The 111,213-nt window shown below is 51.0% G+C and overlaps 22 protein-coding genes across 22 annotated transcripts; 8 read left to right on the top strand and 14 right to left on the bottom strand.

The window, feature by feature from the left end:
- Positions 1 to 22,848: 22,848 nt before the first annotated feature.
- MYCGRDRAFT_103556 (uncharacterized protein) lies at positions 22,849 to 23,637 on the top strand (the record flags this gene model as incomplete). The annotated part of the gene is made up of 1 exon (XM_003853617.1): positions 22,849 to 23,637. A coding segment is annotated over one exon (240 nt), but the record flags the coding sequence as incomplete, so codon positions are not given.
- Positions 23,638 to 24,092: 455 nt separating this feature from the next.
- On the bottom strand, positions 24,093 to 25,144 carry MYCGRDRAFT_91389 (uncharacterized protein; the record flags this gene model as incomplete). The annotated part of the gene is made up of 2 exons (XM_003854570.1): positions 24,093 to 24,883; positions 24,940 to 25,144. 2 exons carry the CDS (start codon positions 25,142 to 25,144, stop codon positions 24,093 to 24,095), a joined length of 996 nt encoding a protein of 331 aa, XP_003854618.1.
- A 1,196-nt stretch (positions 25,145 to 26,340) lies between these two features.
- MYCGRDRAFT_69303 (uncharacterized protein) lies at positions 26,341 to 27,169 on the bottom strand (the record flags this gene model as incomplete). Its single annotated transcript, XM_003854569.1, has 3 exons — positions 26,341 to 26,613; positions 26,734 to 27,027; positions 27,085 to 27,169. The coding sequence occupies 3 exons, from the start codon at positions 27,118 to 27,120 to the stop codon at positions 26,341 to 26,343; spliced, it is 603 nt and encodes a 200-aa protein (XP_003854617.1).
- Positions 27,170 to 27,597: 428 nt separating this feature from the next.
- MYCGRDRAFT_69304 (calcium channel protein) lies at positions 27,598 to 30,837 on the bottom strand (the record flags this gene model as incomplete). Its single annotated transcript, XM_003854568.1, has 1 exon — positions 27,598 to 30,837. The coding sequence occupies one exon, from the start codon at positions 30,505 to 30,507 to the stop codon at positions 27,598 to 27,600; it is 2,910 nt and encodes a 969-aa protein (XP_003854616.1).
- A 701-nt stretch (positions 30,838 to 31,538) lies between these two features.
- Positions 31,539 to 37,532, bottom strand: MYCGRDRAFT_39514 (uncharacterized protein; the record flags this gene model as incomplete). Its single annotated transcript, XM_003854567.1, has 1 exon — positions 31,539 to 37,532. One exon carries the CDS (start codon positions 37,530 to 37,532, stop codon positions 31,539 to 31,541), a length of 5,994 nt encoding a protein of 1,997 aa, XP_003854615.1.
- Positions 37,533 to 39,162: 1,630 nt separating this feature from the next.
- Positions 39,163 to 39,729, top strand: MYCGRDRAFT_56211 (uncharacterized protein; the record flags this gene model as incomplete). Its single annotated transcript, XM_003853618.1, has 2 exons — positions 39,163 to 39,457; positions 39,523 to 39,729. 2 exons carry the CDS (start codon positions 39,191 to 39,193, stop codon positions 39,601 to 39,603), a joined length of 348 nt encoding a protein of 115 aa, XP_003853666.1.
- A 913-nt stretch (positions 39,730 to 40,642) lies between these two features.
- Positions 40,643 to 43,170, top strand: PFK (6-phosphofructokinase; the record flags this gene model as incomplete). Its single annotated transcript, XM_003853619.1, has 2 exons — positions 40,643 to 42,318; positions 42,394 to 43,170. 2 exons carry the CDS (start codon positions 40,798 to 40,800, stop codon positions 43,168 to 43,170), a joined length of 2,298 nt encoding a protein of 765 aa, XP_003853667.1.
- A 2,416-nt stretch (positions 43,171 to 45,586) lies between these two features.
- Positions 45,587 to 46,273, bottom strand: MYCGRDRAFT_91395 (uncharacterized protein; the record flags this gene model as incomplete). Its single annotated transcript, XM_003854566.1, has 1 exon — positions 45,587 to 46,273. The coding sequence occupies one exon, from the start codon at positions 46,271 to 46,273 to the stop codon at positions 45,587 to 45,589; it is 687 nt and encodes a 228-aa protein (XP_003854614.1).
- A 508-nt stretch (positions 46,274 to 46,781) lies between these two features.
- On the bottom strand, positions 46,782 to 47,495 carry MYCGRDRAFT_91396 (uncharacterized protein; the record flags this gene model as incomplete). The annotated part of the gene is made up of 1 exon (XM_003854565.1): positions 46,782 to 47,495. One exon carries the CDS (start codon positions 47,493 to 47,495, stop codon positions 46,782 to 46,784), a length of 714 nt encoding a protein of 237 aa, XP_003854613.1.
- Positions 47,496 to 47,811: 316 nt separating this feature from the next.
- MYCGRDRAFT_69313 (uncharacterized protein) lies at positions 47,812 to 49,127 on the bottom strand (the record flags this gene model as incomplete). The annotated part of the gene is made up of 3 exons (XM_003854564.1): positions 47,812 to 48,048; positions 48,136 to 48,997; positions 49,057 to 49,127. The coding sequence occupies 3 exons, from the start codon at positions 49,091 to 49,093 to the stop codon at positions 47,886 to 47,888; spliced, it is 1,062 nt and encodes a 353-aa protein (XP_003854612.1).
- A 318-nt stretch (positions 49,128 to 49,445) lies between these two features.
- Positions 49,446 to 51,854, top strand: MYCGRDRAFT_84991 (uncharacterized protein; the record flags this gene model as incomplete). Its single annotated transcript, XM_003853620.1, has 3 exons — positions 49,446 to 49,490; positions 49,547 to 51,540; positions 51,593 to 51,854. The coding sequence occupies 3 exons, from the start codon at positions 49,446 to 49,448 to the stop codon at positions 51,852 to 51,854; spliced, it is 2,301 nt and encodes a 766-aa protein (XP_003853668.1).
- A 4,114-nt stretch (positions 51,855 to 55,968) lies between these two features.
- MYCGRDRAFT_69317 (uncharacterized protein) lies at positions 55,969 to 57,607 on the bottom strand (the record flags this gene model as incomplete). The annotated part of the gene is made up of 1 exon (XM_003854563.1): positions 55,969 to 57,607. The coding sequence occupies one exon, from the start codon at positions 57,448 to 57,450 to the stop codon at positions 55,969 to 55,971; it is 1,482 nt and encodes a 493-aa protein (XP_003854611.1).
- A 4,668-nt stretch (positions 57,608 to 62,275) lies between these two features.
- MYCGRDRAFT_103564 (uncharacterized protein) lies at positions 62,276 to 64,032 on the bottom strand (the record flags this gene model as incomplete). Its single annotated transcript, XM_003854562.1, has 2 exons — positions 62,276 to 63,887; positions 63,939 to 64,032. The coding sequence occupies 2 exons, from the start codon at positions 64,009 to 64,011 to the stop codon at positions 62,401 to 62,403; spliced, it is 1,560 nt and encodes a 519-aa protein (XP_003854610.1).
- Positions 64,033 to 64,985: 953 nt separating this feature from the next.
- Positions 64,986 to 67,409, bottom strand: MYCGRDRAFT_69322 (uncharacterized protein; the record flags this gene model as incomplete). Its single annotated transcript, XM_003854561.1, has 2 exons — positions 64,986 to 65,579; positions 65,856 to 67,409. The coding sequence occupies 2 exons, from the start codon at positions 67,407 to 67,409 to the stop codon at positions 64,986 to 64,988; spliced, it is 2,148 nt and encodes a 715-aa protein (XP_003854609.1).
- A 3,169-nt stretch (positions 67,410 to 70,578) lies between these two features.
- On the bottom strand, positions 70,579 to 72,182 carry MYCGRDRAFT_69324 (uncharacterized protein; the record flags this gene model as incomplete). The annotated part of the gene is made up of 1 exon (XM_003854560.1): positions 70,579 to 72,182. One exon carries the CDS (start codon positions 71,971 to 71,973, stop codon positions 70,579 to 70,581), a length of 1,395 nt encoding a protein of 464 aa, XP_003854608.1.
- A 285-nt stretch (positions 72,183 to 72,467) lies between these two features.
- MYCGRDRAFT_38223 (uncharacterized protein) lies at positions 72,468 to 73,343 on the top strand (the record flags this gene model as incomplete). Its single annotated transcript, XM_003853621.1, has 1 exon — positions 72,468 to 73,343. The coding sequence occupies one exon, from the start codon at positions 72,468 to 72,470 to the stop codon at positions 73,341 to 73,343; it is 876 nt and encodes a 291-aa protein (XP_003853669.1).
- Positions 73,344 to 74,978: 1,635 nt separating this feature from the next.
- On the top strand, positions 74,979 to 76,981 carry MYCGRDRAFT_91404 (uncharacterized protein; the record flags this gene model as incomplete). Its single annotated transcript, XM_003853622.1, has 5 exons — positions 74,979 to 75,263; positions 75,324 to 75,388; positions 75,440 to 75,905; positions 75,967 to 76,184; positions 76,243 to 76,981. The coding sequence occupies 5 exons, from the start codon at positions 74,979 to 74,981 to the stop codon at positions 76,979 to 76,981; spliced, it is 1,773 nt and encodes a 590-aa protein (XP_003853670.1).
- A 1,271-nt stretch (positions 76,982 to 78,252) lies between these two features.
- HHK14p (uncharacterized protein) lies at positions 78,253 to 80,691 on the top strand (the record flags this gene model as incomplete). Its single annotated transcript, XM_003853623.1, has 5 exons — positions 78,253 to 78,741; positions 78,800 to 79,057; positions 79,145 to 79,281; positions 79,368 to 80,420; positions 80,472 to 80,691. Coding segments are annotated over 5 exons (2,157 nt in total), but the record flags the coding sequence as incomplete, so codon positions are not given.
- A 4,017-nt stretch (positions 80,692 to 84,708) lies between these two features.
- MgRha1 (putative alpha-L-Rhamnosidase) lies at positions 84,709 to 86,939 on the bottom strand (the record flags this gene model as incomplete). The annotated part of the gene is made up of 2 exons (XM_003854559.1): positions 84,709 to 86,178; positions 86,370 to 86,939. 2 exons carry the CDS (start codon positions 86,937 to 86,939, stop codon positions 84,709 to 84,711), a joined length of 2,040 nt encoding a protein of 679 aa, XP_003854607.1.
- Positions 86,940 to 87,441: 502 nt separating this feature from the next.
- On the top strand, positions 87,442 to 88,356 carry MYCGRDRAFT_38039 (uncharacterized protein; the record flags this gene model as incomplete). The annotated part of the gene is made up of 2 exons (XM_003853624.1): positions 87,442 to 87,531; positions 87,616 to 88,356. 2 exons carry the CDS (start codon positions 87,442 to 87,444, stop codon positions 88,354 to 88,356), a joined length of 831 nt encoding a protein of 276 aa, XP_003853672.1.
- A 186-nt stretch (positions 88,357 to 88,542) lies between these two features.
- Positions 88,543 to 90,407, bottom strand: MYCGRDRAFT_103568 (uncharacterized protein; the record flags this gene model as incomplete). The annotated part of the gene is made up of 2 exons (XM_003854558.1): positions 88,543 to 89,369; positions 89,429 to 90,407. The coding sequence occupies 2 exons, from the start codon at positions 89,917 to 89,919 to the stop codon at positions 88,634 to 88,636; spliced, it is 1,227 nt and encodes a 408-aa protein (XP_003854606.1).
- A 10,222-nt stretch (positions 90,408 to 100,629) lies between these two features.
- MYCGRDRAFT_91409 (uncharacterized protein) lies at positions 100,630 to 101,886 on the bottom strand (the record flags this gene model as incomplete). Its single annotated transcript, XM_003854557.1, has 5 exons — positions 100,630 to 100,724; positions 100,803 to 100,841; positions 101,516 to 101,579; positions 101,633 to 101,777; positions 101,837 to 101,886. 5 exons carry the CDS (start codon positions 101,884 to 101,886, stop codon positions 100,630 to 100,632), a joined length of 393 nt encoding a protein of 130 aa, XP_003854605.1.
- Between the last annotated feature and the right edge of the window lie 9,327 nt (positions 101,887 to 111,213).

The following is a 111,213-nucleotide window of genomic DNA, read 5'->3' on the forward strand; positions in this document are numbered from 1 at the left end:
ATAGGGGACTCGAACCGACGGGGCTATAAGAGGAAACCGACGGAAGGAGAAACTATTAAATCGACGCGACGACTACTAGGCTATCGGAACGGAGGTAGTAGTAATCTAGTTATATATATAGGTAGAGAAAAGGGGGGGGTAGATGTCACATCTGCCTCCGCCGAATACCGACAATCGGCATCTAATCCCCTGCCTTAGCGGCATATGCACCCCTACTAGGGCCTTTTAAGCTCGTTTAAGCTAGATTGCGCCTGTAGTATAAGGATACGTAGAATCTCCTCCTTCCGAGAGAGTATCGAATCGAGTCTGTTCTAAAGTAATTCATACTGCTACTCTATTCTTAACTGCACCTTTTACATACGATTCGATCTACCCTACAGTACGACGAATTACTTCCGAGATAGCTTCGTCTCGTCCCGGCCTATTAGGGAGCAAGAGCACCCGTCGCTATGCGAACGAACCCGCTAACGACCCGGAGATTATAGAAACCTCTACTTAGACTACCGTTGGCGACGACGAAGACGCCGAAGGCAGGCCTAAAAACCCAGAAGAACCTATCGGGCACTAGGATGCCGCTAACGAGGGCGAAGAAGAACCGGAGAACCCTCTATAGGAAGAAGATACTCTACCTAAGGGAGAAGAAGACGACATTAATAAACAAATCCGTAAGGAAGAGGCCGCTACCGCTAGACAGGAGCGCCTCCTCTAGCTTAGCCTTCTCTAGGCACGTAATAAGGCTATAAGGGACCGCATCGCCTAGGTATAGAACAGATCTATCCCTACTATCCTACCCGATGCCCTAGTTCGGCTATCTATCCCTAAGAACGCGCTCCTAAAGGCCCGGAATCCCTACATCTTCGAGGGAAAGAACCGCGCCGACTAGGAATAGTAGCAGGAAGATATTAACCGAGCAATTAACTAGGCTAGTATAGCTACCGACGAAGAAAAGATAGAATTCGCTAAAGAATAGATAGCGAGACCCTAAAAGCAGCATTAGAAGCGCTACCTTCTCGACAAGGCACCTGTTCGGCTAACATAGAGCGATATACAGCTCGTAATGCTAGATTCTATAGGTACAAAAGACGAACGTACCTAAAGAGCTATAGACAATATTAAAGAGGCTAAACAGGGCGACAGGACCCTAACCGGGCTAATAAACTACCTAAAAGAACAGTAGGATAAGATCGGTTACACCGACATTCTTAGGATAATCTATAAATTTAAGGGAGCTCTTACCCCGGCGGTTAGAAACAGGCTCGAATAGGGCTAAGTTACCCTTACGACCCTCGTAGATGCGGAGGAACGAGCTAATTGCACGAGGTACGAGTGCCATTTTATGAAAGACTGCAGCCGTCTTCTTCCACCGACAGGGATCTTTCAAAGGTCTGTTTTGATTGGTTTTCCTAACAAAAAGAGGGGTCTATCAAAGCTCACTTTTAATTGGTCGTCGCATCGTCGCATTCTCGCACCGTCGCATTCTCGCACCGTCGCATTCTCGCACCGTCGCATTCTCGCACCGTCGCATTCTCGCACCGTCGCATTCTCGCACCGTCGCATTCTCGCACCGTCGCATTCTCGCACCGTCGCATTCTCGCACCGTCGCATTCTCGCACCGTCGCATTCTCGCACCGTCGCATTCTCGCACCGTCGCAATGTCGCATTGTTACCTCGGGCAAGGTAAGCTCCCTTACCGTGCTTCTGCGGCAGAAGAAAAAAAGAGGCATCGCATTGTCGCATCGTTGCATTGTCGCATTGTCGCAACGTCGCAACCGTCGTAATCGAAAGGTCGCGGGTTTAATTCCTTACTGTCCTAACCTTTGTAGATTGCGACGGTACGACGGGGCAAAAAGAGAAGGAATTGAACCCGCGACATTTAAAGCTAGATTCAACCGCTCTTTCCAATCGGCTAAAACGCCTACCTATTAGGTAACCCAGAAATGGGCTAATGTATTAGCTTACTACCTCTACCTCGTGCACATACTTGGACGCAGCGAGTCCGCTAGAAACCTTGTATATCGTACCGACAGATACAGGAATTTAATAAAAAGCGCTTAGCGAAGACTTCCGTTAACGAGACTAACGGAAGGCGCCCAAACAAAAACAATAAGCCCCCGAGTAGGCCGAGAAGGGCTAAAACCCCCCTAAAGGCGGCTAATAAGGAGAAGTCGGCTACCGCCTACTAGATATATAGCAAAGAGGGCTACCGGCGCTAGGAATGCCCTAATAAGGACTAGTCGGGAAAAGGGAGAGCCCGTAGTAGATCTCCTCTAACCGCTGCGGGTTAAGTCTAGTACTTAGAGGCCTAAAGAAAGGCTGCCGAGCTAGGAGGAATTCCCCAAACTACAGGGGAAGGGCTAATACGCCTTAAAGTAGAGATGTAGGGTCCTAATAGGACTAAGACACTCTAAGCACTACTCGATTGCGGAGCGTAAAGCAACTTTATAGACAATATAGTAGCTAAAGAGCTAGGCCTAAGCCCCGAGTTAGGGCAAATAGCCTAATACGTAGCACTAAACGGCTAGAGGATAGCTGTTTAGGGAGAATGCTGCGTCCCGTTTAAAGTAACGGACACTTAAGGACACATAAGAGGATATATAGAAACCTTCGCAGTCGGAAGAATCTACGGGTTCTAACTAGTCCTCGGCATGCCCTAGCTAGAACGATAGAACCTAAGGGTGAACTTCATCCGCAAAAGCGTTACCTAGAAGGGGACGAAAGGTAGATAATAGAGGCTAGTTAGGCTCGTCTTACCCGAAGAGTTCTAGAAGGACGCCTCCGGCATCCCTTCGGGGCGCGTTTAGGCCCTTACCGCTTAACGTACAGACGACGCGCTAAAAGAACCGGAACTTCTAAGCGAATTCTCGGATTTCGCGGACGTTTTCGCAGAAGGAAACGAGTCCCTTCTCCCTAAGACAGGGCCGAATAAGCTTAGTATCGACCTCGAAGAAGGTAAGAAGGCCCTATACGGCCTATTGTACAACCTCTCTATAATAGAACTAGAGACTCTGCGCAACTACCTCGCTAATAGCCTAGAGAAGGGGTAGATCCGCCCCTCGACCTCCCTAGCGGGGGTAGGCATCCTCTTTGTAAAGAAAAAGGACGGTAGCCTACGTCTGTACGTCGACTATAGGGCCCTTAATGCCGTTACTATTAAGAATAGATACGCCCTGCCCCTCGTCTAGGAATCTCTAGACTAGTTAGCGCCGGCAAAGTTCTTTACAAAGCTAGATATACGAGACGCGTACTATCGCATCCGAATTAAGGAGAGCGACTAGTAGAAAACTGCCTTTCGGACGAGGTATAGCTACTTTAAGTACACTATAGTCCCGTTTGGGCTAACTAACGCCCTAGTAGTGTTCTAAGGATACATAAACTACGCCCTCCGGGGCCTGCTAGACTACTATGTTATAGTATACCTCGACGATATCTTAATATACTTACAAGACGCCGAAAGCTACAAGAAACACGTTAGGATAGTCTTCGAGAGACTTAGGAGACACCGACTCTTTGCTAAACTGTTAAAGTGCGAGTTCTTTAAGCGGCAAGTCGGCTACCTTAGGTTCGTAGTAACCCTAAAAGGGGTCGAAATAGAGGCAGAAAGGATCTAAGCTATTACTAACTAGCCCCTTCCGGCCTTAGTTAGGGATATTCGCATCTTTATCGGATTTACGAACTACTACCGCTAGTTTATTAAGGGATTCTCCCGCATAGCTAGCCTACTAAACCGCTTAACAGAGAGAGGCCTAAATAGTGCCAAAGGCGGACACCGATAGAGAAAGGAGGAATTAGTTCCCCTCGAACTCCTACCTAACGTAGTACAAGCATTCTAGCAGTTAAAGACTAGGTTTATTAAAGCGCCTATCTTGCGGCATTTCGACCTAAAACTGCCTATCCGCGTCGCAACGGATGCCTCTAGGTTCGCCGTTAGGGTAGTACTATCCTAACCGCATAAAACGGAGGGCAAAATGCACTAGCACCTAGTAGCCTTCTTCTCTAGCAAGATAAACGCGGCCGAAAGGAACTATAACACATACGATTAAGAGCTTCTCGCTATAGTCGAGGCCTTCAAGCACTAGAGACACTACGTTAAGGGCGCTTCGCACTAAATTAAGGTCTTAATAGACTATTATAACCTAAAATGGTTTATAACAACTAAGCAACTAAGCTAAAGACAGGCAAGATAGGCAGAGCAGCTGTTAAACGTCGACTTCCGTATAACGTACAACCCGGGGTCGCTTAATGCCGCCGCGGACGGAGTAAGCAGACGCCTAGACTTAGAAGATAGGGACTACTTAGGACGGTGGATTAACGAAAGCGACAGTGCTCCTACATTAGACACCCTTCGGCACTAACTAGGTCTGTCCGAGGGAATAACGGCCGAATCTAGCCCTATTCGGTCTATAATAGCAGTTATAACCTACTATCTGTAGCTCGCCAGGACCTACTGTAGCAAAACGTACATAATAGCGAGCACTCTAATAGAAGAATTATCAGACTCCCCGCTAATTAATACAATACGCGAAAGCCTGAAACATGACCCTATAGCATTAACAGTCGAACTAGCTATAAATAACCCGGATCCGCCGGAATGGACCTAAAGGTAGGCTATACAGGGCGAATTCGACGGCCGAACAGACTGCACCTTTACGCGGTGGCCGTCGTAAGTACCTTCCTTAGAAGGGAAACTAAGACAGTCTGGAAGAAACCTCCTCGAAAACCTCTCGAATCCGCCCGAAATCCTTCTCGAAATCCGCCTCGAAACACGAGCTATAACAGAACAACAGCACGATTCGAACGAATAGCCCTCTACGCTACGAACGAGAAGAAGAAAAAGAAGCAGTCCACTCTGCCCTATACGCGCACCTCCTCGAAATCCTCGAAATCCGAATCGAAATCGCATGTCCCTAGAGACGTCGTCGCCCTCGAAAGGAAGCATACATGCACTTTAAAGAGCTGGAACTCGGTGGAATCCACAACTCTACGATTAACCTGCGTTGTCGTAGATAGAACTGCTACTACGATACTACAAAGGCATATTGAGGACAAGAGAAGATAGCGAGTCTGGACAGCTACTTTAGGCGCCTTGCGCTGCATCTCTTTCGAATTCGCAGCGTGTGTGCAAAGCGGAAGGATCCGCTAAAAATTCTGCAAAAGCTTAGCGCGAAAATTCTGCAGCCCCAGCTACAGACAACGACACTCGTTTAATTTCCTTTGTCTCGCATTTGTTTAAAGTCCTTTAGCATTGCCTTAGGCACGGGGTCTCCCCTAAGGTCAAAGAATACCGAAAAATCTAATTATAACTAGATCTACTGCTTTGCCTTTATAGCAAAGCCGTCCTATATAGTCTTGGACTCCGAAAGGACGTAAATGGAACAAACAAACAAACAAACAAACAAAAACAGGGCGAATTCCTCTTCTACGAACGGAAACTGTATGTGCCTGCGGGCCTAGTACGCCTAGCAGCTCTCCGCCAGTGCTATAACGATCCCCTAGCTAGCTACTTTAGTTTTGAACGGACCCTAGAGCTGTTGCAACGGTCGTTCTACTAGCTAGACATAAGAAAATACGTTAAGGACTACGTAAACAGCTACTAGACATGCGACAGGGCGAAGCTACGGCGACATAGCCTATATAGAGAACTCTATACGGAAGCTCTACCAAACGGGCCCTAGGAGGACCTAACATTAGATTTTATTACCGATCTGCCCCTAAGTACGTTTATAGGGCACACATACGACTTAATCCTCGTCGTTATAGACAGGTAGTCCAAAATGGCCTACTACATTCCTATACGGAAGGACATTAACGCCGAAACCCTCGCGGAGGTCTTCCTAAGAGAAATCTTCCGCCTTTACGGAACTCCTAAGTTAATTACGTCCGACAGAGGACTAATCCTTACATCCAAGTTCTAGAGCACGCTTTACTACTACCTTAGGGTCCGAAGGGGCCTAAGCACCGCATATTACCCCTAAACGGACGGTTAGACGGAACGTTAGAACCAAACGCTAGAGTAATACCTACGAGTGTACTACAACTACGAACAGGACGACTAGGCACAAATGCTGTCGGTAGCCGAATTCTCTTACAACGATAGCGTTTATGCGATAACAGGGGTAATACTATTCTAAGTATATAACGTTCGCGATCTAATTGCCGCTAGATAGCCCGACCTGCCCTAATTAGAGGGCAAAGCTCCTAGTGCGGCGGAAATAGCGCACAGAGTAATCGGCCTACAGAAAACGCTATATAAAAGACTAGCTGCGTTACAGGAGAGACACGCACGATACTATAATACTCGCAAAACTACGAAAACATACAAGGTTAGCGACTATATATACCTCTCCACTTAATATTTAAAGTCTATCCGGCTGTCGGAAAAGCTCGATTATAAGTATGTCGGCCTATATAGGATTAAGCGAGTCGTGAACGACGTCGCGTACACGCTAGAACTGCCGGAAACGATAAATATCTATCCTACGTTCTACATCTCCCTACTAGAGGAGGAAAAACCTACTAAAATCACCGAACGGGCCCAGAATAGCCTAAAGGAGATCCGATTAGAGGAACCTAACGTTTACGTAGTAGACAAGATCCTAAAGCGTAAGAAACAACACGGCAGATAGATGTACAGGATCGCGTAGAAGGGCTAGCCCGCGTCTAAAAACACTTAGGAACCTACGACTTACATTAGCCCTACTGCGATAAGAGCATTTAATAGAAGCACGGGAGGTACTAAGGGCGGTAGACTAGCACGATAGATATACAAACGCGTTATTAGTTACTATTAAGGCCCAAAAGATACTAGTTAACACTATACAGACTCCTTAGTCCGGTTCCTAGTTACCTAAAAAATTTCTCTACCTTAGAAGAATTTCAATCTAATGAAATCCTAGGGGGGGAAATTAGGGGCCAAACGGGCCCCTAAGGACGACATTATTACACAACGAGAGACAATCGAGCATAGTAAAGTCATTTTAATTCTATCTAATCTATAAGTCGCCAAGTCGCAGCAAAAAGAAACAACCCGGGCGTTACTACGCCTATTAGTCCTGAAACGAGCCTAAAAGAGGCCAAAAGAGACAAAAGAAACACGAAAAAGCGCTTACATACTTATTCCTTAGGCTTAAGGTCCCTAGAGAGGTCGTACTCGGTCGGACGGAGCATTCCCTCTACAACGGAAGCCTTCGAGCCCTTCTTAGCGCCCGTACGGGTATAGACGGTATCTAGAGCGGCCGAAAGGGCCTAAACGCGACACCTTAGGCGGTCCTCGGTAGATCCTTAGGCTAAAATAAGTCGCTTACGGGGGGTGTTAGGCACGTCTTTACCCTATTAGGGTTAGTAGGGCACTTTTGGGCAAGAAGGGACCTAAATACTTATAAGCTCCCTCTTTCGCTTTACAGCCTTCTTAGCGAGTAACTTCTCGCGCTTTCCGAACATAAGCGGTCCCTTCTAGTCGAATTCGGCCTTGCCTTAGTGCAGATAGAGGCCGTTAACACCGGTAAAGGAGTTAAAGCGCCTAAAAGGGGGTTAACGGAGCTAAACAGACCTAAACTAACTACATATACCCCTAAATGCGCACGTAGACCGCCTTGTAGGCCGCACAAGCCGCCGCAGCTATCGCTCCGGTACTATTAGCAGCAATAGCGGCCCTACGGAGCTTATTAGCCCTCGTAATGTCGCCTTTAACTAGTTCCGGCATCTTTTAACTACATTAGCCCCCGAAAGCCCCCTTTTAAACCCGTACATACCTAGAAACAATCGCGGTTGGAGCAATTGTGACACTTTAGGTAATATTCGTCCTCATTATCAGCTGCCTACTTGTCCGGCGATTCGCGCGCAAAGAGGCAGAACTAGGCCAAATCGGCCTTGTTTAAGGGCTTGTTAAGGCAGTTGACGCACGGATTGCCCTTAAAGATGCCGTTAGCAGCGAATTGCTTACGTTAGGTCGCGATAGAGGCGGGTTGCGTCATAATAGGCTCGTTCGGTCGCGGATAGGGTTGTTTAGTAAGAATAGCGGTTTTTTAATAAAAGTCGAGGTCGTCCGGTAGAAAATAGGGCTAAAAGGGAACTAAACGCTACGTTAGCACTATACAGGCTACAAATGCCCCTTAGGGGGGCACTTTTGGACCTATTTAGCTATCGGATAGGGTTAAGTTACACTTACTAAGTCTGCACAAGGTTGTTAAAGAAGAGAAGAACTCGAGGGATCCGAGCCTAGGTTTTAAAGCCGTAGTAGACCCCGATTAAGGCCTTAGGCTATCAAACTTAGCAAACACTAAAAAGAATTTACTCGAGGTAAAACCGTTTAGAGCGCGACGCTCTACGCAAGGAGGGGGGCTATGTTACATCTGCCTCCGCCGAATACCGACAATCGGCATCTAATCCCCTGCCTTAGCGGCATATGCACCCCTACTAGGGCCTTTTAAGCTCGTTTAAGCCAGATTGCGCCTGTAGTATAAGGATACATAGAATCTCCTCCTTCCGAGAGAGTATCGAATCGAGTCTGTTCTGAAGTGATTCATACTGCTACTCTATTCTTAACTGCACCTTTTACAGTAGAGGTCCGGTTTCGTCGTCGCTATAGTTTCCGGTCCTTATAAGGGGACTAAAGAGGGGTTCGATAGTCTAAATGCTGTCCCTAGCCTATATCCGGCGTAGCTTAGGCCTGCCGGCTATTACATCTAAGACTCGGACTAAGGAGTCTAATCGTTAGGTCCTCCCTAGGTGCCTACGCTATAGTATTGCCTCTTAACTACTATTACATAGTATAAACAGCCCTAAATCCGGTCTCGTAGCTACCTGCCTAATACCTAAGGCTCGTAATTGTCCGTAAATTCTTCCCGTAACTCCTTATACTTGTAATATGTTAGTAAATTCGAGTCCTTAATTATAGGCGTAGTCTATACATTCTTACGTATAAAACTACGCCGTTCTACTTATTCCTTCCTTCCTTCTTTATTAACCTCCTTCGCTTCCTCGTCGACGCTACCGTCGACATTATTAAGCTAGCCCTAGCCTTCCCCCTCGTATCTATCTAAGAAGACTTTCCGCGGAGAGTGTTTAGCGATAGCTTCTTTCCGTTACCGCCCTTTCCCCGGCACTCCGCCGCGCCTCGCCGAGTTTCTACTATTATAAGCTAGTAGGGTTTCGTATATAACTATCCCGGCGGTAGTAGTAGTAGTAGTAGTAGTAGTAGCCGTCCTCCGAGTAGCTTTCCTACTATTAATAGCCCCGAGGGCTAGCGCCTCGATTAGCGTAATCGTAGCTATAATCGGCGTACTAGCTAGGAGGCCGGTAATAGTCTGCCGACATCCCCTTAGGCTTCGGGGAATGTGCCTCGGTCGAATTCTAATAGCTCCCTTACCTAGCGTTTAGGTATATGTCCGGTCTAATTCTAGCCTACGACTAAGCTAATATAGATAGGGCCTCCTATTACCGTTCCTCCGAAGGCGAAGATTCCTATAGGTCTCTATTCTCGTAAGGAGATAGCTATAAGCGACCTTCCGCTTACTCGCGTTCCTTACCTTCCTCCTTACCTATAGCCTCGCCCTCCGGCTTATATATTACCCTATATTAACTATATCCGTTGCCTCTAGCCTATTAGCTAATATAACCTCGCGCCGTAATAGCTTCCTATTACTACCTACTACGATATAAGGGATAATCTAAGTAGTAAGTGCTCGCAGTATATTACTAATAAGTAGACTAATCGCTACTACCTCGTACTAGAGGAGGCCTTCCGCGCTATAAACATTCTCGATTACCTATAATATACTATAAAGGATTACCTTTAGTAGAACCTTAGTATTACCGTCGACGATACTACTAACGACCCTATAGAGAAGACCGACGCCGCGAAGCGCCTCCTACGCCGGACTAACGTAGTTCGTAACTACGCCGCGAAGCTATACCCTTAGATTACGTCCCTAATTAAGGAGGTCTTTATCGCCGGTATAAATGCTCCTACTTACGCGCGTATTCTTACGTTCTTTACTAGGGCTCCCCCCCCTACGCGTAAGTATAAGGACTTAACTTCTAAGCCTATAGAGGAGTAGTAGATAGCCTACCGTTAGTCTCGTCGTACTAATATAATAGGTAAGAAGACGTAGTTTATAGCTAGTATAGAGGTATCGTCGTAGTAGCTATTTAATATCGTTACGGACGGGCCCTTCGAGCGTCTTATTATTACGGATATAAGCCCTTATATACTCCGCCTCGTATACTACGGTTATTCGGCCTTTTAAGGGGCTATTAGTATAGAATAGATATAAGGCGGGGCTCTTTTAGAGGGCATTAGGGTATAATAGATAACGTCGGTATAGTATTAAAGACTATAGTAGGGCCTAGCTTATTAGACTCCTTAGTCCGGTTCTTTATTTTTAGCTATAGAGCCTTTTAATTTTTAGCGTAGAGGGTAAGGTAAAAGTATACGACCTTATCTACGAGTTCTTTTCTTTTTTAGTCGCGTAGGATACCTACCTATAGTAGTATTCGGGCCTATTTCGGGCCTACCTTCGGCCTATAGCCGGGCTTACTTAATTTTAAACTCTTTAATAAGTTTACTTACTCCTTCTATATTTTCCGCTAATATCTACTTATTATGTTCTAGGGAGTATCCTAACTATCGTACTAGATATTCCCTTATTTCCCGTATATCGCCCCTTATAGCTAGGATCCCTTCTACCTCCTAGTCGTCTTCCTTATTATCGTTAGGCTCGAGGGACTATACCGGGGGCAGTTAGTATCCCTCTTAGGCCCGATATAGCTCTAGTAGGAATACGTAGAAGATAGGGTAGAACCGCTTTATCGATAGCGGAAGGTCGAGGCGGTAGGCTTACGTCCTAATCCGTTCCGTAATACGGAAGGGCCTAAGGAACTTATTATCTAGTTTCTAATAGGGTCGCCTAATCTTAATGTTCTTTCTTAATAGTAGTACCCTATTACTAACGTTATAGAACTTCTCTACCGTTGTCTTATTATAGTACTTCTTCTAAAGGGTCGCTATATACTCTAGGTATTCTTTTACTTTAGTAAACTCTATTACTCTATTTGCGAGATATTCGCGCGCGGCGTTAGCTAGCGACCTTACTTTAGATATTAGTCCTTTCGTAGGGAAGTCGTTTTATAATACGCTATTAATAGCGCCTAAATTAGACCTATAAGCGAGCTTTATTAGGCTAAATCTAGACCTAGAATAGACCTTAGTATTATAGGTATAAGCCGCTATAGGGAGAAGGATAGCCTAGTCGTCTTAGTCCTAGTTATAGTAGATACGGAGGTAAGCCTCGAGCTACTAGTTTATACGCTTAGTCTAGCCGTCCGTCTATAGGTAGAACGCCGTACTAAGCCGTTTCTTAATAGAGAGGTAGTAGAGTAGAGCGCTCTAGTATATACTTATAAAGATTAATCCTCGATCCGATACGATATCGTCCGGGGGGCCTATCTTATATATAATTCGATTATAGATTAGGTCTCCTAGGGCGTTAGCGTCGATCGTATCGTTTATAGGGAAGTACTAGATATACTTAGTAAACCGGTCGACGATAACTAATATAGCGTTATATACCTTACCGTTAAATTCCTTAGATAGTAGTAAGCCGACGATAAAGTCTATCGATAGTAACTACTACGGTCTATTAGGAACGGAGAGGGGTTATAGCCGTCTATATAGCTTATAGTGCTTTATCTTAGTCCGCTAGTATATATCGTAGGTTCCGACGTAGTTATTAATATTGTTTATAAGCCCCTTCTAATAGTATTTAGAGGCAATAATCTCTTACGTATATTAGCGGCTATAGTAGCCTACGGTAGGATCGTTATAATTCCTTCTAAGGATTTCCCTTCTTAGCGATACCGCATTAGGAACATAGACTTTTCTATCGTACCGTAGGATTCTACTAGAGTCGAACGCCTACTGGTCGTCCTCTCCTACTAGGTCCGGGTCTAATTCGGGTATACCTAGGGCCTACTTTAGGGCTAAGGCGGCTATACCTAAATTTCGCGCGGTTATTCGACTTCTTTGTTCCTAAATAAAGGGATCCGCTTACTAGATATCCTTAATTAGATTAACGAACGAGGCCGGTAGCTCCGCCGAGTTTACTATCTTCCCCTCCGCCGTAGTAGTAATAAGGTAGTATAGAATATATATAGCGCTTCTAATTAAGGTATCGTCCTCGATACTATAAACTACGTATATACTCTATTTACGTATCGAGAATCGTGTTTCTTCTAACGCGTTAGGCGCGTAGCCCTCCGGGCTATCTATTCCTTCCCTAGGCTCCTATACCGATATAACTATAGGGCTATTACTAGCCTTATATAGGTCTAAAGTAGAGCCGTCCGGGAATAGCGTTCTTAGCGACTATTAAAGGATAGGGAGGGCCCCTTATAGCTCGTCTTCCTTTACGCCTTCCTTAAAGCCTATAAAGTAGTTAGAGCGGCGTAATAAGCTATCTATAGGATTTAATTTCCCTAGCTTATATTTAATAACGAAGTCGTGGTCGGCGACGAGGAACACCTGTACGTGGTGCCGGCTACGAACCTGCGACGATACCGTCGTTGCAGAGCCAAGTTTCCTCCGGAGGATTGGAGAGGCCGTCGATCCCTCTTCCCTTACAACAACAACAACAACACGACCTGGAGGTACGCCTCCCATTAAAACACAAGCTACAGAACAACAGCACGATTCGAACGAATAGCTCTCTACGCTACGAACAAGAAGAAGAAGAAGAAGAGCAGTCCACTCTGTCCTATACGCGCACCTCCTCGAAATCCGAATCGAAATCGCATGTCCCTTCTCTAGTAGAGACGTCGTTGCCCTCGAAAGGAAGCATATATGCACTTTAAAGAGCTGGAACTCGGTGGAATCTACAACTCTGCAATTAACCTGCGTAGCTGTATACGTTTGGAAGCGTTATATAGTTCCACAAAGGCATATTAAGGACAAGAGAAGACAGCGAGTTGGACAGCTGCTTTTGCACTGCTTTTGCAAATTTGTAGCGTGTATGCGAAGCGGAAGGATCCGCTGAAAATTCTGCAAAAGCTTGGCGCGAAAATTCTGCAGCCTTAGGCTGCAACACTTGTTTGATTTCCTTTGTCTCGCATTTGTTTAAAGTCCTTTAGCATTGCCTTAGGCACGGGGTCTCCCCTAAGGTTAAAGAATACCGAAAAATCTAATTGTAACTAGATCTACTGCTTTGCCTTTATAGCAAAGCCGTCCTACATAGTCTTGGACTCCGAAAGGACGTAAATGGAACAAACAAACAAACAAACAAAACAATAACGAAGTCGTACGTAGCGAGGGTCTCGGCGATACGAGCCTTACGCCCGTTAAGTATCTTCGTTATTATAAAGTAGCGTAGGTTATAGTAGTTAGTTATTACCTATATTAGATAGGTAGCGCCCTTTAAGTAATACTACTATATCTTAAAACACTCCGATATCGCTATTAATTCCTTATCTAGTATATAGTACCGGATCTTTAGTCCTACCTAGCTCTTAGAATAATAAGCTACCGGGTGCTAGTAGCGGTTACCGTTAGTATTCTCTTTTAGCTAGAGGAGGATACCGGAGTAGGCGGTATCTAATATATTTATAATAACTATAATCGGGAGGGATAGATCGAAGTACTAAAGTAGAGGTACGTCTATAAAGGCCTGTTTTAGGTCTAAAAACGCTCTATTAGAGGTCTTATTCTACTCGAAGGGTCTACGGACTACCTACTTCTTCCCTCGTTTCCTCTTATCTATAACCTAGCTACTAGATAGTATATTATTTAGGGGCCTCGCGATCTTCGAGTACCTATATATAAACCTCCTATAGAAGTTTACGAACCCTAAGAATACCTATACGTCCCTATAGGACTTCGGTGTAGGCTATTTATAAATAGCCTCGATCCTCTTTTAGTCTATAACTATACCTCCTAGTATAATAATAAACCCTAAGAACTCGACGCGATCCGTATAGAACTTACACTTTATAGGTTTTATATATAGCTTCTACTCCTCTAGTCGCTTAAGGACTTATTTAACGTATCGGTAGTATTCCTCCTCGTTCTTCGAGTAGATAAGTATATTATCTAGGTATACTATATAGATAGTGTCGATAAGCCCTATAAGGGCCTTATTAATATACGCTTAGAACGTCGCTAGCGTATTAGCTAGCCTAAATAGTATAACTAGGTACTCGAATAAGCCGTACCTTATTTTAAACGCTATCTTCTACTCGTCTCCCTCCTTAATCCTTATCCTATAGTAGGCGTCCCTTAGGTCTAATTTAGAGAAGATTCGGGCCTAACTTAGGCGATCTAGTATCTCGCTAATAAGGGGGAGAGGGTATCGGTTCTTAATAGTAACTCGGTTTAATCCCCTATAGTTAATATATAGCCTTATCTTACCGTCCTTTTTAGGGACGAATAGAATAGGCGCCCCGTATAGGCTCTTACTAGGCCTAATCTAGCCCTTCTTTAAGGCCTTATTAATGTACTCGCGTAGGATAACTAGCTCCTTCTATAAGAGGTTATATATCGGCATTTAGGGGGGTATCTTCCCCTCCTTAATATTAATCGTATAGTTATACTAGCTATTACGGGCTATAATGCCGGCGAGCTCCTTACTAAATACGTCGTAGTCGTAGTATTCGGGAGGGACGCGGTTAAGGTCCGCTTATTCTACCGCGGCGACGGTAAGTATAGTCCGATAGACCTATTTCGGTAGTTCGCTTAGCTCTAGTTTATCCTTATATACATCGCGGTAGCGTTCGTAGTATAATAGCGCTACGATCTAGTGTTCGTATTACTTATTCGGGTCTACCTCCGTTAGGTCGCGGTCCCTATCGATATAAATTGCTATAGGTTCTATAATAGCGCTATCTAGGGCGTTAATATCTACTGTTTTAGGGATAATGTCGGCGTCCTCCTTATCCTCCTATACCGCCGATCCGACTAGGAATTGTCCTTCCTATTCGAATACGGCCTCTCCGCTAAAGATAGCGTATAGTACTATACTAGTAGGATAGTCTCTTTAGGGCTAGCTCTCGTCCTCTTCTTCCGCGTCGTCGCTATCGTCGTTAGCTATAGCCTATACGAATCTCCCCGACCGGAAATAGATAAGAGGGTTAGATACGAGGATCTAGTCCTATCTAAGTACTATATCGTATTTAGTAAAGGTAGCTACCTAGAAGGTCTAGTTTATACCTCTTTTAGCTCCTTTCGAGTCCTTTGCTAGTACTATTAGGTCGTAGCCCTTTTGTTTGTTTGTTTTGTTTGTTTGTTCCATTTACGTCCTGTAGGAGTCTATGACTATGTAGGACGGCTGTCTCGCGACAGCAGTCTATCTATGTACAATCGTTGTTCTCTCGTATCTCTTAACCTTAGGGAAAGACCCGTGCCTAGGATAGTAGCTAGCTAGTATCGAAGGACTTTAAAGAAAGACAAATAAGGAAAAGTAAAAGGAGTGTAGGCTAGACGGTCTCGTCTTCGCCTCTTGCTAGGTGCTAGGACCTAGAAGCAATCTTTGTGTCCGAGAGAAAGGTAGTAAGGTGTTTCCGGAGTTCCTTATCTTCTACTATTTCTAGTAGAGATTGTGCTTGTCGTAGCGGTAGTAGCCTAAATACATCGTAGATAGGGCAGCTACATACGAGGTGTTCTGCTGTTTCTCGTCGTCCGCAAGGGCAGTCTAGCGTCGTTACGTGTCTAAAGCGATAGAGATAGGACTTTAGGTATCCGTGTCCTAATAGGATAGTATAGAAGGCACTAGTTAAAGCGCGTCTTCCTCCTATTCTATGTTTTCCTAGCGAGCTCTATAGAAATCGACTAAGGTAGCTATTTGTATTCCTAGGTACCTTATTAATCTCCTGTTGTCTTGCTATTTCGTATCGGGTTTTCTAGACGCTAAAGAGATCGTCTTTTGCGTAGTTAGCCCTCTCGTGTTCTACGAAATGCTTGTATTGTCGGAGTCGATAATAGAGTAGTTATATCTGTGTTCTCTATCGTTTTTGCGGAAGTATCTCTCTCGAGTCCTCGTGTCGGACTTCTCGCGTATCCGAAGGCGCGCTTTAGATAGCGAGTCTTACGGGGTAGTTTTCGGGTAGCTTTGCTACGCGTAGAGAGTATAAAATTAACTGTCTCTCTAGGCGTAGATCCGGGGGGAAGAGATTTGACTCTACTTCGGACGGGACATTTAGGGCGGTACGGAAAACGCCTAGGATCTTTCTACAAGCTTTACTTTATAGAGATACTAGAGGTTTTATACTCTTTTTCGACCGCTACTAAACCGGGGCCCTGTAGTCTGCTATTATAGTAACGCAGGCTAGGTAGATCTTTCTTAACGATATAGAAGATAGACCGCGTTCGGTATTTGCTAGTCTTTCTAATCGATAGAATGCTGCTTGTGCTTATGCCGATCTTATTGCAATGTGCTCCTTAAAGGTAAGACCGGCGTCTAGCTAAATCCTAAGCCACCTTATCGCTTTCTTTACCGGGCGAACAATATCGCCGTTTGGAAGAATTACCGGGCAATCGGACCCTTTCCTTTTCGAGAAGTGTACTAGGTCTGTCTTTGCTAGGTCGAAAGCAATCGAGTTCTTCTTTCCTAGGTCTATTAGCCTTCTTGCCTTACGTTCTAGTACTTTAGAGTTCTTCTTAAGGGACGTAGACGAGGTAGATAGTCTAATGTCGTCGACGTAGGAACTAGGAGTAACTCCTTATAGCGAGAAGAATATGTCGCGCGTATAGATAAGAAAGAGGATAGGAGACATCGGGCTGCCTTGCGGAACGCCGATCTCTACGTCCTAGAATTCCTGTATCTGTCCGTCGAATGCTATTCGTAGGCGTCTATTGCTTATAAACGACTAAACCTAACGTATAAGGCTGTGCGGAAGCCTTAACTGGATTATTATTCTTAACAGTCGGTTCTTTGTAACGTAGTCGTATGCTCCTCTTACGTCGAGGAAGATAACCGAAGTCTTCTTTTTCTTTCTTCGATTCTCCTCGATTTCGTTCGTTAAGAGAAGTACCGTATCGATAGCCGATTTCTTCTTTCGCCCTCCTAACTACGAGTCGTGTAGAAGGGGCTTCGTCTCTGCGATAATCCCTAGGCGTTTTGCGAGTATTCTCTCGCTAATCTTGCCGAGGTAGTTTAGGAGAGAGATAACTCGGTAGGCCTTAGGGACCGAATAGTCTAGTTTTCCCGGCTTTGCTAGAACTACGCCTGTCGCAACTTTCCAGCATCGGGGGTGGTGTCCTTCGTCGAGTAGCCTACTGTATATACGTAGAAAGGTAATAGGAATAGCGCCGTACGCTTTACTAATAATAGCTTGCGTAATACCGTCTAGGCCCGGCGTTTTTCCTTTTACTATCTTCGTGCTATAGGCGGCAGCGAGTTCCTCTTCGGTTAGCGTAGTCCAGCCCTAATCCCCGGCTGTATACGCTTCCTAACGGCTAGGTAGAGGTTCCTCGGCAGGAGGGCGCGGAAATAAGGCTTTAGAGAAGGCCTTATATTTCCCCTCGAAAGAATCTTCGTTGTTTATCGTAGGTATCTATCTTCGGCTGCTATTCCTAGTATAGGACATAGCTTTAAAGATAGATTTCGAGTCTTCTTTTTTAAGGAAAGCGTTCTAGTAGTTCTTCTTAGCTGTTTTAATAGCTTGGAAGTACTCGTTTCTCGCTTTCGTATACGCCTCTTTCTCGTCTAGCGTCGGCGTACGTCCGTAGGTAAAGGTCTGTCTATATGTTCTAGATATTGTACGGCGTAGCGTGCGTAGCTCTCTATTCTACTAAGGTTTTGCGCAGGCGTGTACTACTTTCTCTAGGATTGCTCCCCGCATCGATTCGGTAATATACGAGGTTAAGGAGTCTGCGATGTCGTCGAGGGAGTTCGTATAGTTAATAGACGTCGCCTTGCTTATTAGGAGATCTGTAAACAGTTCCTAATCCGCGGAAGCTATATCTAGAACTACTTTCTTCTATTAGGCTCGATCTTGCGCGCTAATAAGGTCTATAGATATAGCCTTATAGTCTAAGCCTGTCGGAATCGTTCTCTAGTCGATTTCTTTCGTAGATAAGGATCCTCTTGTAAACGTAAGGTCTAGGACCGACTCTGCGTCTAGGTGCGGCCTATAGAAGGTCCCGACACCTATCGTATTACGTAGAGTAAAGCCCTGGTCTTCTATCTACTTTATAAATTCGCGGGCGCTAGTAGTATCCTTTCCCCTCGGATCCTAGGACGGGTGTCTAAGGTTAAAGTCTCCTACTAGTAGAGTGTTTAGAAGGAACGTGTTGCGTAGAGAGTAGAGGATTCTCTCTGTTGTTCGTCGGTTTTGCGGGTTCTTAGTATCCCGAAGGTCCTTCTCGTTATAGAGATTAACTATCTAGATCTTGTTGCCCTTCTTATCTGAAATAACAAAGGAAAGTATGTCGCTGTCGTCTAATAAAATAGGAGAGATATTAACGTTAAGTCTTGTGCTAATATATAGCATTGTTCTTGGCCGGATCGTCGAATCCGTAGTCGTTAGGAATAGCTGGTTGTATTCCCGGTGTGCGATAGATCTTGTCTCTTTGTAGCCTATTATCGGGTCTTCTATAGTCTACGGTTCCTAGACTAGTAGAAGGTCGGCTTTCTGCTTAACCGCGACGTCTAAGGTAGACTCTGTAGCCTCGATAGATCGGTTAAGATTAACGTAGAAAATCCGTAGAGAGTGTTCTAACATATAGAACGTTCTAGGGGCCTCCCTTTCTATTGTATACGATCCTTCGCCTTTTCGACTCTTAGGCTGTCCGCGCCTACGTATAGACGGTTTTGAATAGCCCTTTTTGCCTCCTCCTCGGTGGCAAAACCTACTAGAACTGTCGCCCTAGTAAGAGTCCTTCTTCTCTCTTCGTTTGTTAGCTAAATCGGGGTGCCTGCGAGTTTAAGACCTCTATTAAAGGTCTTAATTTCTCGTTAAATGTCCTATAGGCCCGTTAGCGTATTAAAGTTCGCGGTCGAGACGCCGTAGACTACGACCTTATGCCAGAGAGAGTCCTCTATTACCCGTACCTCGCCTACGATATCGGTAACCTTAGTAAGGCTATCGATCGTTCGTTAGCGGGCTTTCTCTGTTACAAAGTTTAGGACAATGTTACCCCAAAATGATTTCTTTATCGCAAGGACAGCTAGCTCTTGGTCTTCGCCTTTAAGAGCGTCGTTAATTTTGTCTCGGGTTGCGATCTAGTCGAGTTCCTTCTCTTTATCCTTTAGTACAAGGATAAGAGGCATCGGTTCTACTTGTTCTTTCGGCTTGCTAGCCCTCCGGGAGACGGTCGTCTACTGTTGTTGTTGTTGTTATTGTTGTTGTTGTTGTTATGTTGTCTTTGTTATCAAGGAGGTAGAGGTAGAGGTAGCGGATCCGCTGTCTCCCTTAATAACGTCTGCGAAAGTAGGCTTCTTCGCCTATGCTGCTAGTTTCTTTGTTGTTATTTCTAGGTTCGAGACTTGCTTTGCGAGGATTTGGGACGTTGTTCTAAAGTCTGTACGCTCGGTAAAGTGCCGAAAGACTTCGAGAAGGTCGAGAACCCGGGTTTGTTCTCCTAGAAACCCGACTAGATCCCCCGCCGCTTCGACTAGTAGCTGTCGGGCTTGTAGGATCTTCTCGTTCGCGGGCGTATAAGAGAGTATTTGTTTCTTTCCAAGAGAAGGGCTGCGAGTCGGGGAGATACTAAATTCGAAGGAGTTTTACCTTTTCCTAGGTAGGAAAGGAATGCCGGTTCTTTTTAGTAGTTCCTCCGGCAACGGCAGGGTTTTAAGAGACTCAAACGTAACTTCCTCGTCCCCTCTAGCCGTAGCTTTTAGAGTCTAAGGGGCTAAGCTTACGTCTGTTATTTCCGTCTCGGTAGACATTGTCTTGTTATTATTGTTTGTTGTTTAAAAAGAGGCTTAGCAGTCTTACGCCGAGAGGGCTGCTTGTTCGTCTCTATTTCCAATCGCGTTCGGGTCCTAGCCTACTTGCGACACTAGGGCACTCTTCTCCCTACTATAAAAGAGTATAGGAGAAGGTATACTTTAAAGAGGAGAGAAGAGATATATAAATATACCTCTGCTTCTAGGAAGTACTCTAGCCTATAGCAACGTGCGTCTTTGTAGCAGGCTTTAGAGGCGTTCTGCGGGTAGCTGTAGCAGGTTCGGGACAACCTTTGTCTCTAGGGAAAGGTAGGCCTATACTCTATATAGAGTATCTAGCTATATAGCTAGTACTACTACTCTAATCCCTAGAGGTGCAAATTCGTCCTTACTAAACTATACTGCTCCTTTAGCTTCCTCTCTCGGCGGCGTAGGACAACAGGTAACTCTAGTGTAGAGAGAACTAAGTGTATATATATGTTTGTGTATCCTAGGAACACTGCTCTTGTTTGGCCTTTAGCTCTTTCAAAATTCGACTAAATCAGGCGTTTAATAGCTAGAATAAAAGCTCTCGTCGAGGGCTTTTAAACGGGCTACACAGCGTCCGAATCGGCGGCGTATTAGTTGTGTTGTAGTGTGTTAAAGTGTTGTAGTATAGGTTGTGAACCTTCCTTGTGCAATGCCCTAAACAGGGAATATTCCGAGTGTAGGGGAGGTAAGGTCGGAATAAGGTTTCGGAGGTGGGGGCCAAATCCCGGAGTTTAGCAAAATTTGCACCCCAAAGGGGGTAACAAGGTGAATCTTTGAACTCTAGTAGCGGCGTAGGTTTTGAGGGCAGCGGGGTAAATGCGGGTTCGTTAGAACGGCCTTGATAAGGGCTTTCGAATGGTGCGTGTTTGGTGAAGAACAGGTCAATATTGGGTGTGCAATGGAAGTGCGGATGTCGATGGTCGTAGCCCTTATAGACTGTTATCTAATAGTCGTTTAAGAACTTAACCTTTAGTGCCGGTGCCCTATTGCTCGGGAGCTAAAGTAATTAGACCTTATATTAGGAGATAAGGTTAATCTAAGCGCTATAGTCGACTAACGCCGTTAGCGTCTAGAGCCTACCGTCGCCGTCGCGGATCTAGACGTTAATAGCTAGTCTCCTTTCCTTCCCTCTTATTTTCGGCCCTAGCTTAAGGGAGCTAAGTTATACGACGACAACTTTAACTAGGGCTACTCTTTTACCTCCCCGACCTGCCCCGCTAGTATACGATTAACGCCGGAAGTAGGTATATTATTTATATAGTAGGCGAAGTTTCCGCGGCTACCCCTCTAGCCTAGTCGACCTCCGCCCCGACCCTTCGGGGTCTAGGACGGATTCGTAGCTGTAGTAGGGCCGGAAGGGGATTGTTCCGGGTCCTTCCTTAGTTTAGTATCGCGAGCCCTAGGGCGTCCTTTTAGAAAATAGACGTTCTCGTAGATCGCTACGATGTCTATAAGTTCTACTATATTATACGTACTAGCGAGCTTCTCGTTCTTATTAATCTCTTTCTAAAGGTCCTCCAATAGCTTAGAGTAGTAGAAACTCTTCCGGTTCTACCTTTCTTTATCGTTTATTATTAGTACTACGTCTATACGAGCCTCGAGCCCTTATATATATATATAGAAGTTGCCTATAGACTAGTTATTAAGCTATTTATAGTACTAATATTAGGTCGCGAGCTCCGCTATACGGGTCGCCTTCGGGGTAATCTAGTCGCGGAGTACCTCCTTAAGGTCGCTCTATTCGAAAATAGTATCTAAGGCGTAGTCGTTAGGGTAGTCTACCTAGTACCGTACGATAGTAGCGCGGAGGTCCTTCGGCTTAACTCGTTCGATAGCCTAGGCGGTATAGCGAGACCGGTTGTTAGCAGTTATATTATAGGGAACGTTATAGAAATAGAAACGGTTCTCGTAGTCGCTAACCTATATATAAAGAGCTTCTAGGGAGGAGGTCTCTAGCGTACATCCTAGTCCGGACTTAAGAAGGCTCTAAATCGGGTCTAATTTAGACCTAATTCCTCTCTCTACTAATTATAGGCTAGAGGGAGCTCTCTTCCTTTTCTTAATAAAGTCTAGCTCTATATCGTATATAGCGGCGGTATCTTAGCGAGCCTTAATATGCGCCGCTCGTTACTTCGCCGTTATAGGCGCGATCTAAACCTACCTTAGTTCCTAGATATAGTCTCTAATATGCTAAGGGACCTATAGATAGTCTAGGTCCGTATTCGGGTCTGTTCCTATATCCGTTAGGGTCTGTTCCGGATCTATATCGGGTGTTCCTATATATCGGCCTCCTATATTATCTCGCTTATCCTCTTCGTTCGGTAGGTTACTAAGTCTTAATAACGATAGGGCGTTGCTCGGGCCTCGGCCGTCCGGCTGTATCTTAAGAGGCATTTCTTAGTTCTAATTCGGCGCTAAATCGGGGGTTAATAGTACCTACTCTAGTACTTAGCGCGGCTAATCCCTTAGTAGGTTTTAAGGTAATATACTATAAGGGTAGTGTAACTAGGTAGCAACTAACACGTGTAAGCAGTCTGTATGCGAATGTCTATATTGCCTACCGAGTATAACGAAGGGAGGCGGAAGGGAACAGAAAGGGAATGTGTGTGCTAAGCCTCGCTTAGGGCATCCTCGGGTCTGCATCGGGTCTGTATCGGGTCTGTATCGGGCCTGTTCCAGGCCCGATTCAGGCCCGGAGCAGCGACACCCTAGTCGTTCCCTGACACGGCTCCCCATGCACTTGCAAACCTTGCTTTCACTCACGCGTGATTGAGAGGTCACTCCACTCACAATCTACCGGACAATGGTGTGATTCAGAGCCAAAATTGGATCACGTCAAAGCGTTCACGCCACTCAACTCATCTACCGGACTGGCCCTGGGTCAGCAGCCGTCGATCTTCCAGGACGATGCCTGTTGCTGTAATCTGACAAGTCACAACACCGCCCATTACTGCCGGCCGTCCCCAGAATCGTCACAAGAGCTGGGCCAAAATGCAGGGGAGCTGCTGACGGGCTGCGTCACCATATCTCCCTTTGCCAGGTCGGTGCTTGTTGATTTCATGAGACGACACCGCCCTTTTCCGGCGGTCCAGAGACATCTCGAGACGGCCACAGGAGTACAAGTAAGCTCATCACCCTCCGACTGCCACTTCACCTCCGACTGCAAACCAGGCGACTCGCGTAAATCTCGAATACGACTCGACACAACCCCAAACACCACAACCAAGCATTGAACATGAAGATCACCGCTCTCATCATGGCCGTCTTCGTCGCCCTCGGCGCCGCCGCGGTAGGCTACATTGTGCCTCCCTCACCTCCTTCCGCTCCCGTCGCTAACGTGAGGTCGTCGCAGTGCGACAACAACTACTGCAACACGGTCATCTGCGCCGGCCATGGTGGCAGCTGGTAAGACACCTCTTCCGTCTCAAGTTCCACCACGGCACCTGTGCTGACGTTCTCCTCTTGTGCAGCGGCGGCGACGACCCGAATTCATGCTACTGCAATGCTTAAGTGCACCGTCACTGGCACGGCCTGGTGTTCCCGAAAGCATGACACCCTCAATCAACGACGCCGACGCATCAATGCTTTCTGCTTGCAGTCCTTGGCCTCTGAAGAAAAGGACACCACACTCGTTTGAAGAAGAGACAAAGAGGAGGGCGTCGTCACATGCGATGGCGCTGGTGGCGACCTGGGAGCTTTTTACGTCAGCTCAAGCACAAATACCAATGTCATCAACCACACATCGTCTTCTCGCTCTCTTTTTGTCACTGTTTCCTTGTTACTGTCTCCGTGTCACTGTCTCCGTGTCACTGTCTCCTTGTCGCTGTCTCCTTGTCGCTGTCTCCCTGTCACTTGTAGATGTCTCCTTGTAAACGTCTTCATACCACTCTCCTCATGCCGCTCTCCTCTCGACACGGAAGTCGTCAGACACCAGCATCGAGTCAATCTTCATGGTGACAGAACTGGTCAGAGTACGTTCCCATTCTGCCCTACTTGTGTTAGTCATTCAGGTATCAGACGCCATCGTAAGTCTGCCCACCGCAAACTAGACTTCATGTCTCCATATGCCCATCTCATGTCTCCGAAGCTCATGTCCTCTACCCCACTCAGACTGCATACTCCAAGCCGCCGAGGAGCACATCATGCAGTGCATGCGGAGCGGAACAACGCAGATATCGTCACTCCTTCCTACTCCTCCTCAACAAACTCCCTCAACACCCTCAAAAACTCCTCCGTCTCCTCCAACATCGGCGTATGCGAGCTCAACCCAAACCTAACCCACTTCACCCTCGCCCCAATCCCCTTTTCAAACGGCTCCATCGTCTCATCTTGCGCCTCATCCCACTTCCCATTCATCAACAACACACCCCCCGGAACCGCCTCCTCACTAATCCTCCCCAACCCCGGCGTAATATCCCACCCCTTCAAACTCCCAACGACAGTAAACTCCGACGGCCCATTCATCGTACCATAAACCGTATTATCCTCTGCCACACCATCCAGACTGGCGACGAGTTCTTCCGGAAACGGATCAACCCGACACACATGCCTCCGATAGAACGCGTACGTCGCTCCCTGATACTCCTTCCCATCCGTGGTTCCCTCCCGTTCACACCGATCCAAGACCTCCCTCACCTCCCTCGGTAGCGCTTCCCTCAACGCCGTGCACACCTTCGCCCACGTCGTTAGGTTGGCCGGAGAATTACAAATCACTAATTTCCGCAATCCCTTGGGTTGGACTTCAATGACATATTGCGCGGCGAGCATGCCGCCCCAGCTTTGGCCGAGGAGGTGGAAAGAGGAGATACCGAGGGCGGACTTGAGGTTTTCGAGTTCGGCGATAAAGAGTGCGGGAGTCCAAAATTCAGGGGAGGCGTTGTGGTGCCGTAGGTGGGTGGAGAGACCGCAGCCGAGTTGGTCGTACATTATTACGGGGGTGGGGGTGTCGGTTGCGAGGAGAGAGATGGGGAGCATGTAGTCTGGTGAGTGAGGGTGTCAGTGGGTGGATGTGAGTGGTGAGGAGGAGGATGCTTACTATGTAGCATGCCAGGCCCGCCGTGGAGGCATATGAGTGGTGTTGTGGTCGGCGAGAGAGTGCCCCATATTTTGTATGCTGTTTTGACTTGTTCGCCCGTCGAAGGGACCGTGAAATCGATTTCGCCTGTTGTTGTAGGTTGTGGGTAGGGTCTTGTTTGTCCTGGTGGTTTTGGTGTGTTCTCATCGGGAATGTTGTAAGTCATGATGGTCCGAAGTATCGCCACCCTCGGGTGGCCGTCAATAGGTGAGGTCGAACGCCAAGTAAGCTAGTTCTGCAATGTCCAGCTCTTCAAGGATTGCAGTGAGACCTCCAACTCGGCGATATTGGGTAGCAGAGGGCCTCGTCTTATTGATTTGCCGGCATCAGAGCAAGCCCAGTCAACAATATACAGCAGTCGCGAGAAATTGCCTTCTCAACCCGACGGAACAAGCCATTAATATCTCACCAGTGACCTATATCGCCCGCCGTGGTCGGCCAACCTGGAGGCTGAAAACCCCAGAGCACCTTCCTAATCAGGAAGTAGTCGAAACCTTGTTAGGCTCGGCGATGCCGATCACGGCTCGTTTGCAGCATCCCTTGCGAGCTGCCTAATATAGACAGGTGCTTTTGTAGCTAGTGCATAGATCTCAGACCTGCCCGATGTGGTATGCCAAGCGACACAAGGCTGAGACCGGTTGCTAGAGAGAGTACCTGGTTGTTAGCGAGGCTTATGGTGCTTTGTTATCGCCTTGCCACCGTACGAGCGAGAGCACACCTGCCGAATACAGAACGTAGACCAGGGTTAGGTTCCGCACAGAGTAGTGTGCAGGCTACGCTTCCTGATTGAATGGGCTATCTGCAGTTTGTTCGAATCATGTGACATTCAAGCTGCAGGCGAATGGCGTTAAGCGTAGCGGCGATGATTGGAGCCCGGTGGACTGCTCCTTTGCGATAATGCGTGGCACCTGCTATTTGCGGTATGCAGTCCGGGATATGAAGGGAGTATTTCGCTGAACAATCAAGCGCTTCTGTCGCTATCCTCTCATCAGCTTGTTCGAATCGTAGTAATGTCGCCTAGGAAGAATGCCTGCAGCTCGCCCGGTTCATGTGATGTCTTGCTCGAATCTGGAGCTCGTTCGGTAGCATCGTGGACAGCTGGGGTGCTACCTTCCGGGAGTGTTACGACCCTTCGAGAGACAGGTGGGAACTTTCGCTGCGAAGGGCCAAAAAGTGCTTCTGTCGCTATCATGTCATCAGCTCGTTCGAACCGTAGTACTCTTGCCCGGACCCTCTCCAAACCCCATCATCTATGTCCATCTCGTTGCACCACATCAGTGCCAAGAAGGCACAGTATCCCAACGCCCAAACTCCAACAGCACCATAGGACCATTCCTCTCCTCTCTCCCTCCGCCTCCAACATCAACTCCTCAACGCCCTCAACCTCTCCCCCAATTTATCCTCCCTCTCCTCCTCCACCGCAGCAGGCGCCTGAATCCCCTTCGCGGGCGTCGCACCCGCCATCTCCTGCGACAGCTCCACACCCGCCTCGTCCGCGACCTGACTCATCAAGCGATCCACATCCTCCTGCGGCGTGGCCGTCGCCGTTGCCGAACTCGTCGCGTTCTCGTAGTATCCGGTTGCGACGTCGAGGTCTTCGAATTGTGTTTCGAATTTGTCCATTACTGCTGAGATCTGTATCGCAAGTACCCTGTCAGCATACTTCTCCTTCCATGGATGTCTTTGTCCGGGACATCTCCATCCCTCCCTCCAAAGTACACCTCCGCCCATTCACCGATTTGTGTCGCAACTCACCTTCTCCAAATCCATACTCTTCATAGCCTGATCCATCCCCTTAACCACATTCCCCATACTCCCCGTAACCTGCCTCATCGTTACCGCCGTCTGCACCCTGCTCGCCACCGCATCAATCCTCGACGCAAGAGTCAACAATTGTAAATTCTCATTCTTCTTCCGAATGGCGTTTTGCGCGTAGATCTTCGCTATGTCGGTGTGTGAGGCCGCGAGCGCTTTTTTGAGTTTGGCTTTTTCGGCGGTTTCGTCTTTGCTGGCTTTGGCGGCTTGGCGGTTGAGTTGTTTGGCGGTGAACTATGAGGAGGGAGGGTTAGGAGGGGGTGAGGAGGGGGGAAGAGGGGAGGAGCGGACTTTGAGGTTGAAGAGGGCTTTTTCGAGGCCGGACATTGTGGGTGGGATGGGCGGGGTGGTCGCTCGGGTGGAGGGCGGGGCCGGAGACTGTGCGGCGGCGAGGTTGTTGGTCGGTGGGAGTTGTTGGGTCAAGAAGTGTATGTAGGTCGAAGATGTGGAAGAGCTGCGCCAAGTGACGGATGCTCGAGGCCTGGAGGCAACCCCACGTCACAACCGGAGACAGCCCCGCCGAGCACGAGCGTCTTTCACATGCGCGGGGAGACAGACCACACGCTTGGGCAAATGCACAATTCACTTGTGTATATTCCGCTGCTTATGCACACCATATGTTGAACATAGAACATTGCTTTTCTCGATCTCATCTCATCAGCTAGTATCAAAGCCAGCCATCATACATAACGCCACGTCGCTATCCCCAGCAGACGGCCCATTTTCCGTATCCCATGTACACCCTTAATACCATTGAAAATGCTCAAAACCCGCTTTTTATGCACCAGTCCTCGAACCCTTCATTCAAACACCATTATAAGGCCTCACATTCCCATTCCCATCCCTCTCATCAAACACCTCCTCCTCACTCCCCGTCTGCCTCCTCACCGGCGCAGTCTGTGTGCCATAAACTCCCTCCGTTCCCTCCCTTTGAATCGAACCCATCTCCACCCCCTGCGAACTCGTAGTCGGCACCCCGCTCTGCGCAGTCTGGTAACGACTCGGCATGGTCTGGCCAAGCGTAGGTCGCCACGAAGCCGGTCCAGCGGAGTTCATCGGCGGAGGGGAGGGGAAACTCGCGGGCGTGACGCCCGTTTGTTGTTGACCGTAGGAGGGATAGTCGCCGAGACCGTAGTGTTCTTCGGCTGGGATGGTGGGTAGTTGGCCAGTGATATTGGACTGCGCGCGAGAGACGTCGCTGCCGGGCTTCCTCTTCCCGCGGGTGGATGCGCGGCGGAGCATATTCCTCACATCGCTGATGTCTTGGTGATCGATTGAGTGGCGGCCGCCGAGTGTGGAGGTATCATCGCGAGAGGATGTCCAGGCTTCATTGTCGAATTGCGCGGCGTTGGCGCCGGGGTCGCGGGCGTTGAGTTCGGAGATGACTTTGAGGTCGCCGGAAGAGACGGCGCCGGAATTGGACGGTGCCAGGTCGAGGTCGGCTTTCGCTTCTTCGATTTTCTTGACCGGTACGAGACGAGCCTTTTCGCGTTCCATGGCGGTTTGTTGGGCGTTTTCTTTCGCTTCCGAGTCGGAAATTGTGACGGCATAGTTGGGGTTGGCGGCTGTGCCGGCGATGTCGCCGGCGCCGCCTGGTGGATTGATGGGTACGGCTCTTAATGCCGCGACTAGCGCGCACATGAAATTGCTTCTTCGGGCGGCGCGGAGGGTTTCGTTGGCCCAATTCGATTTATGCTTGATTTCGACTTTGAGTTGCAGCTTGGACATGTCGGTTGTGCCGAGGACCTCGACTTCCAGGTCGGAGTAGAAGTCGCGGCTGTTGTCTTTGTCGCTGACGAAATTCCTGAGTTCGGTCTTCAAGATTTGTATGTCGTCGAAGGTGGTGTCAAAGTCGATGTCAAGGGTAATCTGCTCGGTCTGCGCTTTGCTGCGGCTGATGTTGTCGAGAGCCAGAGAGTTGAGGACGACATTCGGATACTGGCATAGCTGGCCCGTCTTGAGACCATTGGCTCTCTTGAAGACGGTGAATAGCAAGCTGATGTGGTCCACGATGAAGTGGTTCTCGCCGATGTCGATGCGATCGCCAATGTCGTACGGGTGCTTGACAAACAAGAAGATGCAGGATCCGAGCACCTCCTGCGCGGTGACCGAGAAGACGAAGGAAAGCGAGAGGAGAGCCGTTCCAGTAGTCGCCAGAGTAGTGACAAAGTTGGTGTTGAGGAAAGCGATGAAGATGAACACAATCGCGACCAACACGATTGCGCACAAGAGTCGATCGAGCACGTTGATTGCCTGCGCGACATCGACCATACTGGTTGCGATCGCCTTACGTTCGCGGCCCCACTCGGTCACGGTCATGATCATCTCGTCAAGAGAAATGTCACCATTACCGTCTCGATCGAGGGCCCAGTATGCCTCTTCCGCTTCCACTTGTCGGTTCGGTCCCAGCACATCAAGTATGTCCTCCTCGAGCAACTCCTCACGACCTTCCTCGACAAGTGACATCCAGATTCGGCGAGCCAAAGCTTCGGACGTGCGCTTTTTCTCCAATGCCTGCACGACAACCGAGTGCGAAGCATTCGGATTGAACACCTGTCGTCCAGTGATTTCCTGCGCAACATGTCCAAATGCAGAAGTGACTCTGTCTCCCGCTCGCCCGATGTTCTGGATTAACCTCATAGGTGTAGAAGATCCAGTCCTGTTGTGCCCAGACTTCCCTTTCTTTCCCTTGTGGGTTAATCCCGTCAGATCCAACTGATCCGCAATTAGGTAGTCCTCCTCCATGAATTCCTGGCAGTACGCCGGAAACAGCGCCCGCGAAGCATCGTATAGCAGTCCGAGAATGTACACCTGTCTCTTAGAATCCTTAATCCGCGCATTGAACTGTTTCCGGTGGTAGTTGATCTGGATGAGGTTGACAATCGCCTTCTCCGCCAGGAAAACCAACGAAGACGCCACGGCTGCGCCCAAAATGGCCTGCACAATGTCCACCCATTTCCCTGGGTGTTGATTGCTGTTGGCGCGATTATACGGATTTCTCGTCATCAGCGGCTTAAACGTCGCCACCGAAGTCACCGCCCATCCCACCAGACTCAGCGGAATCTCCAGTTTGCGAATCACCGTCGAGTACTTCCTCACCCCACTGCTGACGACGCCCACCAGCATCTGAAACACGTACGGCAAAAAGTGGGCCACCAGTTTCGAGCCCCATAGACTCAGCCAGATGATCTCGATCCATGTGAAGAGCCAGACAATCGGCACACCTCCGATCTTGGGCGGATTCTTCTTCCCACCCACCGTCGCGCCAACGATAATGGGCACGGCAATCATCAAGCCCAGCGGCAAGACGTATAAGAAATATCTCGTGATGATGGAGAATCCAAAGATCTTCTCGTAAATCTTGCCCATGGTCGTGAGTGTATCCTCTTCTCCGTCATATCCTACTTTTCCCGTGCCATTGGCTTTCGCCCTCGGATCGGGCTTGTGCCGTCTTCCGCGGAAGAATCCCGCTTTTTCATCGTGTTCGTTGGGAGGTGTGAGGGTTTCGTGAAGTCCAGCCGTAACGGATTGGTTGCGTAGACCGCCGCCGCTGCTGGCGTTGGTGCGGACTTGCTCGAGGGGAATGTCGACGGTCGCGTCGTTGGGATTGTGCATGCTGTGGTAGTCTTGTAGTTGATCGTTGGGTATAGGCTTAAAGCCTTCGCGGGAGAAGCGTTGATGTTTGCTGCTGGAGGGATGGAGGTTGCTGGACATGCTCGTTGGGCGTTGGAGGGAGCTAATTCGTGAAAAGTGGCGTGATGGAGGGTCGAGCCGGATGATGTCTCAGAAACGGCCTGCCGTGTCCTGTGTGCGAGCTGGAGCAAGTCTGTATTCTTCTCCGGCAGATCGAAGACTCGACGGGTGAGTAACGACAGTTCAGTGAGTCCTCCTTGACCTCAGGTGAATCTCCCGTAATACGAAGATGCCCGAGCAAACTCCCTGCAATGAAATATGGTCCAACCGAAGAAGCACCACAATGCCGGAAAACGAGAGTCGTGGAAGGAAGTCGTTAGGTGAAGAGTAACAAGGTCAATAGGAAGAAAGATGTCAGGAAGGAGAAGAGTAGATCAAGGAGGAGATGAAGAATATTACGTCGTCGTCGTTGAAAGTTTTGCTGATCGTGGGTGCAGGGATGCAGGGATGAGCTGCCGCGCACGAGGTACGTAACCGCGTGTGGAGGCACCAGATGGGGGCTAGCCCCAGGGACCGGAATGCTTCGTCCTTCTCGCCAAGTTCGCTTGCTGAGATGCGAGTTGTTTCGGACTTCCTTGATGCGATCCATTGACGCGCTCTTCTGGCGTTGTAATCTTGCTTCCATCACTTCAATCCGTCTCCTCTCACTCGATCTACTCCAACCACATCCTCACAGACTTTGGCCCGAAGATCTCCCCATAAAATGCCAAAAATACATCCCCAACAGCCCGCCTTCCAGAACCATATCCTCAAAGCCGCTAGTTCGTATCGGGCATATCGATCCTGGCTCGCACCGTCGACTTCGTGTTCTTGCTGGAGCCGACTCTGCCGTGCGTCGTGTCATCCTCAACATTCGTCGCTTTCCCATCAATGTTAATCAATGGTTGAACGGACGCATGTGTATTCTAGGTTTGGCAGTTGAGATCTGGAAATACCTCTGTGCCGCTCATCCCGCTTTGCTCAATTTGCACCGCAACGGCCTGGGTTGTACCAATCGAGCAGGCGAAAGGAGGTACTGTATAGCGGATTCGCTCGTCGTACCGTTGACCCGGTCATGATACATGCATAATAAGTCTTCCTCCACTTCTCTCCACATCTCCCAAGATGAACCGGGGCGCGGCATACGACAACGCTACCGCATCCACGGCCCTCGCATTCCTCACAATGGCATACATACTCCTCCGACAAAACCATCGATCATCATCTATCACAAAAACGAGCACCAGCCTGCAATTCATGTCAGCAAACACCGCTCTCATCATAAACCACCTCTCCCCAAGGCAATACTCACCAATATACATACTCGCCAACCTGAAATCACTCGTAGCCTCCTGCACCAAAGCATCCACATAACCCTCCACACTCAACGGCACCGTCTCCCCTCTCAACAATCCCTTCAACTTCGTCGCAACACTCTCCAGAATCTCCGTCGGCGTCTCCGGCACGCCAGGGGTAGTCGACCGCTTCTTCTTCGTATTGACAAAGTCCGTCGTGGGATCGTACAAGAACGTTTCCAGCACCGTCATCAGCGTGTCTTTCTCCTGTCTTAGCAAACCCAAAGTGAGTTCGCTCGACTTGCGGAATGGTCCCTCGTAGCCGTACGGGCCCATGGCGTCGACCATGTTGTGGGTGAGGCGGAAAGGGACCATTTCCGGTTTCTCAAAGGTGAGGCCTTTGTCGAAGAGGCAGTTGAAGTCGACGTGGAAGACGCCGCCAGTGCCTTCTTCGAGGAGGATGTTCTCGCCGTGGCGGTCACCCAAGCCGAGGACGTGACCGACCATGGACATGACGGCGGCGGTGCGGGCGTAGCGAAGGCGGGCGTTGAACCAGATTTCCGGCTCGGGATAGGTTTCGGTGAACCATTCGTGGAGGGAGGCAGGAAAGAGGGAGAGGACTTTGGTGCGGAAGAGATCGGCGTTTTCGGGGGCGGAAGAAGCGTCGTCGAGAGTCTTTTTGATATCGGTGTAGTTTGGCCGGATGCCTTTGCGAGAGTAGATGTTGAGCAGGATGTCGCGCATAGGCTTGATACCCTCCACCCATTCGAGAGTTCCAGACTCTTCGCTCAACGGAGTGACGGCGTATGTTTTGATGTATAAGCGACGTTTGGCACTCTCGGTGTTGCGCTTGAGAGCTCGGTTGATGATGCCGTTGAACTCCATCAGACGTTGGTCCTTGCGAAGATCGTCCTTTGGCTTGCACAGAATACCATACAGCTTGCCGTCCGAACCTCGCATGTTGATTTTCTTGGGACGCTGCAAAGACTGCAGCACGAGCACATCATCCGTAAATGACTGAATCGTGACCTTGTCCGAAGTGAATGCTTTGTGACGACGAATGGTCTCGGAAGTTGCTGTCGCCGGCGCAGACGCCATCAGTGTCGCTTCGACCGGTACAACGAGATTGCTGGGAGCCAGTTTCATATTGAATTTGAGATCCTTGGTCAAGCTCACATGCGAAGACCTGCCCTCGATAGGATGCTCGGCAGCCAGTAACAGCCCATCTGTCAGTCGCTGACCCTGCTGGATCATCGTCCTCAAATCGATGCCGGTGGTATCGGACTTCAACTTGCTCTTGGGGTCTCTCAGTATGTTGAGGACCTCAGTTCCTCGCTCCACTCTCATTTTGTCAGTCGCTTTGACAACAGGCAGCATACTCCATAAAGCCTGACTGGGGTGAGCCGCGGCAATACGAGCCAGGATATTGCGCAGCTGCTTCCAGACCTCTGGGTGAGGATGTGTGATTCTTGAGATGAGCTGCGGTAGAGCGTGGTAGAACACGTAGGGCGGAACTCGTTCAAAGTACTTCTGCAACTGCTTATTGCACATCGCCAAAGCTTTGGATCGTCTCTCGAAAATTGCCTGGTCTTCTCTGGGGTCCTTCTTCACGGAGTCTTGTCCCAGTTCGAGCCAGAGAGTAAGGATTCTGGGAATAGTCTCGTGCCAATACTTGTTCCCGAAAGGAATGGATCGAAGCGAATTGTCAATCACCAGCTTGGTCATCTCGCCAGTCAGGAAGGCTTGTGATCGCTTCTCCTTCGGCAATGCCTTCTGCGCGTCCAGCAGCTTGCTGTAATGCTTACCAAGATAGTAATGGCCCTTCTCCCAACGCTGATAGCGCTGAGCAGCGGTCCGGTATCGATCGGTCATATCCTTGGTTTGGCTTTGCCCAGACGCGTCCAGCCATTTTGCCAAAAGTAGAGAAGCCTTGCCTGCAAGCATGTTCTGTTTCTGACCTGCGGTAGGATCGGTCACCGGGAGTGAGCCGATGTCCTCATCGCCAGACTCAAATACTCCAGATATTATCGCTGCGTCCAATGCCTGAATGGCCTGGCGCTGGTGGCCTTCATGCCAGAGAAGTCGAGCCTCTTCAAGCTTCGATCCTTGCTCACCACACTCAAGCGCTTTCAGTACCGCGTTGTAAGCACTGCTGGTGTTCTTCGTCTGTCGTGCGAGCCTCGCAGTGGTCAGCCACAGACTTCCATACTGCGGCATGGTGAAGGGATTATCGGCGCGCACTCGAATAGTTGCACGGCGAATGCCAAGCACATACTGCTTGTCTTGGATGTATGAGCCGATGACAGCGAGACGTTTATCCAGAATGTTGAGGAGCTGGCTGACTTGCTCCTGGTCCACTCGCATCAAGACTTCCAATTCGTGCAAAACGTGCAGCTTCATGATCTCGTCGTGACACGCCTGGAGGGAGTCGGTGCCGGCCATCGACAGCCCGTCCGTGACAGCTTTTCTCAGTGACGTGAGTTCCTTGACGAAGTGCTCCTCGGAGCCTTTCTCGGCGTAGAGCAGGATTCTCGCAATGCCAACATTGAAGTCGTGGGTAGGGTCCGGTTGGAACAGCTTCAGACGGCTCTCAAGTCCTGTCAGGTTGTCTGTCATCCAGCTTGCCTCTGCGGCGAGGGGAAGTATAGAAATTTGCGACGTTGCTTCATCTGGTGGTTCGTCCTGAGCGGCGTCCAGAAATCCATTGGCGTATCTTAGTAGGGGCGCATACTGCCCGGTCTCTCGCAGACAATTGAGCACATCGTGCTGTAAGTACGTGTCGCCCGGACTTTCCGTCAATTGTAGCTCATACCACGCCTGAGCAGCGGTCCATCGCCCAGCTTTGGCATGATTGATCGCTTGCTGCTCGTCCGAAACAATGGTGAGATGAGCTGCGATGCCTTCAAGCCCATCTGGCTCATCGATTTGAGAGTAGATGTCTTGAAGCTTGGAATACAAGTCTGTGCCCTCCTCTGAGAGACGAGGACCTGGAATCAGTGACCGCTTGGCACGAATGTGTTGCTCCCAATGGAACAGTGCTCGCGAGTACGAGCGACATTCAACAGCTTGCTGCGCTATGACCTTTGCAGGAATGGAAGCGAGAAAGGCCTCAACAGTGTCAATTTGACCCATGCTCTCAGCTTCGTCGAAGTCGTTGGGAGACACGCCGGTCTTGTATGCTGCTGCTCGAGTCTCCGAGAGGTCTTTCCTCTTTTCTGTCAGCCAAGTCGACATGTAATCCAGAACGGCAAAGACGTTCTCGCTGCATGAGCGAACCGTCTCTTGCTGCGCTGCACCATGGGGCGAGGTCTGTAGAATGGTCAAGAACTCATCCGTGAGGCCCTTCACTTCTGGCACTGTGCCGCCAACGACGACGTTGAGCACGGCATACGGGAAGATGAATCGTGCAATTGCGATGTCATGTCCTCGAATCGTACGTGCAAGCAGGGGAAACAGGACCTTCGGAGTGTCGCCTTTCGCCTTGAACAACAGGTCATGCGTGATCATGCGCAACCATTGGGTGTGACTGGCCTCGACAGAGAAGCTGGGATACGCTCGATTGGGAGCGCCGACGCTGTTGCTCGTCATTACATATCGCGAGCTGAGGAGTGGTGTGAGCGTGGCACGAATATGCTCCGGCAACTCGTTCCATCGCTTTAGGGAATCCGGAGCCTGAGAGCCACGTGGTCGCAGCATGGACGCACCCTCCAGATCGCAAAACGAAAGCAGTTCCTGTATGACGAATGCGAGAAATCCTTGCTGACGAGTATTGGTGACTGATTTGAAGGACTTGACCAAGATATGCTCGAAAAGAAACATGATCCAGTCAAAGACTTCGTCGGGCCTGCTGAAATTGGAAAGAACCAGGAGCTGTCTCTTGTTTCGTTTGGCTTCCACTTGGTTGGGGTCTAGACAGCCGATGATGCCCAGAGCTTTCCCGCAAAGTTCAGCTGCTTTCGCATCGGTGTTGGAGTACTTGACGGTGACATCAAGCAATGCGCTCAGTAGCTCGGATAGTACCGGAGATGGGTTCCCGCTGGCAGCTGTGTCATACACAAAGCCCTGCTGCGCTTCCAGGAAAATAACGAGCTCGGTCAATGCTTGAACAACGAGGGTATCGCCGTCGACGCGAAGTCTCCTGGCGAATGCACGAAACTGGCTCGACACACTTTCTTGGCCTTTCAATCTTTCGAACTCGGCAGCAAACTTTCCAAGAAGTGTGATTCCACCGAGAGATGGCAGGGTCAGTATGTTCTCGTGAAGCAGTCGATTGTGTTTCTTGATCAGATTCGCAATCATGTCGTATGTCTTGTGTTGCAGTTCAGGCGAGACTGCTGCCCAATGTCGAACAATGATCACAAATGTCTCATCAACGATGTTGACAAGGTCTTCTGCTTCAAGGACTGGGACCAGCGCAAGCCAGGCGCTGAATGCAACCTCGCAGGTCTCTGGCATCTCGAGCGCTGAAGTTAGACAAGCCCGAATTTGTGGGAGAGCAACAGACAGATGGCCCTTGGTGAGTTCAAACATCTCAATCATTGCTTTGAGGCATCTTGTCTTCTCGGACGTAGGCTCCGCTCCTATGCCACCTTCGAGTATCATCGAAAAGTGTGTCAAGATGCCGAGAATGTGGCGTTCGAGGAACGATGCAAGCGCACGTTTCGAGTTCATTTTCCGCTGCCCCGGTGTGCGTTCATTGATGTTGGCGACAGTTTGAAAAGCTGCGTATGCTCGAGACTTGCGATTCTCAGCCTCCTCTCCGCAGTGCTTCAGCATTTCGCAGGCAACCAGCACAGAGTCGAGCTTGACCAGACCATTCATGTCGGTGTTATTGAACGCGGGATCAACTTCCACCAGGCAGGAGAAAGCGACTTCCTCTGCATCTGTAACAGGTGCTTGCACGAGCAGCAGAGTAATGATCGACGCAAGATTGGTCCGAGGCTGCACGCATACGTCTCGAATGGTGCTGCCGTTTGCTCGGGCATTCGCGATTCGCTGGATGATGTCTTTCTTCTTGGTCAGCACCAGGGATGGCAGCGTCTCTCGTTGTGTTAGCAACAGAAATGCACTGACATCCATGTTGAGGAGCTCGCACAACTGCTGTGCCTTCTGTGGCTTTGCCACGAGATCCTGAACGACTGAAACAGCAATGGAGCGCCAGAATGGTTGAAAGAGATCCAAGACTGTCTTGCTTTTGGCGTGGGCTATCGCATCGATTTCGGAGAACGCGTATCCCAAGACCAAAGGATTAGGATGTCCTAGGTACTCGACCAAACGAAGCAACACGAGATTCAACTCTCGATCGCCGCATGAGACTGCGACTTGACCCCAGGCAGCGATCAGAGTTTCCTGCTCGCTAGCAATGTCCCGGTCGGAGAGTGTGCGGAGGTACTCCAGAGCCACTTGTCGATTGGACATCCGGATCTCCTCTGGCAGATCGTGTCGCAGAAAAGCAGGCAATGACTCCGCTGCAGCCATGCGCAGTTCACGTATGGAGCTGTGCAATGACGCCAGGCAATGCTTACCGAACTCAGACGTTGCCAATGCTGTGAGCTCCTGCGTATCATTTCTCTGCACGCAAGCACGCACCGCCAACATTGACAAGATGCGAGGCCGCTTGCTGTTCTGCAACTCCGGCACCGCAATCAAGCGCGTGACGGTAGCTGTGGCAGTGGCTAGATCGTGTTCCGCCAGCTCGTGCAAACATTTCCACGCAGCACATTTGTCCTCTTCCGAAAGAGTCGCATAAACGGAGTGGGCGACCAATGGCATGGCTGAGATGTCTGCGTTTTCCACGCCAGTGAGTAGCTTAGTGGTCTGGTGAAGCAATGCCGACTGCCGAGTCTCTGGCTCTTCGACCGAGATTCTCCTTCGCTTCCGCGGTCGCTTCCCTCGGCTTCGTAATGGCAGAGACACACTCAGCTCGGCAAAAACAGGTTGAAGTTCACTGTCCGTCGTAGCGCTGTCTTGAAGGAGAGAGTCTCGCATGGCGCATACGACTTCCGGCATCTCATCAGCAGAGACAAAGCGAGTGAGCCATGTTGTGGTTGCGATCTTCAAATCCTCATCCAAGCTGGACCACACGTCGTCGACGGCAAGGGCGCTCAATGCAGGCAGCAAACAGTCTCTGGATTTCTCCGAAGAAGTTCTCAAAGTAGCCAGCACGGCGCGGGCTAACGCTCGCTGTGTGGTCATCGATGGTCGAGTGTCTGCCACATTCTGAAGTAGAGAAGCCAGTAGCGACCAGCTTCGAGGTAATTGAATCAACTGCTCGACCGAGGACTCCCAAAGTCCGACTTTCTCCAGAGCTCCTTTGATGCCGGCCGCAACACGTTGAAGTCGTACGGACGCATCTTGCTGCCACGCCGAACTCAGACCCGAAACTTGCGAGACATGCAGTGCAATGACGAACGCTTGCGTCGGGCTCGTTATGGACGTCGTGTGACCCTGTGGCATTGCAATGGAATTCTCTGCTTGCGTCCAGAGCTTGCTGACGCTGCGTCCGGGGGGCAGACTACAGTTCAGCAATGTTTTTGATGAAGGCATGGCCTCGAGAGCGGAGATAAGATCTGTAAGAAGAGATAAGCCGAAGTCCACTTACCTGAGGCCTTTCTCACGTACCATCTACAGAGTCCTGGATCACCTCGCCCAGAGTGCGTGCATACTGCCAGATTGTCACGGATGTGCTCAAAGAGGCAAGGCTGGTCTCTAGCAGGCGACGAATGGTCAAATCTTCGCTCTTGGGTCGCCCGCCAAGAGCGAGTAGAGTCGCAAGCAGACTGAGTAGCAGTGGAGGTTCGTTTGGCGAAAGCTGAACCAGTAATACTTCTGGCTGGCGCTTCACAGTCGCTTGGATGACTGCCATGCTGTCGGAAGCAAGCGAAAGAAGAACATCATCGTTCTCGAACAGAACTCCAGTCGTAAGACGTTCGAGTACAGCTTGAACAAGCACTTTGACCAGTTGGGCATTGACACCGACGTCAGTCTCTTGCACATTAGCCTCGTTGTGAAGGAAGTCCTGGAGAAGATCCCGAATATTGGCCGTTTCTCCATGATGCTCGCTGCTTGCTTGAGGTCGAGTTTGATTGTGGACGATTTGGGCGGCCAATGTGGATTGTGGAGGGGCATCGTTGTCAGCACGCGCTCCATTGGCGATGACGGCGGGACGTCGAGCCATGCTGCATGTCTGTTGTTGATGGGATCATCTCAGACAATGATTTGCGAATCTTGTCAAGATGACAAGTCGAAGCGGAAGTGTCGTTGCCTCATGAGACGCGTGCCTGTCAAGTTCGCGCGCCGGGCCCCACACCAGCTGAACCTTAAAGCAGACATCAGTCTGAAGCATCACACCGAATCCTATCAGCGAACCGTCCTTTCAACTTCATTCATCGCTGATCTAGGAGGCCGATCGTTGAGCCGCAGTCGCCAGGATGGGCGTGTTTCAAACGAAGAAGTTCCGCTCGAGCGCGCAGAACAACACCGTCGCCGCCAAATACCGAAGCGCCCTCGCCCGCCGACCTTTCGCCCTCTTCGGTCTACCGTTCATCGCCACGATGCTTTTGGGCAGCTTCTTCCTCACGCCAGCGACAGCACTGCGATACGAGCGACACGACCGAAAAGTACGACAAGTGACAAAAGATGAAGAGTTGGGCATAGGGAAGGACAGGAGGAAAATCGACTTGGCGGAGGAGTACTATGTAAGTTGTCGTGATAGCGGCGGGATACTGAAGGACGGCCGCATGTGCTGACACTTGATGCGAAGAAACTTTCAGCAAAGGACCTGGACAGTTGGGAGCAGAAGCGAGTGAAGAGATTGCCTGGCGAACACGACGGAGTGATGTGAACGTGTGAGAGAAATCTACTGGACCCGCAGACTCATTGAACAATGGCCAGCAGGGTCACCGGTGACGACTGCTTCAACCAGGATGAATCACCATAAGAGGAGAGCTCACAGCACGGAGTCGTTCGGATCGTCGGCTGGTCAAAAACCAGGGGCCGTGGTGGACTAAGCATGGACGTTGAGGTTCAAAAGGATTTCCATCACACTTCGATGATCTGCCAAGAGGTATCGAGTGCCTGTTCGGAAGACCGATCGGCCTCACTTCAGCTGCCTCGCCCCAAAAAGGAAGTTGGAGGCGTCGTCGTGGTGCTATCGACCCTTCTGAAGAATAGCCTACACGCCTTGCCGACGTCGATCCAATTCAACGAGAATGAGCTGCTGTGAGACACGCACTTCTGTGGAGGAGCGTGTCGACTTGGAGGTGACAGTGATTGAGGACCAAACTGGCCCAAAATGCGAGTTGGTTGTCAAGGATCATGGGAAACCCCACTTCCTCTTACACGCAGAGACAGGAATGACAAAGTCGATGTCAGAACGACACGAGAGGAAGCGAGCGAGGATGTCTCTGTTTGACCTTGCACGACACGCCTGTTTGCTGCCTTCCAGCGCTGACACGTAGTCGCTCAAGACCTCTTAGTCGCATCAGGTTACCGCCAATGAAGTGAGCGACAGTACCGTCGAACCTTGAAATCGGCGTCATGAGCAAGGTTTGACCATCGTGCGGATCTCCCGGAGTGCGGGAGTCGACCCCCACCCAAAGCCAAAGCTCACCTAAAGAGCTCAACCAGCACCCTGTATCAGTGAATAGCACAATCGCGGTGACTGCTTTTTCGGAGCACCTGACCTTATCATGAAACGATTGTACAATCTCATAGGTGTACAATAAGCTGCCTTCAGCCATTCCATTCCGAACTTCATCAACGCTCACAAGCCCCAAATCGGCCCTCCTCTTAGCTTTCCGAAGTCGCGCCGCTTATCGTTTCGCGATAGCAAAGATCCACCGGTGACATCGACGTGGAGCTGTTTTTGTTCAAAACATTCACGACAAAATTTTGACTGTCACACGGCTTTGCGATTCTTAGATCGGCTCTCACGCTCCTTTCGACGACGTGCCCATACCAGGACGCACCGCCTGTGCCGATACATCAACATACAGCACCGACAAACAGAGCTGTCCACAATACAGGCCCGATCACCATGGCACAAATCACGCTCAACCCGCCGAAGGTCGACGCTGGCGGTAAGCGTGTGGCCGTCATGACCTCCGGAGGTGACTCGCCAGGCATGAGTCCATTTGTCCGAGCTGTGGTCCGTCAACTACTCGCCGAAGGGTGCACGGCGTATGCAGTCTATGAAGGGTACCAAGGACTGGTCGATGGAGGTGACATGATCAAAGAGATGGCATGGGAAGATGTGCGAGGCTGGAGCTCAGAAGGTGGCACACTTATCGGTACTGCTCGTTGCAAAGCATTCATGGAAAGAGCTGGGCGACTGGTCGCTGCGAATAACATGATCGAGAAGGGCATTGACGCTCTGATTGTGTGTGGTGGAGATGGCTCTCTGACTGGAGCGGACAAGTTTCGAGAGGAGTGGCCGAGTCTTTTGGACGAACTCGTATCCACCGGAAAGCGCAAGGAAGAGGCTATTGAACGACATCGCCATCTGAACATCGTTGGAGCGGTGGGCTCAATCGACAATGATCTCAGCGGAACGGATGCCACGATTGGATGCTACAGCTCACTGCAGCGTATATGTCAGTCGATCGACTATATCGACTCAACAGCCCTTTCTCACCAACGCGCATTCGTCATTGAGGTCATGGGCAGACACTGCGGATGGCTTGCCATGGCCTCCGCTGTTAGCTGCGGCGCCGATTTCGTGTTCACGCCGGAGAATCCACCCTCAGAAAACTGGCAAGAGGATATGTGCAAGGTCATTAAGAAGCATCGTGAGATGGGCAAACGAAAAACGATTGTAATTGTTGCTGAAGGTGCTCATGATCGCGATCTCAACCACATCTCGCCGGACATGGTCAAAGACCTGCTGTCAGGGACAGTCGGTCTGGACACAAGAGTGACAACGCTCGGGCACGTCCAACGTGGTGGTCCGCCTTGCGCCTACGATCGAATGCTTGCTACTTTGCAGGGTGTGGAGGCTGTCAAGGCGGCGCTGGAAGCGACACCGGAGACACCCTCGCCTGTCATTTGCATTCTGGAGAACAAGATTGTCCGCAAAGACTTGATGGAGGCCATCAGATTAACAAAACAAGTTGCAGTAGATATCGGCAAGAAAGACTTCGCTGCGGCAATGAAAGGAAGAGACGCAGAGTTCGAAGAGCTGTTGCAAGCTTTCCGAGTCACCACCGAGGCTGAGAAGGGCGTCTTGCGCATTCCAGAGGAGAAGCGCATGCGGATTGGTATCATCCACGTCGGCGCTCCCGCAGGAGGCATGAACGCAGCCACTCGTGCCGCAGTGGCATATTGTCTAAGCCGAGGGCACACCCCTGTCGCGCTACACAACGGATTCCCTGGCCTGGTTCGCCATCACGACGACAAGCCATTGGGATCTGTGCGAGAAGTATCATGGCTTGATGCCGAGAACTGGGGTTCAAAAGGTGGTTCTGAGATCGGCACAAATCGAGATCTTCCATCTGATGAGAGGTGCGGTCTCAAGAATGTCGCCTTCTGTCTCGAGAAGTACAAGATCGACGCCCTATATGTCATTGGCGGCTTCGAAGCCTTCACCGCCGTCTCGCAACTTCGCAAAGGCCGCGAACAGTTCGACGCCCTCAAGATCCCCATGGTCGTCCTCCCTGCCACAATCTCCAACAACGTTCCTGGTACTGAGTTCTCCATCGGCTCCGACACCTGTCTAAATGCGCTCATCGACTACTGCGACTCCATCAAACAGTCTGCCTCCGCCTCCCGCCGCCGCGTCTTCGTCGTTGAAACGCAAGGCGGCGCATCTGGCTACATCGCTACGATCGCTGGTCTATGTATCGGCGCCATCGCAGTCTACACACCCGAAGAAGGCATCCACCTCAATATGCTGGTCGAAGACATCAAATTCCTCAAGGAGCAATTCGCCAAAGACATCGGTCATGCCAAGTCAGGGAAGATCATCCTCCGCAACGAAAAGGCCAGCAAAGTCTACTCCACCGAATTCATTGCCGAAGCAATAAAGGAGGAATCCGGAGGCAAATTTGACTCCCGCTTTGCGGTTCCCGGCCACGTCCAGCAAGGCGGTACACCTAGTCCGATGGACCGCGTCCGAGCCGTGCGTTTCGCCATCAAGTCGCTGCAACATCTGGAGAGCTTCGCGGGCAAGTCGAAGCAGGAGATCGCTGACGATCCGCTTTCGGTGACGGTCATTGGCATGAAGGGTGCGCGGGTTAAGGTGAGAGACATGGAGAAGATCGAGAGGGAGGATACGGATTGGAAGGACCGAAGACCGAAGGATGAGTTCTGGATGGCGCTGGTGGATGTTGTGGATACGTTGAGTGGGAGGCCGAAGTCGACAAGGTCGCCGATACCAGGCGGGAGTCCGGCCATGAATGGGACGGCGAAATGAGTAAGATCTGTGGAGAGATATATGCTTACAGCGACTAGCTTTATGATATCTGCGCGGGCGTGCAAGTCGCATGGTCAAATCCAGCTTCGAACCAATCGCACCTGCGTGCTCGCGTATCCCGCTGTCCTCATTGCTCTGTTGTAGCTGATGCTCGAGATTCCTCCTCACCATGTTGTCTGCTCAAGCGCTGACTTCATGTTCCCGTATACTTCCATCTCGTGGAAAGTGATCTTCTCGAAGGGGACGGTGGCCTTGAATCCACCATGCTTGCTCTTGAGGCGTTGGAGGGCACGGAACACATCTCGGAGACGTATGCCGGCGCTCCTCTCAATGACGGCGATGGCTGCCGTACGTGACGGACCTACGGCAGTGTCGAGCGTGAGCTCCACCGCCGGAGGCTGGGTAACGAACATGTTCTTCCAATGCTTGACAGTTCCCGGGAGGCGTAAGTACCAGCGAGTAAACTTGTCGTCGGAGATCTTGATGGTGTAACTGTTCATTGGATAGGGCGATCCACGTTTCAACTTCCAAAGAGCTGGATGAAGAATGCCGACGATGCCGACGAGTCGGTAGCCTGGTTCGCTTGATTCACGAGACGCGATCTTCGGTTCCGCGACTTGCCATCCCGTCTCCAAATCTTTCACGAGCAGGTACGTCTTTTCGGCGACAGGCGCTAGGAACAGCTTCTGTCGCAGCTCGACAGAGCCCTTGGCGATGGTCGCGCGCCAGTCGGAGTGAACCGCACGAAATCTAACAAGCGTACGCATGTCCAAGTCTGCGGCAACCAAGATAATGTCAAGCAGCTCTGGAATGGCAAAGACCGTGCTTGCCGCATTTCCTGAGTATTGATCCGTTGTATTCGGGCGCGCCGTTTCGGCTCTTGCGCGGGATGTCGAGGTGGCGGGCATACTGTGGTATATTTTGTGGTGATTGCGCTGCTTGTAAATCGATGTTTGTCGGAATGTGAGGTGTTCAAGGAAGTACTGATCGATCGTTGAAGATGGATCCGATTTGGTGGTCGAGAATAAGGTAGGCTAGCACAAGCTCGAATTCACGTCTAGGTAGATTCACGTCTCTGCAGAGACAAGAACAAAGGGATGTGTCTTGCGATACTGACACATGTTCCGCATTTCTCATCCACAAGACACATCCGGATCGGATGACAGCAATAATCTCGATGTGCACATCGACGTGCGCCTAGCAAGTCCTAGACCTCAGAAATCACGCTAGTGTGGTTTTGACCCCTATTGTGCATCAAAGGAATCGAGCGATACTTCCGTACAAAAACGAGATATGCCTCGCACTTTCCAATGCAACAATTGATATCCAGAGAGTGACGTGCGCAGTATCGATCGGTCCGAGATCCCGTCACCTCGGAGCAAAATATCCACAACACCCTCTCGAAAAGCAAAAACAAGTCGAGCTCGAACTCGGACTTCTTCGCCAATGCCGGCTACTCCGAGCCGGTCATGAGAATCCACCAGACGTCTGCCACCAAAAACGGATGCAAGAGCAAAAGAAGATAGATGTCTTCTAATATTGCCCAGTCGGCTACTATTTATAGTAGCCAAATCTCGCCGGCTACAGATGTCCGGTCGTGATCACCCACCAAATGCCCACCTGTATGAGAAACTCTATTACAGAGAAGACCTGAAGGCTCGATTCCATTCTTGATTTCGGTCTTTTTCGGGCAATTTAAAGGAGATTTTAAGCTCGAAAAGTCGAAGGCCCGCGCACTATTTCTTATTCTCAAAGTCTTACATCGACCAAGTCGCTGCTTTGTTGGAGGGGCAAAATTTTGCGCGTACTTAACAGTGACAACGAGCTGGGCCCGAAGCTCTGCCGGTTGAGGCGGGAGGGCGGGCGGAGAGGCGTTTGTGGGCGATGGGTTCCCACGTGAGAAACTTACGTGGGCGATGGACGAAGCGTTCCTTTAGTGTATTCAGCCACATGCCACAGTTTGGCACTGCCCTGCGCGCATATTATGATTTTTGGTCTTGCGGCGGAAAGCGAAGCTGCCCTGCCCTGGAGTAGCGCATGATGACTAATCGCCGAAGTGAATGAATTTGGCCCTGTGCAGTCATTGATGATACACGATTACAGATCTGCCCAGGGGACAGCATGCTCAAACGTTGAGTTTGAAAGATGAATATGTGGCTGTGTGCAGAGATCCAAATTTCCATTGCAGAAGTTCAACCGGCAATAAGGAGGATAGCAGCTTATTCCAAATGATCCAGCCTTGCTGAGACTGCCTCCAAGAGCACGGCCATAAACATTGACCATACTGCTATCAGAAAGACTTCAAAATGATGTGACCCTATGATCAGAGCCTCGCGCTGGCTCAAACAAGTGTGTAACAAATATTCGAACAAAGCACCCGCCCGTGCCAGGACCACCTCGCATGCTGAGCAAGTTGTCAGTGCTGCCGCTCTCGTTCTCGTATCCGCCGCAGCCCACGTAGACGCTTTTCCCAGTGAGCGTATGTTCTACCCTTTGCCACCTGCGAATGGTCCTCAGACGTGGCCCCACAGCCTGAAATGGTGATTACGAATCGTCCCAATGCACGCTTTGGCAGCAAGAAACATTCCCGGTGGTAAGCTGCCAGCTCGTCCCTTATCTGCCCCAATGTCTGCGGTTGAGACACTTTCCGTACGCCCATCGGTCCGAACTCGTCATTTGATGTGAACTTGAGCTCGGCGCAAGGAGGTTGAGTGGCCAGCATGTTCTCCCACATTCCAGGTGCCCGGTTGAAGAAGCGCTCGTCTATCTCGGCAAGATCAGCGGGCTCTATGGAATGACACCTGCGAACTTGAAGTAGAGGATGGACTTTGACGATGGTCCGGATGTCGTCGCCGTAGGTATTGTCGCCGTGTTGTACGACCAGCGGCTGGCCCGGTTTCCCTTCGCGACAACACAGTTTCTCGCTGCTTAAAGCTGGATCCAGGAACATTTTCCTTCTCAGACTCTTGGAACAGTCGACGATGTCTTTGAAGAAAGAGTTGACCTCCCGAGCACGTGCGGCGTCTTCCATGGAGCAGTCCAACAGGATCATCTCGACCAGTTCCACGGTTTGGAACACGGTGTTTGCAGCGCTGATAGCCATCTTGGTTTGTTGGTGATGATTGGGACGAACGTGATGGTTCGATCGTGGGACGCACGGTGAGGTCGAGGAGTTTGGAGTCGTGGAAGTTTCCTTTGGGGTGCAGGCGAAGTCGCAGTAGTGCCGAACAGCTGAATGGTGATGAGTGTTGAGAATGATGGCGCGAAAGACAGTCTAGTGGCTGTCAACGATGTCGATGTTGATGCAGAAGTCTCGGTGACAAGATTGGGTCAAGATGTAGTAGATCGCAGATGTCACAAGCTTGAACTTCATTCACGTGAAAGCGCGGCTTCATGTTGAGTGCAACGGGAGTCATACGTACCGTGCCGATCAGATGCTAACTACAAAGTCTCATGCTTCCCTGTCGCTGTCCCCACGCATGCGCCTGCATCCACCTCCGTTGCCATGATGTTTCCTTCTTACATGTGCGAGCCCTGAAACAGCCGTCCCTCCTTCCTCGTGAGCAGCGTTTTGATACCTCTAGCAGCTCCTTCATTACCATGGCCGGGATCTACTCCATCTTCTGTGCCTGGCCTTCAGCCAGTCGTGCGGAGTTCGTCCGGCCCGCAGCTACCCGCCGATCCTCCTCAGTGACCGCATCGTGCGTTACGATGCCAACAAAGCTGATGCGGTTGGCGAGACCATCGGAGGGTCTTGGTCTGAGAGTACGACCCCGATCGAGTGCCAGCAACTCTGCTCTGAGTTCTCCGAGGGTGTGTGCAGTAGACTTGAAACCCTTTGAACGCGGCCCCTTCGTCTTCACGACCACCAATTCCAGCGACCGCAGAGGTGGCTGTGTAATCAGCATCGCCTCCCAGCGCCCCGACGGGCGATCCAGGAAGTCTTGCCCGACAATGGCGAGTCTATTTCCGGTGACGTAACGCCTTGTGGCTTCCGGTGAGGCGGTGCATGTGAGCAGCTTCAGTAGGGGATTAAGATTGACGATGGTCCGACTGTATGTGCGGTCTCGTGCAGTACGCGCTTCGCTCGCCAATACCAAAGGGACTGTTGTTGCTCTCCACGACCAGAGTGGGGCCACGAGCTTTTCAGCGCCCGGCGCTGCTTCCAAAAAGATCTTCTGCCTCAAACGCTTGGAGCCGTCGACAGTGGCTTGGACGAAGGTGTTGATACGGCGAGCGCAGGTGACTTCCTCCATAGTGCATCCCAGAAGAATCATCTCCAGTAATTCCGCGGTGCCGAACACGGTGGCAGCGCTGGTGGCCATGTTGAGGAGTGGTGGCGGTGAATTTGCGTGTATGTGGGTCGGAGGAGCGCGAATGTGGTGGTGGTCGTTGGCGGAGATCGACGGGCCCGGTGATGAAGCGTCTCCGTGGAATGGTCGGAGAAGATGAAGTGGAAGTTGCCGAAGCTGGCATGGTGCTTGGTGAAGTTTTGGAGAGCGTCGCGCTTGCCACGTTGTGCGGGCCGAGAGCGCGGCATTCATCACTTTGCCCGATACCTATCTCACTCAATGTTACGACAAACTTCACAAACGATACCAGCTGTGAGCACTGATGTGAGGTTGCTGTCATCCTGAACCACATTTCATGTGCTCGTACAGAATACATACCACGAAGATGACCCAAATGCCTCATCATTCCCGACTACCGCCCATTCATGCCGCGGCCTCTGTGCTCTCGCTAACAGTCCCGCTCTCCTGTACGTTCTGTCCATTTGGCACCGCTGCCGATCCCGCCTCTGCAGCTTTCGCATCTTCGCTCTTCTTCTTCGCAGCTAATTGCCAGCTCGGGATGGCGGCCTTGCCACCGAGCAGACGGCTGTATGTTGTGTTGGCTCCATCGCGATTAGGCAACTCACGCGCAGCAGTTGGCGTGTTGCCAGAGTTGGGTGTTTGACTGTTGTACACTGGAGCAGTGTATGGTGAGGACTGAGCGGCCGTGCCGTTTGTCTCCAGGGCACCATTCTCCGCGGACGACGGTATAGCACCAGTTCCATTTACGGTAGGAGCATCAGTGGCCGGCCTTGCGGAGGAGAAAGACGGCGTAGACCTCGCCGGCGGCGCGCCACCGCCCTGCATGCGGTTCGCAACGAGCGTCTTCAAGCTCTTTACCTCCGCCACCAACTCCTTCAAGCGCTCCTCGGTAGCAGCCTTCTCCTTCTCCAGCGCCTTCGGTATGCTATCCCTGATGTCTCCAATCTCCTTTGCAATTCGCTTCGATTCGAGCTCCCGATCTTCGTTCGCAGCCTTCATCCTTCCGACCACACCCTCCACCTCTCCCAACGCACTGTCTAATCTTTCTTTCCGAGCCGCCTCATTGGACTTCAACTCCTGCGTATCTGTTGCCAACTGATCGAGCAGAGCGAAGGCTTTGTCGAAGGATGCGTCAATCGAAGATTTGTCTTGCTCGATCTGGGCGGGTGTCGGCGGCGAGATGAGAGGGTAGATGTAACGCTTCGCCGTCCAGTACAGAGCATATCCTGCGCCACCAAAGACCGTCGCTGCTATGAAGTAATCACGCCAGTCCCGATGAGGAGGCTCTGGAGGCGGCTGTTGCCATTGCGGAGGGTATCCTTGTTGTGCGGGTTGGTATCCTGTGTTGTTGTACTGCTGGGGTTGTCGATATGCTACTGGTGGCTGGGAGGATGCGGGAGACTGTCCGACGCGGGCGAGAGAAGTGTCGATTTCGTCTTGAGTCAGGTTCTTGGAGCGGAGAAAGGCGATACGCTGTTCGATCGGTGCGTTTGCGACGGACGGATCCTGGAGGACTGCAAGAGATGTGTAAGATACAGGCAATAGGTGATAAGAGACGAGTCGCGATACTCACAGCTTACAGCTCCCTCGATCAGGTCCTCTCGGACCATCTTGGGATTGAGATTATATCTCACGAACTGTGTGACTGCTGAACACCAATACTTTCTACAAGTCGCAATTGAGCAGTGTATCGTGAGAGTGTGAAGTGATCACCAGCATGTGAGAAGTTGGAGGTCGTCCAAGTTGTCGGCTCAAGACGCCTCGGCTTGTCGGGGCGGCAGCGACCGTCTGCCGAAAAGTCAAAGTCGATGGCAACGGCTTGGCGCGCTTTGTTTACTCGGGAAGGCGCGCCGACTTCAGCTTCATCCCACCAAAGCACACGACATTCAGTCTACACCATCCCGGCTTGTCGCATTGCGCTTTTGACACCAGAGATAGACAGACAACGCTTACGCGATCAAGATGTCGCAAGAATCAGGACTTTTCTCCGTGCGACGGCCGAGAGAGGTGAGCACGCAGCGACAGCACGATCAACAAGGTGGCAGAGACTGACAACACGACAGACACTCGGCGCCGTCTCTCACAATGCCTCCGCGATTCCGATGCCAGCATCTGCAATGAAGCGCTCAAATTCGACATCAGGATTTGGCGCAGGATCGCAAACGACGAATCACGCACGATCAACCTCTGGCTCACGAATGTCACTCGCGCCTGGAAGGCCTTCACAACCAATGTTTCGATCATCATCTGGCGACAATCTTGCAGGAATGGGGTTCTCTACTGTACAGCGACCGAGCACACAGAACATCTTTGCGAGCACAGGCGGTGGGAGGAAGAGCTTTGCGCCAGTGAGCAGCACACCCGCGAATCCGATACAATTGCAAGAAAGCACAGCGCGAAGGAGCAGCGTATACAGTGCGCGACCATCGGCGGGGTTCGGACCACAAGGACACCAGTCTTTCTTTGCGACCGCACCTCCGATGAACGGCATACCCGCGGATCCTCGACGACTACGCGACTCCAGCACAAGGGCTGCAATGGGCCAGGAGCTTATGGAGTTCCTGACTCAACGTAACTTTGAAATGGAGATGAAGCACAGTCTGACACACAAGACAATGTCTTCGCCTACGCAAAAGGACTTCAACCTCATGTTCCAGTTTCTCTACCACAACATCGATCCATCTTACCGATTTCAGAAGAACATTGATGCGGAGGTGCCTCCATTACTCAAACAACTGCGATACCCATTCGAGAAGAACATCTCGAAGAGTCAACTTGCGGCTGTCGGAGGCAACAACTGGAGCACGTTTCTCGGACTTCTCCACTGGATGATGCAGCTGGCCAAGATGATGGAGCAGTACAGCACGGGGATGTGGGATGATGCGTGTGCGGAGGCAGGATTCGATGTCAGTGCGGATCGGATCACATTCCAATTCTTGTCAGACGCGTACAAGGAGTGGCTATCGATCGAGGATGATGACGACGAAGAGGAGGAGGCAAAGAGAAGGATTCAGCCGCACATCGAGGCGATGGCTGTCAAATTTGAGCAGGCGAATGCTGCAAACCTGGAACAGCTGAAGCAATTGGAGACTGAGTCGGAGGCATTGCAGAAGCAGATTGACGATCTTGGGAAGAGCGCTCCAAGATTGGCCAAATTGGACGAGACTATCAAAATTCTGGAGGAGGACCGACAGAAATTCGAACAGTACAACGCGAGCATGGACGCCAAGGTGGAGAAGTACACGCATAGGGCGTCTCTGCTGCAACAAGAGATTGAGAAATGCGAAGCAGAGATGGCGGAAGCGGAAGCGGAACGGACAGAACTGCAACGAAAAGTCGACGAGCAAGGCTTGAGCGTGCAGGACATCGACCGCATGAACACCGAGCGAGAACGACTCATCAAGGGCGTGGAAAGTACGCAGACTCGTCTCGAAGAGGCCAGAGAACGCACATCGAAGAAGGAGGGAGAGACGGGCGCCAAGCTCGACGAACTTGAACAATGCGTACAACGGTATAATAGTCTGGGCTACCAGATCGGCGTCATCCCCTCGACTGCTCAGAACGCCGCGAAGTTCGAGTACGAGATACGGCTGCAGCTGAACTCTGGCCCGGACTTCTCTGCATCACAACAGTTCTCCGCTTCAACCAGCGTAGCGCCCTCCTCAGATCGCCTGCTTGCAGACTCGAATACAGGCTACTCACCACAACATCTTCTCCCGACGCCGGACCTCAAAGAATGCAAACGACAACTGCAGACTTTACGAAAGACTCTATCCGACCGAAGGAACACCGCGCTGGAAGAAGATATGGCCAAGATTGACATGCTGGACAAGACTCGTGAAGCGCTCGAAGACAAGGCAGCCGAGCTGGAGACTCTCAAGCATCGCGTAGGTGGCGCACAAGAGGCGTTCGAGAAAATGCGAGAAATTGGCGCCACACAGGCGATGGCCAGTGAGGCGCAAATCGAGAAGATGGAGAAGGAACTGGGACGGATGAGATTGGGCATTGGAGAGAGTGTGGACGTCGTCTCGGGCATGGAGATGAATGTCAATCTTGAGTACGTTCTTTCTAATTTTGACTGCGAGTACGATTACTGACTATCGCGACAGATACGAACAAATGACCTTCCGTGCCGCCGAGCTACGAGAAGAGCTCCACACCGAGCTGGAACGGATATTGAAGTACGTTGTGGACTTCAAGATCCACATCCAGGGCACTTTGGAGAACTATGAGACTTTTGTTGCGGGAGAGGTGGAGTCGGAGTGGGAGGAGAAGGCGATGGATGAGGCGAGGCTTGGGACTGCGCGACAAGACTACGACCATGATGGAGATGTGTTTGATGAGGATGGTGATGTGAGTATGGATGATTGAGTATCGAGTGAGATGTTTCTGGATTCTGCGTTTTGCGTTACGAGATACCACTTGAGCGAAGGTTACCATATGACTAAATTCCGGTCAATTTCAAGGCGATCAAAGTGATTCGACTCCTCGAGAAGGTGTCAATGCATCTCAGTTTGAGTTGCTTTTCCGGGTAACATGCTGCTATACAGGTGTATCGGTAGCTCTGGACATTCACGCATCGAATACACTTCGAAGCTAGCCGAAGCCTAAACTCCGACAGGCCTGTGTCATCAGTAGCAGCTTCTCTCGACTTGCTGATTGCCAGACGAAAGTCCTTCCAGGAGAGTTTACCAAGTAGCGAAGATATGTGACAAGGAATTGCTCGCTATGTGCAGATCGGATACCGGGAGGCCTAAGTGACATCACTGTCATGTGCAAAACAGCCTCCGGAAGCACGGAAGACAGATTTGCCATTCACCCTTCGCAATGTTTGGAGATAGACTCTTCTTGTCGATACTGGTAGTCTATAGAGTTGGTACAAGGAGCATGACTCCAGATCTATGCTCATAAACGCCACAGCGCAAGATGTGGTACCCGTCGGGGGAACCTAGAAGTGAAACATGCTGAAATCTGTAGCCATGTGTCAATGGCAGATTCACCCTCCATCAGCTGCTTGAGCCTCCATATAACAAGGACGTGCTGTCCAGCGAGAGTCTTCTCCTGACGAACTTCCCTTCTTGCTCCGACATCTACTGACTTAGAACGTTCGACGCACGTTGGCTCTGCGGAAAGACCTGCCGTCAATCAGCACCTCAGCCATGGCAATCCGTCCACCTCCCGCGGAACTCGTTGGCACCGCCATCGCTTGCTTTTTCTTACCTGCCATGGTCGACGACTTTGCCACGACAACATTCATCATCTCCCTGGTATTCAGGGCTACAGCCAAGATCTCCGGGAAACCTCTCAAGTTACACCGCATCGTCCTCTGGCGCTTGGTCGTCTTTTTCACCAACACCGCTCTCGAGTACCTGCTCCACGATGCGCCGCCAGGGATGATTCCCAGCGGCATGAAGATGTGGGAGTGTTTCTGGGGGACAATGGCGCTCGTATGCTTGGTACAAGGGCTCGCAGAACTCTCGGAATGAGCGCATCGAGGTAAACATGACTACTGTTCGATATTGAGGATATGCGAACCGTGGCTGACGAACGCTCGGAGGGAGCTTCGGCATCCGGGCTAAGAGTCAGCCGGCTGCAGAAAGCGAGTGCTGGTGAAGTATGTGAGCTCGAGGCCGCGTAAGGGGCAAAGAAGGTTCAGGAGACAAGTTGCAGTATCGATGAATGATGTTTCCAGAGCGTGATGCAGAATTGATGATGAGAAGAGCCCGCCAAAATTTGCGCGAGCGGATTCGCTCCTTCCAACGAGAGCGCAGCGGTTGGGTAGGCGCAGGTGGAGTTGTTGTGATTTCCTTGATGCAACAGATTCGAATCTCCGATCTTCAACGTCTTTCTTGCTTCATGTTCTCTCCATGTCACTCTCACAATTCCGCTTCGGATCTCTTGACCTTCTCTTCACTCGCAAACATCCCGTGACGATGCTGTCCTTCAAAAGCCAGTCCGGCGACAAGACAAAGACGCCGGATTCACGTGGCTCGTCACTTCGGCGATTCAGCTCCATCGCCTCGTTCCAGACACTCAACCCATTTCACCGTCGCCGTTCAAACAACACGACCGATTCACCTTCCAGCAATGTGTCGCAGACCAGCATCACCGCTGAAGCGCATCAAACACCCAAAGCCTTCTCTTCTCCGCTGATCGAGCCTGTTCCGCCACCACCGCCAATGTCGATGCTATCCAACGATTGGCCCGCTCGGCGTAGCAGCTATGTCTGCTTGCCAGATGATCCGATCGGTGGGATGCCGCGCAGTCGGACCTTCAGCAATCTCCCACTACCAACCAGAGTCAAAAGGGTGTCCAACCCACTGCAATCCTCCAAGTCGAACATGCGCCTTCCCTCGATGATGCAGTCCAAGTCGCACGCTCGACTGCCCTCCTTACAACATTCGACTCGCATACCCTCGCCGGTCCAGTCTCACAGGAAATACTCGACATCCCGACTGCCAGTGGTGGACCACAGGCCATCCGTCGACAACAGGTCTTCCGCCGACAAGAGACGCCTGCCACGCTCGGATACCATGCCGCTTCTGTACGGTCATGACAACAACAGCAGCTTTTCTCGCTCCACAGCCCTTGAGGAGAACATCTCTCTGAATCCGATACGCCCGGTTTCGACCATCGACATGACAGCGGACAACACAAACCCATATGGTGCCTCGAGTGTTACGCATCGCACCAATGACTATGGTCGTGCATGGCAGCAGACGGAAAATAGGCGCATGTCACGCCCCGGCCAGTCCCACTCTTCCTCTGATCCATTCCCGAGTTTCGAGCAGCAGACTGCTGATCTCACAGCCCTTCCGCAGAAGACTAACAGCTCTCCCATCGCATTCCGCAGCTCGCGGGATCGACCAGGCACTCCAGGTCAGTCAGTACAGCGCTGGAACTCCCAGCCCGTGCTGTCAAACACTACAAACATCAACCGCCACTCTCATGGAGAGATCAAGCAAGCTCGGCTGATGTCCGCTCGGCAAGCACCCACTCCGCCGCCACCGAAGACTCCAGTCGCAGCGCAAGTTCTGAACAGCAGCTCGAATCTTCGGTTGGTGAGCCACGCCTCTGACCATATTCGGCACCTCTCAGAGCAGATCTCTCCAGCTCGAATGAGCCTTACGGGTCAGCTACGCTCGCGAGCCAACTCGGTCAACCCAAACGTAGCCCTCAGTACGAGTCCGGCAGCTCCAGCACCGCAGATCTTCTGCGCCGAGCCTTTTGCGTATTGGACAGGTCGATTCTCCACTCTCAACGACCGATACCGGAATGAAGAACTCCTCGAGTCAATCCCAGGCGCTGGCCCAAAGTCTCCGGAGACTCAGTCCAAGAACGACTCTGCAGCATGGCCAAGCAAGTCGAGCACAGACAAGATGCACACCTGCGACGCGAACGCCAGACGCATGCGGCGGGCAGTCTTCCACCTCTATCAACTCTGCGGCAACCAGGAAGCGAGGGAGAGCTTCTTCAAGTGGCAGAAACAACTCGCCGCCGCTTTGGGCCTGCCTGAGCTCGGAAGACCGATTGGCGACGTGACCGGCGAGAGCAAGGTATTACAGATGACCTTGAAAGAGGAAGCGATCAGCTTTGCCGGCATCAGCGGAAGTGGAACGGACAGCACGGCCGGGTACAGCAAGGAGGGCAGCCGAAGCAGGATCTGGAGCTCCAGTGGTAGTGCTACTGGGAGCACCGGAAGTGCCGGAAAGGGCCACGGTAGTGGTCGGAAGAGCAGCTTCATGGAGAAGCTGCTGGGGAGACGGAAGAGCGGGACGCACGGGTTGGCTGTTGGGGTGGCATGACGGGTGAGCGCCGAGGAGTTGATGGATATGGAGTATTTTGTCTTGGTATGGACGCAAGCGATATGGCCGAAGCACGCATGTTTCTGTAATTTGTAATGGCTGGAATGAAGGGCAAGGATGGAACAGTCGCCGGTGTCAGAGATCAGGCTGACGAGAAGAGTAGTGACAAGTGGAAGAATATGCTTGGTAGGCCGGAACAGACGAGATGGAATACTCACATGATCTAATGCCTCCCATCGCCGGTCTGCTGCTCAGGTGCGTATTCCAAGCCACTCGGGTACACGTCGTACAGAGTAATTCGAGCGGGAGCAAGGAGACACGTCGCTTCGGGCTTCGTTACCAAAAACGTCGAAAGTTCGACTGGTAGTCACCATATTGGCATGGTGACTTGCTGTTTTCGCGAGAGCGTGCAGCCCATTTGGACATAAGCGAGGTCACAAGCGAGAACTTCACGACCGCATCGCCCCCGCTCCATGAAAAGGCGATGACCGACTGCCAGTTTCTGTAATAGCATGATGATTCTCGGGTTGTGCCGGTGCTTTCGAGCCGCATGTCGACTTTCCTGCTGATGTGAGGCAAGCTTCGAGAACCAGAATTGTGGGAATGGTATACTCACATTGACACAGACTACACCGCAACGCCAACGCTAAACCAACACGAAAACAACCCCATCTCCCCATTCACACATTCGCACCACCACCACCATCTCGTTCCCGCCGTCTCCGCTCAGCCGCCAGTTTGAAATAACCCGCCATTTGATCCATCCTGCCCACAAAGAAACTCCGCTTCGCATCAAATCGCTGTCGCAAAACACCCAATGCCTCCGCATACTCGACCGCTTTTACATACTCCTCCCACCCGCCTACATCCCGAATATAAAACCCCTTCCAAGTCGTCATCCTCTCCCCTTCAATCTGCCATAGTCGGATTTGGTCCACCACTGTGGGCGGTAGTATAGGCGCGGACATGATGGCTGCTTGCCGGCGGAGCACCGGGTGCGCGTGCGTGGAGAGGTAGGTGATGATTTGGTCGGAGGTGATGGACTGCGAGATGGCGGAGGCGATGGAGGATTTTGTGATTTTGGCGGTGATGAGGTTTGGGTAGCGGGTGTGGAGGGTCGAGAAGAGGGAAAGGATGGAGATTTGGAGGGGGGAGGAGGTGTAGGCGTAGAGGCGGTAGTTGGTCTCGAGGATGATGTAGCCTTTTTCGTTGGATTCTGTGGCTGCGGTTGTGGTGGTACTGGAGGTGTTGTTTGGCAGGGCGGGCGCATCGGATGTAAGGGTTGTGGCGAGCCGTGTGGGGTAGTAGGCTGTTGCAGTGGGGGAAGAGCGGTAGATTAGGCCGAAGTCTTGCAGGTCGTCGAGCATGTGTTGTTGGGTTAGAGTGAGATTTGATGTGCTGTAAGGTATTCCGAGTTCGAGTGAGCCGAGGGTGAAGAGGAAGGAGAGGACGTCGACGGGGTCCATTTGGAGATCCTCGCAGACTCGGAGGTAGACCACTGCGAGACTCCAGACTTGTGCATTTACTTCTTCTAGCAGGAATGTGAAGCCGGCTTGGGTGATGAGGCGTTGCTTGCCGCCGCTCTTGATTTGGACAAAGTTGCCTTGTTGTAGTAGTCGCTTCGTACCGGCAGAGATTTCCAGGTCTCCTGACAGCCCGCTGTTTGCAGATCCCACTACGTAGTATAGTATCGCCTCCCATTGCCTCCGTGCGAAGTCATCCAGGAATTTCACATTCACATCCTCATCTTTCTCAGCACTGCAGGCCACTCCAAAGCTTCCCTTCCCAGCATCTCCCTTTCCAACCGCGCCCGTCAGCGCACATCGCAGTCCTTTTGCGAATGCCTCGCTGAGCCTGTACTGCAATCCCGCGCCTCCGCCTGCTTGTTCTTCCACCAGTACTTTCAGCCGCACCAGTACGCTCACACTTCTTTCTCTTTCCTGACTGCTCTGCACATCTGATTTGAACCATGCTTCGAGATCGGCGGCGCGCATTGGTCCTGGGAGGTACAGCATGGACATGACCACGGTTTTCGCAAGATGAGGCAGCATGCGGCGGAAAACGGCAAGGGCTGTGGACGGCTGAGCGTAGAGCTTGGCGAAAGTGAGGCCAGGGAGGGACTCCAGGTAGTCGAGCGCGGTGGTGGCGGACGGAGACGACATTGTGGGGGAGTTTGGGGAGGATGGCGAGGAGAGGGTTTGAGGGAGAGAGGACGGCAGTCTCTGCACCTTTATGTCCTGGCTCGGAGGGTAATGAGTCAGCTGGGCACCTCGACTTTCAGTCAGGCCGACGGTCGAAGTGATGCAGGCGCCGCCACGAGCCGTGAGAAGTGATGTTGGTCGTAGCCATGGTCGTTGTTGAAGTTAAAAGTGATATGGAGCTGCCGATGTGAGGTGACCCTGGCCGAAGTTTTGCCGGTGAGACTTGGTACACCTTTTCAAGTCCACCACCCTCTCTCTTCTTCATTAACACCACTTAGGCGTTTGCCGGGCAAGTTCGCGCTTCAACGAAGTCCGTCAGCAAGAGTGTGTATCGCTTCAGCAGCGCCTCACTCTGGAGATCGAACTCTATCTCACGAGCCTGTCAACCACAGATCTTGATATTCATCGATCTTGCCCATTCAATTTCGTTCACCCATTGACGGTTTGCAGTGCGACCCTTCTCGCCCACGCCGTGCGACTACATTGCGTTGACATACCATCAACGTGCAGAGTACACGTGACCCTATAACAGAGAGTCAAATCTGTCGTCTGCTTTTCTCGTACATGCGAGACAGAAGATGTCGCTTCTGGGCCTGTCGAACGAGGTGATCGATCTTATCTTGGAGTCCTGTGATAAGAGCTCCATCAAGGCTATCCGTCTTGTGGATAAGAGACTTCACAAGTTGGGGAATCGTCACCTCATCCAAGAGCTTCAACTCCACTACAACCGAGAGAGTCTGGACATTCTCTACGCTCTCTCCACATCAAAGCAGGATATTGCCAAGGGGATTCAAGCTATTTGGCTCCAGATCGATCGACTTGAGGAGTTCAAAACCTTCGACCGATGGGATGAAAAGCGGCAAAGAGAGTACGATGAACACGACTTCCTGCTCGAAGACTGGAAAGACTACTTGCGAACGCACGATGTCGCAGTGAATGCTAGAATTGCCATGCCAGCTATTCGCAGAGATCGCTTGGTCCCTGCACCCGGCACTGTCCGCAAACGCGACGTTTTGCCTCAATTAGCGAAAGACTACTTGTATCGGTGTTACGCAAAGTACTGTCAATTGGTCGAGCAGCAGCGAGAGTTGGATCGGAGCCATGAGTTGAGAGAGAGGTTAGCAGCCTTCTTCCGTGTACCCTCGAAGCTCTCGGGCATCTGGATCACCTTCGGTGGTGAAGTCCGGAAATGTTCGACCTTCCGCAGTGCTACATTCCGTGAAGGTGAGGGCGGCGGAGCGATTACCTTAGCGATGTAGCTGACAATTGGAAGGACTCGTGTTTCCCAACAGCGACTGGACCGGCGATTACGACGAGATGGTTCGTGCAGCATCTCAAATCCTCCTGGGTGCTCTCGATGCTCGTATCAAGCCTGACACTCTTGTCTTCGGCGGTCTCAACTACCGTTTCTTAACACAAACCAAGCAAACCATGACTGACATTGCAAATGTGCTTCAGCACGTAGAACATCTGCAATGGGAGGTGGGCGATACGTTTGTTCCGCGACCCTGGGATCACGAAGGGTCGGAGCCTGAAGATGATGAAGATGACGAGAGTCGACACATTCACCAAGCAGGATTCGCTGAGATGCACGCCATATTCGACACCGGACGCTTCGCCGACTTTCTCTCCAGCGCCGAAAAGCTACGAACCCTGGTCATCAGTCTGCCCGATATTCCCGATACACGCCTGGCGCATGTTGATCTCGCAAGCCTGGTAGGCTCCAATCGTTTTCCTGTATTGGACTCCTTCTCCATCCGAAATGTGATGATCGCTCCCGATGCTCTCACCAATTTCCTGCTTCGTCACAAGGAGACTCTGACCCAGTTGCGCATGTGTGACCTTCACACGTTGCGGATTCCCAACCCCAACACAACCACTACCTGGCAAGGATGGTTCCGCGAAATGAGCGGCAAGCTTCCTAACCTTCGTACAGTGACCCTACGGGGCACCTTCGATGAACCTGGAAGCCCGATGTATATCTTCGGATGGACCATGGGCAAGTACATTGGCACCAGCCTATCTCGAGCAGTGGAGACATATTTGATCCACGGCGGAGCAGAAGTGCCATTGCCATCCCGGGAAGCTTCGCGGGATGCGTTCTCCCAATTGCGTGTTCAGGAACGGAGAGACCGGGCAGGTCAGGCGATTGTACCGGAAATTAAGCCGCTGGGTTGGAGCTTCAACTGGGAGGACTGGTATTGTTAGATATCGCTCACTACGACAGGCGTACCGCCGATGGGGATCAGGAACCAAACTACTACGCATGCCTTGACGGCGCTGCAATGAGAACCCAACGGCTTCCCGACATGCTTTGGCACTATGGTCCTCCGTTCCCAATGAACAGAATCACCACTGCTCCATCTAAATCGCACCCTCATCTTACCTCCATTCTCTTGCGCAAATCGCACAGCCAAGCCAGCCGAGCGAGACCTGTGCTATCAAGATTGTACACCGGTATGGGGACAATGGAGCATCGAGATTCGTGCTGTCACAGCCTCCGGAGTCTATGAGTGATCCAACTCGCATTGTCGCTCGCACTTGATCAGACAAACTGCACTCAGGTGGCTTGGTGGTGGCTTGGACTGGTGCGATTCCAGCGGACTCTGATGGCTAGACTGTACAGTCTGAGCCGTAGAGCGAAAGTATTGTTGCTACTTTAGCTCATGCATGTTTTCGAACCATCATTCAATCCTCCTACGCAGATTGCACGCACCAAGCCATCGGGTTTGTTCAAGGACGTAAAGATATCAAGCTGAGCAGTCGGGAGGATTGTCGTGAGAAGATCGCCAAGATAAGGTTTACCTCGAGCATCCTTCCCATCCCGATTCACCTGCTCAGACATCATTTGTCTACCACACGTTCGCAGTCCCGTCCGGCAGTTATTTTGACTCCGGACAAGAGAATGGCCAGCAACAATAACGACACGCCCTCCTGGAAGCCAATCGTCGACGCTGTCCGCGACTACTACATATTCCTCGCAGCCGACCTGGGAGCCCTTCCGGCGGATTGCATCTTCGAACCTCCCGTAGGCGGCTGGCCCAGTATCACCCAAGCTTCACTTGCCGGACTGGAGAAGACAGATCCTGTGATCGATGTACTCCGTCACTTGCCATACATCAAAAGTTCAGACAGTCGCAACACCGACATCGCTTTCAATACCCGTGCAATCGACTACAGGAAAATCGCAGCACACAAAGTCGCACCTGGGACGAGATGGGAATGGCTACACCTTGGTAATGAGGACTTCCCACCTCATGTATTCCTTTTGACCGACGAGGGTGGTGATTATTATGGCAGTTTGGTGGTGGTCGATACAGAGAGAGGTCGGCTGTCAGTCTTGTAACTATGCGGAGCTAGCTGATACTGTTCGGACAGGCACAGCGACTGATTATCAACCGCAAGCGCCACTCAAAGACGGTATGCCTGATTCAGATACAATGGAAGAGTGGTGGCGGCACCACGAAACTCTACCCATCGCCGAGTTCTTTGCTTCGTGGTTCCGTACTCTGGAGTGGGTGGTCAATCCCTTCGACAGTGAGCATGGCATGCTGCTTCGATATAATCGTGCGACAGATGTGAGGTCTTCAATTTGCGTTCGAGGATGGAATGCTTTGCTGATGAGGGTGTGGCTATGCAGGAGGTCCGCCAAATCTATCACGACCACGGCTGGCCAGACAACTTTTGCCGCGAGGAGTGCCACGTTGCTTTGGAAGAATGGGATCGAACCATCGGCGAGCGACTGTCAGTGCCTGGACACAATTTGCACGAAATCACTCGAAAACCTCCGGCGAAGCCTCAATGGTTCTCTGACGACGATGAACGCTCCAACGAGGACGAAGACGACGACAAAGACAAAAATGAACATACAGAGAATGAAATTCGAGACGCAATCGATGGCTCGGAAGCAAATTGAATTATCTCCATATCGCAGTTGAGCCGACATCATCTCCACGCCACGAAGACCCCAAAAGTCCTCTCTCGATACCGCCTTCCCACCACAAGTCATCGGTCTTGCTCGATTCTGTCTTCCCTCCAGAAGTGCTGCCATTTAGTGCGGGCAAACGCACTCCGCGTCGATGCTGCATTCGCGATGTCAGCTGATCCCAATACAGAAGGAGAAGGAGGAGGACGAGGGGGAGGAGGAGGTTGAGGAGAGCTTACCATTGCCCAATACCGGTGCCCTCGCCGCATGCATCGATGCAGCCGTTGGGACAGTCGGCCTATGGGACATCCGTTGTTAGAGAAAGCGAGAGGTCAGGCGAGGAAGAGGGAAGGAGGAAGGCGAGGGAGAAGGGAAGAGAGGAGAGGAGGACGTACGACGACCACGGGAGCAATGAGGCCGATGAAGATGGCGGTGATTAAGGCGGTGAGCTTCATGGTTGATGGAGTTGGCTTGGGTCTGTCTTTTGTTGCTTGGCTGGATTCTCCGGTCTGTTGAGGTCTGAACAGGAAAAGTACACTCGTGGAAGAGGGAAGAGCAGGCTGCTTATATGTCGTTGTGTCGTCCGCTGCGAGCCCGGCGATTGGTCGACTCCATCGGCGTTTGCTTGAAGGGAACAACCATCAATGTGCCGAGATCGAGGCGGCTTTTGGACAGTGAGCCTAAATGTCGAGATTACCCTTTGTGATCTGTGATCGGTAGAACTACTCTACCAGGATGGTGTGTGCTTGTGACTTCGTGACTCTCTCAAGCGATCGCGGAGTAATGCCGGAGAGTCGTCGGGATCGGCATGTCTTGAACAAAACCGGGTAGACGTCACGAGATGTGAAGAATGATGTCGTATATGCGAAACAATCGATGTGATTAATTGTCTCTCATCTCATTATGTCTTAGTCGTCCTATCTATACATTTTCGCTCAAAGCCGTCAAAACTTTTCTTTGTACTCCCGTGTCGATACACCACAACTCTAACCAGCCTGGTAGACACCAAGGGCGACCACGTGCGGGTTGATCATGCTCAAGTTGAACGGCGTCAGGTACATGTCTGAGTCGGTCAAAGCGATGAACATGGTATCGTTGACGAATCCACCCTGGGTCTGGTAGACCTCGCCAGCAGGCTGGTAGGTGAAACCCTCGTTCGCACCAGTGACGGTGAGAGGAGTGTATGTCATGTTCAACTGGCCGACCCAAGCTACGAACGAAGGCGTGCCAGCGGCAGTCGAGGTGACGTATGAATTGTTGGGACCAACGGCTTGACCGGGTGTATCCCAGAGAAGACGGACCTGCTTGCCGGCAAAGCTGAGCGGCTCGGAGCGGTTGTGTGCGATGGCTGGACCGCAGCTGTAGCCGGTGGTGTTGACGTTGATGCATGACTCTCCCTGGGAAGGAATAGTAGCCGGGCTGGAGGTGCGGTTGTCGGTGCGCTCGAAGTCGCCGGTGTTGTTCGGTGAGATGCGGTTGATATTCGCTTGGTTGACCACGTGCAAAGCCGGGAAGTTCTGCCATGCCAGGCGGGTGGTGTTCGCAGGGCAAGAGCTGATGTATGGTGCGAGGAACGTCCAAGCCCACGACTGTGGGATACCGGCCTCAAACCAGACTGGCATGGGGTGTAGACCACTCATTTGGCGGAAGATCATCTCCTGACGGGCCTCGGTGGCAATGGACTGTGCGAGGAGCTGACCAACCTCGCGGGAGTCGAGGTGGTTGATGAAACCCCAGACGCCAGACTCACCCCAGCGGGTGAGGATCTGGTTGAAGTCGACGAACTCGCGGACGTTGGTATATGGGTAGTTGTACGTGCATTGCGGAGCAGCAGTCTCGCCGAGCATGTTGGACAGAAGAGTGGCGTGGCCTTGCTCTTGCTGAGCCATGAATGCGATCAATGATCGATCCTCGGCGGTCAAGCCGGCGGCCAAAAAGTCTTCGTCGGAGAACGTGGCGAGTCCATTGTTGAAGAGATCAAGCTCGATCCATTCCTGGTAGAGACCAAGCTGGATAGACTCGTAGTCGAAGTCACTCTCGACCATGTATCGTGGGAGAGATCCATTGGTACCGAGACCGCCCTTAGGTGTGTATGGAATGGGCTGCTGGTCTTGTAGCTGACCGTTCGTGTTGTAGTATGTGGCGGTCGGGTTCGGTGGACCAGCTGGAATGGTGGCAGCCAAAGGTGAGTTCGAGACTGCACCCGTCGTGGTCGGGACGCCTGAGAATGGACCGTGACTTGTTGGTCCGGTTGGTAGGACACTTCGGAGAGTGTCCGCAGCGCCAGGCTCGGTGCCGTTTGGTGCGCGGGTAGGAATGGCAGAGACCTGCGAGGCACCGCCAAAGCTCGTGGGGATGAAGGTCACCGGTGATGGTGTCTCGCTGGCGTACGGCGCATCAGCGTCGGTGTAGCCTGCTACGTTGCCGGACTGGTTCTCAGCATAGACTCCGGCAGCAGCGGGATAGGCTGGAGCTGTGGCCAAGTTAGCACCGTCTTTCAATTCACGAATTTGCGTTCGCATACCTGCTTGGGGTGCTGGTGCTGCGACCGCAAGGCCCGTGATGGCCACAGTGGCGAGGAAAGTCCGAGCAAACATGATTGATGATTGTCGGAAGAAACTGAAGAGAGCGTGCAAGAACGAGGTACCCACTGCGAGGACAAGGACAATATATCCACATGCACAGTCCCGTCGCCTACATGCCGCAGTTGTCAATGCACCGTCATACATTACGACACGGACTATAGTGGAGACGGCAATGCTCAGTTGTGATCTCATCGTGGCATAGATCCCGGTACATCGGACAGTGGAGAGACCGATATGTGGCGATGAATGAGCATTAATTGACCAACGCAGTGTTTTGTACGCTTGGATCGCTCAAAACATTTCGTGTCGAGGGTCGACGAGGCCAATCAGTCTCCTCGCGTGACAGCGTTCGATCGGACGAGGTACGCGGCGGGCCAGCGCATGGTACCACCGTAAGGATTTGGTAGTGTGTTCCTGTAGTATAGCTTTTCAGGATCGGACAAATGGCGGCGACAAGTCTACGGATCTGAGATCTCGACGGATGCGGCGGAAGTCAGAGCGTAATGGCAACAACCTCGCGCCATCGGAACCTTGCTCAATAAATCTCGTTGAAGACTGCCCGAAGATGGAAGTGTCGAACTATGTTCGCACGTCACGATTTGTTCATGGACTGAAGTCCCACTTAAACGCATGTGCGGAAGCGGAGCTGGGCGGGGTCAGCTCCGCAGCAGGTCGGGTCACTCGGGTGGTTCCTGGTGGCGTCGTGCTACGGTCGTAACTTCTAAGCGAAGCATTGTCAAAAAGGAACAGTGTTCGGATTCATCAGAAGTAAAGTCCTGTTTCGATGCCACTCTGGTGCTATGGCACTGCCGTCGCAGCGAGCGAGTTCAAGTCCGTTGTGGTCCATTTCGCAAGGATGACGAGGAAGAAGAACACTCCAGTCGTGCATGACGTTCGATTTACGTTGCTCGGGCGCTTGCTGGATGAGGAAGGTTCGGCGCGAGCGGTGGTGATTAGACTATGCTCAGTCATCAATATCTCGTTTCTCACAGTAGTCGAAAGTCATACGATCTCAACTCCAGCTCAGCACCAGTCAAGGAAGCAATTGCCTCGCCGTCCATGAGACCATAGACACAAGCCTCTCCAATGAACTCGAAGTAGTATCGCCCATCGTCTTCCTGGCACAGACGCAGTACACACGGCACACTACAGCCGAAGAGGACGCACACCAAATCGCCTTTTCGCGACCCGGCCGGCGCGAGACCGTACAAAGGCCGTGCATCGACAACGTCCACTTCCACGACACGGCGATTCCACGTCGCCGCCTGCACGCGCTGGAGGAATGCCCTCACGATCCCGGGTTGCGTTTGGGTTAGTAGCTTATCCGTGTTCAGGTGGCCGTTTGGCGACTTGTTCGTCAGACAGTATCGACATGCACGGTAGTACCACGGCGGAGGATTTCGACCATCCTCACCTCGTTCCGCGACGAGGGTGCGCCAGAGCTGATCCGGAACTTCTTCGCCAGGCGTGGCGGCACGGAGTTTTCGCAGCGCAACCTCGGGAACGACACCGTCTGTGATTGGATCTGTAGTCCAGTCCAAGGAACCGATCAGTATGCCTCTGACATTAATCGAAGCGTCCTTCTCGCGTCGTCGAAGAGATTTGGGCACGACAAGAATATGCTCGAGATCGGTATCGTCCAAGGAGGACATGCTTGCGCTGCGCTGTGGACGCACGGTATGCGCTGGTCGGACCGCTGTCACATGTCCGTTCAGCTTACCGCTGGAAAGAAATGTGCGGCCGCTGAAGTTCTGAGCTTTTCGACGGTCCTCTGCTATTGGTCTGGACCGTCCCTGGTGATCAGAGGAAGCTGTTTTCGCATGCGAAGAGTGGTCAGTGTCACCATCGGGTGCAACCTTCGCGTCTCCTTCCTGCGTTTGGTCATCTTGCCACGATCCTCCCATAATCGGGATGGGAGACTCAAAGTGCTGAGGACTGAAGTCGACCTTGGCTCTCGAGGACTTCGAAGCATCGTATATCCGTTGGCCAGGTAGGCCAACTAGGCTGTCACTTTTAACGCCTCTTCTCGACCGTTCCTCGTCAGAAGCGATTCTGATCCACGAGGGTAGCTCAACGGGAGCAGGGTAATTGGTAGCACCTTTCTCACGTTCCGGGAGTGCCCAATGGCGGCAGAGAATGTCAATACTGCCCGTGGTTTCAACCACCCACCGAACGAATCCGGTGTAGACATCCAACAAGTCAAGAGTGTAGTCCGGTTTGGGTGGCGGCAGAATAGTGCTGTCAATGGTCGCCGTCGAGGTTTCCAAGGCGATGCTGCGGAGAGCATGAATTGTGTCCCTCGGGTCCGAATTTTGGTAGATGTACAAGGTGGCGGTCAGGAACTCCAGCCCGTGCGTTGGATTTGGTCGGAGTCCGTTTTTCGGTTTTCGGAACATGTAGTCGAGGATGTCGATGAAGACTTTGGCCGGCAAGCTGTCCAGGTTGTTCCGCAGTAGGAAATCCATGCTACCCAGATGATCGTGCAGTAGAACTCCATGGCCAAGTCCGGTGGACAACTCTAGTAGGGGTTGTAGCAGAGTTCTGATCTTGTCGAGATTTAATACGAACAAGCTGACAGCATCGCGGAGATCGTCCCAAGGTATAGCGATTTCTGCCAGGTGTACGGTAGCCTGCTGAGCGTACGCCATCTCTTGAATCACCCAGCGACGACTGAACCACGGATTCTGCATGAGATGCATAAGATCTCCCCAGCTTTTGATGGTCTTCTGGTCAGCTACCAACCCATCCAGGCTGTCGACCTTCACAATGTCTTGGATAAATTGCATCGCATTCCTGGACCTGGCGTCTTCGTCACCCAGCCAGATGACGACTCGGTTGGCCCGAGAGTAAATGTCTACCATGCGAGCGACTTGCTCTTCCTTCTCTTTGTTGTTGTCCTGATCGATACATATGAAATCAATCCAAAGAAGCACTGGACGAGTAGGTAATCTGAGCCTTCGTAGAGCCATGTACAGGCTGGTCCTGAGCCAAATCTTTTTAATGAGTGCCTTATGTGCCTTGCTGGCCACATTTCTCAACGTAGCTTGGGCGCCCGAGTCTGGGACTCCGACCGCGGCGCCATTGTCCTGATTGCGCCGCACGTAGACAGTCCGAAGACCCTGTTCTGCGCTGCCCCAATGATATGAAAGAGCTTCATACTGGTAGCGAGTGCCAAGATCATCGTACGCAACCGGAACAAGCTCTATGTTCAGCTCGTCCACACCATTGGCGGGAGGATGCAGCAGTATGAGCCGGGTGTGATCTGGTGGTAACGGTGGATGAAGGTATTTCTGACGGACTTTGGCCAGTGCGACTCGAATAGTATAGGCTGTCTCCTGCCTGGAATTGCCCTTGAATGCGGCTCGAGTGGGGCGGCCACGCTCTGGAACGGGGTGACTCAAGTTCTCCATGGTTCCCGAAGAGGATATGTTCAGCTGTAGGACGTCGTCAGGCTTCAGGTTCAGTCTTGGAATTTGGCGAGACTGGGATCATGCAGCTACTGCGGCCGCATTCAGCCGCAGCTGTGCCGTGGGCCACGCTTCCATGAAAGGTGTGTGGCGTTGTGTAACCACAAAATCCAGCAATGATGCAGCAATGCTGAGAATACGAAGCATCGCATCGATGGGTATTCCAGCCGAAAAGATAGAAGTAGCAGTTGTGGTTGGAAAAAGTGCGCACTGCGAGCTTCCCACAATGTGACGTACTGAACATGTAGGAATCGTCTTCCTAAATAATGTGCAGATCGGTCGAAGGCTCACAGGAAAAATGTGATTTCAGTAGAGGTGGAGCGTCGATGGCTGCGCACCTCGGCAGCTGTACGCTCGAAAGTCAGTGAAGCGCAAATCTCGCCTGGACATATCAGCTTCTGCATCTTTGCGGACAGCAAACTGAGAAGGCGGTATATCTTGTCACTCGGAACTTGCGGCTCGTCAAATGCTTCCAAGACTGAGATGAAGTCTAAAGGAGACGTCTTGCCTTCCACTTGCTTCTCATGGATAAGCTCCACAAGTCGCGAGTGGGCGGCCAGGCGTTCTTCAGCGGTATCTTGACTCGTGCTTGTCGATTACGGCGGCCGTTTCTTGCCACTTCGCGTGGTCGCCTGCACGTGGCGGTCCAACTTCACTGTTGGCGAGCAGACTTGCAACGGTGTTGTCTGGTGCGGACGTGTCGCTGGTGAAGAATGTCTCGTCTGACCAGCAAGCTTCGCTTTCATCACCACTCCTGCGGTTCATTTCGTGATCACTGCGCGACTCTGTGTCGCGGGCGAGAATTGCGGACTTCAGTCATTGGAAATGGTGTGAGAGGAAGGTCAACGAAGCCGAACAACGTGTTTCCCATCAACCCATTCGGCCAGCAGGAGGCCCCTGCGCCGCCCGTAGTTTTGCCGGATTAGCGTCAGATCTTCGCCTTCTTCGTCTCTTCCAGTCGAGTTGGAACTACTTCGTACATGACAGGAGGCACAAATGATTTCAGGAATGTGCATTGAATATGAAGCGAATCATCATGCCGATACTGGAGTGTGATTGGGCATTGTATATCACGGTAGTGAAACCATCTCTTCACCTTGAGCGGCCTTCCTCCGCGTTCTTACTGATCAGCCCCCCTTGTCCATCTTCTCCTCAGACAACACATCCAGCTTTGTGAAATATCCTTGGCTTCGAATCTTTCCAACGTCACTCAGCTTATTCCACCTTGCCGCCACAGAGTCAATACGGCCAAGGTTCTTTCTTGACAGCCCAGGAAACATCAACGTTGCCGGAGCTCTCCGAAGACATTCCCCGCATCAATTGCCCGGCACTGTCGGTGGATAGCGAGAGACCTCCGTCCTCTCTATTCTTGCCGACGACGTCAGTCACAGCCTCGCCCATTGCGGCGCCGCAGAAAATATCCAGAAACACGTTATTATTCGTGTGATGTTCAAAGAGCATGGATGTAGTCACCTCCGAGGTGACTGCGGTCCGACAGTCGAAGTTCTAGCTGACCTAGGCTCTCGAGTCGCAGAGCTCGGTGTCGTCCTGGAATCTCTTCGCAATGACAAGCAGCCGTCGTGCGAGTCGTCTCTGACAGACCCAAACTGCTCAAGTAATCGAATGAGGCGCTTCGCGGGGATGTGGTAGCCCTCAGAATCATCGGGATCCCGATCATCGATGCTCGAACAAGTGTCCACAACGGGATCATTTCGACCGTGGCCCCGTGAGCGCTTCTTGCCACGCGAGCTTGAAGACGGTGTCGTGCGGCTCTTGCTGCCATTTCCGGCACGCTTGCGCTTTGCACGCCATGACTCCTTACGGCCTCTCAAGGGATCTTCTTTATCCCATTCATTCTCCGCACTACGGATGTCAGCACAGTCAATTTAATGTCGAAGACGATATCTTACTCAGGCTGCTGGACTCTCATGCGGCTCAACGCACGCTTGGAGAATATCCCAGGCTCCGACGCCGCCAGGGTGGTCTCATTCGTGTAACCTCCACCACTCTTCCAAAATCGCCAAAGAGGATCCGTCGACTCATTCAAGCCCGCTTCGTCCGTGGGGACTTTCTCGAGCAAAGCGAACACCTCCCTGCGTGCGTTCGGGGGACCAAGCCAAGCCGCCAAAGTCCAAACCTGTGCAAGTCAGCCAGTGAGCTTCGAAGTGGTGAATACGTAGATGGACTTGCGTGGTTCAACATCTCCTTCTCCGTCGCTGGATCAATCCACCTGAAAATGAAAACGTTCGACTGGAGAGGCTGGCCATTGCCACACGCCTTGCACTGCAGCAGCATTGTTACCGGCAATTGGGGTTTCGCGAGGACATGAGGCTCAACTTCGTTCGGGTCCGCACCGGCGGTGATCTGATCGAAGTGGCTCTTCTTGACCTCTGCAAAGGACAGCATCCCGTTGACACTCATAGTCTCGTCGGAGAGATCTCCAAGCCAGGCACCTATCTTCACAAGTCCTCCAGCGTCGAAGTGTCCACCTCGATCGGCGGCGCCAGCGGAACATCCATATGTGCTCGGAAGTGAATTCAAATGCAGCTCAATGTCGTCGGTTTCGTCGGAGCGAGGCTCTGTCGCACTGCCGGCGGACTGTTGGAATGCTGCCAGTTCTTTCTGAGGCCGACGAGGCATCGTGTGGGTGAAGTTTATTTGGAATGGTTGGGAAGTCATGCAAGACGAGTAAAGGCCAGAACAAACACTGAAAGAAGGGCAGGAAAAGATGCACTGATCCGGGAAGGCGCTGTGGACTACCGGCCGACTGGAAAATTGCCGCCGCATTTTGTGACATGTCGTTTCTCGCACGCGCCTTGTCGCAATCAGTCACGCACTGAAATGCGGCTGAAATGCATGTATCCGTGTGACGTTTCCGACTAGCTGGACAGACCGCTCTTTGCACTTCCGCTGGAGTTTCAAAATGAATATTGAGGAGACCGAGCTGAGATATGAGCGACCATGCGGGATCGAGCCAACATTCCATCGTTGCGCGCAGCTTCTTGGAATCCTCCGTCTGGGCGTGATGGAAGTTTCAAACCAATGAATTATCATCGTCTACGCATATTCTCACGTCCGTCCTGCGGAAATATGCCCCGCGGAAATGTGCCCATCATGATCCCTCTCCGGGCTCCACACTACCCCTTCTTCCCCACCCTCCTACTTCCCTCTTCACAAATGCTCCCACAGCACCAAGATACCCCTCATGTCTCAGGAAGAATGCCTGCTTCAAGCCTTTACTCCAGAACTTGATCGCAAAACTCAGCGTGTGAATCGTCTGCTGATGTCCGCGAATGAACGATCCTCCAAAGTAAATTCGTTTCAGATCGTGTTTCTCCGACTGCAGATATGCGATTTGTCCAATGTTGTTGCTGATGGCGTAGAGGAGACTTCTTGAAATGTCTTCCGGTTTGAACATTCTTCCAGCATCAACAACTCCGTTGCTGCGATCCTCGCCATCGAAGTCCATCCGGCTCGACTTGGCTCTTCGTTCTTCTTCGCCATTACTGCATCCTCCTCCATCTTCCGCCACTCGTTCCGCTTCTCGTTTCCTCTTCAGCACTTTACCAAATGAACTCGCAATCGTCTTCTCGCTCAGCCCAATTTTCTCATACCCCGTACCTTCACCATAGATGTCTCCAACCAGTAAATCCACATTACTATTATCACCTTTGTCCGCCATGGCCAACATGTCGTCAAAGTTTCTCGCTCCGGTCAACAAGCTTAGCAAACCCCACAATGTACCGCCTCCCAAGGACGTACCGCCGATACGCTGATATTGAGACGGAGCAGAGACTTTGATCATCGACACGCCGGAGCCGATGTTGACGAGCAAGTAGGGGTAGACGTCTCCTTTCGGTTCCTGGAATTCGATGGCATTCTCCGGGTCTGAGTCATCGTAGGTAAAGACTTCGTTGGGAATCTGGGTGATGAAGAAGTCCAGGCCGTGGATGAGGCATGCCATTTCGTCTTCCCGCTCGACCTCCACGCCGAGTTTTGCCCGGATACGGTCGTAAAATTTGAAGGCGCCGCCGCCAGTTGCCATGATGCTGAGCGTTGTCGGACTTTTGCCATCGGTCGTGGATTGCTGGTGTTTCACTTGGAGCGTCCGGAGGTATTCGATGCATTCGTCGATCTTTTCCGTTTCGAAAGAGAGGAAGGATAGACGGCCGCCAGACTCGGCGTTCCCATTCTCGCGGGTAAAGTAGACGACTTTTGCGAGGGAGCCGCCGATGTCTGCGGCTACGTGGCTGACAACGGAGGTGTGGTTTGGTAGCCGGATGTCGCGCTTGTGGTGTTGGAATGGTGCGTCTTCGGGAGGACTGTCGGAAACGGCGCTGATTGGTGACCGTTCCGGAGATGCGTCGTCGTCTTCGTGGTCAATAATGTAGGCACCTGTTACGTTGATCTTGATGGAGCCGGGTTGGGCGATGGCGAGTTGCATGTCCGCAGAGGTGGAGAGACGGCGTTTCTTAGTGAGAGAGAGGCGTTCTATTGAGGCCGCCATGGTTGGAATCGTTTGAAGTCTTTCAATTCGTGGTGAAGGTTGCGGTATAGAATGAGTTTGTTGCCCACGTGCTCGACTGCCGGATATGTTGAAAGAGCTCGTGCCGTCGATCAGGCCAGTCTTACGGTATTGCTTGGTGTGTGCTGGAGAGGAGCAGAACAGCGATAGGTACAGACGTTATGCAACTTCCTCTCGGCATATTGCTGGATGTATCGCGGGACGTGGTTGTTTGAATGCTGGTAGAATGGCAAGGGAGGTCTTCTCATTCTCAACTTAATGGCCGAGGTGCATTCGGGCAAGCGGTTGACAAATTGGCCAGGGTCCATCAAAAATATGCAGCCGCGATGGAAACGCCACAGCCGCGTCGGCAAGGAAAGCTTATCTTATCTTCAGGTTACCTAAGCGGTGGAGATCCAGGTGCTCTTGACCTTCTTCACGAGAGTCTCGAATCTCTACGCGCCACCGTCCTTCCACCAACTCACAACTCAGCAGCCATGGGCAACGACGGCGGCTCAATTCCCACGCGCCGCGAACTCGTGAAAGAATCCGCCAAAAATCCAACAACTGCCCAGCTCAAAGAAACCCTCGCCGAACGCCAAACCTACCTTTGGACCACCGATCCGATCTCGCGCGAACCGCTCAAATCACCTGTCGTGTCCGACTCCGCAGGGAAATTGTACAACAAAGCCACAATCCTCGAGTTTCTGGTCGAAGGCAAGAGAGCGGAAGATGCAGAGCGGGAGCTGGGTGGACGGGTGGCAGGGCCGAAGGACTTGGTCGAGGTGAAGTTCACTGCAGATGGAGACGATGATGGCAAAGCGATGTGGAAGTGCCCTGTCACAGGCGATAAACTTGGACCTGGATCGAAGGCTGTATACATCGTTCCGTGCGGTCACGCATTCTCCGGAACCGCGATCAAGGAAGTTGCGGTGGCTTCGGCCGAGGGAGAAGTGGGCAAGAAGAAATGTCTTACGTGTGATGGAGAGTATGCGGAGAATGATGTGGTGCCGATAGTGCCGGTCACCGAGGTGGAGGTTGCGAGACTGGTATTGAGAGTCAAGACTTTGAAGGAGAAAGGACTGGCCCACTCTTTGAAGAAATTGGGCAAGGAAGGGAAGAAGCGGAAGAAGGGCGCCGTGGAGGAGACTGGTGCGAAGGACGGCGAGAAGACTGCTTCGAATGGTATCAACAACGCTTCTACTGCGAGCTTGACAGCAAAGGTGATGCAGGAGCAAGAGAAGAGCAAGAAGAGAAAGATGGAGAATGAGAATGTGAGGAGTTTGTTCTCGTCGAGGGATCAGAGTCAGCCGATTGGGAAAAGCGCAGACTTCATGACGAGAGGATACAGCTTGCCCTCGAAAGCGAAGTGAGCGAAAGCTGCGACGAATGGACAAATGTGCGACTCCTCCAGAGTGCAACCACTGCATAGCTGGGGGAAGGCCGGGTGTTGTGGGCTGATCTCACGGGATGTAACGCCAGGTTGTAGATCGGTACATCAACAGATCAGGCCAGGATAACGACACTGCAAGTTTTGCACCGATCAGCATCAGGCAGTCCGTCGTTCAGTCGATTCTTCACTCTCCTCATCGAGTCTCCTGGAGTATGAAAGGAGGAGTTCTTGCCGGTGCTGGACAAGACCTGCGCGCGCGCCCTACTCGCCGAGCTATCTATCGAGTACCGTAATGGCCAAATGGGTTTCTTGGCTGGCATCACGATGGAACTCCTCCTCGCGCGGTCCGCGCACCACATCTCTCGCATCACCTTCACCTTTCGCAACAGATCGGCGTCGCGGTATCTCCAAATAGCCGACGGCGAAAGCAGGTACTGCTACGAATAAGCCAGCAGTGATCGCGTGAGAGAGACCGACGGCCCAGAATCCAGCGTCGAGGAACGAGAATCGGGAATCCCGCACTGTAACGGTAATGGGGAGCGCAAATGCCCGACAGATCCTGTCGACAAGGCGGCTCAGGTTGTCAATGTGGGGAGTTCGTCTTGGTCGGACATTGGACGGTCCGCCGAGCGGAACAAAGAGCGTCCGGGGTTTGGACGTAATGCTGGCATTCAAATGTACCTTAGGCATGCCCGGCACAGCACCGACTTCCGTAAATCCTTCAGCTGGACCACCCTACTATGTTCCCGTTCCCCATTCGTCTCTCGCTAGCTTCACGGTCTTTCGACGGCGGATACTTTGTGCGGAAGAGCCGACCCAACCTGGAGGCCTTCCAAAGCCAGAGTGCCGAGGCCACATCCAAACAATCTTGGAGCTGCCGTATCATTTCAATGCCTCGTTCTGCTCACCCAAGGCACTGAGTAGACTCTCGGTGGTTCTGCTTGCCTCGGGCCACCCGATGGCAGGACCTCGATGCCGAAGTGGGGATGGAGGCTGTAGTTGAGCCGTTCTGCCAGTGGGAATCTTCCGTTCTGTGGTTGCGTGTGCCGTTCGAGCTCATCTCGACAGCAAGATTGTCCCCTGCTGGGTCGGCATGCAATTTCTTTCGGAAAAGTGAGAGCCGCTTTGCTCATGGTTGCGTTGCACTTCACTTCGCCAAGAGGCATTGTGCAGCAGCATGGAAGTGCCGTGCTGCCTCGGTGAGCGGTGATTCTCACTCTGTTGTGGCATTATCACTCAGTTGAGGTAGCTGTGCGGTTCATTTGAAAGCTCAACCTCACTACGTTGGTGTGAGGGGGCAGCTGTGTACCCAGGTGCCCGGTGCGCCCCTGACGACAGAAGTCGCTTCAAAGAACAGCACGCAGACCACCGACCCATTTGTGCTTATCAGCTACTGCAATGTACCGAGCCACCGGCATCTCACTGCGCGTTCGAAGCTTCCGTTCTTTGGACGCACAATGCAGAAAGCACCGCCAAGTGCGGCCCTCCCGCCTCGAGTGCGCCCTCCTCAAATCTGAGTCCCGCCCTCTTCCTCACTTCAACATCCTCCAGGTCTCTACACTCAACACCCTTCTCACTCAACATCACCTCGAATCGCGTAAATCGCTCGCCCACTATGCCGTCTCACAATCCAGGCGTCAAGGAGCTTGCCTCGAGAATTGGCTTGCGCGGCATTTGCACTGCAAAAAAAGGCGACATGAGTGCACACCCGACTTTGCAGCTCTTCTGGGAGAAGGTTTCTAAGTTGTGCAAGAGCCAATACATGCGCTCATGCGAAGACATCCGGGAAGCAGAGGACATTCAACGAGCAGCACTGGAGATGTTCAACGCATACGCCCCTGAGCTTTGGAAACGTCCGACGCATGGCGAGACTCGTGGCTGGCTTTACTCTCCTGGAGAAGTGCGGCACACCCCATTCAAGGAACCGTCCTCTTCGAACACATCCGCTGACTTACACTAGGGATGGGCAGCATGCTCACGCTACACACGCGATCTCTTCTACGACTCGCAGAGTGACCGTGAATTGTAAGCATTGCGCATGCACCCCTCCAAGCGACAACGACTGACTAAGGGTAGCCTCCGGACCACTCTCACTGAACTGATTATCAAACGAATCCTCAATCATCACAAGCGACACTATCGGCAGTCTCTACGGTACTCGTCGGAAGCCAGCTTCGGTCCGGATGCGAGTCTCGCAGGTTCATCTTTCCAGTGCTTTGGCAGCGGACTCCCGATCACGAACCATCAAGACGCTACATGGCCCAACGAGCAGGGCATTTGGCTCGGGTCGTATGATGAAGAAAAGGAGCAAGTCAATGGGATGTCATTCGAAGAGCTCAACTCCAAATACTTTGACGATACCACAGGAGGCACACAGACAACTGGAGTTGAACCTGAGGTGTTCGCTTGCTCGGAAGAGCCAATGGAGATGATCGTTCAATGCAAAGCATGCGCAACGAAAGGCCATTCAACCGCCTTGACTGCCGAAATATGGGCTTTTGAGTGGTCGGAATCTGACACGGCCACACACATGTCGTTCAGTGTGAGTCACTGACCTTCGCCGTGTTGGATCCGTATGTCAGGGTCAAAGCTGATAACTCCAGGTCTGGACGTACCCTTGTTTTCTCAACGGCAAGAAAGTGTTCGCAATACTCAAGCCGGTACCAGAACACGAATTGAAACGCCTTGGATCTGCAAAACTCTGGCAATTCTGGCTTATCGACGGAGGATACACGAAAACAACATTTCTTGCACAGACTCAGGGTCCTGTTGCTCTATCCCACAACGCTGGCGCAACTGCTTCCATACTCCAAAATGAAAGGTAAGAGCATACAGTCCACGAACACCAATCGATCGCGTGCTAATTTCTTATTGCACAGACCTCAGTATGCCAGAAAAAGCACTCCGACAACTGGTGCGATTGGTGGTAAGGGCAAGAAGCGCGCTCGGGAATACAGTTCTACGAACAGAGCCGAAGAAATCTTCAGAAGCATCCGCAAACAGTGTGTCGAGCACTCCGATCGCTCTGGATCTCCTCCGAAGGGTGGCAATGATTGGGATAGCATGTATGACGTTACACCCCGACCTGATCTTGACACGACACGCAAGACAGCAAACACCATGGCAACAAGGCCAGCAGGTTCAGGGCAGCACGTACGGACAGGCGTGGGAGAGCCCAATATCGGCAGCGGTGTTGATCGTCAGGGCACGGCGCAAGCTGATCAGGCCTCCTCATTGTTTGCGCACGCCGCTGGATTACCCTCGTCCTCCGGCCGCCCATCGGAAAGAGCCCCTTTACTCACCATTACCCCGCCGCTCCAACCCGAGATACGCTTCGAACTCTGGATGAGATCTTCTGCAATCAAAGGCGTCAAGATTGTCATGCTGTCCGACAGGCTTGCCGTGGAAGACGTCTTCGCTGCCGCCCACAAGAAGATTGGCAAGAGACTTGGAGATAGGGAAGGCAGAGATATCACGGGAATTCTCGTAGAGATTCCCGGCGAGAATGATCCGATCTGCGTCGAACATGACGGTGCCGATGAGTGGGATGCGGTGCTTCGCAGCGTGAAAGACGCTGGTCTTGTGAAGCTGTATGGAACTGTCGAGTGCGAGGCTTGAAGGAGAGCCAGAAGAGTAAAGTCGTCACGTCGGCAACGCTGTGGCAGCACATCGCAGTTGTTCATGAGGGATCCTGTCAGTCAGTGGCATCATTTGAAATGGGACGCCTCACAAAGGGCTGCTTACATACACACGCCTAATCTGCTGTACCTTCCAAAACTACGAAGTGCCTGGTAGGTGGCCGTGTGCGTGTCGAGGTCAAGAAACGTATGCCTTGGGCATCCGCAGACTCACGTGGATCTTGGGGTCGAGCCGGAGAACTGGCAGGCTCTTTTGTGGTCTTTCACTCGTCCGGACCCCGGTTCAATTGTGCACCGCCCAATTTTGACCTCTCCAGAAGTGTACTTGGCGAATTGGCGGGCGGCAGACCAGTAGTAACCCAGTAGAACATTGAAGCTTCTTCTCTCCCGTGCTAGACGGAGTACACCAATGGTATGCAAGGCGTATCGCTGCATTCACTTCAGCAGTTGTAGTCGCTCGCGGTTACACTAGCGGCTGAACCACGGCATGATCTGCACCAGGGATTCACATGGTCTACATCTGTTCGCTTGCACAACGTCTTCAAGATCAATCCTCTGTATACCGATTCCCTTTGCCTCGCCGACCGCCGTCAACCTGTGCTGTTCTCATCATTTCGGAGGCCAGAACGTGCCACGGAATGGAGAGGACGTCGGTGGTTGTCTAAGCGCGTTGCCGGCGTTCGAGGCGTCTCACGACCCACCCAACATTGCCACACCGCCGCTGTCACCGTCTTCACAAATTCCACGTTGCCCGTGTAGCCTGCTGTCGCGATGCGGCTCAGCGCCTCCTAGGCCTTGGATTTCGGACTCCTCTCCATGGACAAAGTCACCTTCTGCGTCGACGCAGATCCGCGACCGACATGCGCACTGGATCTGGCTGCCGAGAACGTCCTGGGCACGCAGTATAGGAACGGAGCTTTACAGGAACAGAACCATCTTTTCGACGAGATCGTGGGTGCCAGCGAGTCTACTGGTCTAAAAGCATGGGTGGTGGATAATGGACAAAATGGGAGCTTGGAGACTGCGGGCGAGACAGGCATATACGCATACACGATAGACAAGAGATGGCGCATTATACAATGGACAACCTCTGCGGGGAGGACCTCTCCGAAGAGTGCTGTACACACTCCGGACGGACTAGACGCTCTGCCCAAGCTGTCCCTTCAAGACAGTGCTCCAGCCAAATCCGATCCTTCGACGCTGAATCGTAAGCTTCGAGATGCCCTCGCAGACCGAGACGATGCGACTGGGCGACTCTCCAACCTTCTCAAGATGATGGAAATGGTCAGCGTGGGCATGTTTGAGTACGACAAGGAAGGACGCCTCGTCTACGGGAACAAGGCTTTCCACAATCTCTCTGGCCTTCCTCACGACGAAGACACACCTATGGCATGGGGAAACTATGTACTTGAAGAAGACAAGCTTTGGCTCACCGACGTCTGGCAACGTCTCACCAACGGCCAGTCTGACACATTCGACATGCGATGGGTCGGCTCCAATCCCGCAGAAAACCCTGGAGGTCAGTGGGTCTCGGCTGCGTGCGTGCCTACCACCGATGATGCAGGAAATGTCATCACAGTGAGCGGATGCATTACGGACATCTCGGCGCAGAAGAGGAGCCACCAAGACGCGGTCAAGAGAGCTGAGGCATTAGAACGTGCGGCAGCGAGCGAGAAGAGGTTTGCGAATTTTATCAAGCATAGCAATGTTGCATTCTATACATTTAATGTGGATCGGTCGGTAAGTTGGGCAAAGTCTTGAAGTTGTCGTCTGATCGCTGATGACTCTCTCACAACAGATGGCGTATTGCAATCGAGAATGGTTTGAGCTCAGCGGCCATCCTGAAGTACCTTTTGATGAGATCGACTGGAGTGCGTTCATCAATGCGGAGAATCTTGCGATTGTGAGCAAGAACTGGGACACGATGATTGCGACGAAGCAGCCAACCAAATTTCAATTCGATCTTAACAGAACTTGGAGTGATGGCCAGGGCCGTGAAATGAGAGCAAGCGTGCTGAGCTGTTCGTATCCTGAACTGGGAGAGGATGGCAGTGTGGTGCGTTCAATGGATCCGAAAACACAACGTTCCTTGTGGTCTACGAAAGTTATAAGCCTGAGACATGTACTGACCTTTTGACTTCAGGTGGCTGTGGCCGGCACGCTGACCGATATCACTTATTTGAAGTGGGCGGAGAAATTGCAGAAGCAGAGGACTGATGAGGCAGTGGAGGCGAAGAGGCAGCACGAGGCTTTTATTGATATCACTTGTCATGAGATAAGGTGAGCCACTCACCAGCAGACGGATTGCGCTGCTGCATTGCGCTCCCTGACCTGGTGGTGTACACGACTTGCTGACACTGCGACAGAAATCCCCTCGGAGCGGTCGTCCACTGCGCTGATCTCATCAGCTCCAATCTCACAGATATGAAAGCTTTGGCCGAATCAGCTTCGTCATCTCCATCAAGTATCATCGCATTGCAGGAGCAGTGTGCGGCTGCTCTCGATAGTGTGGGTATCATAACATCCTGCTGTGCCCATCAACGGCGGATCGTGGACGACATTCTCACTCTCTCCAAGCTTGACTCAAAACTTCTCACCATCGCGCCCTCGCTCACAGACTTGGACAATATGCTCACGGAATTACAAAAGATGTTCGAAGCGGACACCCGGAAGTTCGACGTGCAGCTGCGACTTGAGAAAGATCTAGGGGACGTACAATGGGCCATTCTGGACACGGGACGCTTGATGCAGGTCCTCATCAACCTATTGACGAACGCTATGAAGTTCACGCAAAAGGAAGCAGAACGTATTGTGACGATTGGTGTCGGAGTATCCAACTCACGCCCTTCGGAGCAAGATCTGGACGTGGACTTCATCCCTGCCGGAATTGCCAGAGAGCGATCATATGCCGGTACTGGGAGCGGTAGGGAGATCTTCTTACACTTCACTGTCCTCGATACAGGATGCGGATTCGACGAGGAGCAGAAGGGCCGCATCTTTGAGCGGTTCTCGCAGGCTTCACCACGAACACACTCGAAATATGGAGGTTCAGGTCTGGGCCTTTTCATCAGTCGGGAGATGATTGAGCTGCAAGGTGGCGAGATTGGTGTCAGCTCGAAGCCGGGTTGTGGAGCGAAGTTTTCTTTCTACATCTCCGCGAGAACGGCGAATGCTCCGGCGGCCAGCAATGCTACTGAGGCTGTGGTGAAGCAAAGAATCAAGGAGCACGGCGGAGTGAAGTTTTGCATCCTGGTCGTGGAGGACAACCTGGTGAATCAAAAAGTGTTGAGGATGCAATTGCAGAAATTGGGACATGAGGTTCATGTCGTCAACCATGGCGGTGAGGCACTTGAATTTCTCAAGAGGACAACGAGCTGCGAAGGAAATGAGAGCAGTCCGATCAGGCTTTCTGTTGTGCTGTAAGTTCGCCACCAACGCTCACAAGAATGCTACTAACATACTGCTCGCAGAATGGACATCGAAATGCCAGTCATGAACGGTCTGGAATGCACGCAGAAAATCCGAGAGGCCGAAAGCGATGGGTGGCTCAGTGGACGTCTGCCCATCATTGCTGTTTCCGCGAATGCGAGAGATCAGCAGCTGCGCAGTGCGATGGATCATGGAGTGGACGATGCCATTACGAAGCCATTTCGTGTGGCGGATTTGCTGCCGAAGATCGAGAGGCTGGTGTTGAGCTGAATGATATGGATGCAAAATTTACGACAGAATATGGGAGGTGATGATCTGCTACAGACTTGCGGATATCGCTTGACGAGGGAACGACAAAAGGGAATGATCATGGTGCTGAGCAACAGGCTGGGCATGCGGGTCAAGACTTCGATGGAGAGCTCGCTGGTACGAGGCTATTCTACGCTGATTTGGGCCGTGGATATGTTGCACAATGGAATGCGCATTTGCCGCTCCGGCCAATTGGAGGTGAAAGGAAGCTCTTCTCTGCTGTGTCCGATATCTCCTTTCCTGGAGCCAGCCGAGCCAGTAATACTGCGAAGAGGCGGCACAATCATCTTCTCATCGATTCTTCGAGACAAGCGACGAATACCTTTGCCTCCAGCATGAGCTTCGATGCAATAAAGTCCACAGCCAGTACAGCCCTGCCATTACTGTACGAACAGGCGGCCAGGATTTGAGCATTTTGATCAATGTCAATGCGTCGAAAGGCGAGCGGAGTCGGGCATGTCCGGTTTGACGCATGTGAGCGCGCAAGTGACAGGTCATATTCGGGTGCTTGTCTGTCAGAAAGCGGCTAGCTGCATATGCCCTTGGACCCACAATTCAAGAGGACGCAACACATCGAATCCTCGTCTCGATGCAATGCATGTCGGAACACAATCCAAGGAACGATGAGATTGGAGTTTGCGATATCACGATCGACGCAGGCCAAGAGATCGCGCAACGATCAACTGATGCGCCTTTGGACGCAGGACCACGTTTGTTTGATGCAGGACAATGTTTGATGCAGCGTTTGATCTTCTGTCAACACTTCCAATTTCTACTCCTGCACGATTCTCTTCACCACAGCTCACTCGCCCAATATGCAGCCTCGATCGACGAGCTACAAGGAGCCGGCGGCCCGCATTGGGCTACGGGGAATATGTGAGATGAAGCCGGACGAGCGGCCGGGGCACGAAGTTCTCCGCGACTTCTGGGATCGCATCACAGCGCTGGCTAAAGCTTACACGAGATACACGAAGGAAGAAGTCGAGCAATCCGAGTCCATCACTACAGAGTCGATCGATCTCTTCCACGAATTCGGCCCTCAATTGTGGAGGCGACCAGAACCTGGGAAGCAGCGTCCCTGGCTTTACACTGCAGGAGAAGTATGTCGTCGACACTTGTCGAACGGGATTGGCACTAACAACATCAAGGGCTGGAACGGTGTTCTGTATGAAAGTGACATTTTCTTCGATAACATCGATGACCAGGAATTGTGCGTATTCCATTTCACCTCATAAACGTTGCACATGCATTGCCAAAATTAAAATTCGCGGGATACGAGCTGACCAAGACCAGTCTCCGCTCCACTACCATCGACTTGGTCAGAAGGAAGATCAATACTTCGGTGAAAGGACGCAAGAGTAGCGCACCCCCTCAGAACCGCTCGCCTACTCGCAGCGAGGAGCCGCCAGCTCCGCCCATCAAGTGTCCCGCAAATGCTTCTGGCAAAAATGGTCACCGTGATGCAGCCTCCTTTGCCAAATATGGAATCTGCTGGTTCGATACGAAGGATGACAAAATTGGCCACAATGGAGGACCCTCATTCGAAGAAGTCGTTGTAGGATTCTACGATCGTACTGATGGTGGCACGAAAACGGACCGAGTTGAGCCTACAGTGTTCGATGTCGACGTCAAGACAAATCCAATACCGGCAGAATGTCTATCCTGCATCACGGAGGATCGTGCCTATCTGCTACAGATCACCTGGTCCAGGTTCAATGAAGGCGAAATGAGGAAGAGAGTAAGCAAGCGGCTACTCGAGGAGAAAAGTCTACACAACTAACGTGCCCAGGTTCCGACGTATACGGCACGTCTCGGCAATCGAGAAGTTTTCGCTCTTCTCAGGCCGGTTCCCAGTGAGGACCAGGGTCGCGTCCCGACTCAGTATCCCCTGTGGCAGTTTTGGAAGATCGGAGGAGGCTACACTGAGTCGGTATTTTTGGCGGAACTTTCGGCCCATGAACAACGTTCGATTGCTGAAGAGATGAGGCGCCAGCAAAGGTGGTACCATGAACTTGGGAGACTCGATCAGTTGTGCTGATATTTGCTAGATCTGGACCTCTCAGAAGGATAAGACGACTCACGCTGAAAGCGAGTGCGCCCGCTGCTGGTCCTGCGCAGTCCCAAGGCAAGAAGCGCGCACGAGGCCCGGCAGCTGGCGGCAGTGGTGGGGACCTCTTCGCAGAGTGCACGGTGAGGGACGAAGACGATGATGATCCCTCGGAGGAGACGAAGAAGCGCACGAAGTGCTCTCCTGGTGACGAAGGACAAAGAGCAGAGCGGGACATCGCCAACTCTGGGCATGACCAAGGCACCGGAGACACTGCGGCTCGAGATCCAATATCCCGGAAGGACGAGCTTGCCGTCTTCCGCAAACCTACCACCACCATTCCAACCGAAGCACAATACATATCCGACCAGGACTGGAACAAAGCTCTACAGAAAGCGCAGTCCTCAGACGCAAAGGTCGGGAAGATTGGCCGGCGGAAACTGCGAGAGTACAGTCACGCGGGTCGAATACAGGAGACAGACGAAGGCGTACTGGCCGTCACTCCGTGCAAGCGTTGTGCTGTGAGCAAGAATTCATATGTATGCCGTGTCTACAAGGATCCCTCAAGTACGGGCGTGACTTCTTGCGGATTCTGCGCAAGTCGTGGTCGGTCGGGATGTCACGCTGTGGCACCGAGAGGGCAGGCTGTCGTGGCGCAGGAAGAGGTAGCATCACCCGTGCAGCCGTTGCAGGCTCTGCAAGCTTCGGCATCACGCACCCAGTTGGAAGCTTCTTCATCCCGGACGTCCACTCTGTCGCCGTCTCTAGCAGGAAGCGATCTAGGAACGGAGCCGGAAACCCTGCAACTTGGCCGAATGCAGCCACTACAAGCGATAGCAGCCGCGGCAACGAAGTTGGAAGCCTCTGCGTCGTCCCGCAGCTCAACTACAGCACCGACTCTCCTGGACAAAGCAAAAGAATCGAAGCAACAGGCCGAGCAGCAGACTCAAGCACAGCCCGCTCGGGCATCAGCGCGTCAGGAACCATCCGCTGAACCACAATCCGATCAATCAGAATCCGCTCAAGGACAATCCGCTCAAGTACAATCCGCCAGAGCATATTCCACTCCAACACAGTCCGCTCCTTCACCAACGCCAAAAGCACAGCCCAGCAAAGTGCAAGCAGCACAATCTCTTCCAGCACAGCCGGTCCAACTACAGTCCGCCCAAGCACCAGCCCCTCAAGCACAGTCCAACAAAGTGCAAACAGCACAGTCTTTCCCAGCACAGCCTACCGAAGCACAGCCCGCCCGAGCACCAGCCCCTCAAACAACAGCCCTTCCAACACAGCTCAACGAAGTGCAACCAGCACCACCGACCCAAACACAGCCCCTCCAACCTCAGCCAATCCCACCCCAACCAGCAGAGTCCATGCACACACCGCCTCCGCCAACCCCACCCTTCCGCTTCACCCTCTGCCTCAAATCCTCCATCCTCAAAGGCACGAAATTCATCAGCCTCACCGACGTCATGACCGTCGAGGAAGTCTTCGCCAGTCTGCAGAAGAACCTCGACCGTCCGTTCGGAGGAAAGGAGATTCTTACTTTCTTCGTCAATATTCCGAGCGATGATGAAGCGGAGGAAGATGAGCCGTATCGGATTGATAAGGGGGATTCGGAGGATGGGTGGGAAGTGGTGGTGGGTATGGTGAAGGAGGGGGGATTGGGGAAGTTGAGTGGAGTGGTTGAGGCGGAGTGAAGGATTGTGATTTTTGGGGAGGAATGGGAACGGTGATTGGAGGGTTAGGGGCGGAGAAGTGAGCAGGACGTGAATGATGCGAGGTATAATGGAAGGTTTGGAATGTTTGACTGGCAGGTGGGATGAGGCTCGCCTCGGCATGGTGGATTCGAGCAGTTGTATTAGGTCGCTTGGATGATGTTCGGACTACACCCACTTGCTCGTCTCATGTAGTACCACACCTGGCTACAGCAACAGCGCGCAACCAAATATGCCCGCGGCGGCAGCAAGCAGCGAGCTCGCGGACATCACCGCAGCAGCACCAGTAGAGCCTTCAGGTCCGACCACCAACGTCCACGTCCCGCCCGGCACATCACTCGCCTCTCCATCAATCAGCCTCACCGTCGTCCCATTCCCACCCCTCAACATCCCACTAACCCCCGGCAAACTAACCCTCCCGCTCGTGCCGTCCGGCGTGCTGAACATGAACCCCGTGATCTGGCCACTAGCCGTAGCATTAACCTCCACCGCAAACTGTCCCAAAGAGGTGCTAAACCCCGTATCCACCATCCTCAACCCTCCCAACCGTGGCGCCACCTCCCACGTCGCGCCCCCCGCGCTGAGCAATTTCAAACCCCCGACTTCAAAAGTCAACGTGCTCGTCGGTCCCGTCGCCCAGCCGTGGGCGTGGCTGACTCGCGGATCATTCGTGTATGGAGCGTAATGCAGTTCGCCTGTTGAGGAGTATCCCTCGATGAAGGTCGAGTTCGTCATCCGCGGATCGTTGAGCATGAAGCCCCATTGTAAGCGGATGAGGTCGAGAGCGGAGGTGGCGTTGCCCGCGAGGAGATGGGCGCGGAGTTCGAAACCGGATATGAAAGGTGAAATAGCGTCGTCTGCTTCCACGGCGGGCGCACCGTAAGTTCCCCAGCGGGAACGGAGAGCGGTGGAGATTGCGGTGTTTTTCTCGGACGAGTCGGTGAGATTGGCGAGCACGGCCCAGGCGTTGCCGTCTTGCGGGGAGAGGGTGGTGGTTTCGTTGTCGTGGTAGAGACCGGTCGTGTCGTTCCAGAGGAGGGTGTTGGCGGATTGTTTGATGCGTTCGGCGGTGCGGGACCAGGCGGCGAGGAGGTCGGGGGACTCGTGGACGGCGGCGCCGAGGAGGAGGCCTTGGTTGATGGTGTAGTAGAGGATGCTGTTTGCTTCGATGTTGTGGCCGCCCATGCCGAAGCGGAGCCAGTCCGCGGGGCTGGTGACGTTCATCATGCCGGAGTCGTCGATGAAGGAGAGGGAGTAGTTCAGGGCGAGTTTCCAGGCGGGCCATTTTGCTTGCAGGTAGGGGAGGGCGTTGGCGTAGAGGTAGTAGTCGGCTACGCCGATGAGGGTGTAGAGGTGGTAGGTTGAGGAGTAGAGTGAGGGAAAGGGAACGCCGGCGTAGGAGAGCTGACCTGTGGTGGTGTTTTGCACGGCGAAGAGGGAGTCGAGGGAGTTGGCGACGGATATCATGTCGTCGGTGGAGACGACGATGGCGGGCACGGCGATGGCCATGTCGCCTGCCCAGACTAGGCGGTCTCGTTTGGCTCCGTCGACCAGTGCGGAAGTGCCGTTGGTGATGGTGAAGTTGTTGTACCATGTGTTTGGGGGAGTTTCGTCGCCGAGCTGCGTCGAGTTGATTTTGTAGAGATGGACCAGAGCGTTGCCGTAGTGTGGGTCGATCTGATTGAGTCAGCTTGAGTATTAATCACGCCGGCACACGATGAGACTCACCGTGCACAATTGATTGGTGTACGCTCCTAGTCAGAAAGAGGCACAATGGTCAGCGACTGCGGCATAGTTGGGAGAGATGAAAGCCAAGGACAGGCAAGTCATCCGCTTTGCCTTGCATCACACTCACCAGCATACCAAACGCGATTCACCAACTCATCATCACAATGAAACCAACCCGTATACTCCCTCAGCTTTCCCTCCTCCCAATGCGGCATGGGCGTGAAATGCACCTCGACCCGATCAATCCCCACCTCACCGGTCGTATTATGAATCAGACTCAAATACCTGAACCCACCCCGCTCGTGCTCTCGATCGACCGTGTAGTTTCCCGGACCCGTCGGCTGAAACCACAAAATCTCATCGATTCCCGCGTCGGCGGTGCCATCGCTGCCTTGGCCGTTGACCCAGAGGGAGGATTCCGAGTAGGCCAGACCGATGTGTTGGTCGGCGGAGGTGGAGGTTACGGTGAAGGAGACGAGGCCGGCGATGTTTTTGCCAAAGTCGAGGGTCAGGGAGGAGGCGTCGGTGAAGGTTGCTGCGGTGGAAGAGGTGGAGTTTGAGAGGAGAGAGTCGGGGTTGGAGACTGTGCCGTTGAGTTGGTAGATGGCAGCGGGGAGGAGGGTGCGGGAAGAGGGAGCGAGGATGTATTCTTCGTATTTTGCTGCGTGGGAGATGCTGGCGAGCAGCGCTGTGAGGTGGAGGGATCGCATCTTGAAGGATGGACTCGGTTGCGTACGACGAATGGGGAGGGGAAGGTAAGGTATTGTAACATGTGGAATCGAAGCGCATACTTAAGCGACCACTTCTCGGTGGTCATTGTACCTCATTTTTGCGTAGCTTGAACATCTGCCGGTCCGTGACTTGCCAGGCACCAAAGCATTGATGTTCACAGACAACACAAAGTCCGAGCCCAAAAAGCGGAGACGAAACGCGGAGAAGGTGGTCCGAAGTACTTCTAGTCCAAAGCCAAGACCACCGCCTCGGTCTATCATCTCACCGAACACAGCGAAGCTCGAAGAATTGGAAGTGCAGATCGAGACGTCACGGTCGAGTCTGGAGATTCGATTCCATCAAGCGACGGAGCATCCCATCTAGGTTCTCCCAAAAATACAAACCTGTTCCCAGGTACCGGATAGCAGGGAAGAAGCGGCCGGTGTCATGTCCTCCGAACCACCGCAAGAAGAGAAATCCACCAGCGATATCACGACAGAAATGCGCATCGACCCCGCCCGAGCAAAAGTGCTCGTCGAGAACATCTCCCAAGTGATCCAACGCATCGATGCAGTGAGAGGGAGTCGCCAAGTACGTCTGGAACACCATACCTCTCCAAGATCTCCCCCATTCCCTCCCTCCCTCCCCTCACTAACCCTCTCTCTCCCAAAGCAGGTCCGTCTAATCGCCGTCTCCAAACTAAAACCCGCCTCCGACATCCTCTCCCTCCACCAACCACCACCATCCTCTTCCACTCCCACCCTCCCCTCGCAACCCATAACCCACTTCGGCGAAAACTACTCCCAAGAACTCCAAACCAAAGCCTCCCTCCTCCCCCGCTCAATAAACTGGCACATGATCGGCGCCCTCCAAACCAACAAATGCACCCCGCTCGCGTCCTCCGTCCCCAATCTCTTCTGCGTCAGTTCCGTCGACACCTTCAAGAAAGCCGACGCATTGGAAAAAGGACGAGCGACATGCGTTGAACGGGAGAAAATCCCACTCGGGGATAAAGACTCGCAGGAGGGGAAATTGCGAGTCCTCGTACAAGTCAACACCTCCGGCGAAGACTCCAAGTCCGGCGTCTCACCCGGCACGGAGGCGGTGAGTCTTTGTCGACATGTGAGGGAGAAGTGTCCACATCTCCACCTCGCGGGTCTGATGACGATCGGAGCGATTGCGAGGTCGCAAGAGGCCGCGACGGAGGAAGGGAGGAATGAGGATTTCAACAAATTGAGGGAGGTGAGGGATGAGGTTGCGAAGGAATTGGGTGTAAGGGAGGAGGAGTTGGAGTTGAGTATGGGGATGAGTGCGGATTTTGAGGCGGCGGTGAAGCAGGGGAGTGATGAGGTGAGGGTCGGGACGGGGATTTTTGGGGAGAGGCCGAAGAGGAGTGAGGCTGTTATTGAGGGGTGAGGAGGATGTGATGTTGGGGAGAGAACGAGGAGGATACGATGTTGAGGAGAACACGAGGAGGATGACATGAAGGAGCGAACGTGAGGGTGGAATATGGTGATGAGGACAACATGATGAACAGGGAAACTTTTATGATGCGGACAACACGATGAGAAGAAGACATCATGATCACAAGAAGACAACGATCAGAGAGTATTCAACTTTTGATTTGGATCTCTACTGAAGCAACATCAAGATGATGGTACAAGTCTATGCCTATACCCAAACACCCCATCCGTCAAGTAGTATCACCACCATGACCAACGCCATGCTGTTCGTTACCATCATCCCCAACGCCTTGATCCTCCGATGACCCCAAGAACACCGCCCGTGTTGTCCGACTGACTTGAACCTGCCTCCCACTTCGCTCACACCTCGCCACTCGTCGATCTCTCCCAAGCGACCGTCGCTGAAGTGCAGTGAGAGCACCCTCTCGCGGTGCGCGCAGGCCCGTCGCCGTATTACACAGCGCCAGACGCCTGCGCGTCGACCGCAAAAGAAGCGGCGTCGTCGATGAGATCGTCGAACGAGAAGTTGAGCGGAGCGTTGAAGCTGCCATCAAGCGCGCCATCCGCGAAGGCGAAATTGTCCAGAGGGCCACCATAAGGATTCGGTAGCAGGTCAGAATTTGACCAGTCAGAAGGTGGAGAAAGAGCTGCGTCCACCAGGAGGGAGGCGGCGAGTTTGTCGTCGTGGTCGTGCTGCTGCTCTTGAGGCTGGACCGACACTGCAGGTCGCACAACATTGCTGCAGAATGTTGTGTCGGGTCGAGCGGCAAGAGCAGAGACGACGATGACGGTTTGGCGTCGAGGGTGTCAAAGGCTGGTGGGAGGGAGTTGAGTGAGAAAGTGGGGTGGTCGAGAGGTTCTTGTTTGATGGATGTGGTTGGGTGGAAGATGCTGTCATCGGGTGACGCTGGACTCGGATATGAGTTGTCGTCGACCAGTGATGGGACAGGTGTTTGTGCTTCCGGGCTGTGAGTGGGATGTCAGTTGATGTTCGTCACGTCAAGATGCCCCTCATCGATACACACCTCTCATTCCGGACTTGAATCTCCGGGAGGACAATGTTGCTCGGCAGAGGTCCATGCAACTTCTTGTATGCTTGTAGTTCCGCATTCGCACGTGCAAGTGCCACGGCGAGTGTCTCGGTCTCTTGTCGTTTCCGCTCCCTCGAGTTGTGCGCAGCCGCGCGATTTCGCTTGATGCGTTCGATGCGGCGCTGCTCCTTCTCGTCGTCGGTCTTTGCGCGCTTGCGCGGTGGTAGACTCGTCTTTGGCTCGGGTAGTTCCTGTCCCCATGATTTCCGCTTCTTGGCCTGCCGTGAATGAACGACGACGGGTGCCGGTGAAGACTGTGATGTGGAGAGAGAGTCGTCGAATGCCGAAGGCGCTGGTGATGTGGAGTGTGTGGTGTGAAGGTCTTCCATTTTGAGGTAGGTGGAGGAGGAGTCGGGTGATGACATGATGTTGTTGAGAGAGAGGTCGTTGTGGAGTGAAAGAGAAGATGCGGAGAGAACGTCCATGTTGGATGGACTTAGCTGCGATGGCAGCCTACATTGGGGTGGAGTGGACACGTATGGTGGAATTGGGTGAGTCAAAATTGGGCGGGCGCAGCAAGCGCTTTATGAATTGGACAGCTGGCACTTCTGCAGCAAGGCACGAAAGGGGATGAACTGCGGCAGGAGGCGGGACAGCCCGACAATACCGGCTTCTGCTGCAGCGACTCCCCGGTGAGTTTCACAATGTCAGACATCCGGTTCAGCGCCGATCTCTTTGTCGGGAACCTTCCACCATTGATGAACCACCGTACAGGACAACCACGCCGTCTGCTATCGTGCCGTGCATTGCTCTGGACGACGACACATATGGACGGCTATACAGCATATGCAGACAACACATCCTCCTCGGGCGTCTGCATCTGCGACGACTCGATGGCCGCCTCCTTGTTTCATGGCACGCCCGGTGCGCAAGCCAGGGATACTCAGGAGACTCAGGATGTCAATTGAGTAGTGCAATGCAGGGGTGAACTTCAAGATTGAGAAAAACCATGTGTTTCTTGAGGTTATCGACCTAAAGACTATATAGACGCCGTGATTCCAAATACCCAAAAGGGGTTAGGGTCTTATCGCCAATATCCTATAATATTATATAGGACACTAACTACGTAATTAGGCTGTTGGAGTTAATATCCCTAGTCTTACCCTGTTTTATAAATTAACGCTAACAGATCGACACACCCCCGAGATCCGTTTATGTTATACTAAACGATCTCAACCCTCGCTCTCCTCGCTGTTAGAGTCGTCGTCCGAATCTTCGATTTCGGGGTCCTTCTTTAGCGGTAGTAGAATGTTAATAAGCGCTAGGGCGGCGGCTTAACGACGGCGTTGAAGTTTAAGAGATTCTGGCTCGAACTCGCCGGATCCGCTGGCCATAGCGTTAAAGACAGCGGCTCCTCTACGTTAGTTCCCCGCTATCGCGGTTATAGCGTCCTCCTCGGCGTAGGCGTCTCTTATTATCCGGTCGGGAGTAGTAACGTTGCTTAATTAAGGTCCTTTAGGCAGAGGCAAGGAAGCGACCTTCCTAGCGTTACGGTTGATCTTTCTAGTCTTCGATTGCTTAGACTTAGTATTAACGCCTATCACGTTTTCGTCTTCGTCCTTATCTTGGCGTTTGCGTTTCGCGGGCTTCTCGGCCTTAACGGCAACGCCCTTAGTAGGTTGCTTCTTTGCTAGTGCCTTTCTCTTAGTCGGCTTAGGCACAGGTATAAGCTCCTTCTCCTCTTCGTCGGAAGAGTCGTTAACAGGCTAATTGCGTCGTAGGCGAGCTAGTAGTCCGGAGTAGCTACTATACGGAGTAAGGAAGTTTTCTAGATCGTTATCTCCTTTAGACTCTTCGTCGAGGGCGTCTAGGGTAGCCTGAGCGACCTGTCTCCTCTTTTCACGTTCCTTAGAGGCCTTAGACTTGCGATTATGTTCTTTTACTATCTAGCGCATAGTCTTAATGTCTAGGATCCGGTTGTTTCTAGCATCGGCTTTAGGCTTATTCAGGGTTTGGTCGTCCTAGGTCGGCGTAGCGTAGGCGCGAGTGTAGTTTTTCAACATCGTGGACGCAGCGATAGGGTCGATGCTTTTAATAATTCGATCCTTTCCTTCGCCCTTAAAGGTGCAGAGGGCCTCTAGGTCCTTAAGAATCTGAAGAAGTCTAGGGTAGTAGACAGTAACTCCGCTCTTAATATCGTTATAGATGCGTTTAAGCTAAGTAAGAATGTCGATGTACGGGACGTTAATGATAAAGGGAGCTAACGGGTAAAGTTTTGCTGAAATTGGCGCCTTAAACTCCTTTATACGGTCGATGGAGTTAAGAAGGGTAAGCAGGATAGACTTTAACTGCCTCTTAGGCTTTAACTTGTTTTCCGTAGCGTCGCGTTAAAGTACTCCGTCTTCTCCTTTATTCTACCGGAACGCCTGCTCCTTCGTTGCGCTAAAGTTAGTAAACCGCCCAAATTCTCTAGAGAAGTCGTTAAATGCATTTTAGTAAGTCTTAACGACCTGATCGGTAATTTTAGGTTATTTGTCTAGAAGAGTTGTAGGCCTCTTAGCACTCTGCTGCCTACTAGTTATGCGTAGGGTCTTAGGAGCGCGAGTTGATTTCTTCGTTAGGGTCTGCTAAGGTTAGTTCTAACGACGTGAAGTCTCTGTTACAAAGGTTCTACGTAAGGGGCCCTAGTTAAAGTTACCCTTTCCAGCCTTCTTCGCGGAGATAGGGTCGACTTCGGATCTATCCTGCAACTCCTTTTTAATATTAGCGGCTTTAGACTCGGCCTTTTTAGCAGCTTTGCGTTGTTTCTCTACCTCCTTCTCTGCTTTTAGGATAGCCGCTTCTCTTGCCTTTACGTCCTAGTATGCTATTAGGTCCTCTTCGGTTGTGTAACTATTCGTTCTTAACTTCATTTCGTATGACTAAATAGCTTTAAGGTCCCTAGCTTGCTAGGCCTAAAAGGCCTTATCCGATTGTCCGGTAACTAGATTAGCTTAATAAAGTGTTGCAGCGTAATTCTTAAACTCCTTTTTGTCGAGGATAACTGTTTCTTAAGGAGGAGCGTTGTCCTTATTTAGGACTTTAGCTCCAGCTGCTATAGTATCCTCCTATGTGTTCCCGTCGTTTAGGACTTGTGCGCTTTAATCCGGTATCTACGCATTGCTTGCTACGCGCTAATTAAGGTAGCGGTGTCGGAACATATCGTCCTTATCGCTTAGTAGATCTTCGGCCTCTAACAACTCGCGGTTAACTGCAGCTTTAGCTGCTGCGTCGATTGCGTCTTCTTCCCTTAGATAAGGCTGCGCACCCTGCTAGTTGTCCTGAACTTTATCTTGCGCACGAGCGGTTACGGCCTTAGCGGTAACTTAACGTAGCTGTTCTAGAGTAATTAGATTAGTAGGAGTGTTAACGCGCGCGTTCGGGTCGTTAGCGTCGATGCTAGACTAGTTGTCGCCTATCGTGGAGGTAGTTTTCGAGTGTTTTCTCGACTTCTTAGTTAATTTAGGAACGTTTTCGAGTACGTTGAAGTCCAGAAGTAGTGCCTCGTTCTCGGGGTTGAGGTTGCGCCTGTTTCTAGTGTTTACTATCGCAATAGTGCTACTGTGCAATGTTAACACCTCTGCTAATGCAAAATAAGGTAGTTAAAGAAAAGAAGAGAAAGTGGAACTACAAACGGAAAAGATATGAGCTCTGAGAATAAGCACAGACTAGTGCTGAGGAATGCGTTACGGGTTCAGAAGTACGCGTAGTTCGGCATGTGATAGCTGTTTAGGCCTTCCAATTTCAGTTTAGCGCAAAAAGTGAAGTGAATTTGGCTTTAAAAGGGTAATCCGGTTAATAGATCCCTAGATATATATGTCCTAGACTACTTGTTAAGGTAGTAAACGTAATAATCTGAGTCCGCATGTAATGTGCATGTAAGGCTATGTGTTAGCTCCTAATCGTTGTGCAGACTTCTTTCTGATAGTAAAGTTAGGCTAGGCATTTGCCTGGCCCTTACCCCCGAGATCCGGTAGTAAAGTTTTACTATTAGCGCAGTCCTTACCCCCTAGATCCGGTGGTATTGTTATTCGGAGCTAGTCCAGAAAGGCGCGATGCCGTTATGCTAACAGTAGTTTTGTTATCCCGTCCGCGGGCATTAAGGTAGTTTCGACCTATTCGACTTTAAGGTCTCCGGCTTAGTACCTCTTACGCAGCTAGCACTGCTATATATCCACATGCCTTATCTTAGTGTCTAGCTTTTGGCCTTATGCAGTAACGACTCGAATAGTTTGCTTGTTGTTACATAACAACCTGCCCTTGCTGTTAAGGCTTAGGTCTATGTTTTTAAACACTCGTTCCTACTAGATTATCTCCGTTCTAGCATAGCTAAGTGCATATAGCTCTAACTCCGTAGATAATTTAGTAACTATAGTCTACTTCGTGGACTTCTAGTCGATAATTCCTCTAAACAAGAAGAAAACTATACCCTCTAAGCTTCTTCGCGTCTCTAGATCGTCTACGAACGAAGCATCTAAGGCTCCGAAGAACTCTAGCGGTTGTAACAGGTAGGTAAGCCTACTATCGTCCTTGCTATACTAAACGCTTAATTAAGAGCTTTATAGCAGATATCTAATGCAATAATCTGCTGCTTTAAGATAATGTTCAGCTAGATTTACTAGATAACGTGCTAATAAAGAAACTACAAAAGCGATATCTAGTCTTATATAGGATGCTGCGAAGTTAAGAGAACCGACTTTTAACTACATTTCCTTGATTATATAGGGTTTCGCCTTTTCTTTTGCCGGTTCCTGATTAAAGTTTATAGGTAGAGGTGTATCCGCCCTTTTTTTAGTTAATAAGACATTGTATCTTCCGGCGACCTTCTTAATGTAGGTGTCTTAGTTAAGCCACATGTCCCTAGTCTCTCTGTTCCGGATGATTTTAATTCTACAGAAGTAGTCGATTAGGCCTATTACCCTTATCTCGTATTTGGCTATCAGCCTTTTCTGTATATCTTCGGCGTGAACTTTGTGTTTATAATAAAATGCTAACATAATATCATCGACGAAGAAGAAGATTATAACTTTTCTATCGGTGTATAGACAATTAACGACTTGCCGTAGTCCAAGCTCTTCTACTCCTTTACTTAGATCTCCCTACTATAGCGCTAGGGACTCCTTAAAGCCGTAAAGGGCGCGAACGCACTTTAACAGTATATTCGGGTCTCGAAAACTGTCTAGGGGTTAAAGGTAGATTAGCGTCGGCAACTCAGAGTTTAGAAAGGCGTTTACGGCGTCTATCTAGATTATTTCCAGGTTAAAGTGTGCTATAATTGCTATTAACAACCTAAACAGCCTCGCTGCGAGGGTAGCTACGTACGTGTTAAGCTCGGTTAACTGCAAATCTCCTCTTGCACAAATTCGAGCCTTAAACTTCTCTAAGTGTCCTTTTAAGTCTTGCTTGTATTTAAACACCTACGTTAACGGGACGGTTAGGTTGTTTCCTGCTTGACTTTTAGGGATCTAATAGAACGTTCTAGTATCTAGAGCCTTTTAAAACTCTGCTCTAGCAGCCTTTTCGAATTCCTTTAAGTACTTGTACATAATAAGGTCTTTCTAGCGTTTTGGTTCTAGCGGTAAATCTCCGATAAGGACAGGTGCGTCTTTTGCGGATGCTCCTTCCTCTATAACCGCCTTTATCGCAGTAATAGCGTAGACTTTAGCTATCGTCGCATAAGTCGCGAACATTCCCGTAGCGTCGAATAAGGTTATTTCGCCGAAGTTAAAGTCTATAACCTCGGAGTTAAAGCTTGTAGGTAGCTAGTAGTCGATTATTCTCTGCCGTTAAGCCGATAATGTTAGTTTATCGAGCTTATCGTCCGGATCTATCTGTTCCGGTCCCCGCTTCTAAGCTTAATAGAAGGGGAAGAGTTAATTGTCTGTGTATTCGATGCCTTGGACACTAACAAACGTTTCTACGATATCCTCTCGTATCTCTTTAGGTCTGTTGTAGGGGATTGTGTATTCGACATTACTGTCGTCTTAAATTAGAGTACCTCTTCGGAAGGATTCCGGAATTTCGACCTTATTACCTTGTCTAGCGATGTAGCTTATGTACATAGCCTCTTGTAGGTTATAAAATTAATGTGCTTCTGCAGCGTAGTCTAGTTCGACATTAATTGCAAGATTAAGTAGTACTACTATATTTAGATCAAAGTCGTAGAGTCCTTCGTACTTTATCTTCTCGTTAAATACCACATCTCTTATCCTAATTACCCTGTCTAGGCTTGGAATCCAGATTCGAAAGATGTTGTATCCCTCGAAGCCGACTAGGTATCCGATTCTTGCTCGCTCTATTATCTTCTCCCTTTTGGGGACGTCTTTTGGATTAGTTTTGTGTGCATACGCTCTCGACCCGAACTTATAGATGTAGGCGATATCTGGCTTCTGGTTTGTCGCTATTTCCTATAGGGATTTGTAACCTAATACTTGTATTAGGGCCCTGTTTATAATGTAGGCTGCTATTACGCAGGCTTTATTCTAGAGATCCTTTAGGAGCCTTAATTTAATAATTAGTGTCCTTGCTATCTCGACGATAACGCCGCCGGCTCGTTCTGCTAGGTCCTGTGCTTGCGTATACGGTGCTAAGGGCTTCTATATTACTAATCCCTTGCGGAGTGCGGACTGAAACGTTAATCCGTACTTGGGGTCTGCGTTAGATCTAAGGGCGAATATTTCACGACCTATACTCTTTACAAAGGTCTAAAGTTCCTCGAAGTATCGTACTAGGCTCGCTTAATTAGCGTTCGGCATCGTCCAAACGAAGTGCAGGTGTGTCGTTAAATCTACGGCGTGAAACATGTATTTATCTCCGTTCTTTGCTATATTAAATTCTACGATATCGGCCGTAACGTCGGAAAAAGGTGCTAGCATCCTAATCTTAACTAGTTTTCTTCGAGAAACGATTCTTTTCGACTTGCTCTAGGCGCATAAGTAGCATTCGTGCATTTTAGGGGCCGCATCTCTATCTTTCAGATACTCTACGCCTTTAGCGGCTCGATACAGTTCTAATATACGATCACCCCCGATGTGGCCTATAACTCGGTGCTATTAGGCCTGAGAGAGGACTCTAGGTCGTCTCGCAGCCCTGCTGTCCGTCGCGAAGGCGACGAGCCGTGTTTAATCGGCTAGTTAATCCCTTTTTAACGCCATCTCGACGCTTAGGGGTTGACTATTCTCGTTAAGTGGCCAGTTGATAATTTCAATCCTTACTTTCGGCGTAGTCGCTAGGTTTAGGTATAGTAAGCCGCTATATCGCTTAATCTTAGCAACAACTGCTCCGGATTTATCTATCCAGTTGTCGGTCCTCTCGTCTAAGAAGAGGCCGAAGTCTCTGCACAGCCTAGTCGACACGATGTTAACGTGAAATCCGGGTATATATAGGACGTCCCTTAGTAACAGCGTAATCGGCTTGCCTAAGGGTAATAGGAACTGCACTTTTGCCGTGCCTCTTGCAGCAGCCTTTATCTGTTAGTTCCCGGTGTAAATCGACACGTTATATAGTATATTAACGACCTCAAATCCCGCTATAGTTAGATTGTTTACGATATAAACGTTCGAGCTACTGTCTAGAAGCTATCGATTTTTCTCGTCGTAAGCTTCGGTCGATATTACCCTAAACTAAGTTACCGCTCTAATAGCGTAACTACTATACTGCGTCTTCGGTTCGTTAGAGACGATTGTCCTACTTGAACTAGGTGTTCCGGACCTAGTCTATTCCTTTGGTACCTTAGTAATCTTGTAGTAATCCTTTAGTCCTATAGTAATAGGGTCTCTGAACTTTATCTACTAGAGGCACTTAGCCTTGTCCTTCTTAAGGACGTTCCGGTAGTTGTCGAGGAATTTCTTATCCTCTTTTGTTATATCGGCTTTATTAGGTCGAAGACGATAGTTAACGATAGGGCAATCTCCTAGTTTTAGACACGCTTTGTCGGCGTCTTTACCCGTATACGGTTAACAGGTCCTGTCCTTGTTGTTAGGCCTGTTCCCTCTGTTTTAATTACCTGAATTAGTCGTTGCGTTAAACGTTACCTAACCTGTTCCGGTAATTTAAGCCTCTTTAGACCCAAACGTGGCGTTTGCACGGAACTGCTTAGCCAAGTTGCTAGGGTCTCTGTTAATAAACGTAGTTACGTCGTGAACGCATTAACTAAGATTATTCTTGCTTGCTAATAGTCTTCCTGTAGTAACATTAATCTTGTCTTCTACTATCCGCACGAAGTCGTCTTTTAGGATACTAGCGGCCGGATAGTGTCCTCTAACTATCTTCTTTTTAAGCTTAATCCACTTCTGCAGGTGCATAAGGATGTTAGACGACTTGGGTCTAGACAACAGGTCGTTATGTTGTTTAGAAAGCATTCTACGCCTCGTTGCGTCGTCCGGCGCGAATGTCTTAGTTACGAAGTCTATCTAGCTTGCTAGTGTCCCAGACTGATTGTTAAGGTCGTCCAGGTACGTTAACGGAATAGTCCGGCTAAAGTATTTTTTAAAATCTTCTTTCTTCTTCCTAAACGTCTCGTAGATAACGGATTCTCTAGTGTAGTTCTTTATTTTAGAGTCGAAGATAGCTTTATTTTGTTGCTACTTTATGAAGTTCTCGCCTTCTAGAAGTTAAGTGTCTGTAAGGCCTAAATCCGTCTTGTTCGGCATGTTTAGGACCTTTAGTTCTGAAGTTCGGTCTACGGCTATACTGTCTTTAACTGTTGGGGTTGTCTCTCGCATGTATTGCTATACATAGTTGTTAATTGCCGCCGACTTAGTGTTTAGGTACTATTCGTCGTACTTAGTTTAATCGGTGCAGACGATTTCTCGACGCTTTAGTCCTGTTGCGGTTAGAAAACCTAACGAGTCTAGCTTAAGACCTTCTATTGTTGCTTGTTAATGCGAATTTGTCTTTAATCTTGTTGTTCAAGTCGAAACCGGGCTTATAACTGTTAATTAAGTAGTGCAATGCAGGGGTGAACTTTAAGATTAAGAAAAACCATGTGTTTCTTAAGGTTATCGACCTAAAGACTATATAGACGCCGTGATTCCAAATACCCAAAAGGGGTTGGGGTCTTATCGCCAATATCCTATAATATCATATAGGACACTGACTACGTAATCAGGCTGTTAGAGTCAATATCCCTGGTCTTACCCTGTTTCATGAATTAACGCTAACAGATCGACACAGGAGATCGCACAACATGCCTCCGTGGTCCAACATCCCGAATGAGGCGCCGCATGAGCCGACTCCTCGAGCGCACATGGAATTACGACGCTCACTGCTCAGTGCTCACGCCATCTGAACCGTGGTAAGCCGGTTCAGCTCCGACCCAGTTCACGGCAGCAACAAGGGCGAACACGAACTGGTGCGTCTGCAGGGTCTACTCAATGTCATTTCCCAGATTATCTTCACCAAGCTATCTTCACCAAGCTTTGTCGTCATCCTCGTGGTTCCCTCACATTGGCAGCGATCATCCCAGCACGCTCAGCTTCACCTTTCAAAGGCGAAATCAGACACACTCCGTCTCGCTCAACAATCAACAACTGAAGCATATGGGAGAACAAACATCCCCACGTCTGCGCTTTCCACAACGCTTCACTGCCCCGCTGTGCACGAGCTGAGCAGCGCCCGATCCGTCAGCAATCCCGGAACGCCTCTGACTGTAAGCCTGCAGCGATATACTTCGACATTAAGAACCCTGTATCCATTCCGAATACGCGGTCCAGATCGGCCTCACTATTCTCAGCCCATTATCGGGTAGCTGACAGGGTTACAAAATTGGAAAGGAGGACGGGAGCCTTGGAGGCCGCAGAATTACTGCCTACCAGCATCGAGGTGCGGCTTGATGGCCAGAATTCCGACCGTGATTCGGCCAGTGTCTCAGTGTCTGCTGAATATGAACGGCACTTCTGTTTCATTATTGTAGCGCTAGATTCACCACGTTGTTATGCCACGAGTTTTAAGCAGTCGAAATTGTTGAGCACACTGGAGGTGCACAGTGCGTTTTCAGGGTCCAGCCCATTTCCCTCTAGCGTCTCTCGGTCAGCACCTCACCTCACCTCATCACACCACCCCGTCTTTCTATTCACATCACCCCATTGCTCACTTCGCATCAAGACGGCATCAGGAGGATCCGTCAGACCGCGCGTTCTCCATCAGCTCATCGCTGATCACAATCGTCAAGGAATTGATCCTAGTGAGCAACTTTCGGCACTTCCATGATCCCAGTACCCCACAAGCCTATCCATGAACGCCGGCACCTCATGGCCTGAATGAATGGAACTCTATCGAGGATTGTGCTCACGATCAGCGGAGAATTGAGACGACTGATCAGCGAGGCGACGAGGATGTTAAGACCGCCATGCGACATCGATGCGATCCCTTCCTACTAGTTCATTCAAAGTCGCATCCGGCGACGGCAATTGAAGGAAAGCCAAAACATCATGGTGGAAGCGCTTGCTTGCGCCCGAACTTTACCAATGTAGGGCTCAGATGCTTCATTTGCTTGGCAGTACCTCTTGGTCGTAAACTCAACGCTTACCCGCACCATGTCACATCGCGTATTACGCCCGAAGCCTTCCATGCGTCGAGGTCAGTTCACGCCCCAGGCAAGCGTGGTCCGCCTTACCACTGCAGGTGCGAACTGCGGAGCCTCTCGCTTGGACGTCAGTCTTCCCAGTGCGAGGCTCACAGAGGTCAATGCTCACACAGCGAGACCTTGAGGTCACATGGAGCCATCCACACTTGATCCTTGGCGACAAGTGAGGTAGGGTAATCCCGACCGTACCAAGTTTGTCCACTGCCGTGCACACCACAACAAGGTGATCTCCTTTCATCATCAAAGCGCAACGATCCCACTAAGAACGTTCTATGGCTCTGCGCATCGAGAAGGTCACGGTTGAAAAGTGAACCGAGGTGAATCAAATTGACACTTTCAATACGAGGTGCATCAAGCTATCGAGCTCCGTTGACCAACTTCTTGGTCTGTAAGACATGGACAGCCTTCATTGAATGATTTCAATTACCACGTAAAGAAGTATTCTTTGCCCGCTCTTTCATACCAGCTCCAACTCCCCGACTCCCAAACTGCTCTACCGCGCAAGAAAAAGTCCAAATATTCCCGGCCCACCATGCAACTTCTCAAGCTCTCCCTCCTCCTCGCCATGACTTCAGTCTCCCTCGCAGACTGGGGTCGTAGCACTCTCCGCCCTTCTACTCACATCATCGACCGGCGTCCTAACAAACCCACAGGTCTGCTCACCGCCTGATAACAAGTACAAGATCGGTGACTGCTATGGTCGATTCGAAGACGCAGGTAATCATCAAGAGTGCTCCGACTTACGTGCTCTGCTCTTGTCTGCTGCCGCGTTCTGCTCCGGGCCTGCTGAATTGGATACGACGTGGTGCTGACGATGCTTGCAGAACGCCGTGCGAGGGAACGGGCGGGTATAAGTGCTTTGTGCACTTCAATCAAGTTGGTAGATCGGCTGGGTGTAAGAAGCCGGCGAAGAAACATCGAGAGGAGTGATTGTGGATCATCTGGGTCGAGAGTGGACGATGGAGAAGCAGGAGGGGGAGGAGGGGGAGGAGGAGGAGGAGATGTGGTTACGGCCAGGTGAGGAAGCGCACCGATGGTTCCGTCATGGAGAGCGCTTGTTTTGTTTTTACTGTGCGTGATCCTGCACTATATGCTCCTCGTGTATCGTATATTCAACAAAACCTTCGAGCGAAACATGTCACATTCGAACCACGAGTGGACAAGCGACGACCACGGGACATAGAGCGGGTCAAGCGAAGGCTGAAGGGTTGAACGACAGAGACTTCCATCACGGTGCACGGGAGTTGCAGTATTGTTTGACAAAGAGCGCTTGTTGGCAACAACGATTGTAGATGAAGTTGGGTGCGTCAGGCTTCATCCGCAAGAGCCATGTGTCCGACTTGTTTCCATCAACGAAGGCTCTGGATCCAACAGTGACAGTGTGTCACCATGATCTTCCGCCGGTAGCGGCAAGTGGAAACACCTTCAAGCATCCGGGACTCCTTTGTAGTACGTACAGTACTTGACGAACACGGCCCACCCCGGCTGGTCCCTGGGATTGTCGCCAGCGAGGTACTTGCACTGTATGCTTGTCAGCGGGCGGCGAGAAATCGCATCGAATGGTCAGCGGTTACCTCGTTGTCTACCTCGACGTAGTGCCAAGATCCGTCCTTGGTCGTATGTTCGTTGGTGAGATCGCAGACGGCGCGAGTGATCCTGTTGTTCTGAACGAGTGGGTTGCCGAATTTGCATCTGGCTGCGTAGACCACGGCGTAGGCGCTGTCGCATGTCAGCAAGATGCAATGAAGACTGACGTGGGCAGGGAAGGGACGACCAACCTTTGCGCGAAGGCCAGGGCGGCGACGGCGTAGGTGAAGATCGGTGCCATGTTGAGTTTTTGCGCGTTGGAGAAGACCTCGCGGAGTTCGATGCGTGGGAAGAAAAACGTGTGCTTGGTGGTGATTCTTATAGCACGGACTGCATCCTGTACACAGGAATGGCATTGGCCGTCAAAACTCAATCGAAGCGGTCTTGCGGCAGTTGACGAAGCCTTCGCGAGTTCGCATCATTGGCTCGAACAGGTCGGTGACCGGGTTCAAGGACTTTGGAGCTTGGACCGTGATGTGCTTGAGCTGGTCTATCCTTGCTGGTCAGCACTGGTCTGTGATGAGACTTTGATGAGACTTTCCGGATGTCCAAGCGTGTATGCTGACAGTCGAGACTTGAAAAAAGTCAGAAATTCTCCTGGAGGGATCTGTTTGTCTTGATTTGATTGCGTCGGTTCTGGACGGGTTCCACGTGGGTCTCAATCCCTCTCTCCTCGCGCATCTCTCCTGACTGCCAATCAGTATCTTGAGGACGGCGCGATGATTCCATCCGAGCCCTTCATCATGATTCGTACCGAATCGTACGGCCTATCAAATGCAGCTTCAAGACACTGTCGATGCTCACCCGAGGAGGCAGCGATACACTTCATGAAAGTAAGCGCTATTGCTGACCAGACCGGCGAGGCCGCGAGATAGTCTGATGATCATCGGCGATTGGGCGCATCCAAATGCTCACCTGGTCCGCGGGCACAGGCATATTCCTCATCTTGTGAGCGACACACGAGAAGTAGTGCTTACGCCGAAAACTCAATCGACGCCCTCTCGGTGCAAGAATCGACGAATTCCCGCATCAGTCTTGATCTGGAGCTGTCGGTGTTGTCGTCAGTGACCAGGCTCTACTCCATCGTCCAGAGGTCCATCCGGGTCGAAGGTGTCTGCCGCTCGCAACGTTCCCTGCCCGGAACTTGATGGAGCAGGACAAAACACTGCCGTATGCCTGCTCGAATCGAAGGTAAGGACTGCGGTGCTGAGGAAGGAACTACTGGGCCATAATCTGGTATGATCATGCCGTTGCCTCGGGTCGGATATAACGGTTGCCCTTTCCGATGCGGCCGCACGTTGTACTGTGATTCAGAGTCCTCGGCCGGGGTTGATGTAGGCTGCTCTCCAGATTCCTGGATCATCCGACGTGAGGTCGATCGGTGCCGCGATCGACACAAGGCCAACATCACGGCCGCGATGGTCGATCATCAGCCTGACGAGGAATTCAGATTGCCTGGTGCCCAAGCATGTCCATCGGCGATAGCCCTCCACGCCTGCTTTCCAAGTACCCTCGTACAGACTCTGGACCAAAGCAAGAAGTAGTGCCCATTCCCTGGCGGTTCAACATGCGACTCCGAACCAATCTCATCTTGACAGAACGTCGACACTTCCCTGAACAAGGCAGCGACAAGGTCTTCAGAAGCTAGCGCTGCTTCCTGTATGCAGGATAGGGACTGTAAATATCGTCATTGCATCAAGCTCACTGACACGAAATTCGGCATCACCCTTATGGATGGAAGCACTGGCTGAGTCTGACTTTCTTCGATCTGTGCAATCCCAGATGAATCGCCTGGTAGAACTATATCGGGCAGCACTGCAACATGGTCAGCTTCATCACCGCCCTTCAACCATCAGCAGATGCTGAGTCCTTCTGGCGCGAAGCAAGTGAAGCACAAAGAGATACGGAGGTAGCGGGAAAGAAAGGAGGGGGGTGCAAGTCTTGCCGTCTTGTTCCGTTTCCGCCCGCGCCGTGCAAGGAAAGCTCGTCGACAAGAATCCGAAAACACAGAAGGCTGCAAGAGAGGGGACGGTGCGAGTCTTACCGTCTTGATCCGTGTCCGCCCACCAGAAATAACAGCGACAGTGCGTACCGACGTAAGCTCGAGCTTCGAGGCTTGTATGGCTATCCACATGGTATAAATTTGGACTGTCACGTACCTGCGCTTCCTCTTTCTTCCAGCGACATCCAAACGACTCTTCATTCAATTGAAACAACAGTCCAAAAACGAGACGACGGGTCATCAATTCGAACTACCTCAATTCAACACACCGCTTCGATCACAACCCACGCACATCATTCATCATGCGCTACACCGGCCTCCTCGCCGCAATTCTCGGATTCACCATCTCCGTCGCACGTGCGGATGGGTGCACTCCCGACGAGGGATGCTGTATCGTCGACTATGACCCTGTAACCGGCGCTCCCTTTTGTGCTGCACAAGGAGTTTGCGGCCCGTATGTGCTGCTCTTGCCATTTCTCTCGTTCGCGTCGAGGGAGACTCGCTGACACTCTCGGACAGTGACGGGCAATGCCACTGAGCATAGAACACCACCCGGTGGCGTCGACGCAGCCATCGCGCAGGGCCGGCCGATGCGCCCTTCATACCAAGACGACAACATCCGAGAGCTGGTTTGACGCCGCGAGGTGGGACTGTTGAGAGATACGGAGGCAGAAGGATTGACGGGAGAAAGGTACGATGGAGGTCAGAGGGGTGCAACTGAAATGGAAATCTTGCGGAGGATGCCACTCTTTCTGCCCGGGTATCTTGTGGAAGATGTCGCTCTTTCAGAGTCTTCCCGTCCTGGCGTTTGGTGGAGGATCTCGCTCTCTCCGTGCGGATATGTCGTTCTCAAGAATAGTAGCATCTGCTGAGTCTTAATCATTCCCTCGACCTGTACATTTCCAAATGACACAACTGATATGTCGGGCAGCTTTGCAAAATGGCTGACCTTCAGGGGTAAGCGCTTTTCGTCGTCGTCAGAACCTCACCTCATTTCACCTCTGCTGACCCATTCCCACAACCAGTCAAGTCGCGTGTTCATCGCCAGCGTGCTACCATGCTCTGCCGTAGCTCCAATGGTAAGGATACTTGGACATCTGTTCATTTACCTCGCCACGACGCGGTCCTGCCTTAAGATTTGGGTCCATGAGGGTTATCTGACATCATCAGCAAAGCAAAAGGCTCGCCTCGAGAGTCGTGAAATCGGGACCAATACCCTCGCTTGCTTTCCAGATGCCTCGCGCGGAACACAAAGATCAATCGTGCACGTCTACATTGGAGCCAGCCGAAACGAGAACAAGACTAGCTCAAGCGCTTGCTACTATCATCTGGAGCCTATCGTTCAAGCCACGTTGCTGCCTTCATTGATCTCTCAACCAAGGGGAAGCCACGTGGCATGGTGAACCATGAATGAGATCTCCTGCGCTGCTCACAAGACATGTTCACCACGAGCCGGTCGAAATACTCGTTATCCAATGTCCGGCAACGACGACAGCCTTATCCCGCACCATCATAAATGCTCTGGGCAAATCGCAGTTTGGTTAATGGCCTCGTGGTCCACAGATGTTTAGCATCCGGCACAGTACGTACAAGGGACCAGTCCAGTACATGCAGATGCTGCACGGTAGCCACCAGTGAGCTTATTGGCCTGGCACGCGGTTGGCATGGATGGCATTGGCAAAGTTTTGGCTTTTCTGGCAGCGCTTTTACCCTTGTCGGCTGGCATTTGGCACGAGTGCTCGTGCCAGACCCATGCCAGACAGATGCCAGTAGCACGCTAGTAAGGCAGACTTTTTTGCGTGTATCCTGTATATCGACGCAGAAAAGCTCGCGTTAACAGGGAATTCTGAGCCATGTGACTGCTGTTGGCATCTTCTGGCAAGTCGGATTCGGACTGGCAGTAGCATGCCAGTCATGCTTATTGGCATGGCATGAACTCGACCCTTAAGCCAAGCCCATGTTAGCACATCGGAGTGCTCGCCCGTTTTACAGGCTTAGGGGCATTCCAAGGCGCAATTGGTTAGCATCCTAGTAAGCAGGCCGCTAACCTCCAGTTAAGGTTGAACGGTGAGCACTCCGATGTGCTAACATGCTGTACTACTGTGTAGCGCTCGAGCACGTGCGGCACATGAGCAAGGAAAACTGTGAAGAGTGAAAACTCCGAAGACCTGGACACCTGATCTCTGCAAGCATAATAGCCCTTGGAAGAACGACGTCCCCTGTCATTAAGGCCGCCTTTCAACAATCCCGGACAGTGCTCTTCATGGTGTGGTTACCGGTAGAGGTCGGTCACTCACCACCACCAACCAGCTATCTGGAATCTTATACCATTTCCACCGCCAAGGAGCGTATCATTAGTAAGCATTTGGGGGCCAAATCGTAACATTTTAGCAACGACGATGATATCAGATTCCCGGCCTCGAAGATAGTAGCAAATTAATGTCGTCGACTAAAGACGCTGTAGTCGGAAGCAAGGCAGTTAGTATCGTATCTTTAACCTCGCTGTCGCCGTTCTTACTATTTCTGTTGGTTACCGGTTAACGAATATCGCCGCACCAAAACCAACCAAACGTCAAAAAGAGGCTAAATAAGAGCAGTGTTCCTAGGATATACAAATATATATATATACTTAGTTCTCTCTATACTAGAGTTACCTATTGTCCTACGCCGCCGAGAGAGGAAGCTAAAGGAGTAGTATAGTTTAGTAAGGACAAATTTGCACCTCTAGGGATTAGAGTAGTAGTACTAGCTATATAGCTAGATACTCTATATAGAGTATAGGCCTACTTTTCCCTAGAGATAAAGGTTATCCCGAACCTACTATAGCTACCTATAGAACGCCTCTAAAGCCTACTATAAAGACGCACGTTGCTATAGGCTAAAGTACTTCCTAGAAGCAGAGGTATATTTATATATCTCTTCTCTCCTCTTTAAAGTATACCTTCTCCTATACTCCTACTTTGTATAATAGGGAGAAGAGTACCCTAGTGTCGTAAGTAGGCTAGGACCCGAATGCGATTAAAAATAGAGACGAACAAGCAGCCCTCTCGGCGTAAGACTGCTAAGCCTCTTTTTAAATAACAAACAATAACAACAAGACAATGTCTACTAAGACGGAAATAATAGACGCGAGCATAGCCCCTTAGACTCTAAAAGCTACGGCTAGAGGGGACGAGGAAGTTACGTTTAAGTCTCTTAAAACCCTACCGTTACTAAAGGAACTACTAAAAAGAACTAGTATTCCTTTCCTACCTAGGAAAAGGCAAAACCCCTTCGAATTTAGTAGCTCCCCGACTTGTAGCCCTTCTCTCGGAAAGAAATAAATACTCTCTCGTATGCCCGCGAACGAGAAGATCCTACAAGCCCGACAGCTATTAGTCGAAGCGGCAGGGGATCTAGGCGGGATTCTAGAAGAATAAACCCGGGTTCTCGACCTTCTCGAAGTCTTTTAGCACTTTACCGAGTATATAGACTTTAAGATAACGTCCTAAATCCTCGCAAAGTAAGTCTTAAACCTAGAAACGATAACAAAGAAACTAACAGTATAGGCGAAGAAGCCTACTTTCGTAGACGTTATTAAGGGAGATAGCGGATCCGCTACCTCTACCTCTACCTCCTCGATAACAAAGATAACATAATAATAATAACAATAACAACAATAGTAGACGACCGTCTCCTAAAGGGCTAGCAAGCCGAAAGAATAAGTAGAACCGATGCCTCTTATCCTTATACTAAAGGATAAAGAGAAGGAACTCGACTAGATCGCAACCCGAGACAAAATTAACGACGCTCTTAAAGGCAAAGACTAAGAGCTAGCTATCCTTGCGATAAAGAAATTAGTTTAGGGTAATATTGTCCTAAACTTTGTAATAGAGAAAGCCCGCTAACGAACGATCGATAGCCTTACTAAGGTTACCGATATTATAGGCGAGGTATAGGTAATAGAGGACTCTCTCTAGTATAAGGTCGTAGTCTACGGCGTCTCGACCGCGAACTTTAATACGCTAACGGGCCTATAGGACATTTAACAAGAAATTAAGACCTTTAATAGAGGTCTTAAACTCGTAAGCACCCCGATTTAGCTAACAAACGAAGAGAGAAGAAGGATTCTTACTAGGGCGACAGTTCTAGTAGGTTTTGCTACCGAGGAGGAGGTAAAGAGGGCTATTTAAAACCGTCTATACGTAGGCGCGGATAGCCTAAGAGTCGAGAAGGCGAAGGATCGTATATAACAGAAAGGGAGGCCCCTAGAACGTTCTATATGTTAGAATACTCTCTACGGATTTTCTACGTTAATCTTAACTAATCTATCGAGGCTATAGAGTCTACCTTAGACGTCGCGGTTAAGCAGAAAGCCGACCTTCTACTAGTCTAGGAACCGTAGACTATAGAAGACCCGATAATAGGCTATAAAGAGACAAGATCTATCGCATACCGGGATTACAACTAGCTATTCCTAACGACTACGGATTCGACGATCCGGCTAAGAACAATACTATATATTAGCATAAGACTTAACGTTAATATCTCTCCTATTTTATTAGACGATAGCGACATACTTTCCTTTATTATTTTAGACAAGAAGGGCAACAAGATCTAGATAGTTAATCTCTATAACGAGAAGGACCTTCGGGATACCGAGAACCCGCAAAACCGACGAATAATAGAGAGAAGCCTCTACTCTCTACGTAACACGTTCCTTCTAAATACTCTACTAGTAGGAGACTTTAACCTTAGATACCTGTCCTAGGATCCGAGGGGAAAGGATACTACTAGTGCCCGCGAATTTATAGAGTGGATAGAAGACTAGGGCTTTACTCTATGTAATATAATAGGTGTCGGGACCTTCTATAGGCCGTACCTAGACGCAGAGTCGGTCCTAGACCTTACGTTTACAAGAGGATCCTTATCTATAAAAGAAATCGACTAGAGAACAATTCCGACAGGCTTAGACTATAAGGCTATATCTATAGACCTTATTAGCGCGCAAGATCGAGCCTAATAGAAGAAAGTAGTTCTAGATATAGCTTCCGCGGATTAGGAACTGTTTATAGATCTCCTAATAAGCAAGGCGACGTCTATTAACTATACGAACTCCCTTAACGATATTATAGACTCCTTTACCTCGTATATTACCGAATCGATACAGGGAGCAATCCTAGAGAAAGTAGTATACGCCTACGCAAAACCTTAGTAGAATAGAGAGCTACGTACGCTACGCTGTATAATATCTAGAACATATAGACAGACCTTTACCTATAGACGTACGCCGACGCTAGACGAGAAAGAGGCGTATACGAAAGCGAGAAACGAGTACTTCTAAGCTATTAAAACAGCTAAGAAGAACTACTAGAACGCTTTCCTCGAAAAAGAAGACTCGAAATCTATCTTTAAAGCTATGTCCTATACTAGGAATAGCAGCTAAAGATAGATACCTATAATAAATAACGAAGATTCTTTTAAGGGGAAATGTAAGGCCTTCTCCGAAGCCTTATTTCCGCGCCTTCCTACCGAGGAACCTCTACCTAGCCGTTAGGAAGCGTATACAGCCGGGGATTAGGGCTAGACTACGCTAACCGAAGAGGAACTCGCTACTGCCTATAGTACGAAGATAGTAAAAGGAAAAACGCCGGGCCTAGACGGTATTACGCAAGCTATTATTAGTAAAGCGTATAGCGCTATTCCTATTACCTTTCTACGTATATATAGTAGGCTATTCGACAAAGGACACTACCCCCGATGCTAGAAAGTTGCGATAGGCGTAGTTCTAGCAAAGCCGGGAAAACTAGACTATTCGGTCCCTAAAGCCTACTAAGTTATCTCTCTCCTAAACTGTCTTAGTAAGATTAGTAAGAGAATACTCGCAAAACGCCTAGGGATTATCGTAGAGACGAAGCCCCTTTTATACAACTCGTAGTTAGGAGGGCGAAAGAAGAAATCGGCTATCGATATAGTGCTTCTCTTAACAAACGAAATCGAGGAGAATCGAAGAAAGAAAAAGAAGACTTCGGTTATCTTCCTCGACGTAAGAGGAGCATACGACTACGTTACAAAGAACCGACTATTAAGAATAATAATCTAGTTAAGGCTTCCGTATAGCCTTATATATTAGGTTTAGTTGTTTATAAGCAATAGACGCCTACGAATAGTATTTAACGGACAGATACAGGAATTCTAGGATGTAGAGATCGGCGTTCTATAAGGCAGCCTAATATCTCTTATCCTCTTTCTTATCTATACGCGCGATATATTCTTCTCGCTATAAGGAGTTACTCCTAGTTCCTACGTTAACGACATTAGACTATCTACCTTGTCTACGTCCCTTAAGAAGAACTCTAAGGTACTAGAACGTAAGGCAAGAAGGCTAATAGACCTAGGAAAGAAGAACTCGATTGCTTTCGACCTAGCAAAGACAGACCTAGTATACTTCTTAAAAGGGAAAGGGTCTAATTGCCTAGTAATTCTTCTAAATAGCGATATTATTCGCCTAGCAAAGAAAGCGATAAAGTAGCTTAGGATTTAGCTAAATACCGGTCTTACCTTTAAGGAGCATATTGTAATAAGATCGGCATAAGTATAAGCGGCATTCTATCGATTAGAAAGACTAGCAAATACTAAACGCGGTCTATCTTCTATATCGTTAAGAAAGATCTACCTAGCCTACGTTACTATAATAGCAGACTACGGGGCCCCGGTTTAGTAGCGGTCGAAAAAAAGTATAAAACTTCTAGTATCTCTATAAAGTAAAGCTTATAGAAAGATCCTAGGCGTTTTTCGTACTACCCTAAACGTCCCGTCCGAAGTAGAGTTAAATCTCTTCCCCCCGGATCTACGCTTAGAGAAATAGTTAATTTTATACTCTCTACGCGTAGCAAAGCTACCTAAAAACTACCCTATAAGACTCGCTATCTAAAGCGCGCCTTCGGATACGCGAGAAGTCCGATACGAGGACTTAAGAGAGATACTTCCGCAAAAACGATAGAGAATATAGATATAACTACTCTATTATCGACTCCGATAATATAAGCATTTCGTAGAACACAAGAGGGCTAACTACGCAAAAGACGATCTCTTTAGTATCTAGAAAACCCGATACGAAATAGTAAGACAATAGGAGATTAATAAGGTACCTAGGAATACAAATAGTTACCTTAGTCGATTTCTATAGAGCTCGCTAGGAAAACATAGAATAGGAGGAAGACACGCTTTAACTAGTGCCTTCTATACTATCCTATTAGGACACGGATACCTAAAGTCCTATCTCTATCGCTTTAGATACGTAACGACGCTAGACTGCCCTTGCGGATAACGAGAAATAGTAGAACACCTCGTATATAGCTGCCCTATCTACAATATATTTAGGCTACTACCGCTACGACAAGTATAATCTCTACTAGAAATAGTAGAAGATAAGGAACTCTGGAAATACCTTACTACCTTTCTCTTAGATATAAAGATTGCTTCTAGGTCCTAGCACCTAGTAAGAGGCGAAGACGAGACCGTCTAGCCTATACTCCTTTTACTTTTCCTTATTTGTCTTTCTTTAAAGTCCTTCGATACTAGCTT

This window comes from Zymoseptoria tritici, chromosome 3, assembly GCF_000219625.1.
Source record: "Zymoseptoria tritici IPO323 chromosome 3, whole genome shotgun sequence".
Classification (NCBI taxonomy): domain Eukaryota; kingdom Fungi; phylum Ascomycota; class Dothideomycetes; order Mycosphaerellales; family Mycosphaerellaceae; genus Zymoseptoria; species Zymoseptoria tritici.